General features: G+C 61.5%; 12 protein-coding genes and 1 long non-coding RNA gene across 15 annotated transcripts; 6 read left to right on the plus strand and 7 right to left on the minus strand.

The window, feature by feature from the left end:
• Positions 1-7,112: 7,112 nt before the first annotated feature.
• On the plus strand, positions 7,113-14,781 carry CRYBG2 (crystallin beta-gamma domain containing 2). The gene is made up of 19 exons (XM_066564976.1): positions 7,113-9,044; positions 9,707-9,751; positions 9,835-9,953; positions 10,156-10,375; positions 10,455-10,594; positions 10,678-10,804; positions 11,090-11,125; positions 11,212-11,339; positions 11,497-11,623; positions 11,866-12,008; positions 12,078-12,204; positions 12,293-12,325; positions 12,419-12,531; positions 12,611-12,740; positions 12,909-13,048; positions 13,167-13,290; positions 13,954-14,112; positions 14,425-14,584; positions 14,693-14,781. The coding sequence occupies exons 1-19, from the start codon at positions 7,113-7,115 to the stop codon at positions 14,779-14,781; spliced, it is 4,092 nt and encodes a 1,363-aa protein (XP_066421073.1).
• A 4,285-nt stretch (positions 14,782-19,066) lies between these two features.
• On the plus strand, positions 19,067-30,026 carry UBXN11 (UBX domain protein 11). Its single transcript, XM_066564608.1, has 12 exons — positions 19,067-19,079; positions 19,361-19,461; positions 20,218-20,272; positions 21,881-21,957; positions 22,359-22,473; positions 23,643-23,863; positions 24,592-24,669; positions 25,443-25,563; positions 26,568-26,662; positions 26,885-26,958; positions 27,657-27,797; positions 28,432-30,026. Exons 1-12 carry the CDS (start codon positions 19,067-19,069, stop codon positions 28,592-28,594), a joined length of 1,254 nt encoding a protein of 417 aa, XP_066420705.1. The 3' UTR covers positions 28,595-30,026.
• A 434-nt stretch (positions 30,027-30,460) lies between these two features.
• On the minus strand, positions 30,461-31,831 carry SH3BGRL3 (SH3 domain binding glutamate rich protein like 3). The gene is made up of 3 exons (XM_066564875.1): positions 31,698-31,831; positions 31,264-31,431; positions 30,461-30,970 (listed from the first exon to the last, which is right to left on the minus strand). Exons 1-3 carry the CDS (start codon positions 31,743-31,745, stop codon positions 30,905-30,907), a joined length of 282 nt encoding a protein of 93 aa, XP_066420972.1. The 5' UTR covers positions 31,746-31,831; the 3' UTR covers positions 30,461-30,904.
• Positions 31,832-34,017: 2,186 nt separating this feature from the next.
• CEP85 (centrosomal protein 85) lies at positions 34,018-42,805 on the minus strand. Its single transcript, XM_066564811.1, has 13 exons — positions 42,674-42,805; positions 42,000-42,143; positions 39,408-40,087; positions 38,630-38,763; positions 37,732-37,849; positions 37,264-37,449; positions 36,765-36,917; positions 36,519-36,673; positions 36,181-36,301; positions 35,717-35,767; positions 35,527-35,634; positions 34,817-35,045; positions 34,018-34,542 (listed from the first exon to the last, which is right to left on the minus strand). The coding sequence occupies exons 1-13, from the start codon at positions 42,726-42,728 to the stop codon at positions 34,379-34,381; spliced, it is 2,298 nt and encodes a 765-aa protein (XP_066420908.1). The 5' UTR covers positions 42,729-42,805; the 3' UTR covers positions 34,018-34,378.
• Positions 42,806-44,566: 1,761 nt separating this feature from the next.
• On the minus strand, positions 44,567-51,101 carry CNKSR1 (connector enhancer of kinase suppressor of Ras 1). The gene is made up of 21 exons (XM_066564609.1): positions 51,050-51,101; positions 50,646-50,803; positions 50,215-50,405; positions 50,057-50,141; positions 49,888-49,929; positions 49,512-49,811; positions 49,379-49,438; positions 48,965-49,033; positions 48,598-48,717; positions 48,350-48,435; positions 47,501-47,634; positions 47,268-47,422; positions 47,077-47,107; positions 46,735-46,907; positions 46,581-46,654; positions 46,237-46,308; positions 46,071-46,144; positions 45,848-45,912; positions 45,680-45,770; positions 44,913-45,094; positions 44,567-44,831 (listed from the first exon to the last, which is right to left on the minus strand). The coding sequence occupies exons 1-21, from the start codon at positions 51,099-51,101 to the stop codon at positions 44,640-44,642; spliced, it is 2,406 nt and encodes an 801-aa protein (XP_066420706.1). The 3' UTR covers positions 44,567-44,639.
• A 199-nt stretch (positions 51,102-51,300) lies between these two features.
• On the plus strand, positions 51,301-53,149 carry LOC136566034 (uncharacterized). Its single transcript, XR_010784959.1, has 2 exons — positions 51,301-52,000; positions 52,329-53,149. It is a non-coding gene; the product is annotated as an uncharacterized lncRNA (long non-coding RNA).
• Positions 53,150-53,687: 538 nt separating this feature from the next.
• Positions 53,688-54,950, minus strand: ZNF593 (zinc finger protein 593). The gene is made up of 3 exons (XM_066564886.1): positions 54,728-54,950; positions 54,252-54,314; positions 53,688-54,159 (listed from the first exon to the last, which is right to left on the minus strand). The coding sequence occupies exons 1-3, from the start codon at positions 54,922-54,924 to the stop codon at positions 54,018-54,020; spliced, it is 402 nt and encodes a 133-aa protein (XP_066420983.1). The 5' UTR covers positions 54,925-54,950; the 3' UTR covers positions 53,688-54,017.
• A 620-nt stretch (positions 54,951-55,570) lies between these two features.
• On the plus strand, positions 55,571-56,459 carry C23H1orf232 (chromosome 23 C1orf232 homolog). Its single transcript, XM_066565025.1, has 4 exons — positions 55,571-55,657; positions 55,750-55,836; positions 55,919-56,016; positions 56,201-56,459. The coding sequence occupies exons 1-4, from the start codon at positions 55,571-55,573 to the stop codon at positions 56,457-56,459; spliced, it is 531 nt and encodes a 176-aa protein (XP_066421122.1).
• A 273-nt stretch (positions 56,460-56,732) lies between these two features.
• Positions 56,733-59,089, minus strand: FAM110D (family with sequence similarity 110 member D). Its single transcript, XM_066564916.1, has 2 exons — positions 59,034-59,089; positions 56,733-58,416 (listed from the first exon to the last, which is right to left on the minus strand). Exon 2 carries the CDS (start codon positions 58,172-58,174, stop codon positions 57,209-57,211), a length of 966 nt encoding a protein of 321 aa, XP_066421013.1. The 5' UTR covers positions 58,175-58,416; positions 59,034-59,089; the 3' UTR covers positions 56,733-57,208.
• Positions 59,090-62,013: 2,924 nt separating this feature from the next.
• Positions 62,014-70,192, minus strand: PDIK1L (PDLIM1 interacting kinase 1 like). 2 transcript variants are annotated; one of them, XM_066564727.1, is made up of 4 exons: positions 70,109-70,192; positions 68,494-69,336; positions 67,957-68,258; positions 62,014-64,999 (listed from the first exon to the last, which is right to left on the minus strand). In XM_066564727.1, exons 3-4 carry the CDS (start codon positions 68,239-68,241, stop codon positions 64,268-64,270), a joined length of 1,017 nt encoding a protein of 338 aa, XP_066420824.1. In that variant the 5' UTR covers positions 68,242-68,258; positions 68,494-69,336; positions 70,109-70,192; the 3' UTR covers positions 62,014-64,267. The 2 variants fall into 2 exon arrangements, with proteins under 2 accessions (XP_066420824.1, XP_066420825.1); XM_066564728.1 differs by lacking the exon at positions 68,494-69,336 and having other exon boundaries at positions 70,109-70,168.
• Positions 70,193-72,590: 2,398 nt separating this feature from the next.
• On the plus strand, positions 72,591-75,696 carry TRIM63 (tripartite motif containing 63). Its single transcript, XM_066564610.1, has 8 exons — positions 72,591-72,749; positions 72,839-73,005; positions 74,082-74,250; positions 74,522-74,617; positions 74,756-74,989; positions 75,122-75,144; positions 75,280-75,404; positions 75,506-75,696. Exons 1-8 carry the CDS (start codon positions 72,591-72,593, stop codon positions 75,694-75,696), a joined length of 1,164 nt encoding a protein of 387 aa, XP_066420707.1.
• A 1,209-nt stretch (positions 75,697-76,905) lies between these two features.
• SLC30A2 (solute carrier family 30 member 2) lies at positions 76,906-79,627 on the plus strand. 2 transcript variants are annotated; one of them, XM_066564905.1, is made up of 8 exons: positions 76,906-77,004; positions 77,141-77,331; positions 77,529-77,675; positions 78,148-78,301; positions 78,382-78,538; positions 78,724-78,829; positions 78,911-79,045; positions 79,482-79,627. In XM_066564905.1, the coding sequence occupies exons 1-8, from the start codon at positions 76,955-76,957 to the stop codon at positions 79,625-79,627; spliced, it is 1,086 nt and encodes a 361-aa protein (XP_066421002.1). In that variant the 5' UTR covers positions 76,906-76,954. The 2 variants fall into 2 exon arrangements, with proteins under 2 accessions (XP_066421002.1, XP_066421003.1); XM_066564906.1 differs by having other exon boundaries at positions 76,955-77,014; positions 77,166-77,331.
• Positions 79,628-80,134: 507 nt separating this feature from the next.
• Positions 80,135-87,345, minus strand: EXTL1 (exostosin like glycosyltransferase 1). Its single transcript, XM_066564855.1, has 11 exons — positions 86,998-87,345; positions 85,619-86,845; positions 82,755-82,848; positions 82,567-82,674; positions 82,037-82,156; positions 81,831-81,963; positions 81,627-81,745; positions 81,271-81,366; positions 81,069-81,155; positions 80,754-80,914; positions 80,135-80,654 (listed from the first exon to the last, which is right to left on the minus strand). Exons 2-11 carry the CDS (start codon positions 86,551-86,553, stop codon positions 80,243-80,245), a joined length of 2,265 nt encoding a protein of 754 aa, XP_066420952.1. The 5' UTR covers positions 86,554-86,845; positions 86,998-87,345; the 3' UTR covers positions 80,135-80,242.
• Positions 87,346-102,283: the final 14,938 nt, after the last annotated feature.

Below are 102,283 nucleotides of genomic sequence, written 5' to 3' on the forward strand. Positions count from 1 at the left end.
CGTCCCTGCCCAGGCTCTGGCAGCCGCAGAACTCCCGGTCCCGGACGGGGCTGGCGGCGGTCCTGGCGGGAAGGAAACCGCGGTCCTGTCCCTGTTCACCTCCCCGCCCCTGATGGAACTCACAGCCAGCGCGGGTGGCGGCCCGGGACCATCCCAGGACCGTCCCGGGACAGGAGCGCGTCTGGCCCCCTCTCCTGGCTGCAGAGGTTCCACACTCATCCTCGTTTTCCTCTCGGCTGTGGGACAGCTGGGGCAGGAGGGGAGAAAGCAACCAACCCACCCTCCACACGGCTCATCCGCCTCTGCTCATCCCTGCTTCCATCCCAGCTCCTGCCCCGCTTCCCCCGTTTCTGTCGGGATTTGGGGAGGGCGCAGCCTGCGCTGTGTGAGGGCACGGTGGAAGGATCTGCTGAGCAATGAGCTCATCCTTGCCTTGTCCACAACGAATCCTTCCGGAAATAACCCGCACCCTGCAGCGGCCTCCCCCCGCGGCCCCCTCCTGACGGACAGCAGCGACAGCAGCAGCCCCCGAGGCGTTTTCCTGGAACTATTCGCAGGCAGCAGCAACTTCCTCAGCACCCCCCGGTTTCTGCCCGTCCTCGGTGGCTTTCCAGCCAGGGGACGCAGCCCCATCCCCGATCTGGGCACTTCCATCCCCTCCCCGGTGCCGTGTCCCAGCCCACAGCAGCAGTGTCACATTTCCGTGTGCGCTGTGTTTGTTTTCGGGGCTGCTGAATGGCAAACGCGGAAGGGAAGGGACGGGGACTCCTTCCTGTTCTTTCAGAGCCCGTGGCTCTGCCCTGCTCGGCTTCAAGGGAAGCGCCGGCAAAGCGGCCGCTTTCACAAATAATGGCTTCATTAGATTGAAAGAAGTGGACAGTGACCTCACTGAAATGGACTTTCTGACCCCTGCTGACCTCTGGCCCCGGCTCTGACAGCCTGTAAATCTTCCCCTCGGCACGGCTTGGGCCAGGCCAGCGGCTCCGTGATCCCTGCGGCTCCGCGATCCCAGCGGCTCCGCGATCCCAGCGGCTCCGTGATCCCTGCGGCTCCGTGATCCCTGCGGCTCCGCGATCCCAGCGGCTCCGCGATCCCTGTGGCTCCGTGAGCCCAGCGGCTCCGTGAGCCCAGCGGCTCCGCGATCCCAGCGGCTCCGTGATCCCTGCGGCTCCGTGAGCCCAGCGGCTCCGTGAGCCCAGCGGCTCCGCGATCCCAGCGGCTCCGCGATCCCTGCGGCTCCGTGAGCCCAGCGGCTCCGTGAGCCCAGCGGCTCCGTGAGCCCAGCGCCGGCGCTGCTGTCCCCGGGCCGGAGCCGCGGAGCTGCCCCGGGCCTCCCCCCGGGCCCTGCCCCGGCAGGATCAGCCCTGGCATGGGCAGCACCCGGGCACGGGGGTCACAGCGCTGGCAGAGATGGGGACCCTGGGTGTCCCCAGGGCGCTGAAAGCCCCTCCAGGGTCCTGAAGGGCCGTGGAAAATGATCTTATCTGGGCTGAGGCTCCAGCGCCACCTCGCAGCGCTGTCACTGTCACCGCTGACCAGCAAAGCATCCTCCGAGCTCCTGCCAAGGAAAACGGATCCCTGTCCCTGCCCAGCCCTCCTGGCTGCACACAGACCCACAAACCTCCACCCCGTCCTGTGGGCACAGAGCCGGCCCTCAGCCCCCAGCCCAGCCAGCCCAGGACTGCCCAGTCCTGCCAGGCCATTGCTGCTGGGGAAACTGAGGCACGAGGGCAGCGCTGGGCGCCCATGCTGGGCACTCCACCCCAGGGCTGGCAGCGAGCCCCTCACAGCGCGCCTCCCTCCTCCCCGCCCTTCCACGCTGACCTTTGGCTACGGAGCAATCAATAAAGGAGCCACGGGGCTGCTCCTCCCCCTGCCCGGCCCCCACACCCCCCGGCCGGGGCTGAGGATGCTCCCAGCGCTGGGAACGCGGGGCTGGGGGGACCTTGGCACACCGAGGGTGCCCTCAGCAGGCAGCACCTTCCCAACCCTCCAAAAACGCTGCCCTGGGGCTCCTTTCGGGCTGTGGTGCCCCGGAGCTCAGGGGACGGAGCGTGGCCGTCCTGCCCCGTGCCCAGGGGGGCTCCCGGGGCGCTGGCACCGGCACGGGGAGGATGAGGAGGCTCCTGAGGGCGCTGCCCGGGGCCAGGCTCGCCCCGCAGGGCAGAGGGGCACAGACACAGCCGTGCCCCCTGGCCTGCAGCGATGGGCTGTGGCCAAATTCGGCAGCTCCCTTTGATAGAAGCCCCGGGGCAGCAGCTGATTGATCGATCGGCGGCAGGGCGGGATTGATCAGCACCTCAGCCCATACATATTCCTGCTCCCTGATAAAGGGGAATCGATGGCTGAAGGATGTTCCTCGGAGGCTGCAGACCCCCCCAGACCAGAGCTCACACGTCTGCCCTTGCCCCTTAAATCCCCCCAGCCCTGTTCAAACCTCACTCCCCCAACAGCAAACCCAGGCAGTGGGGGAGAAAATTGCTAAAATTGCTTTGGGGGAGCCAGGAGGGCTCAGCAGGGTATTGAGGAAAGGCAGAGCCTCTCCTCAGCAGCTGAATCTCACCTCCCAAAGCATCGGCCTCTCCTGCATCTTCCTCCTCTCAGTGGTGGCCTGGCAAACAGGGCTCTCATCTTCCTTGGGGGGCTGGAGAACCCCCTCCAATGTCCCGCTCAGGGTGTTCCCAAGGAGCTGAGCTGGCTGATACCTCCAGAGCCCACGGCCCTCACTGCCTCCAAACACAGCAGCGGCTGCCCCGCCCCGATGCTGGGAGCTGGGAACGCTTTGCAGCTGTGGCCGAACGGAGCCGAGCCCTCCGGATCCCGCTGGGAGCGGGGAGCAGCACCCCAAGTCCAGCGGGAGAGGGGACACGGCTCATGGGGGAGTCGTTTTCCTTTTCCTTTTCCTCTTCCTTTTCCTTTTCCTTTTCCTCTCCTACCTGCCCATTTCCCCCGCTGGAGGGACGGTGACCGCGGGACGCCCCTGGAGCCCCGGGAGGACTCGGGGCCGGACTCGGGGCGCTCTGGGGCTCCCCCCGGCCCCGTTTCCCTGCCGGGAGCTGCGGCTGAGCCCGACCCCGCCCGTCCCCAGCGTGCCCCGCTCCGTGTCCCTCCCTTGGCACACAGTGACTCAAGGCCCAGGCTCGCCCCGGTGTCCCTCCAGTTTCTCCAGTGCCCGGGGAACTGGTTTGCTGCAGGGGGAGCCTCCCCAGCGCTGACTCAACGCTGCCCGGCCGGTGCGGGGCTGTGCAGGGAGCTCCCGCTGGAGCCGCGGCTGGCTCGGCACGGACCCCAACCCTGGCACAGCCTGGCACAGCCTGGCACACGCCAAACACACGCGTGCACCCGCACTGACCCAGCCCCAGCACCGGGCCGGGACCCCACGGCTGCCCCTCCTGCAAGCACCGGGGGGATGCAGGGGGCACAAGAACCCGCTCAGCCACCCTTGGGAGCCCGGCCGAGGGCACGGGAGGGCACCGGGCACCGGCCAGAAGCCGGCAGAGGGAGCTCGGCCGTGCCTCAGTTTCCCCAGCACGTGAGCGGCGTCACCCAGAGCGGGGTGGCCCCAGCAGGGCTGAGCTGTGGCCACCTGCGCCGGGCTGGCGGTGGCCGGGGAGGCTCCCGGGCAGGGCCAGAGCCGAGAGTGGTGGCCCCGGGCAGGGGCTGGCACCGCAGCGGCTCCCGGAGGGCAGGGCTGGCCCTGCTGCGCCCCGGGTCAGGGCTCCCGCGGTGGCCCAGGGCTACTGCGCTGGGCACCCCCTCCCCGAGCCCGCGAGAGCCCCTCGAGAGCCCCTCAGAGCCGGGGACGTCCCCGCACTCCGAGCCCCTCGGGAACGCGCTGCAGTGCCCGGGGCTCCGTGTGGGACCCCCGAGGATTGACCCGGGGCGCCCCCAGCCCTGCGGACCCCCAGCCCCTCCCTGCCCTGCTGGGACCCTGCAGCCCCCCCGGCCCTGCTGGAGCGCCGCGCTGGCCGGAGGTGCGGGGACAAAGCGGTCCCTGGTGTCCCCTCCGAGGTTCCATCGCCCTTTGCTCGGTGGGCGGTGGGACAGAGCGGGGGGGGGGCCCAGAGCCACCCAGAGCCACCCAGGCCGGCTGGGCTCCCTGCGGCACTGCTGAGTCGGAGGAAACGGGGGAGCCGGGTCGGGAACCAGCCTGACCGGCTCCCCGGCTGTCAGCACCTGAGGAATGCCAAACCTCCGCTGCGCCAGGGCTGGGTGCTCAGGGCTGGGTGCTCAGGGTGACTCTGCCGGTCCGCCCAGCTGTGCGGTGTGCAGAGAGCAGCCCCGCGAGCCCGCTCGGCGCGGCACGGCACGGCCCGGCACGGCTCAGAGCCCGGCCCGGCACGGCTCAGAGCCCGGCACGGCACGGCTCAGAGCCCGGCACGGCTCAGAGCCCGGCCCGGCACGGCGGGACCCTCGGCCGGCAGGTACGGGGGGTGCGGGGCACCGGGCGCTGCCCGGCTGGCGGGGGCTGGCAGGGAAGGGGTTCGGGGGTTCGGGCACCGGGGGTCCCGTCCCGCTGCCACCCACGGGGGCTGCCCGGTGCTCGGAGCCGAGCCCCGGCGGGACAGGTGCTGGGATGGGTCCCGGCTTCCCCAGGACCAGCACGGGCCCGGGAGGGAGGATGGGGCCGGCAGGTGGGGGCTGAGCCCGGCTCTGACCCTCTCACCGTCAGTCCCTGAATTTGGGGGGCTCGGGGGGTGTAATCCAGCTCCTGCCACCACAGTGCATCCCAAGAGGTGCCAGAGTGAGCTGGGCTCCCGCACGCCTGCAGGACCCGGGCTGAGGGGGCAGCGGGGCTCCCCTGTCACCGCTGTCCCCCGCCGTGCCGCAGGGCTGGCCATGACCCGGCAGAACAGGGGCAGCGAGCGGGGCCGGGGGCTCCCCTGCCCTCCCCATGAGCCTCAGCCGCCCAACCCAGATCCCCGATTCTCCTGAAGGTGGCAGGTCCGCCCTCAGCCCGCGGTGACAGAGCTCAGCCCAACGTGGCCGCAGGCTCAGCTTAGTCCGTGGTCACCGGCTCAGAGGCAGCCGCAGCTGCCGCCCTCGGCCCCTCCGTCTCTGCTGGGTATCAAACAGCGCCTTTGACTCGGGTGCTGGGGGACCCTTTGGGGTGACGGGAGGCAGCAAACGAGGTCAGGGGCTTGGCTTGGCCAAAGGGGATTAATTAGAGCCGTGCTGGGTGCCCCGGTGTGGCAACAGCGCTGGATGCAGCCTGGCACGTCCGGGCAGGCGGGGATGGCCGGCAGCGGCAGCCTGGGAGCTGCAGGGTCTTGTCCTCCTGTCCTTGCGTCCTCGTGTCCTTGACCCATTGCTGCAGTGGGAATTGGTTTAGCAGAAACAGAAAGTGCTGGGGCAGTGCAGGGCTCTGGGTGGGCTCCTTTCCCAGGACTGGGGGGCTCAGGGGGGCACCAGGTGCAGGGATGGGATGGGATAGGAAAGACAGACCTGGAGATCTTCGGAAATGCAGCTCCAGGTGAGAGGCAGGATGCTGAGTCAGCAGGTGCTCCCTCCCCCCAGCACGGAGCCAGCATCCCTGTCCCTGTCCCTGTGTCCCTGTCCCTGTGTCCCTGTGTCCCTGTCCCTGTGTCCCTGTCCCTGTGTCCCTGTGTCCCTGTCCCCCTGTGTCCCTGTGCTGTCCTGCAGCCATCCTGCACGGCCAGTGCATCCATCCCCCTTCCACTGGCACAAGCCATGGCCCTGGGGACCCGGCTGTGGCCCTGGGCACCCAGCTGTGGCCCTGGGCACCCAGCTGTGGCCATGCGGCTGTGCAGCCCCACCCAGGCTGGTCCCAGCCTCCAGCGGTGCTGGCTGCCCCAGACAAGGTCTCATCGCCTTCCGGAGAAATGACACAAACTCTTCCTATCTGTTCTGGAAAGACCTGCTGGGCCGGGGAGGGCAGGCTCAGGAGGGCGCATGGTGGGCTGGCAGCAGGGACAGGCAGCTGCCTGTACCCAGCACTTCCCTGCCTGCCCCCGGCCCCTGATCCCCCTCGGGGCTGGGAAAACCCAACCTGGCAGGGCTGGATTGGTCCCACCCGGCTGCTGCAGGATGAGCTCCTCTCCCGAGGTGTCCCCCAGGGAAAGCAGCCCTGGGATTTGTGCAGGGAGATGTCCCCATTCTGGATGGGGACCTTAATCCCAGCCTGTCCTCGGGCTGACCCCAAATCCCCATCCCCGCCACTGCCCCCAGCCGGGCGGTGACGCTGAACAGCTCCTAACTGGGAGATACTGGGACGTGGGTGCCCTGCCAGCTCCCTCCCCAGCACCTGCTGCGTCAGCTGCTTCCCAACCCCAAACCAGCAATAAAACCTTTCTGGGGCAGGCACATCCCCCCAGGCCGAGGTGGCACTGTGTCCCTGTCCCCTGCCCTGAGCCCCAGAGCGATGCTCACCCTGCAGCAGCCAACGCCAGGAGGTGGAGCTGCGTGCTGGGGACAATCTCAGGTCGGGGGTGAGCTCTGGACGATTATTCCCGTTCGTTTCCTCGTGCCCTGCTGGGAGGAAGCTGCAGAGGAGGATGCAGCAATCCCACCTTTGCCAGGCAGCCACAGGAAGGGTCAGGGGATGGAGCTGCTCAGGTCTCCACCTCCTCCCGAGCACCCGATCCCAGCCAGGCTTTTCCCCACGGAGCAGCTTCCCTGTTGTTTTCTGGGCTTGTTTGTTTGCTGCTTTTGCTGACTCGGCGCAGCCCTGCTGCCCGCCTGACTCATCCCGCAGCTCGGGGCACGGCACGGCCCGGCTGCATCGTGCACGCTCACCCGAGCCCCGCCAGGCTCACCCGAGCCCCGCCAGGCTCTGCCACAGCCCGCAGCCCGCCCCGGTGTGGCAGAGCTGCCCCCGGCCCTGCCGGACACAGCAGCGCTGGCACGGCCGGGCACAGGGAGCCCCCACACCCTGCGTGAGCCCCAAAACCGCCTCCTGTGCTCCCAAACTGTCCCTCAGGATCACAGGGAGCTCTGGGGGGTGTAAAGGCCCGCTTTGGGACCCGCGGGGGGTGTTCTCAGCTCTCCCAGACTCCTTCTGTCCCCGCAGCTCTGCCAGCCGCAGCGCGGCGGCCGCGGGGGCTGAGCCCGGCAGCGCGGGGAGAGCCACGGAACTGGAACCATTCCCTGCCATGGATCCGCCGTTCCGGCACAGCAAGAGCAGAGCCTTCGTCTCCAGCGCGGAGCTCAGCATGAAGCCGGGGGCCGCGGCTGCCCCCGAGGGCCGCTCCCGCTTCCAGAAGGTCTCGCTGGTGTCGCGGCGCCTGCAGAGCCCCGGGAGCGCGCGGGGCCGGGACGGGAGCCCGTCCCGCGTGTCCCTCCTGCTGCAGGCCTGGGAGAGGGAGATCGTGGAGAAGACGGGCTCGGGCTCCGGCCCCGCCGCCCCGACCCACCGGGAGCACGCGTCCCCCGCCGGCCTCCTCAAGGACTTCACGGCGCACGGCCCCATCTTCTCGCAGGTCTACGCCCCGGCGCAGCGGCCCCGGCGCCAGGACGAGCGGGGCAAGGGGGGGCCCGGCGGGGACGGCTCCCCCTCCGCGGAGGTGCCGGTGCACCGGGAGAGCTACGTGCACGGCACCCTGCTGCCCACCCGCCCCGCCGAGCGTCCCGCGGCGGCTCCCGGGGACGGGCCCGGTGCCCCGGGTGCCGCCAAGGCCGGCAGCGCCCCTGCCCTGCCCAGGGCCCGGCAGGTCACCGTGCTGCGGACGGGCAGGGACGCGGAGGGACGGGGGGCTCCGAACGGGACGCACGGCACTGCCGGGGCCACCGCGGCCTCGGCACAGCGGGACAGCCCCGGGCGGGAGGGCAGCGGCTCTGCGGCGGCCGCAGCGGGCAGGGAGAGCTCGCCGGGCAGCGCAGAGGCCGCCGGGCCCCCAGAGGAGGCATCCCCCGAGGAGAAGGACTCAGCAGAAGCCGAGCCCGCGCCGGTGGAGGCGGCTCCGGGGGCCGGGGACCCGCAAAGCAGCGTGAGCAGCTCCCCGCAGCGTCCCTCGGCTGGCCGGGCTGCTCCGGCTGGCACGGGTGAGGGAAGCGTGGCAGATGCCGATGGCACCATGCCCGCCACGCCAGCGAGGACAGAGAGCCCCCCGGGGGCTGGCAGCACCCCCGTGACCCCACCCTCAGAGGTGAGCGAGGGTCCAGAGCCTTCATCCGAAACAGCGGCATCAGCAAAGGCTGAGATTGAGCTGGAGGGGCAGGAGACGACGGGAGAGCCCCAGGGCGCAGCCCAAGAGCCCGAGAGCGTCCCAGAGCCCCCCAGCGAGCCCCCAGCCCCCGAGCCCGCGGCTGAGAGCCCCCCGGACGCGAGCGAGGAGGACCCCGAGCTGCTGGTGGACATGGAGATCTTCGTGGACACGCTGCGGAACATGGAGCCCTCGGAGATGCGGAAGGCGCCCAAAGCCCCGCGGCAGCCGCGGCCGTCGGCGCTGGGGCGCTGCGCCGCCCTGCCGCCCATCCACGAGCACCGCGTGGCCCCCCGGGCCCCCCTGTCCCTGCCCCAGGCCCTGCGGGAGCTGCTGGAGCGGGGCCCGGCCCCGGGGCGGCCCCAGGAGCCCCCCGAGGAAGAGGAGGAGATCGAGAACCCCTACCTGAGCCCCGAGGAGCGGGCGGCCGCCGGGAGCCGCCGGGGGGTGCCCGGGGACGGCGCGGAGGGCGAGGGGTGGGTGGAGGGGGCCTCGCTCCTGGGGGCGCTGGGAGAGGATGGAAACGCCAAAGCGGCGGCCGGGAGGAGCGTGCCCTTCCGAGGGAACGTCCTCAAGGGCATGGCGCTGCTCTCGCACTTCTTGGAGCAGCGGGCAGCCGGGGCCGAGGAGGGCAAGCCCTACTCCCGCCTGGACAAGAGCGTGCTCTACGGCCGCTTCGTGTGCCCCGGCGCCGCCCTGCTCCAGCTGCCCCACGGCAGCGGGGGCTCGGACCCACCCTGCCCCAGGGACCACAACGGGCTGGGCCCTGCTGGCCATCCCAGCCCCGAGGTGGCCGTGCTGGAAGCCCTGAGCTCGGGCTCTGTCCCTCCTGTCCCCGAGGAGCCAGAGAGCACCGTGACCCTGAGCCTCGAGCCTGTCCTGGTGAGTGAATCCCAGTGAATCCAGCACTGGGGAATGCTCTCCTTCCCTGCAGCATCCTTCCCTGCTCCCAAAATGTGGCTGGTGCTTCCTCTCTGGTCAGAGAGGCCATGGGGTGAAAGTGCAGGCACTGGGATGGTGATGGGAGATACTGGGATGGTGATGGGAGATACTGGGATGGGTGATGGGAGATACTGGGATGGTGATGGGAGATACTGGGATGTGTGATGGGAAATACTGGGATGGTGATGGGAGGGCACTGGGATGGGTCATGGGAGGATACTGGGATGGTGATGGGAGGATACTGGGATGGTGATGGGAGGGCACTGGGATGGTGATGGGAGGTCAAGGGATGGTGATGGGAGGTCAAGGGATGGTGATGGGAGGACACTGGGATGGTGATGGGAGGTCAAGGGATGGTGATGGGAGGACAAGGGATGGGAGGGTGCCAGCACAGCTGCTGGGAAGGTCCCGGGCAGGTGCCAGGAGGGTCGGGGGCAGACGGGAGGCTGCTCCCCAGCAGGGCAGGAATGCTCGAGGTGTGGCTGCCCGGGGCGGTGGGAGGGCCTGGCAGGCGCCAGACGCGAGGCTGCAGGGACATGGCTGCCTCAGCCGAGGTGGCCCCGCGCTCCTCACCCGCCCGTCCCCCGGGCTCTTCCCAGCAGGACGATAAGGAGGGCTTGGAGAAGATCAACACAAGACCCGGCAAGGTACAGGGAGGGCGGTGTGGCCGGGCAGGGCTGGCCGGCCGGGCCGGGGTGGCAGCACTCCCGGGCCGTGTCGCCCTTCCCAGATCATCCTCTACTCCGACGCCGGCTTCGCGGGGCACAAACGGGAGATCTGGGACGACATCCCCGACGCCACGTCCTGGGAGCTGTCCCACACCATCTCCATCCGAGTCATCCGAGGCGGGTAGGGACAGGCGGAGAGGACACCAGGGAGGGCAGCCCGGGCTTCGGGAGCGCCCGTGCTGCCGCTGCTAATTACCTGCCGCTGCTAATTACCTGCCGCTGCTAATTACCGGCGCGGCGGTGAAGCCCGTGCCCACCCACAGCCTGCCCCGGGGGCCCCGCGGGGCTCCGGTAACGCCGTGTCGCCCCCACACCGCTCGCAGGTGGGTGATGTACGAGAAGCCGCGGTTCCGAGGGCGCAAATGCGTCCTGGCCGAGGGCGACGTGGAGATCGACAACCCCTGGACGGCGTACGGGGACAGCGGCGACAGCGGCGACAGTGGGGACAGCGGGCACAGCGGGCACGGCGGGCACGGCGGGCACGGCCCGCAGCCCCGCAGCAGCCGCCCCTTCCGCATCGGCTCCTTCAAGAGGGTGGTGCGGGTGAGTGCCGGGAGCCCCGAGCCCCCAGCTCTGCCTGCGGGCACAGAGCGGGGCCCGAACGCCGCCGCTGTCCCCGCAGGATTACCGCACGCCCCAGATCAGCCTGTTCGCCCAGGAGAACGGAGAGGGCGCCCGGCTCCGCTTCAGCGGCTCGGCCGAGGACACCCGCGAGCGGGGCCAGGCGCTGGCGGCCGCCTCCATCATCGTCCACTCGGGCCTGTGAGGGGACCCGGGGGCTGGGGGCTGCGGGTGGGCTCGGGTACCGGCAGGAACAGGGTGTGACGCCTTTCCCCATTCCCCAGGTGGCTGCTTTACTCCAAGCCTTTCTTTGACGATGATCCCTACGTTCTGGAGCCGGGCGGGTACCCCAATTTGAAGGCTTGGGGAGCAAAGGAGCCATCCATCTGCTCCATGCATCCCATCAGGCTGGTGAGTGCTGGCTCTGGGGGTGCTGCCAGGGGTGCCAGGGCTGTGTCCAGGTGTGAGCAAGTCCTGGCAGCTCCTGGCTGCCATCAGTGAGATCACGGTGTGGGAATGGGCCAAGCGTGGCTTTGGAAAGTGCTCCTGAGGGTTAGGGGTGAGGGAAAGCTTCAAAAGAGCTTCTTGAATGAAAATGACCCAAAACCCAGCTCAGACTTTGTAGGGTGGCAGCAGATGTCCCTGCGAGGTCTCCTCCTGCCACCACAGCCTCACTGGGGCTCCTTCTCCTTCCAGGGCTGTCCCGTTGTGGAGAGACCTGGTGAGCCACAGGTGAGCCAGGAACCCTGGGCTGGGATGGCCCTGGGACCATCCTCACCCCACCTTGTCCCTTCCTCACCTTTCTCACCTGTCCCCAGGTGCTGATCTATGAGGCTGCAGCTTTCCAGGGCCGCAGCTTCACCATCAGCAGGGACATCTACGACCTGAGGCGCCTGCCCGAGCCAGCTCTGCCCACCGTGGGCTCCCTGCGTGTGCTGGGGGGCTGGTGAGTGCCACGGGGAGGGCAGGGCTGGCATCCCAGCCGGGAAGGGCTGTGGGATGGCTCTGGGGCACCTGGGGGGGAGGCTGTGGATGGTGCCCCCGTGCCCCAGCACGTGGAAACCCTCTGGAGTCCTCAGTGCCCGTGTCTGCCTGTGCCACAGCTGGGTTGGCTACGAGAAGGAAGGGTTCCGTGGCCACCAGTACCTGCTGGAGGAAGGGGAGTACCAGGACTGGAGGCAGTGGGGCGGCTACAGCCAGGAGCTGGTGTCCCTGCGGCTGATCCGGACGGTGAGGGCAGCAATGGGAACGGCTGGGGAAGGGATTTGACAGATCTAGGCACCCCCATCCCATCCTCACCCCCAAAGGGAGCCGTCCCTGCCTGCATCAGGCAGCTGGGCAAGGCCTGAGATCCCCCAAAATCATCCAAGCAAAGTTTGGCAGCTGCTCCCACCCTCGCCTGTGCGTATGCCCAGCCCACAGCCCCTTCCCCTGACAGACCAGGGGCTTGGGGGGGCTCCTTCTCCCCACAGGACTTCTCTGACCCAGCCCTGGTCCTGTTTGAGGCCATGGACTTCGAGGAGGGCGCGAGCGTGGAGCTGAGCGAGGCTCTGCCCGACACGGGGCTGGCCGGCTACGGCAGCGTCACGCAGTCCATCCACGTGCTGAGCGGAGTGTGAGTGTGCCAGGGGGCTCGGGGGGCGCTCGGGGCGGGAATGGGCCAGCACTCACCTGCCCCCCACAGCTGGGTGGCCTACGAGGGCCCCAACTACTCGGGCGAGCAGTACATCCTGGAGAAGGGCGTGTACCGCAGCTGCGAGGACTGGGGCGCCACCGACTGCCGCATCGCCTCTGCCCAGCCCATCCTGCAGGTGAGGGGACAGCTCCCGCCCCATGGCACCCCCCGGGCTGGTGGTGTCACAGCCAGAGCCCCACCAGCTCCGCTCTGCTTCCTTCCAGGTCAGGGAGCACAACCTGCACTTCGTCTCCAAGGTCAGGGCTGCTGGATGGGGAGGGGGCTGCAGCCCCTTGGGGGGTGCTGGTGATGCTTTGCCCCCTCACCGAGCCCTGTGCTCCCCTGCCCAGATCCTGCTTTTCTCAGAGCCTGACTTCTTGGGGGATCACGTTGCCTTTGAGGAGGACCAGGAGGCCCTGCCCGAAGCCTTCACCCCGCGCTCCTGCAGAGTCCGTGGGGGCAGGTGGGGTGTCAGGGTGCTGGGGGAGGGATGGGTGCCCTCCACGACAGCTCTGTCAGCTTGGAACGCTCCTCCCCACCAGCTGGATCCTGTTCGATGGGCAGGACTTCACAGGGGAGCAGCACGTGCTGTCCGAGGGCGAGTACCCCACGCTCAGTGCCATGGGCTGCCTCTGCTCCACTGCCATCTGCTCCTTGAGGAGAGTTCCACTGGTCAGTTCCTTTCCTTTCCTTTCCTTTCCTTTCCTTTCCTTTCCTTTCCTTTCCTTTCCTTTCCTTTCCCCTTTTTCCTCAGGATGTTTTTGCCCTCTCATGGCACCCCCAGTTCTGGCTCTGCCCCCCAGGAGCCCTCACTCCCCCCTTTGCCCCCCAATCCCACAGTTTTTCTCGGAGCCCTCCATCTTCCTGCACGGCCTGGAGTGCTTCGAGGGGAAGGAGATCGAGCTCAACTCCGAGGTGCGGAGTCTGCAGGCTGAGGGTTTCAACAACCACGTGCTGTCCGTGCGGGTCAAAGGAGGGATGTGAGTGACCCTGGCACCCCTGGGTGTCCCCTGCCCACCCGGGGTGACCCATCCTGTGCCCCCCTGGGTGTCCCCTGCCCGCCTGGGGTGACCCATCCTGTGTCCCCTGTCCCCACAGCTGGGTGCTGTGTGAGCACGGTGATTTCCGAGGGCGGCAGTGGCTGCTGGACTGCACTGAGATCACCAACTGGCTGACCTACAGCGGGCTCCAGCACGTGGGGTCCCTCTACCCCATCCGCCAGGTGAGGGGCACCTTTGGGAGGGGACAGGGGAGGGGACAGGGCTGTGTCACCCACTGGGGTGAACCCAAAACCCCGGGGCACGGGGCTCACAGGGAGACAGAGCTGCCAGCCCTGGGCTGGGGCAGCTGGAGATCCTGGCAGCTCTGACACAGGAAAGGTGCCACCAGCTCAGATTCCTGTCCCCCACCCTGGGAGTGGCTGCCTTTGTGGTGAAATGCTCCCCATGGGCAAGTGCCTCATAAAACACACACAGCATCCCAGCGTGGTGAGCCGTGCCCGTGCCAGCTGCCAAGGACAGGTCACGGGCACAGCCATCGCCCTGGGGACACCTGGGGACATCCTGGGAGGGAGAGCAATGGGGAGAACCCCCCTGAATGCAGGATCCTCCCTCCCAGAGCCCCAGCCGGGTGAGGAGCTGCAGGCAGACGGGTCTGGGGTGCAAGGGCAGGCTCCTCTCTTGCAGAGGAGGGTCTGGGGTGCAAGGGCAGGCTCCTCTCTTGCAGAGGAGGGTCTGGGGTGTAAGGGCAGGCTCCTCTCTTGCAGAGGAGGGTCTGGGGTGTAAGGGCAGGCTCCTCTCTTGCAGAGGAGGGTCTGGGGTGTAAGGGCAGGCTCCTCTCTTGCAGAGGAGGGTCTGGGGTGCAAGGGCAGGCTCCTCTCTTGCAGAGGAGGGTCTATTTCCACATCAGAAGCAGGGAGCTGCAGCTCTTCCTCTCGGTCCCCGACGATGTGGAGGACATGAAGGCGGGCAGGGTTGTGGTCTCCAGCCTGAGCGAGCAGAGCAGCTCCGTGTGGTACTACGAGGATGGGCTGATCAAAAACCAGGTCAGGGCTCGGCTGTGAGAGCCAGCGCCACCCAGGGGACCTGCAGCCCCTGGCAGGGCTCCTCTGGGCACTCCCCACCCCACCGCCATCTTCCGGGGTTTATAAGAGCTTCTCCCAGCCTCTGATCCCAACGATCCGGTGATTCTCCTCCCCGAGTCTCCCCTGGGGATGTGAAGCCACCTCTGCCTTCCCCGCAGAGTTTTTGCCACCCTCACCACCCGCACCTCTCGCCGAGGGGGTCCCCCTGCTCACCCACGTTGCAGCCCAGAGGCAGCTGCCCTAGAGGGCCATCCCTGCCCGTGTCCCCTGCAGGTGGCCCCCACCATGAGCCTGCAGGTGATCGGGCCGGCGGGGAAAGGAGCCAAGGCCGTGCTCTGGTCCGAGACGCGGCTGCCGCGGCAGACCTGGAGCGTGGACTCCCGGGGCAGGATCCACAGCCAGATGTTCGAGGACATGATCCTTGACGTCAAGGGTGAGGCCCCAGCCCCGGACACCCCTGCTTTCCCAGGGACGCCCCAGAAGGGGGTGTTTCCATCAGGAGCGGGGATTGCCCTCCCCAAACCTCCCCCTCGCCCTGCAGGCGGCCGCAGCTACGACCGGGACCACGCCATCGTGTGGGACATGGCTGAGGAGCGAGCCACGCAGATCTGGGACATCCAGGTGCTGTGAGGGACAGAGGTGCCGTGGGGCAGGATGGGGACACCCTGCCAGCATCCCCACACTGGGGCAGGAGGCCTCAGACCCATCCACGCTGCAGCCCAAGCACCTCCGTCCCAGCTGCTGCTGTGGGGGATGACCACCACCCTCCCTCCATGGAGGCCTGAACACGGCCCATGAAGGATCCCGTGGACACAGCCAGCGTGGCACCCTCTGGAGAGCAGCAGGGCCCCTCCCCACAGGCGTTCCTTCCCCCGAACTGTATTTATGTACGTGTGTAAGATACAGCCCTGCCTGGCTGGTTGGCGTCCTTGTCCTTGTCGTGCGCACAGCCTGGCAGCTCCCCCAGCCCGATGCTGGTGCCAGGATGGGATCCCAGTGCCCTCTAGTGCCCATGGGCGCTGGCAGCTCCGTGGGCAAGGACTTTGAGGAGGGAGGCGCCGGCCAAGCCGTGCTCGGGGACCGCCCGGGGGGTGCTTGCTTGGGGCCTGCCCGGGGGACAGGCGGGGACGGCTCGGGGGATGCTCGGGGGATGCTCGGGGGACCGGCTCGGGGACCGCTGCGGGGACAGGCGGGGACGGCTCGGGGGATGCTCGGTGGACAGCTGGGGACCACTCGCTCGGGAGATGCTCGCTCGGGGGTCCCGGCCCTGGCCCCACCCGGCCCCCCAGCCCCGAGGGTTGAAGCCCCGTGACGGGGCCGGTTCTGCGCCCCCACACACCCCCACCAGCCCCGGTACCGAACCGGGAGGAGGCGGAGACGAGCCCTGCGGGTCGGCACCAGCGCATTTATTGCTCCGCTCCGCGGGGCCGGGGGTCGCTCCGAGCGGCAGGAACGGGGGCGGTGCCGTCCTGGGGAGGGTCTCGGGGGGCTGCAGGGCCCCTGGGGCTCAGCGCAGGTGCAGGAGCAGCGCCGCCAGCCCCCCCAGCGCCGCGGACAGGAGCGGGGGGCTGGCGCCGGGCGGGCTCACGCTGCCGCTGGCCGTGGCGTTGATCGGGGCAGCGTCCTTCGGCGGAGACACCTCCTCCTTCCCCTTGTCATCCTTCGCCGTGTCCCCCTCCTTCGCCTGGCAGAGGGACTGGGAAAGAAAACAGCTTCAGACACCCCTCCAAGAGCGGCAGGGCGGTGAAAGCCCCGAGAGCCCTCCCAGGATGGTCCTGGGGCAAAAGGACCGGGGCACGCCCGCGGCCACGCTGCCCCAGCCCCGACAGGACAAACAGCCGCCCGTCTGTGCCCCGGTGCAGGTTCCAGCTCCGGGCTGGGCCAGGGCAGGGAGGGAAGTGAGCTGAGCTGTCCCTGGAACGGCTGCCCTGCCGCTAACCAGGGGCTTTCAGAAACCAGGGGGAAGTGGAGGGCGGGGAGCGGCCCCTGCCCTGCGAGGAAGTGGTGAGGAGGCGTCGGGGCACGGCCCTGCAGAAGGAGAAGGGCCGGGCTGTGGGGAATTCCCGTGCTGGGAGCGAGGGGCAGGGGGGACCCCCGAGGTGCAATCAGGGGGTGCAGCCGGTGTGGGAATGCAGCACAGCCAGGGGGTGAGCCCAACCTCTCTGCCTCTCTAACACTGCCCTGGCTGCTGGAACAGCAATGCCATTTCCCAGGGTGAAGCACACCCGTCCTCAGGGTCCCTCTGGAGATGGGGAAGGAGCAGGGACAGAGCCCAAAACTCTGCTCTCTCTGCCACCCTCTTGCTCTCTTGGCCTGCTTTACAGAGGGCGAATCCCAGCGTGTAAATGCAGCCTGTGGAGGCAGCAGCAGGGCCCAGCTCTGGGGAACTTCACGAGTGAAATAAGCACAGGTAGATTTGGCCCAAACTCGTTGTAGGGGGAAAAAACCATCCCAAAAGCTGCCCCAAAGTGCACGGTGCTCCCCAAAGTGCTGGTGGGTTCATCCCTAACACCCAGGAGAGCCCCAGTGTCCCTCAGCATGGCTCTCAGCCCATGGAGCCCCCAGCAGGAAGAGAAATAACCCAGTGGGGAGAGATGAGAGGAAAGCACAGACCTGAGTCTCCCTCCAGCTCAGCATCCCCGCTGCAGGAGGGGCTGGGAGATGGGCTGGAGAGCTTTGCCAGGCTGGGAGATGGGCTGGAGAGCTCTGCTGGGGTTACAGGGGCTGGGAGATGGGCTGGAGAGCTCTGCCAGGCTGGGAGATGGGCTGGAGAGCTCTGCTGGGCTTAGAAAGGATGGAAGATGGGCTGGAGAGCTCTGCTGGGCTTAGAAAGGATGGAAGATGGGCTGGAGAGCCCTGCTGGGCTTAGAAAGGATGGGAGATGGGCTGGAGAGCCCTGCTGGGCTTAGAAAGGATGGAAGATGGGCTGGAGAGCCCTGCTGGGCTTAGAAAGGATGGGAGATGGGCTGGAGAGCCCTGCCAGGCTTACAGAGCTGAGTGGTACCCTCAAGGTGAAGAAAGGCATTAAAAAAATCCCCACGTGGAAGCGTTTGGACCTTGCAGAGCACAGCACGAAGCTCTCGCTGAGATGGCAGCGCTTAAAGCCGAAGAGAAAAGCCGGACCCGGAGGTTTTGAGCAGAAAGCAGAGGCAGCCCCTCCTTACCAGGCACAGGGCGAGCAGGGTGAGCAGGGCGAGCAGGCGGGCGCGCTGCATGGCCGGGGCTCCGCGGGATCGGCGCCTCCCGTGCCGCTTCCCCGCCCGCCCCGAGCCTTTAAGGCGGCGGGGGCACCGCGCACCAATCGCGCCTCCCTTCCCCAAAAGGGGAAGGTCCCGTGCGCTGCCTGAGCGGGCGGGAAAGAGGTGCCAGACGTGGTGAGGGACCTGCGGGGCTGCTCCTCCGAGTCCCCTGCAGCAGCTTCTGGTGTGCCAGGATAAGGGCAGAATATAGAAATTTTCAGTTATAGATAGATATATATATTATAGATATATAGATATCTATATCTATATATCTATCTATATCTATAATATATATCTTAGATATATCTATTATATATCTATAATCTATATCTATAGATTATAGATATAGATTTATAGAAATTTTCAGTTATAGATAGATATTAGAGGCATGTTATAGATATATTGATATATTGATATTCAGTTCTTCTGGAGCCACTGAATAGAGCCTAAAGACTAAGTGGCAAAATAAGATAAAAGGATGTAAAGGGGTGAGCACGTGGCTGGAAGCAGTGGAGAAACAGATAAAAAGAACTACAGTGGGGTTTTTGTAAAAGTATGTAAAAAGAAGCAACGGCGATTGCCCAAAGAAAAAGTTCAAGGAAAGGCTGAAACCCCTCAGGCTCTGCTCCTGCCCGGGTCTCTCTGCGCTCACGCCCACCAAGGAGTGACTGGAACCTTCCCTGGATCACCGGAGGGTTGGCAGGAACAAACCTCCTTCCCTGCAGGTGGAGCTGGAGCCAAGGCATCCCTCGGGATTTCAGATCCACACCCCAAATAAAGGAAATGCTTCCCTCAACCCCCAGCTCCGTCTGCCCACCGCAGCTCCCCGTGCTCCCTCACCCTGGAGGGAGCCCAGAAAAAGGGATGGGAGCAGAGGAAACAAAAAGGATCCGGTTATTTTAAGATGGTTTGAAGTGAATAAAGGCACTGGGGCGTGCTGAGAGCACGCACCTGCTGTCTGGGCTCGTGCTGCTGGAGCACATCGTGGTGATGTGTTCACCATGGTGAGCTCCCCCCGGCTTCCGCCCAGAGCTGGGGGATTTTCTGCAGAAAAGCTTCACCAAATTTAGTTCTGGTTTTGGCCAAGTAGAAATTACAGCCTCGTGAGCACAGCCAACATCCCTGGAAGCGTCCAAGGCTGCGTTGGAGCAGCCTGGGACAGCGGAAGGTGTCCCTGCCCATGGCAGGGGATGAGCTTTGGGGTCCCTGGAGCACAAACCCCTCTGTGGTTCTCTGCACACCCCATCAAAGGAGGGGAAGCCGGGGGGATCATTGGCCTGTCTCGCTCACCTCCAGCAGGTGAGACCGAGCTGCTGGAGAGCAGCAGAGGAAGCAGTGGGGTGGGGACAGCCAGGAAAGGCTCCCGGGATGGGGACAGGCGCTGGGGGAGCTCAGGGCATCAGCAAAACCCTAGGTGAGAAAACAGAGACTGAGGAAGCAGGCGAGGGCATCGGGAGGAGCTGCGCGGCGTGAGGGGCCTCAGGCCAGGCTGGTGGGTGTGTGCGGAGAGGAGCTGAGGACAAAAACGGGACCTGTCCCGGTCCGGTATCCCGGGAGAACGCGCGCGGTGCATGCTGGGAATTGTAGTTCACAGGTGCTGCCTCTCCCACCACGTGACCAGCGCCGGGCCAATCGCAGCGGGCCTCGCGTCGCCGTGGCAACCGGCCGTAAACAAGATGGCGGCGGGGGGTGAGTGTCCAGGTCAGGCCGGGCAGTCTCTGGGCCAGGGAATCCTTTCAAGGCACCCTCTGCTCCTGCTCCGGGGGACAACCCTGCAAAAGAACACGGAGGGTGAAGCTCTGAGAGCTCTGGGCGTTCTGGGCCGTCAGTTTTTGGTGGCACCCCAGGCCAGACCCGCTCCTGTGGCTCCCCTCTCACACCCACACCCAGGAGCCAAGGGATTTCTACCCAAAAAGTCCTCCCTGCTGTGTCAGACCAGCAGCCCGGCTCACAGGTGTTTGTGCTTTCAGGTGCAGCTCACGCTGACGTGGAGCTCGTGTCCTCTCTGGCAGAAAAAATCTCCCTGTTGGAACAAAAAGTAGAGAAACAGGCACAAGAAATCCAGCTGAAGGTAAAAGTCAGCCTCTTGCTGAGCCTGCTCTGTCCCCTGCCACAGGAATTCCACCTCCCAGAGGTTGTGTGGGCTCAGTTAATCTGTGGCCTGCTATTAGTTACCCAAACAAGCCCTTTACAAAGCAAGAGAGCAGTGGGATCAGGCCCTGGGGTGGCAGAGGGGACAGTCCCTGCTGGGACTCCTGGCAGCAGTGACTCTCAGCACCCTGGCACTAAGATCAGCAGCTCTTTGGCTTCAGAATTTATTTTTGCCCTCCTGTTGTGGTGCATCTCCCCTTTTGTTTTCTGAAACAGCAGCTGCTCCCACAGCAGAGCCATCCTGGAGCAGCCCTCTCTGACTAGAATAAATACCCTTTAAAATCTAAAATAAATCCCCTTTAAAATCTTAGCACAAAGACCCTCTAAAATCTTAGAGTAAATACCCTTTGAAACCTTAGAATAAATACCTTTTTTTGTTTGGTTTGAGGTTTTTTTAAGAAGTGGCTGCAGTGGTTTATTTTCTAGATCAGCCCCTCCCTGCAGCTCTGAGCAGAAGCACCCAGAGGGAGGATGGGAGCTGGGTCACCCACTCCTGGGGCTCTCTATTTATCCCAGCCCTCATCTGAGCCTCATTAAGGTGTTTGTGGGGTGGTTCTGCCCTTTGGCCTGGGCTGGGTGGGGTGAGAGGAGCTGCCCAGCCCTGGCTGGCTGTGCCAGCTGTGCCTGCAGCTGCTGGGGCCCAGGACTGACCCAGGCCATTGTTCTGCCCCTGAAGGACAGGAGGATCGCTGAGCTCAAGCAGAAGATAAAGAATCTTCAGGAAGAGGAAGGTAAAATCTGTTCTACCTTTGGGAGAGCTGCAGGGCAGGCCTGGGGACAGCTGGATCCTGGATCCTGTCCTTGGCTCCTAAAGCCAGCAGCCTCCCTGGTGAGAGGGCACAGCTACACAGAGGGGCCATGTCCCAGGGCAGAGCTGCACTTTGTGGCTGTTCCTCTTGTGTAAAACATCATTTCCTGACCCGTTTCTGGGTCTTCATGGCTGTGAAGCCAACCACAGGCAGCCCAGGATGAAGAGCAGCAAAGGGTTCAAACAGCAGGAGAGCAGCTCCTCACAGCTGCTGGGAGAAACCAAAAACCCACTTGGAGCCCCCAGAGGATCCCAGGCCAGCCTGGCTCTAAATTGAAGCCAGCTTCAGTGAGTCACTGCAGGGGTTTTGCCTGGGCCCAGCAGCTTCCCAGCCCCAGCTGGAGCCCACACACGTTTCCTGCAGGGCCCCCGTGGGCAGGGCTGTGCTGAGCTCTCCATTTCCTGAGCTCTGAACACAAACGTGGCTGTGAAACCACAGCCGTGTGCTCTGCCTGCCAGCCAGGGCTCCAGGACCCTCCTGCTCCTGCTGGGCTCCCTGGGGCAGCCAAGCAATGCCCGCTCTGGGCTGCCAACAGCACCTCTCACAGCAGCTCCCACTGCTGGGAAGGATGAAGGTTTGACAGGAAAGTCTCACAGATATCTGTGCTGGGCAGAAAGATTTTTAAATGTAGAGCCTGATGAAGGAATAGAGATGGAAGCAAGTTTTGATATAGATGAAAAGAATTGCTGAGCCAGTCTCACTGGATAACCAAGGAGGCAAAGGGTGTGTGAGTTATCATGAGGGGGTTTTATGGCTTAGAGCAGAGGATAAACCCACCCCAAACAAGAAGATGTTTTCACCAAGCAGAAAGAGAGCACAGGCAAACAAGTCAGCAAATGGGGCAAGGAGAAAAAAGGTCTCAGAATTTTCCACTGCAAGAAAACTGAAAACCAACTTCTAGCTCAAACTGTAATGTACTGACTGTTAGTGATTGGAGAACAGTAACATGATATAACAGTAACATGGTAATTACAGGAGTTATGAGAGGCTATAGATAGTAGTTAAGGTATAGATTGGTTCTACTGTATTAAGATGCTCAGCAAAGAAAAGTATATAATGTATTGTAACCAAAAGAAAAGTATAGAATGCATTTGTAACCAAAAGAAAAGTCTCTAATGCATTGTAACCAAAAGAAAATACATAATGCAATGTAACCAAAAGAAAAGTACATAATGCAATGTAACCAAAAGAAAAGTCTATAATGCATTGTAACCAAAAGAAAAGTCTATAATGCAATGTAACCAAAAGAAAAGTCTCTAATGCATTGTAACCAAACTCAGGGTCTCCAGGCCTGCCTGCAGCTGGAGCTGACAGCTGTGGGCACAGCTCTGTCACTCACCACCCTGGACTGCTGGAACCTCTTGGATGCAATAAACTGCATTTTCAGTCTGTCAGCAGCATCGTCAAACCCTGCAGGGTGAATTTTGTCCCCTTCAGCCCCTGTGTGCCACGGGTGGGAGCTCACTGAGCACAGGGGAGCCACAGCTCTTGCCTGGGATCCTCACAGGAGCAGCAGCTTCTCTCTTGCAGGTGCTCCTGGCCCATCCAGCACAGAGGAGCTGGAGCTGAGGTGCCTTCAGCTGCAGAGCCAGGTCTGGGAGATGGAGGTGAGGCTGCTCTGCCTGCCCTGAGCCAGCTCTGCTTTGCTTTGGGGTCACTGCCCTCCCACTTTGGCCTTTGCCAAGCTGCCCTTTGGTCCTCACAGCCCCTCCACTCTGAAAAGGAGGAGCAGGAGGAGGATTTAGACACACACACACCTGTGCCTCCTGTGAGCTTCATCCTGATTTCCAGGGCTCTGGGATGCCCAGCTCCTGCAGCCTTGTCCTCTGGCACTGCAAATCCTTCCTGCTCCCTTTCCCTGTGCTGCTGGAGCTGCTCCATCTGTCTGTCTGTCTGTCTGCCAGGGCCAGGAGCCCCAGGACAATCCTGTTCCCGCTCCCTCCCTGCCATGGCTGACCCCTCTCGGGCTCCCTTTGCCGGTTCTGAGGCTCTGACTCTCCTCCTGCAGCGGTTCCTGAGTGATTACGGCCTGATCTGGGTTGGGGAGACGCGGGAGCAGCTGGAGGAGCCGGGCTCGGCCCGGGATGGAGAGGAGCCGCCCGCAGGGAGCCTCTGCAGGCCGGGTAAAGCACAGCACTCCCGGCTGGAGCTGCCTGCCCAGCTCCCAGGAGGGACCCGAGATAAGCACCAAACCCTCAGGATCTGGGATCCAGGATCTTCCCATCAGTCCCTCTCAGGGACACAGACAAGGAGCTCAGCAGAAGGTTTAATTTTGTATTCCTGTGTTTTGTACACCCTTCTGGGGGAGGAGGAGGAGAGAACCTGATGGCTCAGCCCTGCAGGAGGAGACCTCAGAGCAGCTGCTTCCTGCAGAATTCACAAACCCTGCACATTTGAGGCTCCGCTGCTCTGATGACGTTGACATGGAGTGGGTGGAGAACAGAATCAGGTGCTTTGTGCACACAGGAGCTGTGGTAATTTACTCACAGAGCCTGCTCCATCAGGGAGTATTGTTTGCCTTTCCTCCCTGCCACATGTGAGGGTTTAATTGGGACCTGGCTCTGCTCTCTGGGGCCCAAGCAGCTTTGGCAGTGCCTCCTTAGGGAGTGGTGACAGAGGAAAAAAAAGAAAATTATTTGTACTGTAGAGCCAGTGCTGCTTCCTAACCACCATGGAAATATTAGACCAGAGCTTCCCTTAGATGCAGGAGGGAAGAGGGAGATCAGCCAGAAACAGTTTTGGTTTCAGCTGCCTGACCTGTTTCAAATCATCCTTTAGCAACTCATAACAAAAGCAGAACAAACAAGGACTTCAACTCAGCAAAGCCCTTTCCTCTCATTTCCTCTTCTGACTTCTTCCCTGTGGCCCATCACAGCCCTCAAAGCGCCACACAAACATCCTGGCAGAGGCCCTGCCCTGCTGCAGGCACCTGCTCAGCACCTGATCCCCTGATCCAATCTGCTTAATCCAGCTGGGGCAGCTCCTCATCCTGCACAGGCACAGCACAGCACTGCTGGGAGGGTCGGGGAGCCCAGCCTGGGCTGCAGGAGCTGCTCAGGAGCTGCACTGGAGCTGCAGCCGCAGCTCTGCATCCCTGCCCTGCCCCTGTGGTTCAGCACACAGCCCGGGGCCTGGCAGGGCTGTGCCACAGCAAAGGCTGCAGCAGATCCTGCACGGGCGTGAGGGGCAGAGCACGGGCAGCCCAGCAGTGTCAGGGCTCCAACACACCTCAGATTGTTACAGATAAATGAACGCCCTGCCACCACCCCTAACTCCGATCCCTCTGCCACAGGTGAGGCCGTTCTTGGCGAGCAGCAGGTGGATTTTGATTTAATCCTGGAGCACATCAAGGATCTGAACTCGCTGGTGGGAGAGGGCAGCTCCCAGGTGGAGCAGACGTTGCGGGGGGCTCGGCTGCGGCGGGCAGAGCCCCTGCCCGTGACCCTGTACCGGGACGGGATCACCGTGGGACAGCACGGAGCCTTCCGGCCCTACCAGCACCCGGCCACGCAGGTACGGGCAGCTGAGAGGAGCCAGAGCCGCCCTGCAGCCCCCACTGAGCCCCAGGACAGGGCATGGGGCTGCTGGGCTCATCCCAGTCCCGCAGAGGGGTGCTGGTGTTGGCTGTCGCAGACATCTGTTATGGAAAACCCTTTCCTTGGGATTGTTCCTCCTGAGAAGCTGAGAGGCCTCAGGAACAAAATGTAACCAATGGTTATCTGCTGCTGTGGAATGCAACAGGTGCATCTGGGATTGGGCTCATGTGGTTGTTTCTAATTAATGGCCAATCACAGCCCAGCTGGCTTGGACAGAGAGTCTGAGACAGAGCCTTTGTTATCATTCTTTCTTTTGCTATTCTTAGCCAGCCTTCTGATGAAATCCTTTCTACTATTCTTTTAGTATAGTTTTAATATATCATAAAATAATAAATCAGCCTTCTAAAACATGGAGTCAGATCCTCCTCTCTTCCCTCATCCTCAGACCCCAGTGAACACTGTCACAGTTGGCAGGGGTCCGAGGATTTTTCAGAAAAGATCGTGGCTACACAGAGGAGCCCAGCTGCATCCCCACAGTGCCTGTAAAGCCTCTCCTGTCCTGTGCAGTAATTTCTAGAGATGGACAATCCATGTCTGTGATGCAGACCTTTCTGCGAGGCCACAGCACCACAACCAGGAGCTGCCCAGCAGAAAGATCAGCCCAGCGAGGCTGAGGCGTGAGCAGGAGCTCTCCTGTTGTTTCAGCAATGCCTGCAGGACATCATGGATGGTTATTTCCCCTCCGAGCTGCAGCCGCGCTACCCTGACGGGGTCCCCTTGCAGGCAAGTGCCACCCCCAGCTCCTGGGCCCACAGAAGGGAGGCTGGGGCGTGTGGGGCCGTGCAGGTGTGGCTGGGGCCAGGGCGGGCACCCAGGGCACCTGCAGCAGCCGTTACAGGAAACGTCTCAGCATCAGGGTTCAAGGGTTCCTGTGCCTCAGTGAAGCTGCCTTGGAACGAGGCTTCTGAGAGCACAGCAGGCTCTGTGAGACAAACAGCACATGCAGGAAATTAGGAGCTGTGTCACAAAAAGGAGGGGGGAAAAAAGATCTCAAAAGGTCCCCTGGAAAAGTTCGTTACGTGAGATTGAACAAGAACTTTTTAAAGGGGATGTTGTGGGAGTTTGTTTTGCCACAGTTTAAGTGGATTTGGCCACCTGAGGTTCTCTTGGGCCCCAGTTTTTGATTTCTCAGAAATGGCAAAGAGCCAAAGCCACATTTGCAGGCAGAGAGCCTCAGAGGACTCCAATGTAGGTCTGGGAGTGCACCTGCAATGTCAGCAGGCACAGCCAGAGGCTGGACTCCCCCTGTGCCAGGAGAATCCAGGGCACAGCTGCCTGAGCAGGACAAGGTCAGGCCAGCTGGGAGCTCTGGGGCTGAGAAAGGCCCATGAAAGGCCATGAAAGGCCCATGGAAGGGGGATTGTGCAGAGCTCTGGGGGCTGGGGTCCCCTGGGCAGCCTTGGTTTGGGGTTTACAGCTGCTGCCTGGCATGGCTCTGGTTTGTTGGGCTCAGATGCGGCAAGAGGAGCTTGTGCAACACTCAGATTTGCTTACAGGTCACTGACAGGAGGGACGTGGTGTTCCAGAAGCCAGACCTTGCAGGGAGCTTTCCTGGCCTTGGCCACGTGGTGGGTACTTCAGAATCCAGCAGAGTGCAGGGAACCTCCAAGATCCCAGGTAAAATCTTAAACCTGCCTCGAAAATGCTGCTCAATCTTGAGGAGGAGGATTCTTCAACCTTACCAGGTGGGAGGAGAGGAATGTGAGGGTCTCAGCAATTCTGGGTCAGGAGCTGGGAGCCAGCAGCACACACAGGATCCTCTCAGCATTAATCCTGCTGAAGAATGAGATGTGGCAAGTAATAAAATAATAGAAATTCAGCAGGTTGCCAAAACCATATCTGCCCTGTGCTTTTCTGAAAGGCCAAGCTTCCTTCCAGCTTGACCACATGAAAGGATGCTGAGGTAACCCTGCAGGCCTGGGGAGAGCTGCTTGCAAACACCACTCCTTTCAAAAACTCATTCCAAAAATGAAGATATCGTCAGGGCGAATTTACCGTAACTGCACCCAACATGGGACAGTTTCTCTTCAGACTTTCACAGCAAAATATGGGACATCAAAGGCCACAGATTCCTCATTTGGCTTCTAGACACTTGCAGTCTGTGTAAGCAGTATCTGACAGGGCTGGGAAGTCAGAAATCAGTGGGGCTGTGGGTGCATCACTAAATAACCCAGCACAGGTATCCCTCATGAGAAACAGCTGCCTGCTTCATACAACTGTGCTCAAGGCTAAAGCTAAATATCCCCTTTATCCGAGCAGCAAAATAAAGAATTGTCCAAGCAGAAAGGAGTGGACACCTACAAATTCACCCTCCCAAGGTGAAAAATGCCCAAGTCTGTAAAAATGGGGATGGCTCCAGTTTTCCACAGCAGAGCTGCCTGCCTGCTGAGCACCCCAGCTGTGCACAGCTCGCACTGGTGATGCTGACAGTCAAACGTTCAGTGGGGCACAAAGTGGGACAGCTTAAGGGAGGAACCCAGGAGCTGCTCTGGGCCTCACTGGGGTGCTGAGAGCTCTCCCTGTCGGCTGCTGCTCTCTCCTTTCACCAAATCTGCCTCTTCTGGAGGCAAAGCCTTTGTCACAAAGATCACGCACGGACGCGTCTCCCCTCTACTCCCCAGGTCCCAAAGCCTCCTTGGAGCAGGATCCCAGCGAGGTTTGCCAGCCCCTGGAGCACAGAGGGAGCATGGGCAGCGCCCAAGGAGCAGCTCCACAGGTACCAGTGGGCTCCAGACAGCCCAGGAGGAGAGCAGGGGTGATGCTCTGGACTCAGCTCCCTGCACAGCACCCACAGCCCCTCCCTGGGCCTCTCTCAGCTCTGTGGAAGCTCCCAGAGAGGCTGCACCAGGGCACACGTGGCATTGGGCCCTTGCCTGGTGGCTGTGCCAGCTCTGGCTGCTCTCCCTGCAGGGCTCACACTCACCTGCTCTGGTTGCAGGGCTCTGATGGGCAGCAGAGCAGCGAGGAAATCCTGCTGGAAACACCTGGGCTGGCTGCCCTGGAGAGCTACAGGTACAGCCCCCCACCCTTCAGGATCTCCTCTTCCTCCTATTTTATCACTGCAGGTTTAATTCAGGGAGTTCAGTTGAGGAATGGACTTTCCCCTTTTAGACCTCAGAAATAGTGAGACAAAAGGCCGAGTTTGGTCTTTTGGGAAAACCACTGAATTTTTCATGGCAAACATGCCATATTTTACATCTCTAACAAAAAGCTTCTGTTGTTCAAAATGTCACTTATTTATGTGAAAGTTTTCACGACAGCAAGCCAAGGCCTAGGAGTTTGTAACTATTGAAGGAGCACTCTGCAGTCATATTAAATGGAGAACTCCTCCAGAAAATTGATGGTGGGAGGTCTCACTAACAGCACTTTTCCACTCAGTCTTCTGGCAAGCCAAGACCCAAATAACTAATGAAAAAAAACCCCAAGCAGATTATTTTTAATCAAAGAAGTAGGGCAAAGTACTTACCAGACAGCCCTGGTTTGAAATGAAAAAGCTAAAAAAGGCCCATAACCCTCCTGAAGGCACCTTCAGGCTGGGGAAGCTCAGCAGCAGTTTGGGCACTGGGTTGGTCTGGGTGCCCCTGGTCAGATGCGGCCTCATTCACCTCAAGGACATTCCCAAACACCAAACTCCTGTCCCCTGTTGGGCCATGGAGGCTGTTCCTGCTGAGAGGAGCTCTCTCCTGGGCTGACAGGGCTCTCCGAGCCAGGGTGAAGGCAGCAGAGGAGGCTGGAGCCCCCGAGCTCTGCAGGCTGCGCGTCAGGTCCGAGAGCGGGGAGCAGACGTACGAGCTGAGGATGCTGCTCACAGACACCATCGGGGACCTGCGCCAGCTGCTCGCCCACCTCAGGTAGCCCAGCCCTCCCTCCCCTCCCTGCCTGACTCTGCAGGACCCCAGGAAAGGGTTCCTGAGGTCCTGGAGCTTCAAACATCAGCCTGAGCTGGGTCACAGCCCTGTGCCCACCCAGCACTCTCCGGGCAGCGGGTCCTGAGAAGCTCAGAGCGTTTCATACCCCCCTTTGCCACACAGCAACAGAGGAAAACTTCTGTCCTCTCCAAATTGCCATCAGATCCGGCCCCAGTGCTGCCTTTGCCTCCTTCCAGCACTCACCCAGCTGGTGCCACCCTTCCCAAGGTGCTGGAAGCTGAGCTGCAGCCTTGGCCTGGCTCAGCCAGCTGTGTCCCAAAACACCTAACGCTGCACAAGGGCTCCCTCAGCCTGCTGGGGACAGCTCCAGGTGGCTGAGGGGCCCCTCTGCTGTCCCCACTCCTGCTGCCTGGCCTAGTGCGAGCCCATGCTGAGTTCAGTGCTGGTGGGATGCAGGAGCCTCTTCCTCCCCAGTGCAGCTGTGTGCTGGCCAGGCTGCTCCAGGCTGCACTTTGGGCTGCAAACCCTTTTTCCTGCTCTTGCATAACCACAGCTGGATCAGTCAGAACCTTGGGGAATCCCATGAGTAGGAGGAGATTGTGCTGTTCTTTCCTAGGGGTGGAAACTCGGACTATGAGATCATCAGCACCTTTCCCCAGAGGGTGTACACGGACAGCTCCAGGAGCCTGCAGGAGTGTGGGCTGGTCCCCAGGGCCTCGCTGCTGCTCCGCAGGAGAGAGCCCTGCCAGCAGCAGGGCAGGGGGCTGCAGCTGGCCTAGGAGCTGCTCTGCACCGGGAGGGAGCTGCCTCTCACCTTACCCGGCCTGCCCTGCCTGGGAAACAGGGAGAGCTTTTCTTTCCAGATTCAGTTTCACTGTGCTGGACATGGAGAGGAGCTGGGTTGGAGCAGCCGTTTGGCCGCTCCCTTTGGCAGAGGGGCCAGGCCAGCCCTGCTGCCCCACGGCGGCTGCTGGGCCCCTGGACAGCGGGGTCCCAGCACAGGGACATTTCCAGCAGCTCACCTGGGCTCGGGCCTGCTCCTCATCTCTGTGCAGGTTACAGAGGCTGAGCCCTGCCCAGGAGCCTGCCAGCCTCACCCCAGCACCGCGCAGTGCTCCGGGACTGGAGCAGCAGGATGGACACACAGCCAGGGCAGTTTCTGCACACAGCTGCTGCTCCCTGCAGATCTCACCTGCACTGACAGCAGAGGACAGACAGGCTCAGTCCCACGGTCTGTGCTGGAGCTAAACCTGAAGGCCTTGAGTTATTGGCTGGCTGGGGCTGGGCCAGGCTCAGCTGGGAGCTCCTGCTGCTGCTGGGCTTCCTGTACGTGCACAGCTCCTTCCCTTGGACAGCCCCCAGCTGCAGCGGGGCCCAGGCTCCAGCCTGCCTGCAGGCACCCGCCCTCCTCCTCCTCCTCCTCCTGGTGCTGCAACAGGACACCGTGTCACCGAGAGCAGCAGAACCCCCCTCTGCCCAGCCCTGAACAAAGCATCTTCCTCCCTGGCCCGTGGGCTGGGGCTGCGCTTTTCCCTTTCCCTTTCCCCAGCACATTCTTCCCATTCCAGCTGTGACAAGCTCTCACTTGACTCCCAGCTGACAGCACTCCCACTCACGCGGGGCAGGGCCATCTGGCAGGTTCCCTCTTCACACAGACCCAGCCCTCAGTAAAGGCTCCCAATAAAACCCTTTATTCCACTGCAATTTCCACTTCCTTCAGCTTTCAAAGGCACGGTTGGAAGCCCAGAGCTCTTCCCAGAGCCCTCTGAGCAGAGCTGCACGACTCAAACACAGGAAGCAAACCAGCAGCTTCCCCAGCTCCCCGTGAGCACTGACTCAACCCACCCAGCTCTCCCTCAGCTTCCTCCTTTCCCACCTGCAGCAGATTCAGGAGCAGCTGTTTCCCCTGCCCCTCTGTGCCCTGCTCTAGGCAATCCTTGTGCCAAAGGTTTGTTTTTCACTGCCACATCCGGCTGAGGCTGTCCCTGCCCCGGGCAGAGGGGAGGAATGCTCTGGTACCTGTCCCTGCTGCGCCGTAGGACATTCACACACGTCCTGGGAGCCTCTGATTAGCAGCAGCAAGCTAAGGTGTTAAGATCTTTGTGTCAGGCTGCAGCAGCAGGTACAACCCACTCAGCTGGAAATGACTCATGATCCTTAGGTAGGGTGATGTTTAACCTGTAGCCAAAATAAAACCCAATTTAAAGGAAAGGCAAGAGCGGCGCTGTGAAAGGTACAGTAACATTTAATAGCATCTCGGAAGACAACACTGGTTATAAACTTGCTTTTTGGCAGGAAAACAAAATGCACTTGGTCCAGGATTGCAAACAAGCCAACACAAAGAGGAAAGATGGGACAGCTGGAGCATCAGCTGTTCTGGGGCAGCCCTGAGCCATTAATGCTCACCGGGGAGCCTGCTCAGGGTGGAGGGTGGCCAGAGCAGCACAGATCCCACTGCCAGCCCCACCCATTCCCCAGGCAGCCTTCAGCCCCAGCCCCACCGTGGTGGGCACTCACACCCAAATTCTGTGCAGTATTTTTGCATTAAATTAAGACCAAAAAAAAAAAAAAAAAAAAAAACCAACAAAAAACCCCTTACTTAGTTTCCATAATCTCTGCAGTTGAGATGAAGAGGGGGGGGGAAAAAGACAAAAAAAAAAAAAAAAAAGGAAATGAGGCAGCAGAATTTACAACTTTAACAGCAACTGGGAGAAGTGGGAAGTACCGTGCAGCCCTAAGCCCTCCCCTGGCGAGGCAGAGGAGGGGGCTGAAGGCCAGGATCACCTCACACAGCCCCAGGGGCTTTGCTGTTTACAGAGGCACTGGAAGCTGCCGTGAGCCAGGCCCAGCTCTGCTCACAGGCCAAGCAGCGAGCGTCGCTTTCTTTGGATCCCTCTGGGATGAGGCCGGGGTCAGGCAGGAGGGAGTCGGAGGCAGCTGCAACGAGGAGTTTTGGTCGTGGGTTTTTCCCTGGGCTGGGATACAGGTGGTGGTGCCAGGACAGCGCTGACAGCCTGCGGGTGAGGGTGGTCGGAGATGAGGGCGCTCAGGAATGCAGGTAGAGTCCAGGCTGGGAGGGGAAGCGCGGCTCAGGCCAACTTCAGGAACTCCTGCAGAGTGTTTTGCTCCACAGCTTCCACGAAGAGCTCGTAATCCTGCAGGGAAACGCCACACGCTCACTCCCGAGGCAGGAGGGGCCCTGAGGCCATGGCACATCTGCTTCACAGCCCTGGCACCAGCCGTTTGTGCCAAGGATGACGGGACAAGGCGGGCACAGCCCCACTGCCACCCAAACCCCCTGCCTGGGCCCCCTTTTTCCCAAGGCAAACAGCCGTGCTGGTCCCTGCACCTCGCTAGAAATGATTTACAGGGCATCCTGAACACGTGCAGCACATCCAAGGACAGGAGAGCACCCAGCACCCAGCCCCGGCGTGGAGCACAGCCTCACCCCGCAGTACTGGTCCCCGTTGACGATCTGGGGTGGGATGGCTTTGGGGTTGCCTGCCTTGGCCCTCATCTCCTCCCGGAGAGCGTTGTCCTGCGAGATATCCACCAGCTCGTACTTGATGTTCTTGCCGTCCAGGATTCGGGTTACCTCGCTCTGTTGGGATTTGATCTGGAAGCCGGGTGGGAGAGGCAGGTTACGGGAGATGGAGAGGAGCGCCAAGGGTGGCTGGGTGGGCACACACCCAGTGTGCCAGCCGGGCTCAGCGCGGTGCCCCCGGCCGCACGGGGGGACAGCCAGCACGGAGCGGTGGCTCCGGGGCCAGGTGGGGACGGTACAGGGGAGAGGGGACAGCGAGGATGGGGCGGCGGCTCGGCTGCCGCACGGACAGAGCCGCGCAGCCCCGGGCCCGGCCCGCAGCCCCGCCCGGTGCTCACCTCCCGGGAGCCGGTCACCGAGGTGCTGTAGACCTTGAGGGTGCTCATGGTGCGATCGCGGCCGCTCCCAGCGCCAGCCCGGCCGGGGGAGCAGCGAGGGAGGGAGGGAGGATGGAGGGAGGGAGGGAGGAGCGGCAGCCCCGCCGCCGCCCGGCCGGCATGTGACTGCGGGGGCCAATGGGGCCGGCGGCACCGGGCATGCGGCCTCGGCGGGGCCGGCCCCGGGACACCGCCCCGCCGGCCCCGGGAACCGCCGACACCGGCACCGGGGAGCCACCGACACCGCCCCGCCGGCACCGGGGAGCCACCGGCACTGGGGAGCCACCGGCAGCGGGAACCACCGACACCGACACCGCCCCGCCGGCACCGAGAACCGCCGACACTGACACCGGGGAGCCACCGACACCGGCACCGCCCCGCCGGCACCGGCCCGACAGAGACCGGGGAGCCACTGGAACCGCCCCGACAGACACCCTGGAGCCACCGACACCAGCCCGACAGAGAGCGGGTAGCCACCGACACCGCCCCGGCAGGCAATGGGGAGCCACCGACACCGCCCCGACAGGCAATGGGGAGCCACCGGCACCGCTCCCACCGGGCACTGCGGAGCCACCGCCCGTACCGGGAGAGGCACCGGCAGCGGCACCGGCAGCAGCCCCGGAGCTCCTCCCTCGCTCCCCAGGCAGGACGGCCTCGCACGAGTGGGGCAGAGCAGCTTTATTTGATTCTCCAAATACCCGATACAAACAAGCGCCGAGACGGAGACTGGGACAAAAACACCGAGCCCAACGGGACCGGGCACAACGCCGGGGAGCGGGGGGACATGGGTGACACGAGGAAGGGGGGACGGGAGGGGACACCGTCCTGGAGCCCTGGCCTGGGGTGTTCCGTAGGCCAAGATTTCCCCTGCAGCAGCAGCAGACAGCACACAGGGCCAGAGGGGCTCAGCTGAGCAGGAGGATGAGGAGGGGACACAGGACTGGGCAGCCCGGCTGCTGGGACAGCTCCCGGCAGCGGCTGAGGTGGTTCCAGCCACAATAATCTCATCCCAGAATCACCTCTGCAGGGGCAGAGGGCACACCTGTCCCCTCACAGCACCCAGGGACGAGATCCTGCACCCCCAAAGCAAAGGGGAGAGGAGATGGTGCTCAACCCCCCTGAGAACCTGCAGGAGCCAGCAGAGCTCCCAGCAGTCAGGACAAACGGCTTCAAAAACAGCCCTGGCCATGTGTTTTGCTCAGTACAGAGCACCAGCAGCCTGGGGACAGGAACAGAACACCCAGGGAGAGCAGGACAGACAGACAGACAGACATGGCCGTGTGCTCCCTGTGTGGGACAAACCAACCAGTTCCTGGCCACTGTCCCCCATGGTGGCCAAACACCGAGAACAAAACAGATTTGGTCTTAAAATTGTAACACAAAGGAATAACAAAAGCATTTCTGCCAAACGCAGGGCTCGCAGCCCCACCGTGAACCAAGAGCAGCCAAACACCACAAGTGTCAGCAGGACTTTTCCCTGTCACAGCTTGGGCATCTTGCTGTTAACTCAAGATGAAAACCCAAGTTCCACCCTCAGTACTGTAAGGCTGTCACTGGGGTTAGGGAGGGTGGTGGGACAGTGAAACTGATCCCTCAGGGACTCATTTAGAAATCCCATTACTTGCAGAGGAGCAGGGAAGGAGGGACAGGGCTGTGACAAAGCCCAAGTGGCCACTGCTGGCAGGAAGAGCTCCCTGTGCCACCCACTCCACATCAGGACCAGTATGGCTTTCTCCCAGTAAAGCTGATGTGTCCACAGAGGCTCTTGGAGGCTCTGGCAGGGCCCACAGACACTTGGGGCTCCCCAGGAGTGTTTTGATGGCTCTAAAAGGCTGTGAGAGGGAAGAGCAGCCCCTCACCTGCCAGGGGATGCATTAGGCACGGAGCAGATGGGGGCAGAGGGTTCTTCCAGCTCATTAAGGCACTTCAGCATCAATCCACTTCCTCTGCAGTCTGAATCACAGCCCACTCCCACTGCTGATCCAGGGGGACAAAAGGCTTAAGGCTTCTGGGGTAACAGTGCCCAGGGGGAGCATCTCCAGAGTCTTTTAGTGTTGCTTTATTCCTCAACTCGTGCTGGCTGCTGAATGGCTGCAGCACCTGAGGAGAGCAGGTCCTGCTCCATCAATCCAAGGCAGCAGCAGCGCCTCAGTGTAAATGCCAGCAGTGGAACTGGCACACTTGCCTGCCCACAGAATCCAGATATCCCACAAACACTCTGACAACCCTCTGGTCCCACAGGACCTGCACAGGGAGGTTATCAGCAAGACCAGGGCATACATTTCCTTTTAGCCATCATTTTAACCATCACACTTGCATGTTCAGCATTTGACATGCCTGGAAGGCAAGTCAGAATCCATCTCCCAGCATCAGAGGCCACAGCAGCTCCAGCAAACACAGCATAAACCACATTCCACAAGATCAAAGCTACTGCAAAGCCTGCCACCGAAGCCCTGAATTATCCCAGTCAGCAGCTGAACACTTCTGGCACAAACTCCCTGATTCCTCACAGATCAGGTAAGTCACACATCCTGTACCCGAGCAGAGGGATGGTAAAGTGCTGAATACGTTTAGGGTTGAAGGAGCACAAGACTCCTGAGAGTTTCAAGTCTTCATTCCCTGTCTTACTTTGGGAGTGCTCTTTACTGGGTGATGCAGTTGTCTCCCATGTCCTGAGCGTATCTGTCAGATATTGCAGTCCTCAAGTCCTCCACCTCTTTGTGAAGCTGTTTTACCTCCACCAGCTTCTTGGCCAGTCCGTCAGGGCTCAGCAGGTCATCCTTCTCCTTCACAGGGTGCTGCACAGCTGTGGGGTCAGAGGAGGGAGGAGTTCCTTCACATGCAGTTCTCAGCAAGGACCGCACACATTTGCAAATCAGCCAGAAAAACCAACTCACATTTGCAAAAGAGGTTGTAATAACTGAATGTTAAGTAGAACATGCACCTTTGAAGCAAGCCAACCACAGAAAGAGCATTCAGAAGCCCAGAAAGAGCACTTTGCATGCTCTGTGTGAGTTATTTCGTTCTGCCACAGCACAGAAGGGTTTGTTCTGCCATCACTCAAAAGGAAGCGTACTCACAGTGAATGCCCAGGAGCAGAGAGAGGTTGGGGTCCTTGCCCTGAGCCCTCTGGGTGACGATGCTGTAGACAGAGTGCAAATCCTGCAGGCAGCTGGCCAGCTCCCCGTGCAGCTCCTGGGCCAGGCGGGCTGTGTCAGCAGGCAGGGGCTGGGCCGTCAGCTGCGCCTGCCGCAGCTGCTCCTGCAGCGTCAGGTTCTTCTCAATCAGCTCCTGGTTCTGCAGGGACAGCTGGACACACGGACAGGGCACGTCAGAGGGCACCTGGGGCAGCGCTGCCACGCTGCATGCAGCTGCTGTGTGATGGGAGCCCTGGGGCAGGGGCTGGGTGCATGCAGCCCTCAGGCCGTGGCCCGAGCAGAGCAGCGAGCGTCACTGCCACAGGGAAAGTGAGGCTGCACTGTCCCTGCCAGGCCAGAGCAGTAAAAGCTTCCAGGAGCTGCTGCACCTTGCCAAGAGGGCTGGGAGGGGGCTCTGACCCCGGGGCTGCGCTTGGGCTCCTGTTCTGCTGCCCCCAGCTGGCAAACTCGGCCTCCTCCATCCCATCCCCATCAAGTTCCCGAGGCACAACCTGCTTCTCCTGCTTCCCAGCAGGGCACAGCTCCCTTCACAGCCCTGACAGGACCGCTGACTAGCAGGAGAGACTGAGCTGCTGACTGAATTCAGGGCCTTGCTCAGAGACAGTCCATTGCTCATTCAAACACCCCCTGACCTCTTTCACGGCAGCCCGGAGCTGCTGCAGAGCATTTTCCCTTCTCATCGCCTCCTCTTTCAGAGCTTGGCTTGTCCCCTCCTCCTGGGCCACCTGTTCTTCCAGGTTCTGGAACACACCATGGAACACAGTAAGTAACTCCTTTCACAGCATATTCTCAAGTCCCAGGTCCCTCCCCGTCACCTCTCACCTTGACTTGCAAGGATAACTGCTCCATCTTCTTCTGCTTTTTGTCCACAATCTGGAATTAAAAGCAGAGGCATCAGAAGTGGCCACCCAGATGCAGTAATACCACCTGGAATTCTCCTCCAGTAGGACAGCATCTCCTTCTCTTTGCTGTCCATTTACTGCTCTAATCACAGATGCTCTTAGGAGTGGACTTGGATAAAAGGCACCATTAGATTTATCAGCTAAAACCAGACACTGTATTCTTGTGGTTTCCCTCTCCCCTCTTCTGCATTCTGCAGCTTCTCCCCAGCATTACTGGAGAAGTGTGTGGTTATCACATCAAGAACAGCTTTTGGCACCCTGCAGTCTGCAATTCCAGGAACTGCTGCTTCAGTGTGTCCTTAAAAGTCCCCGATTTCCTCTGAGTGTCTGGTGGGACTCAGTGAAAGGAAAAATGTGTGATTCCTGACTGGGACAGCCCCTTACCTTCCTGAGGCAGTCACACTCCTTCTTCAGAGAGTCATGTTCCATCTTCTGCCTCTCCCCATCCTGGGCAGGGGGGACTCTCTCTGCACTCTTTGCATACTGCTGCAACTTGTCCTGCAAGCTGCAATTAGCAGAACACCATGGGGGAAAAACAGCTTTAGTCACCATCCCTCCCTTACTTTAAGGAGGGGAACAATATGAGGAGTGAAATTAATTTCATATCAAATGTCAGCATTGCCCCGTTTGCATCCCAGTCCCCCACCTGCCAGGGCTGTGCATCACCCTCCTCGTGCAGCAACTCCTGCAGTGCCAGGATGAAGCTGATTCCTCATTCCTACCTGTGCACAGTGGCCAGGAGCTCCCTCTCCTTGTGCTTTTGGGTTTCCAGCTGCAGCTCTTGCTCCCTGAAAGCAGCCTGGACATCTCCAAGCTCTGTTTCCAGTGTCAGCACTGTTTCCTGCAGGGCAGTGGTCTTCAGTTCAGACTCCTTCAGCTGCAACAAAAGGGGAGTAGATGCAACTACAGAAAAGTCACCTGAGCAAGTAAGTGAAGAGCCAGCATTGCAGCTCAGAGGAAGTTTTTACCTTCTGACTCTGTTTCTGGTGGTCCTCAAGGGTTGGGAGATCAGCCAGGTAGCGTTCCAGGGTCTCAATTCTCTGCTGTCTCTCTCTGTTTTGTTCAGATTCCTTCTGGCATTTCTTTTTAAGGTTATTAATGTGTTTGTCTCTTCCCTTTACCTGTAGGAACAGTTACAGACAAGTTTAGTTTATTTAATTTCTTATTTATTCTTCAGTCTTATGTTAGCCCACTCATTTAGCTTTTTTGCACACCACACAATGCCAAAATACAAGATCCCCTTTACTCATTTCTGCTCATTTAGCTAAAGACAGGCAATTTTTTGGTTAAAAGAGGGGGCACGGAAATGTTTCTAACTGCAGGAGGAAAGGCTTTTGCTTGTAAACCATAGTCTACAACAAGATGAGAAAATACCTGTAATTACAGACCACCACAGAAAAGTTTCACCTCAGCACTACACTGACAAGAAAACATCTCTAGAGCATCTCTAGAGCAACAGGATCATACCCTTTCCTCCTGTTTCTTTAACTCCTCTGCATGTTTCTGCACCGTTTCCTTCAGGGACTCCCGGACCAGCTTCACATCCAGCTCTGCAGCAGCCAGCTTCCTCTCCAGCTCCATCTTCTCCTTGCTGAGGCTCTCAGTCTTCTCTGTGAACTGTGCTCGCAGGAAGGCGTTCTCCCGCTGCAGCTCCTGCAGGCACACACGGCCCCTCAGTCTGGGGCTTGCAAACTGCCCCAGGGCTGTGTCCTCATCCTCCCCAGTCCCCAAACATCCCCCAGCCCATCTGACACACCCTGGCAGTGCTGCATCACCAGCACAGCTTTAACCCAACCAAAGGAAATCTCGGGTGATGGCGACTCCACACAAGGGACAATTTATGATCTGACTGTGCACAGCCCTGCTCAGCAAACTCCTCAGCAGCAGCCTGGGCCATTGCATTCAGCCCCTGTTCCTCCCTGGCACCTGCTGTACCTGCATCCTCAGCATGTAGATGTCTCCATAGGACGCTGGGCAGCCCAGCAGGGCGCTGTGCACCTGCAGCTCACTCTCCCGGACCTTCTGCTCCAGCTGGGAGATGTGCTGCCTCTGTCTGCAACAAAACAGGCAATTCACTGTTCTCAAGCATAGAGAGCAGCGGCGCGGCACCGACACAGCCGGCGCGGCACCGCTGCTCCACTCAGTGACAAGCAGAGCACAAACACAACTCTGCCACTCAGGGCTCACCTGCAGAGAAATAAACACTTTAACCTTTTTTACAATTCTTATTAACTTTTCTTCCCTTCCCTCCCTTCAAAACCCTTCCCCTAACCATGATTACAGATAAAACACACAAGCCTTGCATGTTTTGGAGGATCCAGCTAGACTCTGGAGCTTAGGAGTGGAATGAACAGACAACAGATGACTCAAAACAAGGAAGAAAAAGTATTTGCAGTCCAGATGTTAAAGGTACTTTTCATTAGGACTTACTTTTCAAAAAGCTTGTGCACCATTAGCCTTAGATAAGAGAAATGTTCTTTGCCAGCCCAAAGTCACAAAACTCAAATTTAAAGTAAAGGTCTCAAAGTCCTTATGCAAAAGAGGCAGTTATTTTGACATTCCAGATAATCATGACATGAACAGAAATCTTTATCCCTTATAAAACACAGAAAACCATAACTAAAATTAATTTATTTGAGCCCTTCAGGATCATCATCCTAATTCCAAAAAGGAGAGAAGAGCTCAGATTGTTCTCCAAGGTCCTTTTATTGTTCTTTGCAACAAAACAAGATCAGCGGGGCAAAAGGGACTCTGAGACATGAGCCTTCCTTGGTCCTTTCCAAATGGAATGGGACTGGACCCTTTGCATCACGTGCCAGTACCAAAGCCTCACCTGTCAATGAGGAGCTCCTTCTCCTTGAGCAGGTTTTCATTGGAGTTCAGGATATTGATCCACTGGGCTGGGTCAGGTGCAGGCAGGGATGGGGAATACAGTGAGGAATGGGGGCAGGTGCCTCCATTTTGTAACTGCAAGAGGAGACAAAACAAGGAGGGAGAGGTCTGTGCCCCACAGGGGTAATTGCAACACTGCTGCAGCTATTTTGCACACTGTGTGCTCATCTGCATGCCAGGGCAGGGCTATTTCAGTCTCTGTTGATGTCCAAGAACAAGAAAGTTTGCCCAAGCACAACTGGAGATTAACAAATAATTTTAGATCACTGTCCTAGCCCGCTGGAAACAATTTGTCTCCGTTAGGGTACAGCTGGTGGGAGGTAGTAAACAAACTGTTTCCACCTAGTAAACTGCAGCTAATTTCATGCATTTTTTTTCAAAAAAAGTCTTTCTTAACCCTAGCTACAGAACAAAGCCATTCTAGACACTGCTTAAAACCTCTTGGCATGCTTTTTTCTTCCCAGTTTCTATCAGACATTTCAGCTCTTGATCTGGCAGGTGCAGCAGCCCTGTAACACAATCCAGGGCTGCTCTGCACCCGCAGCGCGTCAAACGATACCTGTGACACCACGAGCTGTAAAAACAGACCCTCAGGAGACTTCTGCTGTCACTCAGGGAGAAGCAGGAGACATTTTCCCCCTGGCTCCTTAGTCTGGGACAACAATTCCTCACTACAGAGACAGGAAGGGTTTCAGACTCACACAGGCGCAGCCGCCTACCTGCATCTGCTCCACCTGCAGCCGCACCTTGTCCAGCTGCTGTTTCCAGGCACTGAGCTCGCAGACTCCCTGGTGGGGGTGCAGGGTGCAGCCTTCCTGCGCCCAGGCTCGGCCCGGGGGAGCTGCCGCAGGTTTGGAATAGAAACCGTTGGCCTGGAGTCCCGCTGGCAGCATCCTGCTCCCGCTGGGCCACGGCGCGTCGCGCGGCTCGCAGGCCCCGTTGGCGCCCGGCGCCTGTTTGCTCTCGGGCAGCACCTGGTAATGGTCCTTCCCTGCCTCGGAGCTCGGGGTGAACTGCTGGCACCTGTGCAGAGGCTCAGGGCACAGGCTGTCCAGGAGCAGAGACTGGTTCAGGGTCTGCTCGATGGCAGGGGTGTCGAACTTCCAGGCTCCCTCCGCGCGGGTGCGATCGGGAGGCCGGGCGTGCTCGCAGCCGCTGTCCCCCGAGGCCCTGCAGAGACGCAGCAGCTCCCGGGGGGGCACCTGAGAGGACTTGGCGGCGTCCAGGTCCCCGTTCCTGGCGAGCCCTGGCCCGGCAGGCTGCGCACAGCCCTGGTCCCCGGCAGGGCACAGCTTGGAGGGCGAGGCACCCAGCGTGGAAGGCATAACGTGGGCTGTTGGAATGGTCACCTGGGCTTTGATGGGGCGGAATGAGGAACCGCTACTGGAGTTGCAAAAGTCTGGGGGAAGAAGAAGAGTGATACTCTGTTTACAGTCCTGAAAACACAATCCTCCAGTCAGCTTTCCAAAATGATCTTAGAACCAGTTCCTTTCCTACTGAAAACGTCCTCCAAAGCAGCAGCGTGACTCAGGCACACACCTATGCTCCCCCTCACTACAAGTTTCAGGAACCTGCTGACCTTTTCCTGCCATCACGTTTAATCCCTATTTTTAATCCTTGTTTTTAAGCTACTCTAGTATAATCTTGAATCAATGTTATCTTTCTCTAGGTTTAGAAGTCAAGTCCTTGATACTGAATAAAAAGGCTGAAACTTACAGATCTGAACACTGAGCCCGCGATCCTGCTCTGCCCGTCCCACAGCTCAGCGACTCCAAAGGGTGAGCAGAGCTAACAGGAGCCTTCCCTGAGCCCATGATGAGCCTGCAGCATCGCTGGCCCCGAGGATCTGACCTTCCAGCTCCTCCAGGACACCACCACGGCAGAGCCCGTCCCAGAGCAGAGCAATGGCTCTCACCTACGGCCACAGGAAGTGAGACAGAGCCCCTGTCCTGCCAGCGGGGCACCAAACCTGGCTGCGGGCAACTTGGGTTATTCTTAGCAGCTCTCAGATTTCAATACAGCGACAGCAAGGGCTGAGAAAGGCAAACAGCAAAGTGTCTGCTCCCACTCCTGTCCCGAGACGTTCTGTGTCGCAGGAACTCCAGGTTTGTCCCAGGAACACACACTTGATTTCCTCATGCCTTTGGCCCAAGGCCCAGCCCTGCGTGATGCTCCAACAACTCACACCTGTTTGTACCCTCCAAGCACTGCTACAACAATGAATAAACACTACAATTTGAATACAGCCCAAATCAGACTGTGAAAAGACCAAAACCACACTAAAGGAAATGGCAGGAAGCACAGGGAAGTGAAATATTGAGACCTGTCACAAAAAAGGCACTCAATCCTTTCATCACAAATGAGCAGTGAGGGCAGAAAATCTCTCAGCACTCCAGAGAACACCATGCTACTGGGCATTCACCTTGGCACAGGGAAGGGACTGCACCATTTCCTTTTACAGCCCCTAAATTTATCCCCTGGTGTCACTGCCAGGAACCCGAGGTCCCTGAGCAGCACGACGCGTGGGGGGTGCTGCAATCAGCTCCCTGAGTGTGCTGAGGGCCCTCACAACAACATTTCTGATGGATGTTCTGAGCTCAGCGTGCCCAGCAGCAGCCAGGCCTGCGGGTCACCCTCGGCTGTGCCATCACCAGAGCCCAGAGGGGACATTTCCCTAAGGAAATCATCTCCCCTGCCCCCAGCTGCCAAATGGTGCTTTACCATCCTGAGAGAGGCCTGATGGAACACTTCAACATGTGCTCGTGTAATGTTTCCAGCAGGACTTCCAACAGCCAGAGCTGCTAAAGCCTCCACTTCACTGCCACATTACTGACATCTACAATCTTAATAATCATTACAAATGCCAATCTCATTCCAAAGGCTCCCTGGAACACGGGGATGTGTGAAGTGTTTTAAGGAACACCACAAACTCCCTCATTACTGAACACAGGATCAATAAAAGTTAAAAAAACAGGTGGAAAGGATTGCTGGAACCAGAAATTTCACAGAGCGTGCCTCAGCTGAAGGCCAGGCTGCAGAGTTCTCAGCTCTGACACCGCAGAGCCAAACACAAAGGCACAAAAAAAAAATTAAATCACCCAACAGACTTGCTGATAAATCTGTCACTGGGCAATAAGAACCAGCAAGTCACCAAGGTGGCCTTTGGCCCGTTAAAAGCCCTGCAGTGAGACAATAACCGAGCTCAGGTAAACAGTCAATGTAACACAAGCCTCCCTTGGTCACAGCCCAGCCACCTGGGGTGGAAACAGCTGCAGAACTGTGCCAGGCTGTGCCCCCGGGGTGCCCCTCACCCTCGGTGCTGTCCGAGCAGGAGGTGCCAATGCCCCCGTCCCTGCTCTCGGCCACGCTGGGGCAGCGGCTCAGGGACCTCAGGGACACCATGGCTGCCTTCCACTCGCTCTCCAGGAAGCGGCTCTTCTGACAGCTGCTGGGGTCTGCAGAGGAAAAAAACAGGGATATTTATCCCTTAATGAAGCCATATGTAATTACCAGTGCCTCCAAACCCCAAGCTGGTCCTTGCTTCGCTCCCTGAGTTCCTGTTAAAAAATATAATTTGCTAAAGGAAATGGCAGGAAGCATAGGAAAGTGAAATAATATCAACAGGAGACTGAAAAACAACCTTGGTAAGGAAGTCAGAATGCAGAAGCTGTAAATTATATTCCCATTGATTAGTTTGGTCATGTTACACCCAGCTAAACTAACTGCTCTGACTAAAAGGAGCAGCAGCACTGGGCAAGTTAAAGAGATATTTTTGCATTAACTCTAAAGAACTCTCCCAGATTCATCAGCTTAAGGGAGAAATTCCTTACCAAATGACTGCTGAAAAAGCAGGCAAGGGGAGAAAATAAGACTTTTTTTGAATAAAAAGCTTCTGGTAGAGAATCTTCTGAGGGCCATGTGTCTCCTCAGAGAAAGTGAAACAGGATCTGACAGCAGCAGGGTTTGGAGAAAGGACTGTCCTTACCCAAGGGATTCTTCTGCAGCAGCCTCAGGTCTGGATCTTTCTCAGGAGCAGCCATCTTATCTACCTAGAGAACTGGATAAATGAATAAAAATCTTATTTTAAGTGAGTATAATCCACGCCCCATTCCCACTAACCAACACAGCAGCTACTCATCAGAATAACACAGCATTTGGTATTTAATTAGCTTCTTCTCCCAATAATATCTGGTTTTTCCCTGCAGCAACACTTAAAATAAAAAAAACCAAACAAACCCTTGGAGATTATCTTTATGCCTGTTTGTGCCATTCTCCAGGTATTCAGCAGCACCTACCAGCTGTTATCTGTGTCTACAGAGATTAAAAATTTCTCTTTAAAAGTCTCAACTCTCAACCAGATCATTTCTGCCCTCTGTAGAGGTCACTGAGCAACTACATGAGGAAAGAAGTCCTTCAAAAATCAGCCTTTCTGTGCCATGAATGGCAATCTTCATCTGCCCAGAGTTTTGGGTTAATTTATCTATTTCTCTGAGTGCTTCAGTCAGTGAATTTCCTGTCTCTGATAATGCAAGTGCAATTTACAAATTACACGCTGGAAATTCAAGGCCTCTACAAACCCATACTCAATCCTCACTCAGCAGCTGTTACAGATTTTTGTTAAACTGATTGAAAGAGCTCAGATAAGATATTAATTCCTAGAAAACATTCATATACACAGATGCTACAACCTAACAGAAACATTGGGAATACAACAGGGTAACGAACCAGAAACAGCATTTTACTCAGCAAAGAAACGAAACGCTTCTACATAAATGCAGTGCTCATTGTGGTTAATTTAGGCATATATCATTTTAGGTCAATTTCTGACGGGATGGAGATCCCGGTCCGTGAGGGTCGGGTGGGGAGGGGCAGATCCTGAGGAGCCCCCGGTGGGTCTGGGGGCTCAGCACCTGATTTAGAGGCGGCGGGGAGGGGGTGTGGGTCCTGTGCGCCCGGTCCCGGAGGGGCGGCCACGAGGAGCGGAGAGACCGGTCCCGGACGGGCGGGAGGGTCCAGGGTGCGGAGCCGGTGTGGCAGCGGCGCTGCCGGTGCCCGGTGCCCGGTGCCGGTACCGTGTGGGTGCGGCTCAGGGCCGGTGCCGGTACCGATACCGGGCTCTGTCTCTCACCTGCCGCCGCCACTGCCGCCGCTCCCGCCACCTCCGCGCGCCGCGACCGTTACCTCCGCCGGGAGGGGCGTGGCACAGCACAGGGGGCGTGGCTTCACGGCGTATCAACCAATCGAATATTCTGACCCCGCCCCTAACGGTGCCTCATTGGTTTGTCTGAACGCTGTCCCCGCCCCCGCCGCGAAGGGCTCTGGCGGGGGAAGAGTGGCCGCGGGTGGCACCCGTAGGGCGGGTGCTGGGGGGGCTCAGCCCGGGGAAATGGAAATGGAGGATCGGGGGCGCCTCTGGATCGCCTGCCAGTGGAGCGACAGGACGAGAGGAAACCGCCTCAGGCTGCAGCAGGGGCGGGTGAGGTTGGACGTCAGGAGGCATTTCTCCATGGAAAAGGTGGTCAGGCACTGGCACAGCCTGCCCGGGGCAGAGGTTGAGTCACCATCCCTGGGAGTGTTCAAAAAGATGCGGATACGGCGCTTGGTTTAGTGGTGAACGCGGCAATGCCAGGTTTACAGCTGGACGCGATGATCTCGGAGGTCTCTTCCAGCCTATACAATGCCATGATTTGATGGTTTCAGCGCCAAGAAAAACCACGGCAGAACCAGGCCCTGTCCACACGTTTATTTACAGCAGAAGAGCCCATGGCTGGGCCGGCTGGCAGCGCCACAGCGGGCGCTCAAAATCCCCTCCTTGCCGAGCTGCAGGCAAGGAAAAATTAAGACTGTCACTTAAAATTAAGGAATTAGATGGATCCTCTGGGGGCTGAGCCTTCCAGAACGTGTTCAGACCCACCGTGCTGGGCACCGAGCCAGGGCAGGGCCGCTGGGTGTCAGGGCTCAGCCGCCTCTCCCTGGGGGCTGTGCTGCCCTCCAGCACCGCCCTGGCCCTGCTGCCCTGCCCAGCCCTCCCGCAGCTCCTGGTACAGCTCCTGGTGCTCCTCCTTCCAGCGCCTGAAGGTGTCCGAGGTGAGCGCCGCCTCTCCCAGCAGCTGCTCCAGCGCCTGCAGCTCCGCCAGCTTCGCCTGCCCGGAGCGACACCGCACGTTTTGGGGGGCCAGCCGTGGGCAGGGGGCTTGGGGGGCTCGGGGGGCTCGGGGCCGCACCTTGAGCGTGCTCTGCAGGGCCCGCACGGCGTGCACCCGCTCGTTGATGTGCGGGTTCCTGTTGCGCCGCAGGAAGGACTTTCGGCACTGCTCCTGCGTCAGGACCCGCCGCTGCCCCGTCAGGGACACCCCGCCCTGCCGCAGGCACCGCGCCAGGCTCGCCAGGTCCTCCCCGCCGGGCTCTGCGCAGGACAGGGCACTGCAGCAGGAGGGCAGCGCCCGGACCCCGCGGTGCCCCGAAGGAGTGGGGTCGTGGAGTGGTTTGGCTCGGAAGGGACCTTAAAGATCATCTTGTTCCATACTGCCATGGCAGGGACACCTCAAACTGTCCCTGGAGCTCCATCCAGCCTGGCCTTGGGCGCTGCCAGGGATCCAGGGCACCCTGTGCCAGGGCCTGCCCACTCACACAGGGAAGATTGTCCATCTAAACCAATCTAAACCAACTCCTGCACCAATCCAAACCAGCTCCTTCTAAACCAATCTAAACCAGCTCCTCCTAAACCAATCTAAACCAACTCCTGAACCAATCCAAACCAACTCCTTCTAAACAAACCTAAACCTAATATTTTTATTTTAAATCCATCCCCCTTTGCCCTGCCACTCTGTGCCCTCATAAAAAATCCCTCTCCATCTTTCCTGCAGGCTCCTTCATCCCGAGATGGTTCACAGCCAAACGCACCCCAGCTGGAGTTCCCCCAGCACACCCAGAAGGGAGGGAAGGAGGGACACAAGGTGACAGGGGGTCAGATGTGCCCCCCTGCACCTACCCAAGGGGGAGCAGGGCCGGGGGCTGCCCTGGGGGCTGCTGCCTGGGGAGAGCTGTGCCTTCTCCTGGGTGTTCTGCAGCCTCTTCCTTGCCTGGGGGAGAGATGGGCAGCAGGTGACACAAGGAACTCTGTCCCTCTGTCCCCAGGGTGTCCCCCAGGGCCACTCACCGAGTCAGATCCGTGCCTGGGGGACTCATCATCGGGGTCCTCAGCTTCAGTCTCGCTGTAGCAGTCTGGAGGCCATGGGAGCAGACAGAAATCCCCTCCCAGGGCTGAGAATCATCCCAGCCACCCCTCGGGGAGCGTTTGTCACATCCCCCCGCATCCTCCAAGTGCCCCTACCCCATGGGGACCCCCTCCCACCGACCCCAGTCCGGGGTGGCCTCCTCACCTTCCTCCTTGTCTGGGACTGCCTGCTGGGCCAGTGTGTGCTTTGTCTTGGCTGTCACCAGGTGACTGACCCACCTGGGGAGGGACAGCAGGGACAGCAGGGCCAGGAGGCTCCTGGCCAGCCCGGGGCGCTGGGGCCAGTGCTGGCCCTTGGCTCTGTTACTCACATGCTCAGGTCAGCCAGGGTTTCAGCAGCAAACACGAAGGGTTTGTATGTCTGGTGGCACAGCTGGAACACGCTGGGGACAGGGGGGTGGCTGCTGTGCTGCTGTGGGGACACAGGGGAGCCCCCAGCCCCCTCCAGCCCCCCAGCCCAGCTAACAGTCCCAGATAACCCCAGGAACACAGTGCAGGCCTTGCTCGGAGTGTGGGGACCTCACCAGCATTGTGGGGACCCCAATGGCCCTGTGGGGACCTCACCAGCATTGTGGGGACCCCAATGGCCCTGTGGGGACCCCAGCAGCCCTGTGGGGACACGCAGGTGGTTCCCAGCAGGACACACCCCACTCACTATTTCTTCTTCTGCTCCCTGGTGCTCTCCAGGTTGTAGGTGGCCACATTGATGAGTCCTGCAGCCCTCTCATCCTGCGGGGACAGGGACAGCCCTGTGGGCACCGCCCCGGGAGGTGCCAGCTGCCCAGGGCCACCCCGTGCCCCCCACTCACGTTGGGGTGGCTGTACCAGTAGAGCGTGTGGCCCTTGAGCACCACCCAGCAGCGCTTCCACTTCTGGGCCATGAATCCCACGTGCTCCTTCTTCTTGAGGAGCCACCCGTCACAATCCGCCCGGCCCAGGTCCCGGCACGACACCCGCCGGCGGCTCAGCCGGGTGGCCACGCCTGCACCAGGGCCCGGGGTCAGGGCAGGGGGAGCAGAGACCCCCGGGCAGGGCAGGGCAGGGGGAGCAGAGACCCCAGGGCAGGACAGGGGGAGCTGAGCCCCCCAGGACAGCCCCCAGCCCCACCAGCCCAGCCTGGCAGGGCTCTGCTCACCTTTAGCTCTGCTCACCTTTAGGTCTCCGTCCCGTGCTGGGGCTGCCCTGGGTGGGGAGACAAGTGAGATTTTAGTGACAGTGCAGGGCAGTGTTTGCTGAGCCCCCCCAGCAGCAGCACCGCAGCCCTAGGGATCCCCGCAGGGACCCCAATTCACACACCCACAGCAGGGGCTCAAGGGGAAGCCCTGAGACCCCCAGCTCTCACCTCTGCAGGGCCGGGCTCTGCTGCCCCTGCTGCCCTGGGGCTCAGCTCTGTGCCAGAGAGTTCAGGGACAGCAGGGGTGCCCAGGGGGGTGTCCAGGGGGGTGCCCAGGGGGGTGCCCAGGGCGCTGCCACTGTCCCACAGCTCCTCTGCAGCGCCTGTGAACAGCGAACGGGGCTGCAGCCTCGTGTCCCGGGGGAGCTGCTCCATCCCCGGCCAGCCCCGCTCCATCCTACCCTGCCCAGCCGGGCCCGGCAGCTCCTCCACAGCTGCCCCGGGCAGCCTCAGATCCCGCTCGGCCTCTTCCTGCTCCTCGTCAGTGACGGGATCCGGGACAGACTCTGCTCCCGAGTCCAAGTCGGCCGCGACGCTGGGAGGAAAAGGGGACCCCTGAGCCCCAGAGCTCCGGGGGCGCCGCCGGGGTCCCTGATCCACCTCGGGCTGGGGCACCCACGGCGCTGCCTGCCCGGGAAGGGGCTGGAGGGGGCGCGGTGGCAGAGCTCCAGCCCGGCTCTAGCCTGGTTCCAGCTCCAGCCCAGCTCCACTTCCAACCCGGTTCCAGCCCAGCTCCAGCCTGGTTCCAGCCCCGTTCCAACCCGGTTCCGGCCCGGTTCCAACCTGTTTCCAGCCCGGTTCCAGCCCCGTTCCAACCCGTTTCCAGCCCGGTTCCAACCCATTTCCAGCCCCGTTCCAACCCGGTTCCGGCCCCGTTCCAACCCGGTTCCGGCCCAGTTCCAGCCCGGTTCCAGCCCGGTTCCAGCCCGGTTCCAGCCCGGTTCCAGCGGGCTGCCCTGCCCGGCTCGGCTGCTGCCCGCGCTGCCGCTGGCTCTCCGCACGCCTTTCCATTCCGGGAGGGGAGAAGGGTCATGGCTAAATATAGTTCCAGCCCCACTAAAACGTTACCAAGTGAATGAGTTACAAACTCCCCTTTTTGTCATTCCTTAAGGCTCCTGGCAGCGTCCCGGGCTGCTCACAGGCAGCTGCTGCACTGCTGGCACCTCTCCCCCTAAAAAGGGCCCTGGGTGCACCCAAACATCTCCTTGCTGGCCAGGCTGGGGGTGTTGGGGTGTCAGGATGGGGCTCACCTGGAGCTCAAGGACACGGGGCTGCCTGGGCTCTCGCCACTCCTGGTACCAGGGGAATCTGCAGCATCCAAAAATGCTCCTGGGGGCTGTGGATGGAGCATCAGTGCCAGCCCCACCCCACCATGGAGCCCAGCGCTTTAGGAATCCCCAGGGTGATGGGAGATGCCCAGCTCTGAGCATCTCTGCCTGATTCCCAGCATGGCCCAGTGCGGCACTGGGGCTGGACTGGGAGCACTGGGATCACTCACCTGCTGCCTGGGAGAGGGGGGTGAGCCGGGCAGGTCGAGGGGGATCTTCTTCAGCACCAAAGTCACCCTGTTCCCCTTCTCCAGCAGCTTCCTCGCCAGGCTGACCGGTGTCCAACCCACCTGCAAATGCTGGGTGAGCTGTGGGCCACCACCCTGGCCCCAGGGGTGCTTCGTCCCCCAAACCCACCCCAGCCACCGATCCCACATCCCCCAGATCTTCCTGGCAATGGCTCCTTTGTCTCTTTCCCAGCCATGGTTCCTGCTTGTTGCTGTTCATAACTCCTGCATCCCCCACCGGAGCCCCTGAAGTGCCCGAGCCCTCCCTGCCAAGCCCAGCAGGGAGCCCTGGAGCCCTGTCCCCACTCACCACCACCTGCTCGTTGACCTGCACGATCTCATCCCCGGGCAGGATGTGGCCCCCGTGGGCAGCCAGGGCCTGGGCAGAGAGAGGGGACAGTGGGGTGCCCACTCCTGTTCCCTCCCTGCCGGGCTAATCCCACGCAGGATCTCTCCCAGCCAGGGAGAACCAGGGGGGTTAACCCTTAACCCGACTGCACAGCACCCCCGGAGCTGCTGCTGGGATTGGGGTGCAGAGGGGGCTCCCCATGCCCGGGCTGTGCTCACTCATGGGATGAGCTGCACGGGCTCAGCCACAGGCAGCCCCCCCCTGCTCTGGGTCAGGGATCAGGGCCCTAATCTGGGGGGATGGGGATGGGGGGTGTTCCCCCATAAAAGGGAGGGGGTGACTGAGGGGCAGGGGGTGACAGGGCCCCTCACTCACCTCTGGGGTGGTGGCAGACACGAAGTGCAGGCAGGAGCTGGTGGAGGTGATCTCAAAGCCCTGGGGGGCCAAGGTGGGGGTTTGAGCAGGGGGTCCCGAGGCAGAGGGGGGCCCTGGGGTGCAGGGCACTCACCAGTCGGGCGCTGAGCAGTGCCTGGGGGCTCCCCAGAACATCACAGGGCGGTGTTGGGGTGTCAGGGGATCCTGGGGGGCTGCTCCATTGGCTGGGGGGCAGCGTTGGCGTGCTGGGGGACGCTGGGGGGCTCTGCCACAGGCCGAGGGGCAGAGTTGGGGTGCTGGGGGACGCTGGGGGGCTGCCCTGTGGGCCGGGGAGCAGCGCCAGCCCCACGCTCTGCAGCACAGCCCTGCGGTCCAGCAGCGCCGGGGGGCTGCAGCCCACGATGCTCTCACAGATGCCCTCGATGTGCTGGCACTGGGGGTGACAGCGAGGGTGAGGGGGGCCCAGGCAGCCCCCCGGGCCTGCCACCCCCTCCTCACCCAGCACTCACAATCTGCAGGATCCCGCTGCTCCTCTGGGCCGCAGGGACGTCCTGGGGGACAGGATGGGGGGTGAGCACCACGGGGTGGCTCCATCCCAGCTGGGGGGTCCCTGTGGGGAGCCCCCTGCACCCCATGTCCCCTCAGCAGAGCCCTGGGGTCAGGAGAGCAGGCACTCACCGCCTGCAGCGTCTCTGCCAGCTGGGCACACAGCAGGATGATGTCCCGGCTGGCAGAAAAGTCATTGAGGGTGGAGAACAGGTACCTGGGGGGAAGAGAGAGCTCAGCCCCAGAGCGGGGGCACCCAGCACCCAGCGGTGCCCCCACCTGCCCCAGACCTGTTGAGCCAGGAGAAGAGTTCCTTGGCAGCCCCGACCAGGTCGATGACTCGGGCCAGGAGGGTGAGGGAGGGCGGCTGGGGGGCATCCCCTGCCCACAGCCCCCCCTGCACCAGGCTCTGGATGCCCTGTGCCAGCTCCTGCAGCCTCTCCGTCAGCGTCCGCAGGCTGGTGCTCGCCAGCCCTGTGTCCTGGGGGGACAGGGGGGACAGGCAGGGTGGCATTCGGGGTGTCACCTTCACCCAGCCCACGGTGTCCCCATGTCCTTCCCTCTGCCCAGCTCAGAACCCCTCTCCACCGGGTCAGGGTGTCCCTGTGTCCCCACTTCCATCTGCCCCCTTCCACCCAGCCCAGGGTGACCCCACATCCTCGTCCTTCAGCCCAGGGGACCCCCACGTCCCCCTGCTCCTCCCCGGGATCCCAGCACTCACCAGGTTCCGGAGCTGCTCCACGGCCTCCAGCAGCAGCTCCTGGTGTCCCACGGGCCGCACGCCCAGAGCCTCCAGGAGCCCCGGCTCCAGCCCCAGCAGCTCGGGCCCCGAGAGCCCCCAGGCCTCGAACGGGTACCCCTGCACCGCCGCGTCCAGCCCTGCACAGACCAGCCTGGCAGTGCCCCCTGGCAGTGTCCCCAGGCCGGGTGACCCCAGGGGTGACCCCTGGCTGGTGCCAGGGTCCTCTCCATGCACCGAGCTCGAAAGGGTGGGAACGGCCGGACCCCACCCCGGGAATGCCCCTCCGGGCAGGAGAACAGGAACGGGAAGCACCGCCACCTCCTGCCCCATGTCCCCAGGCTGGGGACACCCCACCCCAGAGCCCGAGGACAGCCGGGACTCACCTCGGAGCCAGGCGGCCGCTTGTGCGGGGCCCCAGGAGTGCGGGGGCTCCATGGGGGCGGCGGGGCTCGAACGGCGGCGGGGCAGGAGCGGCGGCGGGGCAGGAACGGCGGGGCAGGAGCGGCGGGGCAGGAGCGGCGGCGGGGCTCGAACGGCGGCGGGGCAGGAGCGGCGGCGGGGCTCGGAGCGGCGGCGGGGACCGGAACGGCGGCGGGGACCGGAACGGCGGCGGGGCGGGCGCGGCTCTCACCTGCGCCGGGCGCGGTCTCACCTGCGCCGGCAGCCGCAGCCCCATTGGCGCTCCCCGGTGCCGCTCAGCGCCGGGCCCGCCTGCCCCGGACGCTGCCGTGGGGCGAGGCCGCAGTGAGTCACAGCCCGGGCGGTGACACACGGCCGCTGGAACCCCGGGAAATGGCAGCCGCTGTCACCCCCAGCCAGGGCTGAGGCCCCACAGCGCTTGTGACACCAGTGGGACACCACAGGAGCCCTGTGACACCAGTGGGACACCCCAGCAGCCGTGTGGGTGCAAAGTTAGGTCACAGAGACCCCCAGCAGAACCAGGGGGAAGCCCCTGCTCAGCCCTGGAGTTTTTGGGGTGTCACCCCCCACCCAAGTCATAACTCACACCCCTTTACAGGTGGGGAAACTGAGGCAGCCCCGTTCCGGCCTGCAGAGGGGCTCGTCCGTGGTTAAGCCCAGCCCTTCAGCCCCCCCAGATCCGGGCTGGGCTGGGCTGGCCCCCCCGCCCGCCGTGTCCGCTCCGGGGAGCAGCGGGCGCTGATCGCGGCTGACAGCGGCTGCTCCGCGCCCTGCCCGGGGCCGCCGGCACGCACGGAGCCCCCGCCGGGATCGGGGGGTCCCAGCGCAGCCCCGCTGCTCCCACGGGCCCGGAGCCGCTCGCCATGATCATCCGCCCCCGCCGCCTGACCCCGGGGTACTTCAGACTGCTGCAGGTAAGGGGCGAGCAGGGCCGGCCGAACCCTGGGGAGCCCCGGGTGCTGCTGCCCTCGCTGCCCACGCTGCCCACCAGGCCTGCCATGGGAGCCGTGCCCAGCTCCAGCCCGGCTCCACACTGGTGGTGACGATGCTGCCGATGGGGGCCCACAAGTGCTGCAGGGGGCACCCTAAAATCCCCCTGAGACCGCCAGAGGGGCACAAAGCTGTTCCCATCGCCTTTACACCCCCCAGTGTGATGGGGCCATTCAGGGCACAGCCCCGGGCCCGTGTGCCCGGGGGTTTGGGGTATTCTCGAGCTCCCCTGTGCCCTCTGTGTCCCCACAGATGCAGCTGGCAGCGGGACGTGAGGCTGAGCCGGGGGGGCGGCTGCTGACCCCCCTGGCCCTGCTGCTGGCGGCTGCCGGGCTCTGCCTGTCCCTCTACAGCGCCCGGAGAATGGCTGACCCTGCCAAGGCCCCCCCGGCGCCGTGACGAGGGGCTGGGGGGCCCTGGGACGGTCCCCGGGGGTGTTCAGGTCCTGGGGACCGTCCCCGGGGGTGCTTGCTGGGGTCCCCTCCACCCGCCCCAGCTCTGCAGCTGACCTGCGCCACATCCAGCCCTTCCCACTGCCATGGGTGCCCTGGGCATGGGGGACACGCCGGTCCCCGCCGGTCCCCGCCTGGGGCAGCCGGGATGCAGAACGGAGAAGCTGCTCCCAGCTCCGGAGCTGCCGGCGGAGCCCGGCCCGAGCCACGGAGGGACAGCGGGATCAGAGCACCAGAGCAGAGGCTGGACGGACAGAGGGACGGCAGAGCCGGGAGCTGCATCCATCCCCATCCCCCGCGGGAGCAGAGGGGGCTGGGGACCCCGGTGGTGGCCACAGAGCCCCTCTGTCCCCATGGGAACGCGCGGTGGCCGCGGCCCCGCAGGAATGAGGCCAGCGCCGCGTTAGATAACGGGCAGGGGGGACACGGGCGGTGACGTGACCCTGGGCAGGGACATCACATCCGTGTCCCTGGGCACATCCCATCCCCTGTCCCTGGGCGGGCACGTCCCACAGCCTCCCCAGCCCCCGCAGAGCTGTGGCTCTCCCTCCCTCCCTCCCCCGGAGCCTCGGGGACAAATCCGGGCAGGCTGCGTGGAAATAAACCCTTCCTTAGCCAGCACAGCCGTGTCACTGCTCTGTGTGCCCCAGCACATTCCCAGTCCCCAGCAGGGCAGGAGGGATGAACTGAATGGGGGCAGGAGGGATGAACTGAATGGGGACACGAACTCTGCAGGAATTCAGTGGCAATTGTCAGGAATTCGGTGGCATTGTGGCTCAGTGTCCCCTCAGGGGCACCGTGGCAGATGCCAGGCAGGGAGGCTGATCACCTTGCAGCCCGCCAGGAGCATGAAATCACTTGGAGGAGTTGAGGTTTTGGGGTCAGGAACCTCAAAGTGTCCTCACCAAGGGGACACCAGCACTGCCCTCTCAAAGGCCAAACCAGCTGCAAACCCAAGTGCTCCATGCAGAGGTGACTCAAGCTCACATTCCCCACAAAAAGCTGGCAGGGCAGAGGGACTTCTACCACCCTGCCAGGCAAGAGTTCCAGGACGAGGCTCCTGGCACGGGCACCTTTGGGTAATGGGGAAGAGAACAACACTGAGGCGTCCCCTCACCCCTTGGGGGGACTGTCACCCTCACACTCAACGCTGCCACACTGTCAGTTGACATATTTTAATGGGTGCATCACTGGAATAACCTCTGAGGCAAGGACAGAGCAGAACCTGCTCCAAAAGCAGGCAGACAAGCGTGCAGTCCCAGCAGCACTCAGAGAACAAGGAATGAATGTGTCCCTTCCTGGAGAAGGAGGACGCTCGGGGAGGGCACCCAGGCTCCTGCTGGCTCCTGCTCCTCGTCAGTGCCCTGGCCAGGGGGGCTGTGGGAGGAGCAGGGTGGATTTGGCTGGCAGGGACACGTTTTTGTCACAAAGCTGAGGACAAAGGCGTCCTTACAGAGCCACTCAGCCTCCCAGCGCCCTGTCCCTGCGCTCAGCCCGACGTCTCCATCTCGGTGACCTCCTCCAGGGGCTGGGTCTGCACCTCCACCTTCTTTGGGGGGACATAGGAGCCCATCCCAGCAGCGCGCTCAGCCTCCTCCTGCGTGTACGGAGCCTCTCGCAGCTGCTTCAGCCTGGGGGCACACGGGGGTGAGATTGTACCTGTCCAGAGCTGCCCCTGCCACCCCCTCACCCCGGGGAATTTGGGTCTGCCCCCACCCCTCACCTCTTCTTGTGCACCTTGGATCTGAAGTGCTCCTTCATGCTGTTCAGGTCCACGAAGTAACGCCTGGGGTGGGAAAGGATGGGGGTCAGGGGGACCCCGAGACTGCAGGGGGGCTGGGGGGGGGGTCCTGCCGAGGGGCCAGGGTCCCACCACAGCCCTGCACGGGCCTGGGGTCACCCTGAGACCAGGACAAGATGCTCCCCCAGGGGTTAGAGGGGAAGAGGGGACAGGGACCCCCGGAACCAACCTCCGAGGGGACAGGGACCGCCAGGGTCTGAGCAGCCCCTCCAGGGGACAGGTACCCCCAGAGCCTGATCGCCCCCTCCCAGGGACTCTCCCGGGACCCCATCCCAGGAACCTCAGGGACCGGGACAACTCCCGCACCTCCCCCGGGAATCCGCGACCTCCCGGATCCCCCCGGATCCCCCCGAGCCCCGGTATCCCCGGTATCCCGCCGGTATCCCCGCCGCACGCACGCGCAGTGCAGGCAGTAGAACTGCGCGCAGCCGGGCAGGTCGGGGTCGATCTCCTGCCGCAGCAGCCGCGCGGCGTTCTCGGGCTTCAGGTCCACGTGGATCTCGTCCAGGTCGCGCCGGCGCCGCTTGGTCTTGAGCTGCCGGGCGAGCGAGTGCGCGCGATGCGCCCCGGTGCGCCGCCCGTTCCGCGGCGACATGGCGGCCGCACGCCCCGCTGCGCCGCACTGCGCAGGCGCGGGGCTGCGGGACACGCCCACACATTGAGAGCGCTGTTGATGGCCGCGCCCATCCGTGTGAAGCCACGCCCAGACCCGCCAGGCCCCGCCCCCAGCCCGGTGTCCCCCGTCCCGGGACGGTCCCGGGACGGTCTTGGCGCCCCCCCAGCTCCGCTGCCACCGTGCCCGCTCTGCCGCCGTGTCCCCCCGTGCCCCCGCGCTGCCCCGGTCACCGCTGCCATGAGCGGGGCAGGGCTCAGCGTGTCCCGCCGTGTCCCGCCGTGTCCCGCCGCCGATCGTGTTTCCCCCGTGATCAATTATAGATGGGGACCCGCGGCGGGGGGAGCGCGGAGCTCCGGCGCCTCCTCTGCACCATGGGCGGGTGTCCCAGCCCTGGGGGTCCCAAGTGGGCGAGGGGCAGCGGGGGGCTGGGGCGGGGGGCTCGGGATGGGATTTGGGGGTGACCGGAGGAGCCGCCCCCGCGCTGCCCCCGGCTCGGCCCGGGCTCAGATTCCTTTTGTGCGGAGCAAGTGGCCGCTGAAACTTTAATGAAGCCACCGGATCGCCCGTCCGACCCGCCCCGCTGCCCGCGGCTGCCGCCGGCTGCGGCCCCGCCGAGCCCCTCGCCATGGCCCAGGGCTTCTGGCGGCTCTACAAGGCCAAGGTGCTGCAGACCCTGGGGGCGCCGCGCCCCGACGGGGCCCTGCAGGACGAGGTACGCTGTGGGGTCCCCAAAAGGGGCCGCCCAACCTCCCTGTCCCCCCCCGCCCGCCCGCAGCCGCGCCCTCACCGGGGGCTTCATTGCAGGGAGACCCCCCCGAGCTGATGGAGACGGCCGAGCCCCCCGCGCTGCTGGAGGAGGGAGCCAGCCCCGTGTCCCAGCTGGCCCGGAAGGTGAGGAGGGGCTGGGGCCGCGGGGGCGGGGGGGACACCGGCGGCCGGAGCTCCCGGTGACCCCGGCGCTGCCCCCCCGCAGGTGCAGGGGGTCGGGGCCCGCGGCTGGCGGACGCTTTCGTCCCTCTTCACCCGCGAGGACGAGCACCAGCTGCTCAGCCCGGAGCCCTGCCCGGACCAGTGAGTTACAGATCGCTGGGGGGGGCCCCAGAACCCGGATCCGAGCCCCCCACACCCCATCACCTGCATCCCCCTGCCCGGCCCGCACCCGCGGGGGGACAGCGGGCAGGGACGGGGCACGGTGGGCTGGGGGGAGGTCCCAGGTCCCTGCCCCGACATTTCCGTCCCCGCTCTCTCCCCCCAGCCCTCTGGCCGCCGAGCCGCCCGAGCCGCCCCACAGCGAGAAGGCCCCCGGGTTTTGGGATCTCTTCGCTACCAAGTGGCAGCAGGCGGCGGGGCCGGACAAGGCGGGGCCGCCCCCGGAGCCGGACGAGAGCCCGGGGGAGCCGCCGGGTGACGACGGCAGCGACCTGCGGGAGCCGGAGGAAGGGGCCTTCCACTGGGGCTTCCTGGCCGGCAAACTGGCCGAAATCCGCAATAAAACCGCCCCCAAGGGCAACTAGAGGAGGGTGCAGCAGCCGGACTCGCCGCAAGTTATTTGCGGCCCCCGTTGCTGGTGGGCAGCGCCCCGCCCGTGCCCGAGGGCTCTGCCCTGGGTTTGGGTGTCACAGCTGCACCAAAGACCCCAAAATTCCCTTTTTCCCTGAGCTCTGTCTGCTACTTTCCTTCCCTCGCCCCCCAACAGCCCCATTGAAGCAGCTCAGCCCCGAGGGTGGGGAGGGGGAGCTGCCCCCCAGCCCTGGGGCATCCCCCACAGCCACACACACATGCCAGGCTAGAAAACAACCCCAAACAGATTTATTGAGGGCAGCTCTGGCCCCAGCAGCGCCTGTTCTGGGGAGGAGGGGGCTGAGGGGTGGGCACTGCCCACGGGAAGGGGCTCGGGCTCTGCCCACCCCCAGCTGGAGCAGGATTTGGGTGGTCAGTGGGGGCTGCGGGCCTGTGCCACCCTCCTGGGCTGGGGACAGGGAGAAGGTGGGGGACAGCAGGGGGACAGCAGGGGGACAGCAGCCTGCCAGCCCTGAGGCCCCGGGGATGGCCTTTCCTCACCTGCCCTCAGGTGCCCCCACCACACTCAGCCTGTGCACCTGGCAGCTCTCCCAGCCCGCAGCATCCCCACGGCACCGGGGCCAGGGGTGCCAGCAGAGCCAGGGGTGCCCCCAGCCCCTGGGCCACATCCCGCGGGGGCTCGGGGCCCGGTCCGGCCAGCGGGAGCCCCGCGGGTGTCCCGGTCCCGGCCGGGCTGTCCCGCTCACACCGTGGACTCCCTGGCAGCCGCCCAGGCTCTCTGGCAGCCGTAGAGCCACTTGATGACGCGGGCGTTGCGCTCCACCACCGAGACGGCGGAGCCCGCCCGGGCGTCCGGCTCCTCCTCGCCCGGCCCCGCGTCCCCCTCGCTGCCCCCCGAGGCCCGCCCGGGCTCGGACTCGCCGGAGCCGGCCCGGACCGAGCCGCTGTCCCAGCCCGCGGGCCCGAAGCGCTCCCGGCCCAGCAGCTCCACCAGCGCCCGGTCCAGCCCGCAGTAGTTGAAGAAGCGCTCCTGCTCCGACAGCGGCAGCGACACGCGCAGAGCCAGCGGCTCCTTCCCGGGGGCACCGGGCGGCTGCTCCGCGGGCACGGCCGGGATGCCGCCGCTGTCACCGCCGCTGTCACCGCTGCCGTCCCCTCCCGGTGTCCGCGCCTCCTCCTTCTCGGCGGGCGCCCACAGCATGGGGGTCTCGGGGCTCCGGGCGGGGGGCGAGCTGGGCGGGCTGGCCCTCAGGGGTCCCTGGAAGAGGCGCCGCACCAGCCCCGAGCCCTTGGCGTTCTCCTTGTCGCCGCCCAGGCAGTCCCGTTTCTGCCGGTAGATGATGAGCGAGTCGGGTCTGAGCAGGCGGCGGCTGCCGCTGCGGCGGGACACCGGGGACGGGGGGCACGGCAGCTCCGGGCCCAGCTCCCCGCACTGCCCCCGGGCCAGGCGGCGCCGCCCGTGCGGGGAGAGGCGCGGCGAGCCCCGCAGCGCCGGCTCCTGCCGCCGGCTGATCACCTGCTGCGACTTCACGTACTTGGCCTTGTCGGCCTCCAGGCGCTCCACGGCGCTGGCCCTGCGGCCCCCGCTGCCCCCCGGGCACTCGGGGCCCCGGTTCAGCCAGGCCAGCGGCGAGCCGCGGCCCGGGGCCATGAGGCGCAGGTTGCTGGAGGCGCACACGGCGAGAGTGGGGCTGCCCAAGGGCACCATGGCCCCGGAACGGTGCTGCTGATCAGAACGGCGCTGCCGATCGCTGCTGATCGCTGCTGATCTCTGCTGATCGCTGCTGATCTCTGCCGATCGCTGCTGATCGCTGCTGATCTCTGCTGATCTCTGCTGATCGCTGCTGATCTCTGCTGATCGCTGTCGATCGCTCTGCGCCCTGCGGAGGGGCCGGGCAGGGCTGGTGGGGCCGCTCAGGAAGCTCCTGGGGCTCCGCTCGGCTCCTGGATCTGGGAGAGAGGAGAGTCAGGGTCAGCCCGAGAGTGCAGCGGTGAGGAGGAGGAGGATGGGGCTGAAGCAGAGCTGAGGGTCCCCTCAATGCCACAAGGACAGCGAGTCCTGGCAGCGCGGGCAGGAACAGCCCCGGGCAGGAAGGGAGAAGCGCCGAGCATCCGCCGGCTTCGGCCGCATCCCAGGAGCGGCTTCCAACAGGAAAAAATACCGGAGCCGGCCGCCGCCTTGTCTTCCCGAGCGGCGGAACAAAGCCGAGCGCTGCCCCGGGGCCGGGGGGTCCCCGAGCCGTGCCCCCCACAGCCGGGCTGGGCTGGGAGGGAAGATTCCCCTTCCTCCGTGTGCGGAGGGCACGGAACCAGCCCTAGGGGACAGCAGGGACACGAGGCCGGGCCGAGCAGAGCTCACGGGAGCAGACAGCCCAGGGAGCCTCAGCCACGCAGCTCCACACCCAGCCCACGGGCTCCACACCGCACCCAGGCCGAGTACACACGGGGAAACTGAGGCACGCGGAGTGTTTGGCCCTGTGCTGGTCCCGGCTGGGGACCGTCACCCTCCCCAGCCCAGCCCCGCGGCCCGGACCCGAGCCAGGCAGGTGGGGGATGCTCTCGCTCACCTGAGCCCTCGCAGGGATGCAGGGATGGGATGCAGGGATGGGATGCTCCAGTCTCACGCGGCTCCTGCGGCAAACTGAGCCCAGAGCCGGGAGCAGCCTCATATAGAGAGGATGAGGAAGAGGAAGAGCCACCCATTAACCCGTGCCAGCCCAGCCCCGCGGCAGGAGCCCACCCGTGCTGACCTTGGCCAGCATTAACCCCTCTCCTCCCGCAGCTCCAGCTCGGCTCTGCTCCTCTCCTCCCTCCGCTTCCTTACGGGAACCCCGCCGGCCTTTCGGGATCTGCAGCAGCGATTTTTGCCTCCAGTCTCTGTCCCCCTGCACAGGGCAGGTCAGGAATGGGGCAGGGAAGCCGCGTCCACTCCAGCAGCTCCTCCTTCTACACCCACCCCAGCGTGTGGGGGCAGCTCAGGAGCAGGAGCCCACCTCAATCCCCTCCCCAGGATCCCACCCAGGTGGGGAGGAGGAGGAAAGGTCCTTCTGGCACCTTCTCCGGTGGCGGTGAAAGGGTCAAAGCCAGCCCCGAGCCGGCCGTTCCTGCCTCTTCCCCCCGGGAAGGGCTGTAAATCGCAGGAAGCCACAATGGGCTGGAGCTGGCCCAGGGGTTATTTTTACCACTGCCCTCTTCCCTTCCCGAGTGCTCCCACAGGGACAATCCCGGCCCCCTCCATGCCCAGCTCCAGCCCGGGGGGCTGCGAACGTGGCACTGGAGCAGAGGGCAAGGAAGGAGCCGCTGCCCCCCGGGCTGGGCTCCCGGGCCCTCGGAGAGGAGCCAGAGCCCCCTGCAGCCCCTGGCTTGGGGCAGAGCTGGGGCGCAGCCGGGCTGATCACAGCGACCGAGGGGGCTCAGGGCGACAAAGCCCCGGCACGAGGGGGGCTCTGTCCCGAGCTCTCCGTCCCCACCCCAGTTCCTTCCTGAGGAGCTGCCGGGAACGGGGCCTGGGGCTGTGCCCGGCACCTTCCCGGCCGATGGCAGCGGGGCAGGAAGGGGCTGGGGCCAGGACTCCTGTGCGGGAAAACGGGGGCTGAGATGGAACCTGGGCAGGGTGAGAGGGGCCAGGCCTTGTTTGAGCTCCGCAGGCTGGAAAAAGACCCCAGTGACAGCAAGGAAGGGACAGACCAGCTCTGTAATAAACCTGGAGAGCAGCACGGCAGGCAGCACTCGGTGCGGCTGCACTGCAGCAAATGCGGTGGAGGACAGGGAACAGGATCGGGCCAAGGGATGGAGAAACCCTCGGCAGCTCTGGGATCTGCCCCTGGATCCCTCAGCGGAAAGGCGAACGCCACAGGGCGTGGGAGGCTTGTCCGACGAGTTTAAAAACCTCCAGGGTTCAAAGGGGCACGAATAAACCTGAGAGCAGCGCCCCAGCCGAGCGTGCCGGGGCAGGGCGGGACGGGAGCGGCCCCGGGGCTGCTCCAACCCCAAAAGGCTCCAAAGCCGCGGCAGGGCAGGGCTGGGACACAGGGACAGCCAGGACAGGGCCAGGAGGAGATCCCGGGGCTGCTCCAACCCCAAAAGGCTCCAAAGCCACGGCAGGGCAGGGCTGGGACACAGGGACAGCCAGGACAGGGCCAGGAGGAGATCCCGGGGCTGAGGGAACCAGCCCAGGGTCAGGATGGAGGCCTGAGCCCAGCACTGCTGCAAAGGTTTTTAGGTTTTTAGGTTTTATCTGGTTCCATCCCAAACCTGAGGGTGAAGGAGCCTCTGGAACGAACAAGAACAGCCCGGGCTCAGCTCCTCTTCCAGCAGTGGTCACTTGACACCTCCCTGCTCCTAAAAATGGGGTTTCAGATTTCTCCAAACCCTTCCAGAGCTCCTGAGCAGCACCTGCAGCAGCTCAGGCACCCGGGGTGGTTTGTGGCATCCCAGGCACATCCCTGTGCCCTTACCAGGGTGCAGCACAGAGATTTCCTTGGCTGCCCCTGGCAGCAGCACCCAGCCCACTGAGGTTGGTGGGTGAATGTCCTCACTGGCTGCCCTGGGCCAGTCCCTTCTGTCCCCAAAGCAGCTGGAGGGACCCAAACCAGGAGCCAGGGATGTCCCAGGGGCTGTGAGAAAGGGGAGAGCCCCAAAACCCCGGGCTGGTTGTGCCCCAAGGAGGGGAGAGGCTGAGCAACCTCCCGAGGGCTCTGCCTTGCCCACAGAGCCCCAGGGAAGCTCTGGTTGGACCAAAACAAACCAAAACCGAGCTCTGGTTGGACCAAAACAAAGCAAAAGCACCAACACAGCAAGTTCCCAGCCCTGGGAACGGGGAGGGGCAGGCTGGAGCCCGAACCTCTGGGGCTGGGCTCTCCCAGCCCAATGAGCTTTAATTATATCTCATTTCTGCACCAGGGCATTTCCCTGCAGGCTTCCCCACCCTCCCGAGGGGCTAAATATATTTGAAGTACAGCATATATATAAAATATATATTATATATACATATATGTGTGTGTGTGTGGATATATATATAATGTGTATATATATATATAATCTCAGATTTACTTTTCTTCATGTTGTGGGGAAGGAATTCAGCTTGTGTCTCTATTTAAAATCACCACTCTTAAAACTAACCCAAAAGTGGGACTTTTTCCTTTACTACAGGTCTTTAACCCCCCTAAAAAAACGAATCTAAGCCCAAACTGCACTGACCCAAGCACAAGGCTCCAGCCAGGTGGGCACGTGCCCATTGCAGGTGGGAATTCCTGGCACAGGAACCCACGGGGCACAGGGCTGGGCTCGGGTTTCCTGTGGGTGTAAGAAATTCCAAGAGAAACTCAACTCACAGCATTTCCAGTCCGCAGGTGCCTCTGTCCAGAGCGCTGCTAATTAAAACATGCAAATGAGGGCCACGCTTTCCTGTCATGGGTAAGTAATGATGTTTCCTCACCTCCGCTCCCAAGGCTTCTCAGGGCATGTGGGAACAGCAGGACGCTGTCCCTGGAGGGCAGCACTGACACTGCACTCACTGAGAGCACTTCCCCATCAAGTCCTAAAACCTCAGCGAAATTCAAGGTTTTATTTCAAAAACAGTCATGAACTTAATAAATTACACAATAATTTTCCTCATTATAAATTCTCCATAAAATATATTTTACAGTTTTCAAAGAAAAACATGGAAAAAACCCAAAAATCTTTCCCAAGTGCTGAAAAGTGTCTTGACTTCACGTCACGCTGGTGAACGGCCCCGCAGCTGCTACAACAACTTGATTTATTTTCTCAAAACAAAAGACCTCAGACAACAAAAATCAAAGAGAACACAGAGCTCGAGGACTACCAGTGTCACCCAACGGCGAGGATAAGCACCATGAGAGGGATTTCAGGTACCCCCAACCTATAAAGTGGCAATCAGTGCAAAGAAACACTTTGGGAGTCAAAAACCCCAAAACTTCCCTGTGCCAGCCCCTGATTTCTGCCCTGCAGGCAGTGGAGCCTGCAGAGGGGACCCAGGTGATTCACAGAGCACCTCAGAGGGGAGCAGTGCTAATTCTGGTTCTGTTATTCTGTTATTCAGGCTGGGCAAGGGAGGGGGATGCTCACCCCTTTGTTTTGAAAAAGCCCCCAAGTTTAACGTGAATTACAAACCCCCTTTTCTCACCCTGCTGAGATGTGAGAACTGGGAGGCAGAGTTGGCACAAGCAAAGTGTGTTTGTCTGAGGATCACTCCCTAAAAGGATGAAGTGAAAGGAAATAACAAGAATTACAAACTAAGGCCAGCTGGGGACAGCCACCAGCTCACACAGCACCAGGTAAGAGCCACCTGCGGCCTGTAAAGCCTCAGAAGTTGGGTGGAATCAGAATCCTTTGCTTTTGGAAAACCAAAAAATAACATTTTGTTTATTTGCACTCGGAAAATAAACACTGAGTGCCCAGAACTGCTGTCCCAACACCAAGAGGGAACAGATTTCAAAAAGCAAATTGTACAAGGAAATACTTACAGCCATTTCCAGGTAAGATTTGGGTGGGGGGGGGAAATCAAATTCAGTTTTGTAAAGAAAACCAGCCTTTCCTGCAGCTTGAAAGGCAATGTTAAGATGCTGCTTTTTTCCAAAAGGTCAGAGTGGATGGGAGAGGTCAGCCCTGCCCCAGAGGAACAAAGTGCTGTGCTGGGACAGAGCTGCTGCCAGCCCTGCAGTGCCAGGGCCCCAGTGGAACCTGTCCCAGCAGCAGCAGAGCTGGGCACCAGCAGCTCCCCCTGCTCCCATCTCTGCCTGCAAATAAAGATCACTTCTTTAAGAGGAGGAAAAATGAAACACAAAACCAGCTCAGGCTGCCGCCCTTCCCGTACCTGAGCTCTCTGCCAGCAGGTGTGAGCAGGGGACAGAGCCACCTCTGTCCCCTCATCCCCACTGGGTCTGGGGCAGGGCCACAGAGCAAAGGCCATGACCATTGGGTTATCAGCTGGATTCAGCTGGTGGGAAAACTGCTGCCACCACGTTTAGAAGGATTTTGAGAATGTGCTGCTGGATTCCCTCATCCACGTTTGCACAAACTGAGGGCACAGAACTCTGCTGTGATAAATCCTCAAGGTGCTGTGGGAGTATGGACACCAGGGCAGAGAGCGTGCTGAGAAAAGGCAGATTAATTGATTAATAAAAGCCAAATCAAGTGATCAGTGAGCCAGCCCCCCTGCCAGCACCTGACTGTACATTTCTAATTTGACTCCCTCAGTGACGAGCCCGTTAAGCTCTAAGTGCCAAGACCAGCCATGTTAGCACTTGGAAAGCAGCTGATCCCCTTGCATTGCTTTTTTTGTTTACAAAGTCAAGTCTTTGAAATTAGATAACAAAAATAAATAATGAAGTCATTCAGGCCTGGGGAAGAAGGAGATTTTCTCACTCACTTTCTTCACCCAGATTTCTAGCAGACCCCAATCATCCAGACCCACAGCAAATAATTTAAGTGCCACACACTCCCAGTCACTCATATACATAAATATATACACAGACTACATTACAAAGCCTCAAGATTTGCACTGCCAGCATGCAAACCTTTTTTTTTTTTCTTCTTTTTTTTTTTTTCCATGAGAGTTCCTAATACTGCCATAGGAAACTGGAATGTGTGAGGCACTCCGTGACAGAGTGCTGGAAATCAAGTAGTGTTGGCTCCTGCCACATCCCCGTGCCAGCGCAGCCCGAGGAACACCCTCAGCCTCACCCGGGATTTCAGACGCGGCCAACTCCACATTCCTGTCGGGAATCTCCAGCGAGCGAGGTGCTGAGCACCCCCTGCAGGTGAGCCGGGGCTCAGCCCCTCACGTGTCCCAGCTGCTGTCCTTGAAGGCGATGTTCACCAGTCTCAGCTCCAGCTCGAAGGCGTCGGGCCGGTCCTGCGGGTTGGCCGCCAGCATCTCCTTGATCAGCTGCTTCATCCTGGCGTTCATGGACTTCTTCTTGACGGGGATGAGCAGCTCCATCTTGGGGTTCTCCAGCAGCGCCTCGCCCACGGGCACGATGGCCGTGCCCTGCCTGACGTAGCTGCCCAGCAGCTCCTTCTTGGTCTCGGTGTCCACGAAGGTGATCCTCTCCAGCATGGCCCAGATGATGATGCCCAGGGCGAAGATGTCGGCCTTGGCCGTGTAGTGGCCCTCCCAGACCTCGGGGGCCATGTAGAAGTCGGTGCCGCAGGCGGTGGACAGGAAGCACTTGTTGACGTTGACGGGCTCCTCGGCGCTGTGGCCCGAGGCCGAGCACACCTTGCTCAGCCCGAAATCCGCCACCTTCAGCGTGGGCTCGGCGGGCGCGCGGCCCTGCGAGATGAGGATGTTGTCGGGCTTGAGGTCGCGGTGGATGATCTGGTTCTTGTGCAGGAAGGCCAGGGCGCTGCTGAGCTGCAGCATGAAGCTGGTGTTGGTCTTGCGGCTGGGCTTGCGGGACAGCAGGTACTCGTTCATGTCGCCGCCGTCGCAGAAATCCATCACGAACCACAGGTAGTAAGCACTTCTGGGGTCAAAGGCTATTTCTCCTTTTAACGAGGTTTCTACGAGCTGCAACGAGGGGAAGAGGTGATGTGAGTACCTGGTGATGGTGGGAAGGAAAGGATTCGATGGAAAAATGCATGAAATCAGGATCCTCACAGAGAGGGGAAACTTGGGTTAGTTACACAGAAGGAACTGTTCCCTGTGGGGCTGGTGAGGGCACAGGCTGCCCACAGAAGCTGTGCCTGCCCCTGGACCCCTGGAAGTGCCCAAGGCCAGGCTGGAGCAACCTGGGACAGTGGAAGGTTCCCTGCCCACAGGAATGAGATGGGGTTTAAGATCCCTTCCAACCCAGACCAGTCTGTTTGACCCTCCTCTCAACAATCCAGAGAGCAAGGTACTGCAAGGGGGAAAGAAAACATGATGCAAATGTTTTTATGTAAAAGAGAAAAAAAAACAAAATCACAATGTATTTGCCAGCTTCCTTATCTTCCCTCGTGTGGAGCGTATCAAGCTCCGGCTCCTGCCCAGAAGCAGAGCTCGACCCTGATAACAGAGTTTTTAAAGATACCCAGTGGCCATTGCCCTCCCATCTGTCCCAGCTGGACAGTGTCCCACCCTGACAAAGCCTGTCCCACCCACTTTGCCAACAGCTTTTCGGGATAAACAAAGTCTCACAAGTGACTCCACACTGCTGTATTTATCCAGGAGAGATTTTTAAAGCCTGGTCTCCATTCCTGACACATCCATGAATTCCAGCAAGTTCACACAGGATCCTGAACTCAGGAGAGCACTGATCTGCAGGCACAGCTGAGCACGGAACACCCTTCCCACCATCATTATCCACAGAGTATTTTCAGGAACAGCCAGTTCTTACAGCTGCTCCACACAGAAAGCAAAGCAAAGCCTGCAATCATTTTACTAATCCTGTTTACACAACTGCATTTGCCTCTGCAGCTCCTCTGAGGTGGCTCTGGAAGGAAAATCCTGCAATTATTTCTGTTAGTAGTAAACCAATGGATGCTAAATCAAACTGGCTTTCAAAAATGAAGGGGTGTGTTAATATCTAGAGAGGAATTTTGAAATGCTTTTAAAAAGTGACCTTTTCAAGAGAAAAAAATGGTAGCAGTTTACAGCTATCTTCTTTAAAGAGTAAATCTATTTTAGGGCTAAAAATTGCCTTCTTTAGGGTTTGTAGTCAGGAACTGTGAGATTAAAGTATCTCAGGAGAGCAGGGAGTCTCCCCTGCCAAGAGAGCACCAACACAGAGTCACAGGAGCTGCACTTGCAGATATTGTGAGAGCCAAGACAACAAAATCCACCCCTCACATCTGTGCCAGTGGCAAAGCACAGCAGACAATGCTGACTGAGGACTCAAACTCTACAGATTTGGTTCAGCTGGCGCTGAGAATCTGCCCAGAGCTCTTCCCCAGGCTCCTCAGCTCCGTGCCATCCTCTGGGAGAGCAGAGGGGCTCTGACTGCCCTTGGCTCAGCCCAGGCTGCTCCAGAGTGACCCTGGCAGCAGCTCAGCTCTGCCCTTTGCCCTCCCTCCTGCAGCAGCAAAACAAAATCCGTGCTGTTTGCACCCGGCAGGCCCGAGCCCTGCGCCAGCTGCACCCCAGCACCGCCATCCCAGCCAGAGCTGGGAGCTCTCCCCACCTTCAGCTCCACCCCGGCGCCTTCAAAGCTCCTCCCTGCACATCTGCCCTCCCTGGCAGCTCGGCAAACCAGGAAGGTAAGGCTCTGACTCCTGCCCTGGCCAGTGCTAGTTTAGCCCAATCCTTCCCTGAAAACAAGGCAGGAGCAGCTCCCGGGCCACGGGGAGCTGGCACAGCCAGGGATCCTGGTTCTGGCACAGCAGGGTGGCAATGAAAACTGAAATAAGAACAGCTGACCAGGGAGGACACAGCAAACACCGAGCAGGCTGTGGCTTCTTAAACCAGGAACACGGATTTCTGCCCAGGGGTGATTTACACTTAGGGCTGCTTCTTGACAAATCATTGTCTCCAATGTCTTTCCAGAGCTACTGATTCTTCAAACATACACATCTGCAGACTTCAAAGACACTTTCAGAGTGATATGTGTTCCCTAATTTATACTCTTTGAAGAGATTAACAGTTATTTATTAAAAAATAAAGCCAGCTCGTTATGTGCTACCAATTGATGCTTGCTTCTCAAAGAATTTTTTAAGCACTGGCTTCCTATAAATCAAGACACTGATTTCCAAGGCACCCAGGATGGAATTCCTCCAAGCTGTGTCCCAGGACAGGAGTGCTCTTTAACCTGCACCTGCCAAGAGCTCCACAGCCTGCACCTCCCCTGGGCTTCACCTGCAGGGCTTCCTCAACTTATCAAAGCAGATTTGCATTAAACACAAATTCTGGGGTCTTTCAGAGCAGCACAGCTTCAGACACAAGATCCAGGTGATTGCTGAGTTTTTTTTGAAAGCTCTCCATTAAATTCTGGGTGTTAGCAATGCAGCCAATCCCCTGGCCTAGCTGAGGATGCCTCAAACCCCTCCTTCCTTCCCCCCAGCTCAGCATCACCCATGGCTTCCACCCCATCCCCTCAGCCTCGTGTACCTGCAGACACAGGGAGGAGCTGGAGCCATGGGACTCCAGCTTCAAACCCCAGATCCAGGTGATTGCTCAGTTTGTTTCTAAAGCTCTCTATTACATTCTGGGGACAAGCAGTGCAGCCAATCCCCTGGCCTAGCTGAGCACGGCTCAAACCCCGGGGCTGCTCCACCTCCTTCCCCCCAGCTCACTGTCACCAATTCCTTCCACCCCGTCCCCTTGGCCTCGTGTACCTGCAGACACAGGGAGGAGCTGGAGCCACGGGACTCCAGCTTCAAACCCAAGGTCCAGGTGATTGCTCAGGTTCTTTTACAAATCTCCATTACATTCTGGGGACAAGCAGTGCAGCCAATCCCCTGGCCTAGCTGAGGATGCCTCAAACCCCTCCTTCCTTCCCCCCAGCTCAGCATCACCAGTTCCTTCCACCCCGTCCCCTCGGCCTCGTGTACCTGCAGATACAGGGAGGAGCTGGAGCCATGGGCCATCTTCTGCACCATGCCATCTTTCTGCAAGATGCACTCCTCCAGGTGAATGACGTTGGGGTGCTGGCTCTTGATACTGCTAAGGGCCCAGAACTCGCGCAGAGCCAGTTCCACGTTCTCGGGAGCGTGGCACCGGATCTTTTTGACGGCCACGCGGGCACAGGTCCTCCTGACGAGCGCTTCGTACACCACACCATAACTGCCACGACCAACCTCCCGAATTAGATCGTACTTAGGCTGGCTACTCACCATCTTCAGGAGCAAAGGTTCTGGGGAAGGGGGAGAAACCCACACAGCTAAAGCTTAGGCACAGGAGCCGGGCTGTATTTCCCCCCCTAGGGGCTGGCCTGCCCAGACCCCACCACTAACGGGGGTTCAGAACGTTCCAGAAGCTCCTCCATAAACCTGCACCTCCCTGCCAGGGACCAGGTGAGAGTGAAATTACATCTTTTTGTTACAATTTCAAATACAGCCCGGCGTGTTCAAGGTGGCAACAATTCAAACCTAGACTGGGATGGTGCCGAGACAGGGCTATGGAGAGCGCCCCTGCTCCTCTGCCTCAGCGTCTTCCGTGAGCATCTGCAGGAATAACAGCAGGCTGGCATGCTCCCCATCCAGCCTGGAGAGCACAGCAGGTCCCAGCTGAAGGCCCTGGGTGGGCTGTAATTTTAATTAAACTGCCTTTTTCTGGAGGTGGCTGCAGGAGCAAACGTTTCTGTTATGATTGTTTAACTCAGAGAAGAGAAAGCTTCAATCGCTCCCCGTTTATCTTTTGAGGTGATTGATTTTTCACCAAGCCTCCTCTGCATGAGGAATCTACAGCTATGAAAGGTTAAAAAGGATAACTGATTGCAGAAGTTTGCGCCCAGCATCTAACTTTCACTTTTGCTCAACAGAGCAAGGACAAAAGTTAAGTTATTGCTCTGAAAGTAAAACAAGAGACACACACACACAAAAAAAAAAGGAGGGAAAAAATAAAAAGCCACCAAACCCTGCTGCAGATTTATGAGCCTCCCTGCACGCTGCCCTACAAGATTACAAACCAAACACCAGCACCACCTTCACACAACCAAACCAAAACGGGTCACTGACTAGAGACAGCAATAAATTAAAATAAAAAAAATTAAGAGCTTGACTAGCCAAGGATCACTGGTCAAACAGAATGAAACGCAAAACCAAAAGTAAAATAAATAAATAAAATCACACTGATAGATCAGAACTACAATAGCTTTAAGACAGCCAGTGATGAAGGTAATTCTCTTTATGTCAGGCAATAAGGACCACATTGAAATGGCCTGTTATTAGTAGGAAGATTTCAAGTATTTCCACTGCTTTAGGCAATATTTTCTTTTTTTAGAAAAAAAAATAAAAAAAAAAAGAAAAAGAGAGAGAAAAAAGGTATCATCAGTCTCAGGCAATGCTAGAGAGATATTTTAACCTTTCAGCAAAGCTGTGTGAGGGACATTGGCAGTAAGGATTTGAACCGAGATGTGCCGTGTGTGAGGAAGGCGGGAAGGGCCGAGGCTGCACCTGCAGCAGGGCTGGAGCTCCAGATCAGAGCCTGAACACCGAGATCCGAGGGGCCAACAAGGGCAGGAGCTGTAAATTCCCATCGGTACGGAGATCCATGGGCCAACAAGGGCAGGAGCTCCGGGGCAAACATCGCGCCGCGTTCCTCCAGCACGGGCACAGCGGGTTCCGAGCGGGCACAAACCGTCCCCTGTACCGGGAGTTGTTCCCGAGCCCCGGGGCCGCCCCCGGCCCCGCTCCGGCCCGCGGTGCTGCGGGGCCCCGGGGCCGGCCCGGCAGAGCGGACACCGGGCCGGGCAGCGCCGCCCGCCGCGTTAACGGCGGCGATTATAGAATAAATATATAGAGGATATAGAGAATTAATATAGGTAATGTAAATGCACCCCTCCCGCTCGGCGCGGCCGCACCGGGCCCCCACCTGTGAAGGGAAGCACCGACGCACCGCTCGCCCCACAGCGGGGGATGATGCCTGCCCGCTGGGCCCCTCCCGCCCAACCTGCAGCGCGGATCCCGCCCGCTCCAACCCCCGGGGGCCCGCGAGGACGAGGGGCCGGCACCGGGCCGAGCCGGGCCGGAGAAGCCGCGTTACCTCAGCGCCGCCGCCGCCGCCGCCCGGCCGCCATCTTAGGGCTGCGCTCCGCCCGCCCGCCTCTCTCAACGAGGTCACGCCCACACCGCCACGCCCACCGAGTGGTCACGCCCACTCCATGCACACCGCCCTGTGATTGGTCAGCTGAGGGGGCGGGGCGAGCGCGGTGGGTAATGTTTAATTACATGAATTAATCAATTAATTACTGAAATTTCTGTTTATTAATTAGGAGGGAATTGTTCCCTGGCAGGGTGGGCAGGCCCTGGCACAGGGTGCCCAGAGCAGCTGTGGCTGCCCCTGGATCCCTGGCAGTGCCCCAGGCCAGGTTGGACAGGGCTTGGAGCAGCCTGGGACAGTGGAAGGTGTCCCTGCCATGGCAGGGGTGGCACTGGATGGGCTCTGAGGTCCTTCCAAAACAAACAGTTCTGGGACTCTATGGTTTACTGCTTGGCATCCAGAAAAAATCAGTACAGCCCCTCTGGCCCTTGGTTGTGTTCTGGCTTGGTATGACAGTGACACAAGAGCTGTCGCCCCTCTGTGTTCCCTGTTCTGTGCCATGGCTCCCTTTCCTCCTCAGGCTGCAGGGCTGGAAGTGCCCCCCATGCCCGGGAGCCCTGTCACAGGCCCTGCTGTCTCCCCAACCATTGCAAAGCCACCCCAGGGGCATTTTTGGGAGAAGCCAGGGCCACCCAGTGCTCAGAGCCCTGTGAAGCCAAGCAGAGGGAGATCCATCCCTGTAGTGGGCTCTGCAGGGTTAATTGGGAAGGATCCCGGGGTGATTAATGTCCTGGGTCCTGCCTAAGCTGTCCCAAGCCAATTAGGGCCCAACGAGCCCCTTGTGGGTTGGGAAAGCTGCTTAGGGCATTACACCCCCTCCGTTCCTGTGAATCCCCTTAACCGAGTCCCGAAGCAATTAATTAATCAATGTCACCCGGGCAGGGCCGGGTCATGTCTGGGTCCGGGCAGGGTCTGAGCCCAGCGCTGCCCTCCTGGCTGCCCAGCCAGCCCCGTTTGCTGCCAGGGCCTCGCTGGCAGAGCCCCAAGTGCCCGAACGGGAACGATTTTGCAAGATGTGCCTGGCAGGTCTGGGCACAGTCACTCACTGCACACGTGAGCCAGGGAGGAAGGAGCCCGAAACAGCTGAGGGACTGCCCTGGAGGGAACAGGGGGGGTCAGTGCCCCCCAAAACAGCTGAGAGGCTGCCCTGGGTGAGGACAGCAGGGCTCAGTGCACCCCGACACTCTGTGCCTGAGCACCCAGGTGCCCGTGTGTCCCACATCTGGGTACCTGTAGATCCATTTATCCATGTACTGGTGCATCCCTGCACACCTGTGTGCTCACAGAGCTCACCTGTACACCCCCGTACCTGTGCACTGGGGTATCCCCTGCACCCCATACCTGTGCAGCCAGGTACCCCCTGCACCCAGGTACCCCCTGCACCCAGGTACCCCCTGCACCCCATACCTGTGAACCCAGATATCCCCTGCACCCCATACCTGTGCACCCAGGTGCCTCCTGCACCCCATACTTGTGCACTGGGGTATCCCCTGCACCCCATACCTGTGCACTGGGGTATCCCCTGTACCCGTGCCCCCAGGTGCCCCCTGCACCCTGTACCATCTCCTGCCCGCAGTCACTGTGCTCACCCTGCCCCACGCTGTTCCCCCTGGTGCCCCCTGTGCCAGGGGTAGGGTTACCCTGGGCAGTGCAGCTGCCAGCTCTCCCTGGGGCCAGCCCTGGTCCCTGCCCAGCCGGCTGGCACCGTGTCCAGGGCTCTGCTCACCCTTTGCCCCCACAGCCGTTTCTGGGTCAGCTCTTGAGCCCCCAGCAGCGAGGCCAGCTGGGTCATGGCAGTGCCAGGGCTGTGCCAGGGCAGTGCCAGGGCCCTGGGGAACAGCTGAGCAGCCCCCGCTGGGCCTGGGCTCATCGAGGAGCCCCCAGCCCTGCCTGGGGAGGGGGCACCCTGTGTCTGTGCCAGCCTCGGGGGCTGTGTGTCCCCAGAGCTGCCTCTCCCCTGCTGGCACTCAGGGAGCCACGGTGAGCTGTTGGCACCCCGTGTTGGTCATGTTTTGGGTGGGGAAAGGGACAAAGTGTACAAAGCACCCCCTGTCACAGCTGGGCCAGCTCTGACAGATTTCTGGAACCACCACCCCGCCCTAATGCCGCCGGGGCTGGTGCGTGCCCCTCCTTGTCCCCAGGGCGATGTTTTGGGGTCCCGTTTGGGGCAGCGCGTGGCCCTGTTTACCCCGCAGCGGCTCCAGCCCGGGCACGTCCGCGGCACGGGCGGGCAGCGCCTCCTGGACAGGCTGTGCCCATCTTGTTTACCGGCCCTTCCCGGCCCGGAACGGGTGTCAGGTGCTGTCCGGGACACCCGACACCGCGGCGGCGGCGGGAGCCGCGTGACACCGGGATACCGATAAATAGCGGGGCGGGGGGCGCCGGCAGCGAGAGGGAGCGCTGCGAGGAGAGCACGGCCGAGCCCATGGACTTCCAAGCCGGTATCCTGCAGGATGGCAGCCCCATGGAGAGCCTGGAGAAGCAGCTCATCTGCCCCATCTGCCTGGAGATGTTCAGCAAGCCCGTGGTGATCCTGCCCTGCCAGCACAACCTCTGCCGCAAGTGCGCCAACGACGTCTTCCAGGTGAGCGGGGTCCCTGTGCCCGGCCTGGGGACACCGGGGTGTTGTGGGGACACCGAGGGACCCTGCCCGTGTTCACGTCCCCCTCGCAGGCCGCCAACCCGTACTGGCAGAGCCGGGGCAGTTTGATCTCGGGGGGCCGGTTCCGGTGCCCCTCGTGCCGCCACGAGGTGCTGCTGGACCGCCACGGCGTCTACGGGCTGCAGAGGAACCTGCTGGTGGAGAACATCATCGACATCTACAAGCAGGAGTGCTCCAGGTGGGCGCCAGGGTTATGGGGACACGGGCATGGCCCTCCCGTGCCCCAGCAGCAGCACTGAGACCCCAAGGGATCGCACTGGGGGCCTTTCTGCTCAGTCATCCCCAGTTCAAATCTTTTCCTGACTCAAATCTCCCTCCCTCGATCAAAATCTTCTTCCTTGGACCCAAAACTTCCTCCTCCAACCCAATTCTGCCCAGCAGTTTGTGCCTCTGGCTGTCCCAGGGGGATGGCAGGTCCCTGGGGGTGGTGGCACCTCCTGCTGTCCCCGGTGCTCCTGCTGGAACATTCGGGGGCAGATAAGAGGTGTGGGGAAGGAATGCAGGCTCTGCTGTGACAGCAGCACCGGGGCTGATAAGGGGAACAGGGACGCCTTGGGGGGGCCCAGTGGGGACCAGGATGGAGCTGGGAGGGGACAGAGGGGTCACAGGCTCTCGAGGCAGAGCGATGGCCCCGGCCAAATCCCCTGGACCACTGTAAATATTGTGTGAGAGCCATGGGGACGGGGACGATGGCACGTGGCAGGTGTCCGTGGCTGCGGGGGGGCCGGGGGGCCCGGGCCTGTCTGTGTGTCAGAGCTCTGCCTTGTCCCCATGTCCCTCCTCACTGCCGATGGGACAATTGAGCTGCAGCCCCCGTCTGGGAGCCCCCGGGGCTTTCTGGGTGTCCCCACCCCGGTCACACGATGGGTGACAATAAATCCGGGCAGCACAGGGCTAAAATTAGGCACTGGTGCAGCACCTCTGGATCGCAGCCCCCCCGTCCCCAGTGCCACCCCTGCCGTGGTGCCCTAAACTGGGACACACTGGGGTGTGCAGGGACAGAGGGGCTGGCGGCTCCAGAGGAGCAGCTGTGGGATTGTGCCAGGTCCCCTCTTTCCTGGGGACCTGATTTTGAGGTGACAGAGGGGGTGTCACCACGGTGGGGGTGAGGCTGAAGTGGGGACACCGTGGTGGCAGGGGTGTCCCTGTAGGGGGAACATCACCCTGGTGTGGCTGTCACCATGACGGGGACATCGCCCTGGTGTGGCTGTCACCGTGGTGGGGACGTCACCGTGGCCGTGCCACCCTCTCCAGCAGGCCCCTGAAGAAGGGGGAGCACCCCATGTGCAAGGAGCACGAGGACGAGCGGATCAACATCTACTGCGTCACCTGCGAGGTCCCCACCTGCTCCATGTGCAAGGTCTTCGGTGCCCACAAGGACTGCGAGGTGGCCCCTCTGGAAAGCGTCTTCCAGGGACAGAAGGTGCCCTGGGGGGGGACCCGGGGGGGCTCAGGGCCATGTGCTGAGCTGGGACAGTGACAAATAACTGCGGGGATGGCTCATGGGGTATTAATAGCCCCCGGGTGGCTTTGCCCAGGAGACAGGCTATATTTAGAGTATTTAGAGCAGCCGTGGCTGGTGAGGGGTGTGGGGGAGCAGAGCTGGGATGAGCAGTGCCCAGCCCGTCCCCAGGCTGGGATGGGAGAGGTTCCTGTCCCCGCAGGAGCTAAAACTTCTCTCTGTCACTCACCAGACTGAGCTGAACAACTGCATCTCCATGCTGGTGGCGGGGAACGACCGCATCCAGACCATCATCTCCCAGCTGGAGGACTCCTGCCAGAGCACCGAGGTGAGGAAAGGGGGAAAGGAACCCCCAAAAACCCGGGGGTGAAACCTTAACAGGGCACGGGGTGGAGCCCATGGAGCAGGGATGCTGCGGGCGCCGGAGGGACTCACGGGTGGCATCCCTCGTCCCTTGTCCCCGCAGGAGAACAGCGAGGCGGCCAAGAGGGAGCTCTGCGCTCGCTTTGACGCGCTGGCGGCGCTGCTGGAGGAGAAGAAGGCGGAGCTGCTGCAGCGCATCTGCCGGGAGCAGGCGGACAAGACCGCCTTCATCCAGAGCCTCATCTGCCAGTACAAGGAGCAGCTGGAGAAGTCCAGCCGGCTGGTGGAGACGGCCATCCAGGCAGCCGAGGAGACCGGGGGCGCCGCCTTCCTCATGGTGAGACCCCCAGACCCGCCCCGTGGGGTCCCACTGCTGGGGACAACCTGCTGGCTGCTGTGGCTTCACTCACCTCCTTCTTCCTCTTCTCTTCCTCCTCCTCCTCCTCCTTCGCCTTCTCTTTCTCCACAGAACGCCAAGCAGCTCATAAAAACGTAAGTTGCTCAGACTGGAGGAATCTCCTCAATCCAAGCCCCACGGGCAGGATTCGGGGAGTGGGGCTGCCCCACGGCCCCCAGCTCGGGGAGGGGACAGGGACACACACACACATCCGTGCTCTCCCTGCCCAGGATCGTGGAGGCCTCCAAGGGCGCCCGCCTGGACAAGATCGAGCAGGGCTATGAGAGCATGGACGCCTTCTCGGTGAGCCTGGAGCACCTCACTGAGGCCGTGCACGCCCTGGACTTCGACCCCGGTAATTCAGCCCCCAGCTCCCCCTCACCGACCCCCACCCAGCTGGTGACACCCCCTGCTCCTCCTGGTGCCTCCTGGTGACCTCTGGCCGCTTGTTTGCAGCAGAGGAAGATGAGGAGTACTTTGATGGGGAGGAGGAAGAAGAGGTGGAAGAGAACGCAGCGCCCGAGAGGACAGTGATGGGTAAGGGGCTGAGCCCACCTCCCCAGGAGCCTCCAGCGCCCACGGGGGAGCTCTGGGGGCTTGGGCTCTCCTTCATCACCCCATCCTCTCCCTCGGCAGCTTCCCTGTAGCCACAGCAACGTTGGAAACGCCCCCGGGCACGGGATGTCCGGCGACGCCTTGGGGATGGGGGGGACACAGGGCAGGGCCCGGCAGCCTGGCGAGCCGGCGCCTGCCCCAGCACAGGACACTTTTCTATACGGGTGCAAACAGGACAATTCCGCACGTTTTGTAATTCCCTTGTTTTGTATATAATTGTCACGCATTTGAAATCCGTGTATTTTGTAAAGAAAACCGCTGCCTCGGGTGGTTCTTTCCTTCCTCGCCTCTCGCTCCCGCCGTGGGCACCGGGGGTGGCTTTGCCGGGCTGGTGCCATCAGCGGCGTCTCTGCCGGCGCCCGGCGTGGCACGGGGACACCTCCGGCCCAGCTCTTCATTTCCAGCCCCATTAGCACCTCTGGCAGCGCTGGCAGCCGCTCCTGGCCGCCCGCCCGGGATGTAACAGGTCGGCACCCGGCAGGATTTATCTCCTGGGCATGGGGTGTCCTGTCCAGGGCTTGTCCTGGGCTGGAGATGGGGCACGGGGGGGCTGAGGATGCTCCAGGCTGGGCCAGCCCCCGAAATGGGGATGGTGTGGGCATCGAGCTGCTGGTTTGCTGCTGAGAAATGCACCTGGGGTGAAATGCATCGACTGAGCTCAGAAATGCACCTTGGGTGAAAAAATACACCACAAATCTGATATGCATCCTAAATGCAAAAGCACCCCGTAAATGCTTTTCTCCTGCAAAAACATGAGTCCTGCTCAGAGGGGAAACCAAGGCAGCACCCAGAGCTGAGCCCCGAGTGCAATTACCGCAGGGTAATTAACACTGCTCAGCCAGGGCAGGGGCAGGAGCCCCTGCTGTGGAAGGGGGGGGGTGTCCAGGTTTATCCATCACACGGCTGGATCCAAACTGGGGGGGTTCCAAAGCGGGGAGGGGGGGTCACCGTGTGCTTCGGAGGGGACATGGGGATATTCCATAGATTCTATCCCCCTCCGCACCCAGCCCGGGCCTGTGCGGCTCCTGGGGACGCTCGGGCGGGGGTCCCAGAGCAATCCCCCACCCCAGCAGCAGCACAGCCCCCCGGGAGAGGGGCCCAGCCCGGGGCAGGCCCCGCGGGCGCTTTGCAGCCGGCCTGGCCGTCCCTCCTCCAGCCGGGATTTGCACACGAATCCCGGCTCTTCACACGAGCCAAGGCCACCGGCTGCCACCAGCGCCGGCCGCACGCCGGGGTCACCGCGCCGAGCCCCCGGGCCGCAGGAGGAGGAGGAGGAGGAGGAGGAGGAGGATGGCGGCCGGCGACGAGAAGCGGCACCTGCTGAGCGAGGGCAGCGGCGGGTACGGGGGTGCCCGGGGGGGCTGGGGGTGCCGAGCCCCCTCTGCCCTGCGGCTCCCGAGCGGGGTCTGGGGGGGAACGGGCTGGGCAGCGCTCGGGGTGCACCCGAAGCCCCCCAGCCCCACGCTTGGCCGGCAGGTGCTACGTGGGCAAGGACGGACAGAGCGCGGCGCACGGACAGGAGCCCGCCCTGGAGCTGGGGCCGCGGCGTGGGCAGCACTGCCACACGCGGGGGGCTGGCAGCCACCCCGGGCAGCAGCAGCGGGCACGGAGGAAGCTCTACCTGGCCGCTGGCATCTGCCTCTTCTTCATGGTGGGGGAGGCCGTGGGTGAGTGCGGGGTGCCGGCTCCGTGGGGTCACCCCAGAGCCCCCTTGTCCTGGTTCCCCACTGAGGGAGTGCCCAGAGCTCCCTGCTGCCTTTCTGTGGCTCAGAACGCCCGGCGGGACCCGCCTGTGGCTCGGTGTGAGCTGAGCTGTGCCCAGCTCGGGGCGGGACCCTGCCATGTCCCCCCAATGTCCCTGCAGGTGGGTACCTGGCACACAGCCTGGCCATCCTGACGGACGCTGCCCACCTGCTGACGGACTTTGCCAGCATCATGATCAGCCTCTTTGCCCTCTGGGTGTCCTCACGGCCCCCCACCAAAACCATGAACTTCGGCTGGCACCGGGCAGGTAACGCGGCGGCACCGCCCCGGGGGTGCCAGGGGAGCACCCCAGGGTGCCCTCCCCGTGTGGAACAGGGGCTCTGGGGTGCCCTGAGGGGCCTGGGGAGCCCTGGCGAAGTTCTGGCACCGTGAACAAGGCAAGGCAGAGGCGCTGCCAGCCCTGTGCAAGGAGCATCCCGGGGATGGGTGCTGGGTGCCCACACCGTGCCCAGCAATGCCGGGGATGGGTGCTGGGTGCCCACACCGTGCCCAGCGCTGCCAGGGATGGTGCTGGGTGCCCACACCGTGCCCAGCGCTGCCGGGGATGGTGCTGGGTGCCCACACCGTGCCCAGCAATGCCGGGGATGGGTGCTGGGTGCCCACACGTGCCCAGCAATGCCGGGGATGGGTGCTGGGTGCCCACACCGTGCCCAGCACTACCAGAGATGGTGCTGGGGGTGGCACGGCAGTGAGGCAGCCATGGCGGGGTCTCTCCGCAGAGATCCTGGGCGCTCTGCTCTCCGTGCTCTCCATCTGGGTGGTGACAGGGGTCCTGGTGTACCTGGGGGCGCAGCGCCTGCTCTCGGGTGACTACGACATCGAGGGCGGGGTCATGCTCATCACCTCCGCCTGCGCCGTGGCCGTCAACATCGTGTAGGTGCTGCCACACGGCCCCGGGTGTCCCCTCCCCGAGCCTGCTGGCCCCCGGGGTGTCACCAGTGCCCTGCCCGCAGGATGGGGCTGGCTCTGCACCAGACGGGGCACGGGCACAGCCACGGGGCAGGCGGTGAGCAGCCCAACGCCAGCGTCCGTGCCGCCTTCGTGCACGTCCTGGGGGACCTGCTGCAGAGCCTCGGCGTGCTCATCGCCTCCTACATCATCTTCTTTAAGGTCTGGGGAGCTGGGGGCAAAGGGGGTGCTGGGGGAAAAGGGGGTCTGGGGGATAAGGGGGATCTGAGGGTGAACAGGGTGCTGGGGCCCATGGGGGTTTGGGGTGCCCACCCTGCTTGTCCCGATGGGGGTTTGGGGTGCAGTGATGGTGCCACGGCGGTCTCACCCCTGTCACCCCTCCCCAGCCCGAGTACAAGTACGTGGATCCCATCTGCACCTTCCTGTTCTCAGCGCTGGTGCTGGGCACAACGCTGACAATCCTCCGGGACGTCCTGCTGGTCCTCATGGAGGGTAGGGACCCCCGGCACGGGGACGGGGGCGCCCGGGGGTGCCCTGGGCCCCATCCCTGCAGCCGCCTGGCTCTGCCCCCAGGGACGCCCAAGGGGATGGATTTCAATGCCGTGCGGGACACGCTGCTGGCCGTGCGGGGCGTGGAGGCCGTGCACAGCCTGCACATCTGGGCTCTGACCGCAGCACAGCCGCTGCTGTCTGTGCACATCGCCATCAGTGAGTGCCATGGAGGGGGACAGGGGGGACAGGGGCATCTGTGGGTGCCACAGCACAGGGGACAGGGGGGACAGGGCCATCAGTGAGTGCCACAGCACAGGGGACAGGGGACAGAGCCATCAGTGAGTGCCACAGGGGGGGACAGAGCCACCAGGGAGTGCCACAGCACAGGGGACAGGGGGGACAGGGCCATCTGTGGGTGCCACAGCACAGGAGGGACAGGGAGTGTCACAGCGGGGGGACAGGGCTGCCAGAGCCGCTGCTCTCCGTGCACATCACCATCAGTGAGTGCCATGGGGGGACAGGGGGGACAGGGCCACCAGTGAGTGTCACTGTGAGGGAGGACAGGGCTGCCAGAGCCACCAGTGAGTGCGACAATGGGCAGGGAGGGTCGGGGCTCCCCGCACCCCCATATTCCCGCCTTTGCCCCCTGCAGACGCGGCCGCCAGCGCGCAGGAGGTGCTGGAGGAGGCGAGCTCCCGGCTGCAGGGCGCCTTCCGCTTCCACAGCACCACCATCCAGGTGGAGAGCTACTCCGAGGAGATGCGGGACTGCCGGGAGTGCCAGCCCCCCCGCGACTGAGTGCCGCCCCCGGGACTTCCCATGTGCGGCAAATAAAGCGGAGCGCACGGGGCTGTGCGGGGGGATGCTGGCTCTGCCTTTATCTCCGCTATCTGCAGGAGCCAAGGACACACCCAGGGCTGCGGCAGCCCGACGGTGCCTGTTGGAGGCCGCATAATATTCCGTATTTCCGTCCAGCTGGGAGGAAAGCCAGCTCAAACACCCTTTTTCCCTTTTCTGGGGAGTGCTGCGAGGCGATGGGGGGTGCTGGGCTGCCCAGGGACTGCGGGGGACGCAGCTGGAGCCAGGGAGGGAGGTCACACACGGCTCTTATCGCTCCTCTGTTTGCCCTCGGGGAGGTGAAGGACTCTCCCTCCCCGCAGGGCTGGGGGTGCTGCCCGGGTTATTCCCAGGGTGCCGATGGCAGAAGTGTTGCAGCACCCGAAACCTGGTGCCCCCCAAATTCCATAGCCTCTCCTCCATTCCACCATCCGGATCCTGCCTCTCGCCCCTCCTTTATTGCACTGGTAAAAGCCAATAACGAGTAAAACCCCGTCAGCAGCAGCGATCCTGCCCCCGCAGGGCTCCGCGCACCGGGAGCGGCGCCCCCGGAGCCCGGCCCGACCCCGGCCGCCCTCACGGCTTCTCCAGGCTCGGGTATTTCTTGCGCAGCACCGAGACCTGGTCCTTGAAGAGGACGGGGTCGAGGCGCAGCCGGGAGGACACCAGGGGCATGTAGCCAAACCAGTTTGCCAGCTGGTTCAGGCAGTCCTGGCGCTGGGAGAGGCGCCGGCCGCCGGCCGTGGTGCCCCCCGGCCCGGCAGGAGCGGGGTGCGGGCCCGAGGGGGTCCCCGCAGCCCCCTCGCCGCACTCCGCCTGCCGGGCCACCCCCTCCTTGTGCTGCTTGCGCTGCGTCACCTTGATGGGCGGCAGCTTGGTGACAGCGGCCACCAGCACGTTCATCAGGATGTCCTCGCAGGCCGCCAGCCCGTCCACCAGCTCCCGCAGCCCCGCGGGCAGGTACTCGGTGAAGAGGCTGTGGTAGTACCTGGAGGGCGAGAACGGGTGAGGGGCAGGGGGTGGCTGAGCCCCCGGCCCGGCCCCCGCAGCCCCGGCCCGGCCCCCGCAGCCCCTCCGGGCCCGGTACCGGTGGTAGAAGGCGGCGGCGGTGAGCACCATGGAGAGCTCGTTGGTCCATTTGGAGGTGTAGCCCCAGCGGCCCCGCTCGGCGTCCCAGAAGTGGCTCTGCGTGGGGAAGCCCACGATGCGCTCGGGGAAGCTGAGCCACACCGAGAAAGCAAAATCCACCTGGCACGGGAGGGGCACGGGAGGGGCACGGGAGGGGCGCGGTGTCACCCACGGCGGTGTCACCCACCGCGGGGACTGCGGCAGGGCACCACGCTGCCCCTGGAGGACAAGGGGACGTGGGGACGGCCACAGGGAGCCGGGGCCGCGGCCTCACCTCGCTGGTGGAGAGGGTGGTGTCCTCGTCCAGGCTCAGCACCGCGTCCGTCTGGATGGCCCCGAACGGGAAGAAGCGGTCGCTGAGCTGTGGGGGGAGGAAGGAGAGGATGGTGCCCTGGGGTGGCTGTTCCAGATCCCTGCCCGTGTCCCTGTCCCCTGCCCGTGTCCCTGTCCCCTGCCCGTGTCCCTGGTGCCCTCACCTTCCTCCTGCCCTGGATGATGGTCAGGGGCACGCTGCTCTGGGGCCATTTCCCGCTCGGGGGCGGTGGCTTCTCGCAGCTCCACAGGACCACGATCTGCAAGGGGCAGGACAGGCGTGGCCGGAGGGGTTGGGTGGGTTCTCTGCTCCAGCTCAGACCATCCCAAAACCATCTCGTGGCAGTTTGGACCAGGATAAACCCCCAGGTGGTCCAAAGGGCTTGGGAGACAGCTGTGCCCACCCAAAGGTGACACCACCAGCCACCCCCTCCACCCCTAGACCCACCATCCCCTCTCCTGGCCCCCGCAGGACCCAGCCCCACCATCCCCCGGATCCCTGGGACTCTGCTCCTCCCACCTGGGCGCAGTACTGGGATCCAGACACGGCTTGGATGAGCCTGAGGATGGGCTGGGACAGCGAGTCTGTCTGCGAGACCGCCCGGATGAAAGCCGTGAACTTCCTGGAGGGGCTGTAGCCTGAAAAAGGGGTGGGAAAGGGACGGGAGAGCTGCTGGGCACGGCCCGAGTTCGCGGGGCTCAGGCGGGGCAGGCAGGGCCCTACCGTGGTGCAGGTAGTAGAAGGGAAAATCCCCGAGGTGGGTGGAGAATTCGGGCAGCACCAGGAGCCCCCCGGGCAGCGCGTTCCAGAGCAGGCGGGAGCGGGAGCGGTGCGGATTCAGGCGGTCCTTGATGATCTGCCAGAGGCGCCGGTGATGCCCCCAGCGCCCCGGCGGTGACCGGGCAGGGGGCTCGGGGTGGGGGGCTCACCTCCAGCGTGGTGTGCACGATCTTGTCCACGGAGGAGAAGTAGGCATCCCACAGGAACTGGGTCTGCTGCTGGAAGGCCAGCACGCGCTCGGGGTGGATGCAGCGCACGGCAGAGGGGATCTGTGCCGGGGGGACAGAGGGGTCCTCACCTCAGCCTCCCCCCTCGGGGCTGGGCTGCTCACCTCTGCCCCCTCACCACCCCAAGCATGCCAGGGGACAGCCCCTGCTGTGGCTGGTGCCACCCTCCTCCTGCGGGGCTGCATCTCCTCTCCCTGGAGCAGGATCAGGCCCAGGATTCCCAAGGGTTTGTGCCCGGGAAGATCCTTCCCACCTTCCCCCCGAGATGAACAGAGCCCTGGGACTGCACTTGGCTGGGACCCCCATTCCAGGCTGGCTCAGACCCTCCTGCACTGCCCACAGGAGCCCTGCCAGGCCCAGCTTCCAGGGACTCATCCCCAGACTTGTCTGGGGGCTCCACCCCACTGGGATTGGGGTCTGGTGCTGGGTGGGGCAGGATCTGGACCTGGTACCTGCAGCAGGAGCCTCTCGCTGCCCACGACAGCAGCCTTGCCCCAGTCGATGGCCTCGGCAAAGGGCAGCTCCCAGCCATCACTCAGCAGCACCGGGATGCAGGCAGCCTGTGGAGGGACCCCGCAGGCTGGGACAGAGCCCCCAGACCCCGGTGAGGGGGTGCCCTGTCCCCCTGCCCACCCTGTACCTGCAGAGCCTCGAGGAAGCGGAAGGAGCCCAGGCGCCTGCCCCGGGGCACGATGCAGAAGGTGGAGTTGTGCAGCAGCTCCTGGTAGTCAAACCTGGTGGGGGAGATGGGCAGGGGTCAGGCGTGGCCCCCTCCGCTCCTATGAGCACCCAGGAGGTGCTGCTGGCCCCTGCCAGGTGTGGAGCCAAGCCAGGGCAGGGTTAGGAGCGGTTTGGGCTGATCTGGGCTCTGAACGTCCCTGGTTTTGTGGGAGCAGAGTTCTCCTGGGTGCTGAAGGGATGGGCCTGGGCATCCCTTAAAGATGGGGGGTCAGGAAGGGACCGCAGCGCCCTTTGAAAGCACGAGGCAGCTCCTCCCACCCTCCAGCAGTGACACCCCACACAAAGCCACCACCCGGGCCCCCGAGCCCGAAACTCCAGCGACTCCTGAGCCGTGCCCAGACTCGCTGGGCAGGACCAGCCCTGCCTGCCCTGGCAGCGTTCGGGGGGGCAGGGGGTGCCGGCAGCGCGGCCCCCCCGGCCGGGCTCGCCCCTGGGGCTCTCAAAGCCCCTTCTGTGCCGCGCTGGGGAGAGGCTCGGCCGCTGCCGGGTCCCTGCGGCCGCGCCGGAAAATCCAATATTGACTTTAGGTCGGGACAGACCCCGTCTGTTCCTGCCCGCGGGGAGGGGCAGCCGCTCCTGCATGGGCTGGGGGGGACCCGCATGGGCCAGCCGGGGCGGTGGGAGGCCAAAAAGAGCCCTTGCAATGCGTTGGTCCCAGGAGGAAGGGTGTCCCTGCCGTGCTGGTGCCAGGCTGGGAGCTGAGGCTGTGTCACCTCCGTGGGTGCTGGCGCACTCGGGCACGTCCCAGCGCTCCGGGATGTGGGAAATCAGCCCCAATGCCAAGGCACAGAGTTTCACAATAAATCCCGCCTCCGGATGAACCTCCCCAGTGTCTCCAAAGGTTGCCAAAATCCTTGACCCGTTAACGCTCAAACTCCCGGCGGGGCAGCCGGAGGGGTGACAGCGGCTCAACCAGCGCCCAGACCCCCACGGGACCGCAGCAGCGACAGCCACATCCCCGGGGCCAGAGCCGGCTGCCACCTCTCCTGGGTGCCCCAAACGCTGCCATGACCCCCGGCAGCCCCGGGGCTGGGTGGGCAGCAGGACCCGGCCCGGGGGCGCTGCCCTGGCCGGCAGCCGGTGCGGTGGGGCGGCTGGCGCCGGCCGGGCTGCGGGGCCGAGCGCTCCCGATGGAAACATTCGCTCCTGACGCGCTGCGGTTTCCGGGCAATCGCCGTCAGGGCTTCCTTGTTTTGTCAGGAGCCGGGACGGGCGCCCGCCGCGCTCCCTCCGCCCGGCCCCTCGGTGCTCCGGCCGGGCACGGTGCCACCGGCACCCGCGGCTCCGCAGGGCCGCTCCCGGCCGCGCTGAGCGCTCCGAGCGCCACAACCGCGCCACAACCGCCCTTCATCCCAGAACAGGACCGGATTGTTCAGGGCAGCCCCTCGGGCATGAGGAGGATGATGGAACCGCCAGCAGGGCCTTCCTCTGCTCCCCGAGCGGCCTCCAGCACCGGACACACCGGGTGAACGGGGCCGCCGGGTCTCACTTTGTCCCCTGCCCGAGTGTGGGAGCGCCTCCCCGGGCAGGAGGGCCCCGGTCCCCCCGCAGAGCCGGCCCCGGTGGCAGTGCCCGTGGTTTTGTGCCCGGGGTCCCACAGGGAGGAGCAGGACGGAGGAGGCTCAGGGTCACACACGAGCACGCTGCCCGTGCCACGTGTTCCCCGTCGATCCCTGGCCAAAGCCGTGCTGGGAGAGGTGTAAATCTCCCTGTGTTTGCAAACAGCATTAGGGGATTACCTGGGTGGGCGGATGGGGGGGAATTCTCATCCCGCTGCCCCTTGGCACAGCGTGGGCTGACCCTGGGCCCCCTGTCCTGCCAGCCCCACTGTCCTGAGATGCCCCATCCCAAAGAGACTTTGCTGCAAGTGCTGACCCTGCTGGGCTGGTGGCACCCTCCAGACAGGGCCATGTGGTGCCTGACCCATCCCAAAGCCCCGGCTAATCCCAGTGCCAGCACCCCAGCTCCACTTTTACCTCCCAGCACCTCCTAAGACGCTTTGAGGATGATGCCCAACGTGGCCTCTCCCCATCTGCTCTCCAGCCCGGTGCCTGGGGAATGTCCCCAGGCAGTGGGATGGGAACCTGCCCATTGTCTGTGGGATGGGCTCTGTGTTTACCAGCCCTGGATTCGGCAGCTGGTGATGGGTCCCGAGGAGTTGGATGGGGGTGAGGAGCTGGCATGTGCCCCTGCAGAATGGAGCCCCCAAACTCACAGAACTTTGTATCCCCAATTTTTCCACCACTGTGTCCATCCCACGCTGCTGCCACCGTGCCCATTTGGGATGGGGGACGCAGGGGGACCCCCAGCCACCACCACCACCAATTAAACTCGGGGCTGCCCACACTGGGACGCCCACAGACCCACCAGTTTTGTGGGATTTCCAGTGCAGCCAGTGAGGGGGGGATGTTTCGGGCTCATCTCCAAGAGAAACGTTTATGTTGGGGGAGAGCGGGAGGGGGGAGAAGAAAAGCGTCATTCATCAGCGTTGGGCAAAAGGGAAATCGTATTAGAGGCGGTGGCAGCGATGGCAGATAAGAGCTGCTCTGGCCAGATTACTCCAACTTTAATAGAGAGCAGGAAAGCCCTGAGCAGTCAGCGCCTCGCTCCCCACCGTGCAGTGAACCCTCATCCCCCTCAGAGAACCCAAAACTTCCCTCTCACCACAGACACTCACGGCTGCACCCCACAGAGGCATTTGGGGGGACATTTGTGGGGTGTCCCATCGCCCCAGACCCCCCTTTCCCCCCATCCCTGACTCACCTCTCGTAGTCCACATTGTCCTTGTCACAGCGCGTGTCCTTGTGCTTCTCCCAGTCCTTGCCGTGCTTGCAGGTGGTCAGGGAGATGATGTCCTTCCCGTTGTGGATGTGGTGCAGCGCGTTCCGCGTGCCGGAGCCGATGCCCGTCAGGTACCGCTTCCCCTTGAACACCAGCAGGAATTTCTTCTTGGGGGGCACCGAGCCCCTCCGCAGCCTCCCCCCGTCGCCGCCGCGCTGGGGGTGCTCCCGGGGGAACAGCGGGATGGAGACGTCGAAGCCGGGCCGGAAGCTGCGGCTGTCGGAGCTGGCTCTGGCCAGGATGGCGTGCCCGGGGTCGAAGCCCAGCTCGCCGCCGTAGCTGGGCCAGGTGCCCGAGTAGAGGTTGAAGATGAGGTGGTTGCGGCCGCCGTTCCAGAGCGGGGAGCTGTGGATTTTCTCCTCCACGTCGCGGACGTAGTGGCCCGAGAGGCGGTCGCGGTCCAGCGTGTCGATGCTGAGGATGAAGAGGCAGGCTTCCTCGGGCCGGGCCGTGTGGTACCGCGAGCGCTCGATGGAGCTGAGGATTTTGCTGTAGGTCTCTGAGACGGGCTGGCCCCGCTCCTGGGGGTAGGTGAACACTTTGAAGCCGTTCCTCTCGCACCTGGAGAGGTCGAAGCAGGTTTCCATCCGGCACCTGCTGCTCCTGTAGATGCTCAGCCACGCCGCCCGCCGCTCCCGGGGGGACAGCAGGGGAGGGTCCCCATCCCTCTGCAGCTCCTCGGGCTCTGCAAAGCTTTTGAGGAGGGACTGATCCGTCCAGCGGGGCCAGCTCCTCCGGGCTTCTGCTTTCCTCGCAGAAAAGAAAGCGAAACGGTGCAGCTGGTCCCCTCCGAAGAAGAAAAGCAGGAGCCAAGAGGCCAGGAAAGTCAGGAAAATGTATTTCTTCCTGGTCTGCATAGGTTCACACGCAGCCCCAGCTCCTCATCGGGCACAGGTGGGGGCCAGAGTCCGGTCAGGACGATGTTCCCAGCCCCGAGTGGGTGGTGGGACAGCTCCTGGCCCCAGGCACTGTCCTATGTCCTTGCAGTCTGTGACAGTCCCCACTTTGTGCCCAGGGCTGTGCTGGTTTCTCGGGACCGTCCCGGAGTCTGGCTGCAGAGCCCGGTGCCCCGGTGTCCCAGCCGCTCACTTCTCCGGGCCCCCGAGCCGCCACAATGACATTTCCATGGCTTGACCCAGCTTCAAATCCCTGGAGAAAGGGAGAGGTCGCGTCGTCACCGTCCTGCCGCCGCCAGCCGTGTCACCACAAGTGGCTCCACACACCCCTGCGGCGGGGCTCCCCTCCGCAGCTCCCTGGGGAACGAAACCCCGGGACAAACCCTCCCTGCCCTGCTCCGTTACCTTCGGGGGGTCGCGGCCCCGGGCGGGTGTCGGGCCGTGTCCCGGAGCCCCGATCGCCGCCTGCCCGCGGCTCCGGGCTGCATCCCCGGCCGGGCAAGGCGGCGGAGCGGCCGCCGAGGCTCCCGGTGCGCGGCCGGGCGGAGGAGCCGCTCCGGGAGGCTCCGCGCAGCCCCGCTCCGGGTGTGCGTCCCCCTGGTCACCTTGTCCGTCTGTCCCTGCGCTGGGCTCTCTGTTCCCGCGTCCCCCCGGTGCCTGTCCGAGACCCCGGCTGCTCTCCGCTGTCCTCCTGTCCCTTCCCGGGACTGCCTGTCCCCTGTCCGTCTGTCTGTCTGTCCCCTCCGGGGCTAACTGTCCCGCTGTCCCCTGCACCCCTCAGAGCTGGCTGTCCCCTGTCCGTCTGTCCCCTCGGGACTGTCTGTCCCTTGTCCCCTCCCAGATCTGGCTGTCCCTCGTCCGTCCGTGTGTCTGTCCCGCCCAGGGCTGGCTGTCCCCTGTTCCCGCCGGGAGCTGGCAGTGCGGTGTCCGTCGGTCAGTCCCGCGGGGCTGGCTGTCCCCGTGCCCGTGTCGCTGTCCCCGTGTCCGTGTCTCTGTCCCCCCTGTCCGGCCGGTCCCGGTGGTCCCGCGTCCCCCCCGCGCTCCACGTGCCCCCCCCCGCCCGCATCTGTTACACGCAGCCCTGGCCCCGCCCCCTCCCCGGCTTGTCCCGCCCCTCGGCCTCCCATTGGCTGTCCTCTCAGAGGAGGGGGCGTGTCCGGCAGAGCCCCGCCCCATGTGCGCGCCCATTGGCCGCGCCCACGTGGTACTGGGGGTCCCGGGGGGGCCGGGGCTGAGGGGGGGCCGACTCCTGTCCCACTGTCCCCGTGTCCCCCTGTCCCTCTGTGTCCCCGTGTCCTCCGTCCTCCATGTCTCCCTGTCCCCGTGTCCCCCTGTCCCTCTGTGTCCCCGTGTCCTCCTGTCCCCATGTTCCCGTGTCCCCCTGTGTCCCCCTGTCCCTCTGTGTCGCTGTCCCTGTGTCCCCCTGTCCCTGTGTCCCTGTGTCCCCGTGTGTCCCAGGGTGGCTTTGCCGGGGTAATTTGGGGGTGCTGGGGGTGCTGTCCCCATTCCCCGAGCCGGGCGTGGGCCGGGCCCGGCAGCCCGGACAGGTCGGGGCTCGTCTGTCGCACCCCATCCCGGCACCCGCCCTGCCCCGCCGGCCGGGCAAGCCGGGACCGGAGCGCTGGATGGCGGCCACGGGCGGGACAGCCCGGCCAGCCCCCGCCTGCGCCTGCCCCGCCGGCCGAGGGCACGGGCAGCGCTGCCGCTGCTGCCCCGGCCCCGGGGGACACCGGCGGTGGCGATCCCAGGGCTCTGCGCAGCGCCCAGCCGTGCCTCAGTTTCCCCAGGGCTCTGCCCGGCGCCCAGAGCGTGCCTCAGTTTCCCCGGTGAGCCCGGAGCAGGGCTGTGTGAGCGGGAGCTCTCTGGGGACGTCTGTCCGTCTGTCACCAAACCTTTGGGTATTTATTTGCCGGCCTGGCTGGCTCGGCCCCGCAGGGCATTAATCCCCGGGCCGCAGAGGGGATTACCGGGGACCCGGGGCCGCTTTAGCTGCAGAAAGAGGATTAAATCAAGGCCAGGGAACGTGGGGATGGGCAGCGAGAGCCCCGGAGCACCGCTGGCCTCGGGGGGGACAGGGCTGGGGCACACACGGACAGGGCAGCCCTGGGCTCGGGGTGCTGCCCACGGGCACTGCCCCCACAGCTGGGAGCTGCGGTTTTGTGGTGGTGGAACTGGAGCTGTGGTGGTGACACTGGGAGCTGTGTCCTGTACTGGTGACACTGGGAGCTGCGGTTTTGGGCTGGTGTCACTGGGAGCTGTGATTTCCTGTACTGGTGACACTGGGAGCTGTGATTTCCTGTACTGGTGACACTGGGAGCTGTGCTGGTGACACTGGGAGCTGTGATTTCCTGTACTGGTGACACTGGGAGCTGTGCTGGTGACACTGGGAGCTGTGATTTCCTGCACTGGTGACACTGGGAGCTGTGCTGGTGACACTGGGAGCTGTGATTTCCTGTACTGGTGACACTGGGAGCTGTGCTGGTGACACTGGGAGCTGTGATTTCCTGCACTGGTGACACTGGGAGCTGCAGTCCGGGAGCACGGCAGGCACTGGGAGCCGCCGGGCAGAGGTCACTGGGCCGTGCTGGGAGCTGTGCCCGCTGCGCTGGTGTGAGCGGGGTACTGGGAGGCACTGCGCTGTTTTTACTGCGAGCTGGGAAGGCACAGGGGGACACTTGGAGCTGGGAGAGCCCTGGAAGCTTGGGAGGGGCACTGGGAGCTTCTGGGGAGCACTGGGAGCTGCGTGGGTGAGGGCATTGGGAGCTGGGGTGGAACTGGGAGACACTGGGGAGCACTGGGAGCTGTCAGGAGCACTGGGAGCGGGGGGTCACCGGGAACTGGGGACAACTGGGAGTGTGATGGTGACTGGGAGCGCTGGGGAGCGCTGGGAGCCGCGGGCACGGCTCGGGCACTGGGATGCGCTGCTGGGAGCTGTAGTCCAGCACCGCCAACTGGGAGCTGTAGTCCCGGCTCCCAGCGCATACTGGGAGCTGTGGTCCGGGGCCGGGGACCATACTGGGAGCTGTAGTCCGGGCTCCCAGCGCATACTGGGAGCTGTGGTCCGGGGCCGGGGACCATACTGGGAGCTGTAGTCCCGGCTCCCAGCGCATACTGGGAGCTGTGGTCCGGTGCCGGGGCCATACTGGGAGCTGTGGTCCGGGGCCGGGGCCATACTGGGAGCTGTGGTCCGGGGCCGGGGCTATACTGGGAGCTGTGGTCCGGGGCCGGGGCCATACTGGGAGCTGTGGTCCGGGGCCGGGGCCATACTGGGAGCTGTGGTCCGGGGCCGGGGCCATACTGGGAGCTGTGGTCCGGGGCTGGGGCCATACTGGGAGCTGCGGTCCCGCAGCCCCGGGCGCTGCTGGGAGCTGTAGTTCGGCTCTGCGGGGTCCCGTGGGTGCCAGCCCCGCGCTGTGCCCCTGTCCCTGTCCCTGTCCCTGTCCCCGCGGGGGGACAGCACCCGCGCCCCACGATCCCGGGGGAGGAACGGGGGACTCTCACCCCTGAGCAGCCCCCAGGGGCTCTGCCCTGGGACGGGGTGGAACTGGGGGTCACGGGGGGCTCTGGGCAATGGGAGAGGGGTGGGGAAGGGAGGAGGGAGCGGCTTGGGGTCCCTGGGCTGGGGGACAGACCCTGTGTCTCTGCCCAGGCAGCATGGGGGGATGCTGGCACTGGGGACCCCACCAGGTGGGATGCACGGATGTGATGGTGGGACACACGCGGCAGGTACGGGGTGGGGACAGCGGTGAGGATGGCACAGGGATGGGGATGGGCACAGGGACAGCCAGCCTGGGGGAGCAGGGGGGAAACTGGGGGGCGCCTGGGCTGGGGGGCTCTGGGGCTCCCCGAAGCAGAGGGGGGCAGTGGCTGCCCCTCGGGGGCTCCTGGCGGGGCTGTGGTGGCCCTGTCACCGGAGGGGAGGCTGTGGCAACCCTGTCACCCCCTGTGCCCCGTGCAGAGCTGCAGGAGCAGTTTGGACGGTGGGATGAGCTCCTGGAAGGCGTTGGGGACTCGGTGGCTCCGGATGTGCCCTTTGGCCGCTCACACCTGTAGCTGCTGCCAGGGCACTGCTGGAGCTGGGCACTGCCAAGTGACTCCTCTTGCCTGGAATGGAGAGCCAGGGAGGGCAGGAGGAGCCCTGAGGAGAGCAGGAGCTGGGGCCAGTGCCCAGGGAAGGTGCCAGCAGGGCCCTCCCTGCTCGTGTGCCTGTGCCGAGGGAATAAAATCCCCAGGGATAAAAACCGAGTTGGCTGTGCAGAGAAACAAAACCACAGGGGGGTGGGCTGGGAGAGGCTTTAAAGACCATCCCCAGGTAAGGAAAATCCCATAATTGTCCTGCAAAGCCATGCAGATGGCTGAGTGCACCCTGAACACTGCAGGGGGAAGGGAGAGAGGGAGGGAGGGAGGGAGGGAGGGAGGGAGGGAGGGAGGGAGGAAGGAAGGAAGGAAGGAAGGAAGGAAGGAAGGAAGGAAGGAAGGAAGGAAGGAAGGAAGGAAGGAAGGAAGGAAGGAAGGAAGGAAGGAAGGAAGGAAGGAAGGAAGGAAGGAAGGAAGGAAGGAAGGAAGGAAGGAAGGAAGGAAGGAAGGAAGGAAGGAAGGAAGGAAGGAAGGAAGGAAGGAAGGAAGGAAGGAAGGAAGGAAGGAAGGAAGGAAGGAAGGAAGGAAGGAAGGGGTCTCTGAGCATCCCTCAGAGCTGCGGGATTGGGATTGGGATGGGGATGGATCCCCGAGCACAGGGGACATCCCCCAGCAGAGGGGACACCCTGACACGACATTGATTCAATGTCCCCTCTGCCCCCCAGTGACACACAAAGGACTGATGTGAACAAACCCACAGGATCCTGCCGTTTTTAGGCCTTCCAGATATGAATTTTTCAGTGCTTTACATCCAAAGCAGTGTTCCTAGCCCTGTTCTGAGGCCGGGGGATGGCAGGGACAGGGCTGTGCTGTGCTGCCTGGGGACATCCAGGGTCGCTGGATGTGACAAACGGTGCTGCTGAGCAAGGAGGGGACGCTCGGAGCCCGGCAGGTCCCGGCTGAGCAGGGAGAGGCAGCGCTGGTGCGGAATCGAATCCCATTTTCCTGCCGGCACAGGCTGGGAATTCTGCAGGGCTCTTATGTAAAGGCGTTCGGGAGGGGGTGGCGGCCCCGGCTCTGCTCGGGGGGGGCTCTGGCATTAACCCTTCGGCTCCGGGGGCTCATTCCCGTGCCCGGTGCCCCTGGGGAGCAGGCGGGACCCTCCTCTCCGGCCCCGCATCCCTCGGCTCCCCCTGCAGAGCCGCCGCCGCCCCAAAAAGCGGGTTTGTGCCTCTGGAGAGAAACCCTGAGGGAAAAGAGACAAAAAAAAAAAAAAAAGCCCCGGAGGCGCTGGGGCCGGGCAGGAACCATCGTGTTTGTGTTCTGTGGGTGTGCGGTGCGGGAGCATCCTCCTCATCCACCGGCTCGGAAACGCAGCCCGGAGCCGGCTCCTCCCGAGCTCCCCGCGCTCCGCTCCAGCCGGGATGGTTGGATGCGGCACCAATCCCGAATCCCGAATCCCTGAATCCCCAATCCCGAATCCCTGAATCCCTGAATCCCGAATCCCTGAATCCCGAATCCCTGAATCCCTGAATCCCCGAATCTCTGAATCCCGAATCCCTGAATCCCGAATCCCTGAATCCCGAATCTCTGAATCCCGAATCCCTGAATCCCCGAATCCCTGAATCCTGAATCCCGAATCCCTGAATCCCCGAATCTCTGAATCCCGAATCCCTGAATCCCGAATCCCTGAATCCCGAATCTCTGAATCCCGAATCCCTGAATCCCCGAATCCCTGAATCCTGAATCCCGAATCCCTGAATCCCGAATCCCTGAATCCCAGCCCGGAGCCCGCTCCTCCCGAGCTCCCCGCGCTCCGCTCCAGCCGGGATGGTTGGATGCTGAACCAATCCCCAATCCCGAATCCCTGAATCCCGAATCTCTGAATCCCGAATCCCGAATCCCTGAATCCCTGAATCCCCGAATCCCCGAATCCCTGAATCCCCGAATCCCTGAATCCTGAATCCCGAATCCCTGAATCCCGAATCCCTGAATCCCAGCCCGGAGCCCGCTCCTCCCGAGCTCCCCGCGCTCCGCTCCAGCCGGGATGGTTGGATGCTGAACCAATCCCCAATCCCGAATCCCTGAATCCCGAATCTCTGAATCCCGAATCCCGAATCCCTGAATCCCTGAATCCCCGAATCCCCGAATCCCTGAATCCCCGAATCCCTGAATCCTGAATCCCGAATCCCTGAATCCCGAATCCCTGAATCCCAGCCCGGAGCCCGCTCCTCCCGAGCTCCCCGTGCCCCGTTCCAGCCGGGATGGTTGGATGCTGAACCAATCCCGAATCCCTGAATCCCCAATCCCGAATCCCCGAATCCCAGCCCGGAGCCCGCTCCTCCCGAGCTCCCCGCGCCCCGCTCCAGCCGGGATGGTTGGATGCGGCACCAATCCCGGGAAGGATTCCCTGGAACGCTCCAATCCCAGCCCCACGCGGCCGCTGGGATGGGGAGAGAGCCACACGGCTGAGGAAACCTGCGGGCTGAGATAAAGGCAGTTTAATAGGAAAAGGAAAGGAAAAGCTGCGTGTGCAAGCAGGGGGAAGCCAGGAATTCATTCCTCCCTTCTCAGGGACAGGGATTCATTCCCAGGGGTTCATTCCCCCCCTTCCTGTGGGGAAGAATTAATTCCCAAAGATTCATTCCCCCCTTCTCATGGGCAGGGATTTATTCTCAGGATTTCATCCCCAGGAATTCATTCCCCCCTTTCTATGGGCAGGGATTCATTCCAAGGGATTCATTCCCAGGGGTTCATTCTCCCCTTCCCATGGGCAGGGATTCATCCCCAGGAATTCATTCCCTCTTTTCCATGGGCAGGGATTCATTCCAAGGGATTCATCCCCAGGAATTCATCCCCCCCTTCCCATGGGCAGGGATTCATCCCCAGGAATTCATTCCAGGGGCTCAGCCACTCCCTAAGGTGAGCTGGGAAGACAAACCCATCACTCCCAGTGCTCCCCCTTCCTCCTGGTTTCCATCCTGAGCATGCTCTGGGACATCCCTGGGCTCAGCTGGGCTCCCTGGGGGTGACACAGGAGCAGGAAAGGCCTTGGCACTGTTCAAAGGCTGCTCAGACACAACAAAACATCTTTGTGTTACCAACCCTGCCTTCAGCACAAACCCAAACACGGCCCCAGCCCGGCCTTTGCACTGGAGTTAACCCTGCCCCAGCCCAGACCCAGCACAAACTGCTCTGCTGGGCCTGGGATGGGTGAGGAAGGGGCTGGGGTTGTTCTCTGGGTCTGGGATGGGTGAGGAAGGGGCTGGGGGTGTTCTCTGGGTCTGGGATGGGTGAGGAAGGGGCTGGGGGTGTTCTCTGGGTCTGGGATGGGTGAGGAAGGGGCTGGGGGTGTTCTCTGGGTCTGGGATGGGTGAGGAAGGGGCTGGGGTTGTTCTCTGGGTCTGGGATGGGTGAGGAAGGGGCTGGGGTTGTTCTCTGGGTCTGGGACCATCCCCATCGGGGCTCTCAGGCTGCCCGAGCCACCCTGGCAGGTTCTGTGGCACGAGGCAGGAGTTAAAGGTTGTCCCAGAGGGATTTACCTGCAGCACCAGCTCAGCTGGGCTTTGACTGTGAGCTCTGGGGTGTTACACCCCCAGACCCAGAGGGATTTTTGTTTCTCAGGGATGTGGGGAGGGAACACCAGCCCTGTTCCTTTGGGGGTCAGCCCTGGGAGCCCCCAGCTGCAGGATGGCACCTCAAGGGCTCCCTTCCAGCCCTGCTCCCATACTCAAACCCATGGCTTCAAACATTGATAAAAAAAAAACCCCAGCCCCAAACAAAACAAGCGCTGCTGCCCATTGATATTCCCCTCACAGCTGTGCCTGCAGCAGGGCTGGGCTCTGAATGGACACATTCCTCTTCCCCACGGCCTCTCTGAGCTCTCCCACCACAGCTTCCCACTGGAATCTGCAGTCCCACGGTGTCAGCACAGCTCCTCCCAGCCCAGAGCCTCCTGCTCCCCCTGCCAGGGCTCAAACCCCAAATTCCAGCTCCAGCCCTCGCCGCCATCTACAGAAAACCTCATTTGCTCCATTGGAGCTTCCCTGTTGGTTTAATTAATGCAAATCCAGGCTCGTGTTAAAGCTCCTTGTAATTACCGTACGGCTCTCGTGGTTTTTGTTGGTTTTTTTTTTTTTTCCCACTTTTTCTTGTGTTTTTAAGGAAAATAGCAAGGCCTGGGTTCCCAACAGCCCGTGGAGGTGCAGGGCCCTCCCAGCTGAGCCCAGTGGGAGCTCTGGGGTTGTGTCCAGCCCCAAAGACACAGGTGCAGTGCAGCCACCCCAGGCAGCCCCTCCTTGAGCAGAATTCCCTAAATCCCTTTGGCTGGTGGGGATTCACTCCCTCTCACGCTGGGTTTTTTCCACTGGAAAAAAAATCCCAGCATTGCCCTGGGTGAGGAAAACCAAGTTTTCTCGCTCTCTGAAGTGAATTTTATCATCTCATCCCTGAGCTGAGGAGCCTGCATGCTCCCAGTCACGAGGGATTCAGCTCCACATTTAAATCACATTTAAATCTTCCCGAGTTCCTCCCACGCTGGCAGCTGGGGCAGGACAGACCCTCGGGGTCTGCAGCAGCTCCGAGCTGCAGGCTCAGGGCTCTCCCCCTGCCCTGGCCCCCAGAATTCACCCCCACAGCCCAGGGGGGCTCCTGTGCCCCCAGCCAGCAGCACCCAAAGGGGGTTTTGGGGCACAATTCGTTTTTTCGGCAGTTTTCCCTCAGCCCCGTTTTGGGCTGGAGCCACCTCTTGCTACCCCAGGGATGATCCCTGAATGAACAGGGGGGGAAAGGGCTGAGGAGGGAAACTGAGGCCGGGAAGGGGCTGTGAGAGGTGTCTGTGCTCTGAAAAAGCCCCTGAGATGATGGAAATGGTGCCTTTTGGGTGGGCTCCAGCTTTCCCCCATGTTAGGAAGCACAGGCTGAGCTCAGCCTGTGGATGCTCCTGCCTTCCCCTCCAGAGGAAACTGGGGAGCTGGGTGACCCCAAATCCTCCTTTTTAACCCTTTAGCTCATGTTTTCACCCCAGAATTGGTGCTGAGACTGCCACCAGCCCTCCCTGGGGGACAGCAGAGCCCCCAAACCCACTCAGGCTGTCTCGCTCCTCCTCTCAACATTCACCACACAAAGCCTTGGCCAGGCGTTGTTTTGGGGGCTTATTTATTTTTAATTTAATTAAAACAAAGCCCTTGTGTTGCCCATCACACGAGGGTGCCTCTGAGGGTGTTGGTTTTGGCGTGGAGCAGCAGATTGCTGGTTTATTGTATAAAAGATGGATGTTTCTCCAGCAGAAAGTCTGGCTTGGTCTGTTCTCGCAGCCACAGTGGATGTGTCGGGTTCTTTTGTCTTTTAATTTATGTATTGATCTATCAGGGGCTCAGATTGGTGGGGGGAAAAAAAGGGATGAGAAAGCAGGGGGCAAATGTGAAGTGCAGGAATTGTTTCTGTGCTGGTATTGCCGAGATTCCAAGGGCAGGGAGCAGCAGTTAACCCCTTTGGTTGTGGGATTGTCAGCGCAGACAGGGGGGGAGCTGCTCCTCGTCCTGAGAGCATCTGAAATGTGGAGATACAGATCTGGATTGATCCATAAAACCCCACCCCAGACTCGTTCCCTTGGCTCACAAATCCTGTGGGAAGAGGCCGCCGGTGTCTGGTGGATCCCACCCATAAATACCTACAGGTATTCCATACAGATATGGGATATTCCATACAGATATGGAAAAATCAGCCCTGGCAGCTGCTCTGGGCTCTCCTACGTTCCCTGGGTGTGAGGAGGGCTGGCCACTATGAAATTCTGCCTTTTGCCCACAACTTCAGCACCCGGGCACCCGAGAGCTGCAGATCCACCTGTTCCCCAGGCAGGAGAGCCCCTGGGAAATAAAACACTCCTCCCCTTTGTGCCAGGGAAAACTGCCCTGATCTCGGGTGGCCCAGGAGCTCTGCACTGAGAATTATTTGCACGTTTGCTCTTTGTGGGGCCAGGCTTGGCGTGGGGGCTGTCACGAGCCCATTCATTTTGTTTATTTGACACTGGGGAAGTCGTACTCCTTTAAGAGGATTTCCATCCCTCAACTCCTCCCCTCGTGACACTTCCAAGCCACATTTTGTCTTGACAGGGTGGGAGTATTTTTAACCATATCACGCCAGGGAAGTATTAATAGCACAATGGGCTCGCTGAGCTGCTGCTGGGGCCCAACCCATATTTTAAATTCAAGCAACTAATTAGGAGCTGGGGGATAATTAGTGCTATACCCAGCTTTTCTTCATCTTCCCCTCTCCTCTGTTTTCAAAGACCCATTGTGCTGGAATGTTCTGTGGCTGTTGAATATTTCATAGCTCCTGTGTGCCGTGGCTATTCCATGTGTTTGTCAGGATCCCCCCGTGTCCTCTGCAGCATCCCAGGGGCAGGGGCTGGTCCTGGGGTGGGATCAGGGCATGGATAAACCCCAAACCCTCTGCAGCATCCCAGGGGCTGGTCCTGGGATGGGATCAGGGCATGGATAAACCCCAAACCCTCTGCAGCATCCCAGGGGATGGCCCTGGCACTGTGGGGATGGGATCAGGGCATGGAAAAAGCCCAGACCCCGAGCCCTGCCCCTGTCCTGCTCTCCCACCCGGCCCCTGGTGCTTGCTGGGCTCACAGCTCGGGTATTTTTGGGCTGAGATGTTCACGGGCTGCCTGGAATAGCAGGAGGGCTCCGTGCTCCGCATGGAAACGGGGATTTGTGGGCTCGGGAAGGGTGGGGAGTGTGCACAGAAATGGCTCAGGGCGTGGCTGGGAGCCAGGGAGGGCTCCCAAAATGGGTCTGGGGGCACGGGGAGGGTGGGGACAGCACCCACAGGGAGCTGTGCTGGCTTTAGGCAGGAGAACACTCCTGTGGGATGGGGATGTTGGGAACACACCTGTGGGATGGGGATGTCAAGAACACACCTGTGGGATGGGGATGTCAAGAACACACCTGCAGGGATGGGGATGTCAAGAACACACCTGCAGGGATGGGGATGTTGGGAACACACCTGTGGGATGGGGATGTCAAGAACACTCCTGTGGGATGGAGATGTCGAGAACACACCTGTGGGATGGGGATGTCAAGAACACACCTGTGGGATGGAGATGTCGAGAACACACCTGTGGGATGGGGATGTTGGGAACACACCTGTGGGACGGGGATGTCAAGAACACACCTGTGGGATGGGGATGTCAAGAACACTCCTGTGGGATGGAGATGTCGAGAACACACCTGTGGGATGGAGATGTCAAAAACACACCTGTGGGATGGGGATGTCAAGAACACACCTGCAGGGATGGGGATGTTGGGAACACACCTGTGGGATGGGGATGTCAAGAACACACCTGCAGGGATGGGGATGTTGGGAACGCACCTGTGGGATGGGGATGTCAAGAACACACCTGCAGGGACGGGGATGTCAAGATCACACCTGTGGGATGGGGATGTCAAGAACACACCTGTGGGATGGGGATGTCAAGAACACACCTGCAGGGACGGGGATGTCGGGAACACACCTGCAGGGATGGGAACGTTCACCTGTGCTGGTCTGAGCTGCTCATGGTGACCAGCCCTTATTTCAGGGTCGCTCTTTCTGGGTGTTTGGGTGTTTTTCAGGAGGGAAGCAGTGTTCCTGCAGCCTTTGTCTTTGTTCCAGCGATACCTGATGTTCTCCTCGTGCCCCAGAGCCCTGGCACCCCCGTGCCCCCAGGATCTGGGTACCAGGCACTGCAGTCCCGTGGCTGAACGGGGCATTTCGGGGCTCTGTTGCCCCAATATCAAAGCAATTAATTGATATTTCCGTCCCTGTGGCTGCAGGCGTGGTCGCCATCTGTGCTCAGCGCTTCTCCTCCTCTCATTTAAGGGAGGAATGAACAGATTTCGAGTGAATTTCTCAAAAAAATTTAAAAAACCACAACCCGTCTGAGCCGCAAAAATTCAATTATTTCCAACAGCGCGTTGGGAAGTGCAAATTTATTCCGAAGGGAAGGTTTTGTTAATGGTGTTTTTCAGCATAAATATAGTACCAGCCTAAACACCTCCAGTAAACAAATATCAATTACCTTAAACATTTCCTGCCTGTGGAAAAGCTTTCATTGTGAGGGAGGCACTCCCTAAAAATCTTGGTTTGCTCTTCAGTTCCGTGGGCTCCTGGGCTGTGTTTGGATTAAAATGCATTTTTATCTGAAGATCAAGAATTTTTGAGGTTGGGGAAAAAAACCTGTGAGATCATTGAGTGGATTGGAAGAGATCTCGTAGCCCTTCCCCACCTCTGAGTTCCTTTAAAAATTATTAAAATTGAATAACCCCTGGTTATTAAATCTCTCCAAGTGACCCACTCAGGTCAGATAACACATTGGATTTCTAGTTTTAAAATAAACTTTGCTAATTCGGGGCTCCTGCCAGTATCACTAACCCAGGTGCTCTAAAACATCCTCTGATGAACAAATAAGCTGTCACTGCCTGCACCAGCACCAGCACTTTAGGCTGGCAATTGAACACCCAGAAACCACACTTTCCTGTTGGAGATTAAATATTTTTGCAAGTTAAAAGAGCTGCCGTGGGCTGAGTTGTCACCTAATTGTGTCAGTCTCTTTGTGGGGTGTTTTGATAAGCGCATCAGAGCACAGCCTTTCATCTTTGGGCTGACTCTGCTCACGTCACGTCCCACATTCACACCCGGCAGGATTCCTCTGGATTTTGGGGTCCCACCCCGAGCAGGGGGGGCTGGGGTGGAGCTGAGGGGGCTCAGGTTGTGTTTGTGGTGGGGCCGATGCCCCAGGGACACGTTTGGGGTGGGTGCTGTCATCACCAGCCCGGATTCTCCAGGGCCACTGCTCATATTCCCGATTTCCAGAGCCTTTGTCCTTTTTCTCTGGGAGTATCTCCTGCTGGGATCCTCTATTTTCCTCAAAAGGCAGAAATTCATCCGGCAGAAATTCATTCTGATGTCACATTTGGGCTTGAAATGGTGTTTTTTCTGCTCCAACCCATTTTGGGGCTAAATGTGACGTGTTGGGGGATGCTTCTGCCACTGCTGCCTGCTCTCTTAGTGGTAAAACTGGAATTAAAGCAAAAATTAAAAAGCTTTTGTTGGTGATAAGGAACCCAGTAGATAAAAACTGCCCCAGCCACATGCTGAGGAGGGAAGAGTCTGTTTGGAACCGCAGCAAAATGTGTCAATAAACACAAATCAAATGCAAATTAAATAAAAGCTTTTCATGCACTCCATTCTCCTCGAGATCAGACAAAAATAAATGCCACATAAACAACAGGGTTTATGAAACGCTCCAAAAATAAAACCACTCTTGCAACAAGGCCAAAAAATGAGATTTTCTCTGTGTCTTTCCACCTGCTGGGAGCTCTTGCTCCTCTCTGTATCACAACAGTGCTCAGAGATTGTGGCTCAGATCAGAACCAGCAGTGGCAGGAGCTGAAGGGGCTGGGGAAGAGCCTCATCCCAAGAGATGGGGCATGGAAAATCCCAGAGCTGAGAGCAGGGCCCAAATCCTCTCTGTCAATAAGTTTCCTCTTACATAAGAGAGTTCTCACCCGAAGGAAATATTTTTGGCTTTTAAGCCAGTCTGCCAAGGAAGGTAAGCTACAGACAGGTCTTTTTTTAAATTTAAAAAAAATTTTCTTTTTATTTTCCTTTTTTTTTTAAATTTATTTCCCCCCTTTTTTATTTTTTTTTATTTTTGTTCCTTTTTTCCTCCTTTTTTTTTCTTTTTTGTTTCTTTTTTTTTTTTTTTTTTTTTTTTGCTGAAAAGGAAATTTCCTCGTCCCCTCCCGGGGCTGAGCACTGATCAAGGCCCTCACACAGGTACATCCCAAAAGCCCCGAGCCCAGGAACCCTCATTTCCTCTGGGAAATCCGGGGATCATCCCAGGATAAGCTCATTGATTGACTCAAAAGCGTTAATATTAAAGCCTCCACCCCACCCCACTGTTGGGCTGCATGGGTGATAATTAATAAATTACAATAAAGTCCAACACAGCCTGGTGGGAGGGGCTGCTGCCTGCTTTGTCCACCACAGCGTTTAATAAATCAATAAATGGTTAATAAATTAAAATAAAGTCCATCAGAGCCTGGTGGCAGGGGCTGCTTTGTCCACCACAGTGTTAAATAAACTAATAAATGTTTAATAAATGATAATAAAGTCCAGCACAGCCTGGTGGCAGGGGCTGCTTTGCCCCCAGCACCGTTCCATCCAGGCTCTCAATGTTTTCCATGTGTGCTGGGGGTGACAGGGATGGGATTTCCCTGGGCTGGAGCTGCCAGCAGGGATGCCCAGCATGTTTCAGGTTTCAGATTTGGGGTCTGGGATCCCGGCAGTGCCACAAAAAGGTTCCAGCACCCTGCTGGAAAATGGCTCTTCCATGGCCACCGTGCCTCTCCCAGTTCCAGCAGCTCGGCGGCTGGATGTGGTTTCCATGGAAATAGACGTCAGATCAGCAAAAACCAGGGCCAGCGTTTAAAATAATCTCTGTTTTGAAAGCTCCCTGCCTTTCTGTCACAATATTAACCTTCAAAGGTAGGAGCCCTCTCTTTTTGGTGCGAAATCATTTGGTTTAGGAGGGTGCTTGGCGAGGGGGGGTCCCAGAAAATCGATTTTTTTGGGGTTGAGGGTGTGGAGGCTGCAGTGGAGGATTGTGCTGTGTGTCCATCTGCCTTTTGTGTGCGTTGACTCTTGCTGTGGCCAGAGCGTGGAAACCACCACGGGATTGATTGGTGAGGGACACGTGGGCACAGAGAGAGTTTGTTGGGAGCAGTTTTGGGAGTGAGGAGCTTCCAGAGGGGTGTCCTGAGGAGGGGAAGGTCCCTATGGAGCCACCGTGCCCGTTCCATGGGATCTGCACAGTTGGGGTTTGCTCTGGGTGGCCCCGAAATGCTGCGGGTGTGGTGGCTCTGTGGTGGCTGTGACCCCGAGATGACCAAAGGGACTCAGTGGTCGTCTTGGTGATGACCAAGAGCTCTATGGTTTTGGTGGCCCCGAGCTGGCCGTGCCCTTTCCTCGGTGACCATGTCTCTGAGGTGACTGAGATCTCAATGCTGTGGCTCTGAGGTGACCATGGATCTGGGGTTACCATGGCTTTGAGGTGACCATGGCCATGAAGTGACCATGGCTTTGAGGTGGCCATGGATTTGAGGTTACCATGGCTTTGAGGTGACCATGGCCATGAAGTGACCATGGCTTTGAGGTGACCATGGATTTGAGGTGACCACGATCTTGTGGTGACCATGGCTTTGAGGTGACCATGAATCTAACATGACCATGGCCGTGAGATGACCATGGCTCTGGGTGGCTATGGCAGTGAGGTGACCATGGATCTGACATGACCATGGATCTAACATGACCATGGCCATGAGGTGACCATGGATCTGACATGACCATGGATCGAATATGACCATGGCCATGAGGTGACCATGGATCTGACATGACCATGGCGGTGAGGTGGCCGCAGCTCTGCTCACCCCAGCCACAGCTCCACTCTGACCATTCCCCCCGTCGGGCCGGACACCCCTGACCGCAGCACAGGCCCTGACGCCCCTGCCCGCCCCACCAGACACAAAGGGAATCCCAGCCGCTCCGGGGGCAGGAGCGGGGT

This window comes from Molothrus aeneus, chromosome 23 (assembly GCF_037042795.1).
Source record: "Molothrus aeneus isolate 106 chromosome 23, BPBGC_Maene_1.0, whole genome shotgun sequence".
In the NCBI taxonomy this organism is placed as follows: Eukaryota; Metazoa; Chordata; class Aves; order Passeriformes; family Icteridae; genus Molothrus; species Molothrus aeneus.

What these genes read in the sequence shown, in the direction of transcription:
- CEP85 (XM_066564811.1), bottom strand. Translation starts at nt 42,728, where the DNA reads ATGGCTGCTCCTGAGAAAGATCCAGACCTGAGGCTGCTGCAGAAGAAT. An exon ending in CTGCTCGGACAGCACCGAGG is followed by an intron (nt 40,088 to 41,999) that starts GTGAGGGGCACC and finishes TTCTTCCCCCAG; the next exon opens with ACTTTTGCAACTCCAGTAGC. An exon ending in CTCCTGGCCACTGTGCACAG is followed by an intron (nt 36,302 to 36,518) that starts GTAGGAATGAGG and finishes TGCTAATTGCAG; the next exon opens with CTTGCAGGACAAGTTGCAGC.
- C23H1orf232 (XM_066565025.1), top strand. Translation starts at nt 55,571, where the DNA reads ATGGCCCAGGGCTTCTGGCGGCTCTACAAGGCCAAGGTGCTGCAGACC. An exon ending in TGTCCCAGCTGGCCCGGAAG is followed by an intron (nt 55,837 to 55,918) that starts GTGAGGAGGGGC and finishes GCCCCCCCGCAG; the next exon opens with GTGCAGGGGGTCGGGGCCCG. An exon ending in CCGGAGCCCTGCCCGGACCA is followed by an intron (nt 56,017 to 56,200) that starts GTGAGTTACAGA and finishes CTCTCCCCCCAG; the next exon opens with CCCTCTGGCCGCCGAGCCGC.
- PDIK1L (XM_066564727.1), bottom strand. Translation starts at nt 68,241, where the DNA reads ATGGTGAGTAGCCAGCCTAAGTACGATCTAATTCGGGAGGTTGGTCGT. An exon ending in GCTCCTCCCTGTATCTGCAG is followed by an intron (nt 65,000 to 67,956) that starts GTACACGAGGCC and finishes CCCTCGTTGCAG; the next exon opens with CTCGTAGAAACCTCGTTAAA.
- CNKSR1 (XM_066564609.1), bottom strand. Translation starts at nt 51,101, where the DNA reads ATGGAGCCCCCGCACTCCTGGGGCCCCGCACAAGCGGCCGCCTGGCTC. An exon ending in TGGAGCAGCTCCGGAACCTG is followed by an intron (nt 50,406 to 50,645) that starts GTGAGTGCTGGG and finishes CTGTCCCCCCAG; the next exon opens with GACACAGGGCTGGCGAGCAC. An exon ending in CACTGCTCAGCGCCCGACTG is followed by an intron (nt 49,439 to 49,511) that starts GTGAGTGCCCTG and finishes TTGGCCCCCCAG; the next exon opens with GGCTTTGAGATCACCTCCAC.
- CRYBG2 (XM_066564976.1), top strand. Translation starts at nt 7,113, where the DNA reads ATGGATCCGCCGTTCCGGCACAGCAAGAGCAGAGCCTTCGTCTCCAGC. An exon ending in ATCCGAGTCATCCGAGGCGG is followed by an intron (nt 9,954 to 10,155) that starts GTAGGGACAGGC and finishes CACCGCTCGCAG; the next exon opens with GTGGGTGATGTACGAGAAGC. An exon ending in ATCCACGTGCTGAGCGGAGT is followed by an intron (nt 12,009 to 12,077) that starts GTGAGTGTGCCA and finishes TGCCCCCCACAG; the next exon opens with CTGGGTGGCCTACGAGGGCC.
- UBXN11 (XM_066564608.1), top strand. An exon ending in GAATCTTCAGGAAGAGGAAG is followed by an intron (nt 20,273 to 21,880) that starts GTAAAATCTGTT and finishes TCTCTCTTGCAG; the next exon opens with GTGCTCCTGGCCCATCCAGC. An exon ending in CCCAAGGAGCAGCTCCACAG is followed by an intron (nt 26,663 to 26,884) that starts GTACCAGTGGGC and finishes CTCTGGTTGCAG; the next exon opens with GGCTCTGATGGGCAGCAGAG.
- EXTL1 (XM_066564855.1), bottom strand. Translation starts at nt 86,553, where the DNA reads ATGCAGACCAGGAAGAAATACATTTTCCTGACTTTCCTGGCCTCTTGG. An exon ending in GCGAGAGGCTCCTGCTGCAG is followed by an intron (nt 82,157 to 82,566) that starts GTACCAGGTCCA and finishes CCCCCGGCACAG; the next exon opens with ATCCCCTCTGCCGTGCGCTG. An exon ending in CTTCTACTACCTGCACCACG is followed by an intron (nt 81,746 to 81,830) that starts GTAGGGCCCTGC and finishes CCCCTTTTTCAG; the next exon opens with GCTACAGCCCCTCCAGGAAG.
- ZNF593 (XM_066564886.1), bottom strand. Translation starts at nt 54,924, where the DNA reads ATGTCGCCGCGGAACGGGCGGCGCACCGGGGCGCATCGCGCGCACTCG. An exon ending in TTCTACTGCCTGCACTGCGC is followed by an intron (nt 54,315 to 54,727) that starts GTGCGTGCGGCG and finishes TTCCCACCCCAG; the next exon opens with GCGTTACTTCGTGGACCTGA. An exon ending in TCCAAGGTGCACAAGAAGAG is followed by an intron (nt 54,160 to 54,251) that starts GTGAGGGGTGGG and finishes GTGTGCCCCCAG; the next exon opens with GCTGAAGCAGCTGCGAGAGG.
- TRIM63 (XM_066564610.1), top strand. Translation starts at nt 72,591, where the DNA reads ATGGACTTCCAAGCCGGTATCCTGCAGGATGGCAGCCCCATGGAGAGC. An exon ending in TACAAGCAGGAGTGCTCCAG is followed by an intron (nt 73,006 to 74,081) that starts GTGGGCGCCAGG and finishes CACCCTCTCCAG; the next exon opens with CAGGCCCCTGAAGAAGGGGG. An exon ending in ACTCCTGCCAGAGCACCGAG is followed by an intron (nt 74,618 to 74,755) that starts GTGAGGAAAGGG and finishes TTGTCCCCGCAG; the next exon opens with GAGAACAGCGAGGCGGCCAA.
- SLC30A2 (XM_066564905.1), top strand. Translation starts at nt 76,955, where the DNA reads ATGGCGGCCGGCGACGAGAAGCGGCACCTGCTGAGCGAGGGCAGCGGC. An exon ending in CATGGTGGGGGAGGCCGTGG is followed by an intron (nt 77,332 to 77,528) that starts GTGAGTGCGGGG and finishes ATGTCCCTGCAG; the next exon opens with GTGGGTACCTGGCACACAGC. An exon ending in GTCTGTGCACATCGCCATCA is followed by an intron (nt 79,046 to 79,481) that starts GTGAGTGCCATG and finishes TGCCCCCTGCAG; the next exon opens with ACGCGGCCGCCAGCGCGCAG.
- FAM110D (XM_066564916.1), bottom strand. Translation starts at nt 58,174, where the DNA reads ATGGTGCCCTTGGGCAGCCCCACTCTCGCCGTGTGCGCCTCCAGCAAC.
- SH3BGRL3 (XM_066564875.1), bottom strand. Translation starts at nt 31,745, where the DNA reads ATGAGCACCCTCAAGGTCTACAGCACCTCGGTGACCGGCTCCCGGGAG. An exon ending in CGGTGACCGGCTCCCGGGAG is followed by an intron (nt 31,432 to 31,697) that starts GTGAGCACCGGG and finishes CCCGGCTTCCAG; the next exon opens with ATCAAATCCCAACAGAGCGA. An exon ending in ACGGGGACCAGTACTGCGGG is followed by an intron (nt 30,971 to 31,263) that starts GTGAGGCTGTGC and finishes GTTTCCCTGCAG; the next exon opens with GATTACGAGCTCTTCGTGGA.